The sequence below is a fragment of the Callorhinchus milii genome, unplaced genomic scaffold, assembly GCF_018977255.1.
Source record: "Callorhinchus milii isolate IMCB2004 unplaced genomic scaffold, IMCB_Cmil_1.0 Scaffold6, whole genome shotgun sequence".
In the NCBI taxonomy this organism is placed as follows: Eukaryota; Metazoa; Chordata; class Chondrichthyes; order Chimaeriformes; family Callorhinchidae; genus Callorhinchus; species Callorhinchus milii.
Window position 1 is genome coordinate 12785572 of NW_024704747.1, and position 129174 is coordinate 12914745.

Genomic DNA, 129174 nt, shown 5'->3' on the forward strand with positions numbered 1-129174 from the left:
CTGACCTTTTAACAAACATTAAGTTCAGACCAAAGTCTTTAGCCGCAACTTGATTGTGGAGTCCTGAGGCTCAGTGGTTAGAGCACGCGCCTCACAAGCGAGAAACCTGGGTTCAATTCCTGGCAGGGCAAAAGTTTGGGCAAGTTTCCTTACTCCACACGCCCTCAAGAAAAAAAAATTAATTGATCACTTCAATCCACGACTGTTTGTGGGGCACTGCTGTGCGCAATTGGCATTTCGCCCACAAATATACAGTTAATTCACTTTACAGTATATTTTGTGAAGTGCTTTGAGACGTCTGGAAGACGTGAAAAGCGCTATATCAAACGTAAAGATTATTGTATTATTGTGCAAAATTGTACGGTGTAGTGAAGAAGTTGAAGCGGGCTTCTTTTCTTGCATTTGATTGAGAGCAAAAGAACTTCACATAGATGGGCTGCCCCAGATTATAATATGTATGCTTTACCCTTGGGATACTGAATGGCGCTTTCCAGCTTTTGGAAATGGTGGATTTTATTTACTTCTGGTAAAAATGCCAGACACCCGACTGTTCAACGCTTTGGGACATCCTCCCGATGTGAAAGGCACTCTATAAATGTAATTCTGTTGTTGTTGTTGAAATACTGAAAGGCGTTTAACACTAGAGTAAAAAAAGCCATTTAATTTGTGCAAAGAATAGTGTGCACTTTGCATTGATCACAGCTCTAGGTATTCCTTTAACATTAGTTAATATTCCAGGGTTGTTTATAAAACTGCAGAAAAAATAGCATTTTTACCAGAAGTAATAAAATCCAGACTTTTTGTATGCAAAGCTGTCGGAGCACAGCAAGATCCCCCAAACAGCAATGAGGTGAATGTCCAATTAATCTGCAGGATATTGGTGAGGATATTGTGAGAAATGCCTTTCTCTTTTTGAATCTACAATGCTGAATTGAATAGCAGATGCTAGGCACTAAATACTGGGTGGTATTCATGTCTGCCATCCTAATTAGTTTCAGTCATCTATATTACAACAGATGAAATTCCTCTTTTGGGTATTGTAGTATCTTGTCCTGAAATTTTCCTTAAAAATAACTGATCCCTTTTAAATACATAAACCAGCTGGCACAGTCTGGGTATCTTCTCAATGGTAGGCCCACACTGCATTTATTAGACTGAATATTGGTGATGGGAATCCATTAAGTATTGAACTGTTATGTTCCTGTCTGCATGCAACATCCTGTGGCGAGGAGCTTGTATTCTAAAAGAATGAAATGCAAAGTAGCAATGTGTTTGAGAGGTTTTTTCTAAAATGTGTTGATTGAGTGTGGGAGCCTTGATGTGAACTCATCCTTGGGAGAATGAGCTTCACAGTTAACTGGTTTTGGTGGTTTTGGCGCCATTCATCCACAATTTTAACTGAAACTGAGTGGTGCCCAGGTGGCCTAAAGAAATGTGCAGAGTGTGCAGTCAGAAATAAAACGACAGGCTGAAAATATTCACAGCAATTAATTGAATGAAAGAATGAGTAATCTATTGATAAAACAACTTACCCACTGGGGAAAATTACTCGAGTTTCTGAGAGCCCTGATACACCCATTGCATTTTCCCGAAATGCATTTCCTTCTCCCTCCTTTGCATTGCTTTTTTCATTCTTGGATCTTTGTTAATATTTTCTCCCTATTTTTTCAACACACTGCTGAATTTTGTGCTTGCTTGTCTTGTAGTGGATTGGAGGTGTTTCTTTTGCAGTGTGCGGCTCAGTATTGCTGGTATTTTATATACACTGAACTTGATGCCTCTAAATTAAACTGGAAGAATTTATCCTGTTCCGTGCCACTTGATCAGAACAGTTTCTGTAGATTTTTATTACTTATTATGAAGAGCATCATTGTGTGTCAATACCAGTCTGTCTCAACTTCAAAGTCAACTAAAGCACTGCTCTCCTGCCTTCTCAATTTGAGATGGTCAGGTGAAAGTAAGAGCTATCTGTATTCAAGGCAGAAGGAGAAGCGAGATGGATGAAAGTATAAAGCAGTTATAGTTCTCATTCATTCAGACATTCTCATGTGTAAGAGGTCTTTAGTTATCAAATTTGGGTAAATTCAGTTTATTTTAACTCTTCAATATTTTAAAGAAAAAAGTCTTTAAAAAATACTTTGGGATGTTTTCAGAAACTTGGGATAAAGAATGTTTTGATTGTTAGGATATTTGGAAAAAAAGTTCTATCATAAATGTAATGTCTATTTTCTAAACGCTTTTCTTAAGCAGAACTTTCTGTACTAGTTCTAGAAATACCTCCTTGGCTTTCGAGAACAAGATTCCATATAATAGACTAACCTGTTTGTGAGACACTGGATCTGTTAGGCAAGTGCTGGGTTTGTCTTCGTGCCCCTGTAAAAGCTGATGCTTTAGAATCTCTTGATGGCTTGTTTTCTCCCCAGAGATCTATCTAAGCCGTCCGTCACTGATGGTGTTGAAACTGAGTGCAGGAATTGGTTCTAGAATATTCTTCACTATAGCAAAGAGTGGATATTGCTTTTGAACCCGTCCTTTCTTCCCCTTATTGACCGTACACGTCTGCAACAGGAGCTCGATCCCGTGGATGGAACAAGCTGAATTAGTAATTTAACTTTTCTTGGGCCAGATAACAGATTGCTGTATTTTTCACAGGGCCAAGGCAGGAAGCATATTATGTGCATTTTGGAACAGCAGTTTAGCTGGCTCTTTGGTGCAATAGTTGAAATTCGATTTTTAAAAAACAAATCCAGATTTATTTTAGTTGTTCCCTTAGATTACTGTGGGTGATTGTATTAGTGTGGGTGATTGTATTAGTGTGGGTGATTGTATTAGTGTGGGTGACTATTTCTGTGGGTGATTGTATTACTGTGGGTGATTGCATTAGTGTGGATGATTGTGTTAGTGTGGGTGATTGTATTACTGTGGGTGATTGTGTTACTGTGGGTGGTGATAGCGCTATATCAAATGTTAGTGTGGATGATTGTATTTGTGTAAGTGATTGAATTACCTGAAAAATTATTATTCCTGAAAAAACCTTCGCTAGATCCCTCAAACCCCAGCCGTTATTTCTAACCTGCCCTTCCTCTCAAAAGTTCTAGAATGCGTTGTTGCAAACTAACTTCACATACACCTCTCCTCCCAATCCCTCTTCGAACCCCTTCAGTCCGGTTTCTGCCCACAGTACAGATACTGCTCTTGTGAAAGTCACAAAAGAAATCCTCTCTATCTGTGACCAGGGCTTCCTCTGCCTCCTTATCCTCCTGGACCTCTCTGTCGCATTCAACACAGTCAATCATGCCATCCTCCTCCACCGCCTTTCCTCCGTCATCCACCTCAGTGGGACCGCACTCGCCTGGTTCGATTCCTACCTCACAAACCGCCAGCAATACATCTGCATAAACGGCTTCTCCTCCCACTCTCACCCGGTCACCTGTGGGGTCCCCCAGGGATCCATCTTTGGCCCCCTCCTCTTTCTGATCTACATGCTCCCTCTTGGGGATGTCATCTGGAGACATGGGATACACTTCCACATGTATGCAGATGACACCGAACTCTATTTTTCCACCTCTCTTTGCGACCCCCAGTCCCCTGATGTTCTATCTGCCTGCCTGTCAGATCTCAGGGGCTGGATGAGGCAAACTTCCTTTAGCTGAACGTTGACAAGATGGAAGCCATACTCTTCGGCTCTCGTCAACGTCTCAAATCTCACGGTCCTCACCTCCTCCACCTACCCAACTTCCCCCTAAAACTCTCCGAACCCGCATGCAACCTAGGCGTCAGGTTCGACCCCCAAATATCCTTGCTCCCCCACATCCGGTCCCTCACCAGCAATGCTTTCTTCCACCTCTGACGCATCGCCCGTCTCCGCAAATACCTCTCTCCAAATGCCACTGAAACTCTGGTCCATGCCTTTGTCACCTCTTGGCTGGACTATTCAATCACCCTCCTTGCCGGTCTCCCATCCACTACCATCCATAAAATCCAACTCATTCAGAACTCTGCTGCCCACATTCTCACCCTCTGTTCCCCGATTACCCCAGTCCTTACCAGACTGCACTGGCTCCCTATCCCAGAGAGGATCGATTTCAAGATCCTCACCCTCGTATTCAAGTCCCTCCACTCCTCTGCAGCCCCCCTACCTCTCTGACCTCCTCTCTCCTCAGCACAGTACACGTTGCCTTCGTTACTCAGGGTCTGGCCTCCTCCTTGTCCCACGAGTCCTCCGCTCCACCCTCGGTGGTCGTGCCTTCAGCCACTATGCCCTGAGGCTCTGGAACTGCCTTCCTCACTCCCTTCGTCTGGCTCCCTCCCTTCCCATTTTCAGGTCTCTGCTGAAGACCTTTCTTTTCGACTGCACCTTTGGTCACCTTCCTCCCCCTCCCCCCGGCTCGGTCCCGGGATCCGTTACTGTGAAGCACTCTGAGACGCCGCCCGGCGTGGAGGGCGCAATAAATCCAAGTTGTTGTTGTTGCTGTTATTTCTGTGGGTGATTGTATTAGTGAGTGATTGTATTAGTGTGAGTGATTGTATTAGTGTGAGTGATTGTATTAGTGAGTGATTGTATTGCTGTGGGTGATTGTATCAGTGTGGGTGATTGTATTAGTGTGAGTGATTGTATTAGTGAGTGATTGTATTAGTGTGAGTGATTGTATTAGTGAGTGATTGTATTAGTGTGAGTGGTTGTATTAGTGTGAGTGATTGTATTAGTGTGAGTGATTGTATTAGTGTGAGTGATTGTATTAGTGTGAGTGATTGTATTAGTGTGAGTGATTGTATTACTGTGAGTGATTGTATTAGTGTGGGTGATTGTATTAGTGTGGGTGATTGTATTAGTGTGGGTGATTGTATTAGTGAGTGATTGTATTAGTGTGTGATTGTATTAGTGTGGGTGATTGTATTAGTGTGGGTGATTGTATTAGTGTGGGTGATTGTATTAGTGTGGGTGATTGTATTAGTGAGTGATTGTATTAGTGTGTGATTGTATTAGTGTGGGTGATTGTATTAGTGTGGGTGATTGTATTAGTGTGAGTGATTGTATTAGTGAGTGATTGTATTAGTGTGGGTGATTGTATTAGTGTGTGATTGTATTAGTGTGTGATTGTATTACTGTGAGTGATTGTATTAGTGAGTGATTGTATTAGTGTGGGTGATTGTATTAGTGTGAGTGATTGTATTAGTGTGAGTGATTGTATTAGTGTGGGTGATTGTATTACTGTGAGTGATTGTATTAGTGTGGGTGATTGTATTAGTGTGAGTGATTGTATTAGTGAGTGATTGTATTACTGTGAGTGATTGTATTAGTGAGTGATTGTATTAGTGTGGGTGATTGTATTAGTGTGAGTGATTGTATTAGTGTGAGTGATTGTATTAGTGTGAGTGATTGTATTGCTGTGGGTGATTGTATCAGTGTGGGTGATTGTATTAGTGTGGGTGATTGTATTAGTGTGGGTGATTGTATTAGTGTGAGTGATTGTATTAGTGTGAGTGATTGTATTAGTGAGTGATTGTATTAGTGTGAGTGATTGTATTAGTGTGGGTGATTGTATTAGTGTGAGTGATTGTATTAGTGAGTGATTGTATTACTGTGAGTGATTGTATTAGTGAGTGATTGTATTAGTGTGGGTGATTGTATTAGTGTGAGTGATTGTATTAGTGTGAGTGATTGTATTAGTGTGAGTGATTGTATTTGTGTGAGTGATTGTATTACTGTGAGTGATTGTATTACTGTGATTGATTGTATTACTGTGGGTGATTGTATTAGTGTGGGTGATTGTATTAGTGTGAGTGATTGTATTACTGTGAGTGATTGTATTAGTGTGGGTGATTGTATTAGTGTGGGTGATTGTGGGTGATTGTATTTGTGTGAGTGATTGTATTAGAGTGAGTGATTGTATTAGTGTGAGTGATTGTATTAGTGTGGGTGATTGTATTTGTGTGAGTGATTGTATTACTGTGAGTGATTGTATTACTGTGAGTGATTGTATTACTGTGGGTGATTGTATTAGTGTGCGTGATTGTATTAGTGTGGGTGATTGTGGGTGATTGTATTTGTGTGAGTGATTGTATTAGAGTGAGTGATTGTATTAGTGTGAGTGATTGTATTAGTGTGAGTGATTGTATTAGTGTGAGTGATTGTATTAGTGTGGGTGATTGTATTTGTGTGAGTGATTGTATTAGTGTGAGTGATTGTATTAATGTGAGTGATTGTATTAGTGTGAGTGATTGTATTAGTGTGAGTGATTGTATTAGTGAGTGATTGTATTACTGTGAGTGATTGTATTACTGTGAGTGATTGTATTAGTGTGGGTGATTGTATTAGTGTGAGTGATTGTATTAGTGAGTGATTGTATTACTGTGAGTGATTGTATTAGTGTGGGTGATTGTATTAGTGTGAGTGATTATATTAGTGAGTGATTGTATTACTGTGAGTGATTGTATTAGTGTGGGTGATTGTATTAGTGTGAGTGATTGTATTAGTGTGAGTGATTGTATTAGTGTGAGTGATTGTATCAGTGTGGGTGATTGTATTAGTGTGAGTGATTGTATTAGTGTGAGTGATTGCATTAGTGTGAGTGATTGTATTAGTGTGGGTGATTGTATTTGTGTGAGTGATTGTATTAGTGTGAGTGATTGTATTAATGTGAGTGATTGTATTACTGTGAGTGATTGTATTAGTGTGGGTGATTGTATTAGTGTGGGTGATTGTATTAGTGTGAGTGATTGTATTAGTGAGTGATTGTATTACTGTGAGTGATTGTATTAGTGTGGGTGATTGTATTAGTGTGGGTGATTGTATTAGTGTGAGTGATTGTATTAGTGAGTGATTGTATTACTGTGAGTGATTGTATTAGTGTGGGTGATTGTATTAGTGTGGGTGATTGTATTAGTGTGGGTGATTGTATTAGTGTGGGTGATTGTATTAGTGTGAGTGATTGTATTAGTGAGTGATTGTATTAGTGTGGGTGATTGTATTAGTGTGGGTGATTGTATTAGTGTGGGTGATTGTATTAGTGTGAGTGATTGTATTAGTGAGTGATTGTATTACTGTGAGTGATTGTATTAGTGTGGGTGATTGTATTAGTGTGGGTGATTGTATTAGTGTGGGTGATTGTATTAGTGTGAGTGATTGTATTAGTGAGTGATTGTATTACTGTGAGTGATTGTATTAGTGTGGGTGATTGTATTAGTGTGGGTGATTGTATTAGTGTGAGTGATTGTAATAATGTGGATGATTGTAGATATGAGGCAGCGTTATAGCACGAGCAGAGGAGTTACCTCTTGACTCCACAATACAAATCCAACTTTTAAAAATTCCAGTATAGATGTTTGCCTATTCCAATTTACTTCAATTACAATTATGTGAATTGGTTTCTGCTTAACCAAAGCCCTGCCTCCTGTAGTTGTATGGATGGATTTGTATGCATTGTGGATATTGCTGCTTTGGTTGTGTAATGGCATGGTCTTTAAAATAAGGAAGATTTCGAAATTGGATTGTTTTAGGCCACAGGAATTCAGATTGAATCCCAGGCTAGTAGGTGGAAATTTTGGCCTCACAAAAACATTGGCTAGTATTTAGTTTTAACTCTTGTTAAAGATCCCTGAAGAAAGCACTTTGAGGCAACTGTCATCCAGTAGGAGAATGTAGATTTTCTGGATGTTGTCTGCAGTTGGATTTGGCAGTCAGGTGAATCAAGTCTGTTTCACTAAAGTAATTGGAGGATATTCAAGGGATGGATGTTAGCTATATTCCAGGAGTGAGGAATATCCAGAATTCACACACCGATAAGTTGCAGAAGAATGAAATAAACAAGCCTGATACGTAAACCTTATGAGGACTCCCATTACTTTACGCAGATGTTATTGGACTTAAGTTTGTACCATTCGCAAAGTAAGCCTGTCTGTCCAGTTTTGTAAAGTTATTAGTTCAATTTGAAAATCAAATGGTCTATATGTTATTACAGCTATCATTTATAAGAGTGATTTGATGCACTCAGGTTATGTCTGTCTGTTTGAATTTGACTGGCTTTACATTAGCATCTTCTGGTGTCAGCCTTGATGACCTGTGTTACCCTGAGACCACAGAACATTCTCATTGCTGATGCATGCAGCCAAGTTGGTAATTATTAATCAAAGTTAGCAACTTTACTGACTAGCAGAAATGTCACCTCCCGGGAATTGTAAGTGCTACTGTGGATACCATATCTATGGTAGCACCACTGTACTACCATAGATATTTTCTGTCAGAGTTGCATTTTCCCCATTGTCTACCTGGAACTGTGAGCAAATCACCAATATCTCCTATTGTCATTGGAGCTTCTTTCCACTATGCTGTGCGATAAAGCCAAGATATTTCCCACTACTGCCAAATGGCTCTCTTTAAGCTTGACTTTTTTAATGTTTTGCACAATACCAGTTCATTAAGTGATTCAAACTATTGTTGTCAATTTCACTCACATCTGAAGCAAAGTGTGTAGAATGTTGTCGTGGTTCTGGGTTAGATCAGGCATTACAAACACAACTTGTTATAGACCAAATGATCACTGATGTGTTATTTTATTTCCAACTTCCAGTTAAGACCAGAGGCAAAGAGTTGCATATTTGCAGTAATGTAGTTTTACTGATATATTTCTGCTATTGGGTCTTTTTTAAATATACATATAAGAAAGCAAACTGCTGCATTTTTACTGCTTCCCAGACTGTAGGCAATAGAGAATAGTCAAGCCACCCATTTCTGTTGGTCCAAACTCACTTTTTACAGGAGACTTATTGTTAGTATAATGGTCTGACCAATGTTAGGAGTAAATGAGATTCATTCTGCTATCCAATGAGAAGTGCAACTATACAACATTTGAACTGGAAAACTCCCTTTGTATGCATGAAATGTACATAAAACAAGCAGTTAACAAGGATTAGTGGGAGATTTTTGTGTGTTTATTGCTGTCAATTTCTCTCACATTGAAGCAAAGTGTGTAGAATGTTGTTGTAAATAAGGTTATCCCGGCATATCATCTTTTTCTGATTTCAAGGCACAATCTTGGGAAACGATGGACTGATCTCTTTGCCGCTTCAGCTCTGGCACCCACTGACACCTGACTGCATATAGATCACCTTCATTTTTACTCTCCCCTCTTGTTTATTTTATCCTACTGACAAGTGGAAAATCTGGCTCTGGGTATGTAAGCATATCCACATAAAATGTGAAGAGTTAAACCACATTTCTAACCTGACAAATGTGCTTACTGCTGTTTCTCTTCCCTCTTATCTGGCAGAGAAATTTGGATCTGATGAAAGGAGATGCTGTGAGAACACATTCAATAAGGGATGATTCTCTGGTCAAGGGTACGTTCTAAGCAGCTGAGAACATAATATTTTCTGTTGATCTGTAAATTTCCAGAAGGAAATTCTAGTATTAACATGCACTGTGAAAGGTCAGTAAATTTACTGATGCCCTCAAGTTAGCACCAAGTTCTGTAGAGGAATGTTGGTACAAGAAACCTGGACTCAGTTAACAAGTCTTCTGCTTCCACTTTGGGATTCATTCCACTAAGGTGCCAAAGCAAACTAAAACTAGCATTTAAAGCTCCAGACTGGAAATATAGATGCTAATTTTACATTAGAGAATTGCTGACTTTTAATAGAAGAAAGAGGCAATGTTTCCAGACAACCCTTCAATACAAAATACAAACATTAATCCATTCCTGGGCCAAGACTTGCATTTTTTTTTACACACTGTATGCATTTAAATTACAAAGTAAGAATTATTTCTTCATTTGTGAGTTCACAGCTACCGAGTATTCATTGTAAAACACAACTCTGCTCTCCCCTATTTACACAATAGACATGGTGTTGCCAACAGAAATAAACTATGAATTGGTACACTGTTGGCAGCTGCTGAAATGTTTCTCTCCCATTAGGGGGTCAACAGACTGGCAGATGAATGAGGACCGCTTAACCCAAAGGTGAGCGATTATTTTTGTAGTGTGACAAAATTTAAATTGCATTAAAAACACTATTGTAGTTCTGGTTAATGTTAGTGTTTTTTTCAATGGATCAAAAAAGAAACACGTTAATTTTGACGAAGGACAAATGAGCCAATCTTGATGTCATTACATTGTCCAGAACTGAACAAATCTTTTGCATTACCTAATTTGGTTAATCTCAACACCTCCTGGGCTTGGGAGGGCAAATTCTTAACTTGCTCCTCATTGACCTGCTGCTGGAAAGTGCGTGTGTGGGAATGAACTTGGCAGAAATGCTCTCTGACACTTACAGTGTAACAGTAAGGAAGGGAGCAGAAGGGCTGCGGGTGTTCCACAGATCCCATCACTCCCTTCAGAAATGGGATATTGGGAGGACACTCCTGCCCCCACAAGTTCAGTTCAATCAAAGAAACCTCCCCTTCCAGAGGATAATGCACTACATCAAAAATGAGAAAGTAACATTCTGGTGCCCATTGGTTTTGAGACAATTCATGGGTTGCTGGGCCCTGTTTCTGTGACACATTTAATAGACTGAGGTTACTGAAAATCATTTGTGTTGCTGATGGTACAATGTCTTGAAGTCTGGATATGATCTTCAAGCATCTCAAAGGACAACAAACATACTGTTGATGGGTAAGTCCTCATTGTAACTGGTCAGTTGGTGACAGAAGACACATTAACATAGCAATCTGTAACATTGTCTATGTTTGGATATTAATTAATTAAAACAAACATGAACTTTACTACTTCAGTTGCAAGTAGTATAACAGTGAAAGGCAAATATTTAAACTTGGAGATGGATCCTAGACTTCTATTTGAATACAGTAGTTGCACATTTAAAGATATACCTGTCTCTTCCCCTTCACATTTTGCTTCAACACACCCCAAATTTTTGCTTATGAAATTTATTTTTCCCCTCTCCCCAAACATTGTATATGTTAGACACACATTACTGGTGAGTGTGTAACTCTTCCCCCATACACATATGCTACAGGTGAACTTAATGCTATCTATCTATTCTGGACATCACCTCTGCTCCCTGTGCAAGTTCTATGAGTGCTGCCTGGAGAACTTAGTGTTAAATAGAGGCACTCGCTTGTAAACGATTGAGCACACAGGGAACGGACTTCATTTTCACCCTGGAATCAGCAGTCAGCACATTAAAATGCGCTGTGTAACTACTCAGGTTTTAGATTGGAACCTTACAGCCATTCCTGAAGTCAACAAGTACTGTGTGCAACATCCAGGAAAGATGGTTGCAATTTGGGAAGTCAAAGACAAGCTGGTGCCACATTCCAGAGGCACTGTTTGTAACATTTGATTGTATTTTCCTCCCCCCACCCCCCGTTTTATATTCAAAAGGCCCTTTGATTCTCATTCTTCCAGTTGATAACCTAGTGTTTTGGTAAGTATATTTCACAATTAGTGCAGTATTGATAGATGTAGTAGTGTGTAACAAGCTCATCATATAATTTATTCCCCCTCAGGCATTGAGGAGCTCTTCATCTGCTCGACCGATGGCATCTGGATTAGAGAGGGGGTCGAGATCAGCAAACAAACTGAACCAGGCAGACTTGTCCCTTGCATTGCCCTTTGTGGCTGTAGGAAAGAGCAAAGATATTATTAATAACTGTCTCAAACCCTTTGCACACAAACACTGTCCAGCAATTGCAGGCATATAAGCTGATTGAAACTCAGGCTGATTGAAAATCAGAAACTCAAGAGACTCAGACAATGCAATATTGCATTCAAATATTGGACACAATGCCATGACACTTTGCAGAGTTGTTGTGGGAATATCTTAAGTGATTTTTATCAATAAGCTCTCATTCACCATTCAGTCACACCATCCACTTTTACGAATAAACACAAAACAATGCATGGAGTGAGAGAAGAGTGCTTGCCAAACAAGCCCACACTCCTTCCACAGATTATTTACAGTGAACCAGATTAAATCTACGGTATCAACTGTGGATGAACCCACACCCGACACACCAGCCAAAGCCACAAAGACCCCTTCCCACATGCATACACTGGGGGTGCCCATCCCATAGATAACAACCAACACCTCACCTTTAACTCAAACAAAACTATTCTCCCACCCCCACCATCATTCACACTCATCCTGCAGATATATCCCTTCCTCCCACTAACGTACCACCCAGGCAGCTGATGCAACACTTCTAACACCCTCTTATGCATCAGTTATCCTGTTAATGAAAGCATCCTCTTCTTCACCCACCCCCTACCTATGAAAAGCTGGGAAGCATATGATAAAACTTGAATAACTGCCAATACAGAGAAGAAGTGTTTGGCTGAAATCCATAATACGGTGGCTGTGGAAGTGACCTTGTTCGATTCTATAAGGTCTTCAAGGTGGTTGAATGAACAGAAACAGATCCTAAGAGACTGAATTAATATCCAAAATGCATTGCCAGGAGCTCAGCGTCTTGGGACGTCCTCCCGACATGAAAGGCGCTATACAAATGTAATCTTGTGTTGTTATTATGTTATGTTTCTGATAAACATTACTTTTTCACTAAATGCTTAACACTATAGATTGATATATTTATCTTCATTCCAGTATCTCATATCTCCTACCTCTGGGTGGGATCTTTGGTAGGTTCTGGAGAGGCACCGATGGAGTTGTTGGCTCTGGTGGCAACATGGACTCTGGCTGCAGTGTGGGCGGATCAGTCCAACCTGGCAATAATATTGCATATAAAATACATCATGTTCCTCCAGAGAGACAGAGGCTTGCACCAATAACAATAATAATATTTGATACAGCCCCTTTCACATCAGGACACCTCAAAGGGACTTCACAGGATATATCTTAAAGGTAGTATTTTGTAATACTATATATTTAGTAAGCAAATATGGCAGCTGATTTGCACAAAGCAATGTCTCACAAACAAACAGCTATGAAATTACCATTTTTATTTGAGATGGATTGTTGGCCAGGAGAAACTCTTCACATTTCGAATAGTGCATAGGTTCTTTCAAGTCAGACAGACAGGACCTCGGTTTAATGTCTCATCCACAGGACATCACCTATTGACAATGCAGCACATTCCCCACACTGCATTAGAGCTTCAAGCTAAACTATGAGTTCAAAGTCCCAAAATGGGGCTTGAACTCACAACCTTCTAACTCAAAGACAAGAGTGTGCTATCAACTGAGCCAGGCTGACTCCTAAAAATTGAACATTCCATCTCTTAATGTAGACCACCGACCAGCAAGCACTTTTCCTCATCTATGCTGAACAATGAGTTCTGGACATCTTCAGCATAGCTACTCACTCAGTATCCAATTCATACCACTAAGGTTTTAAACAAGCAAATGTTTTAGGGAGTGGATGGTAGTAAGACATGGAACACTCTCAGGTCAGAGACATGGGTCTAAAAGCATCTCCAATTATGGGGTGAAAGTTTGAACATGGTAAACAAAATAAATGGGATGGATCAGTCACAAAGGACTCACTCGTGGGCACAGGGAAGGACCCAAGGAAAGGCCTAACACTTTCCAGAGGAAGAGCAGGAAATCAGCAGGGCTTGGGAACCCCATCTTTAGCACAATGTGCAATAATAATAATCCTTGCATTTGATATAGCGCTTTTCATGTCGGGAGGACGTCCCAAAGCGCTTCACAGAACACACTGTAAAGTGAATTGACTGTATATTTGTGGGCGAACGCGGCAGCCAATTGCGCACAGCAATGTCCCACAAACAGTCGTAGATTGAAAATGACCAATTTATTATTGGTTTTGGTTTTGGAGGGATTATTATTAGGTGTGTGGAGTAAGGAAACTTGCCCAAGGTTTCGCCCTGGCTGGAATTGAACTCAGGTCTCTCGCTTGCAAAGCGAGTGCTCTAACCACTGAGCTACAGGACTCCACTCCAATCAGCTGCAATGTGACATGGGAAAGCACAGTAGGGAGTAAAAAAGCTTTTAATTTATAAAACTGTTAGCAGACTAAACAGTTCTAAACTATTCACTAAAAATCTTGATTGTTACTTATGAAAGGTCTGCTGCCACAATTCTTATGCATTCAGAATCAAACTCCACTGATATACAAAAGGAGGTTTTACTGTATGAAATTATCTCACCAATGAAAGCTCCCCCTGTGTCGTGGCTGAGTTCGAAGAGCTGGGATGGCAGGAAGCCACTTGTTGGGTCAGCCTGGTTTGGTCCCACTGCTTCAGCTACAGACACCGGCTGAGGCCCTGAGCTCTCAAACACATTCTGCCACTCCCGGCTGAAATCATCCAGGCCACCTAGGTTAGGATTCAGCAGGTCATTTAAGAATGTCAGCTCACTCTTCTCCAGGTCATCACTTTGTAATGTATCGCCCAGCAAGTCCTTAGGCACTTGAAAACAGAGGAGAACAGTCATTACTGAATGCACTGGGCTTATCAGTAAAAGCAGGTGGATCAGCATCTGAAAGAGAAAGACGAGTCAGTACTTTCAGAAGAATCCTTCATGAGAATGGAAACACTAGTTGGGGAGAGCCCCTCATACAGAACACAAGAAACAGAATCAGGAAGGTTTTGATTACACCAAGAGGCAGCTAATAACAGACTGTGAAATGTTGTTATTGGGACAAAAACCAAAGGCAACTGAATTACTGTATGTCACAGCACAGAACCAGCCCATCGATGCACTGGTATTCTTCTCCACATGAGCCACCAAGTTTAATCCACTCTACTGCTTGCTCCTCTCCTTTAATATTACTATTTCGCAAGCATTTAATTAATTCCCTTTTAAAGGAATTGAAAGACTCCGCTTGAACAGTGGCAGAGGATTCCAGTCTTAACCACCCTGAGTGTGAGATTCCAGCCCAGTTCAGAAATAAAGACATTAACAGGGGGGAGAGGATAGAGTGGGTAATTTGGGAAGGCCTTTTGATAATATTGATGTCACTGTTCGGCTTTGAATGCTGATGAGTTCCTACTAAAAAGAGGGTCTTTTTGGACTGGAGCAGTTTGTTTTCGGTTAGCCGGATGTCTGACACATCCGGGAACCCATCACCAGTATTCAAACTTAAGAGTATCCATGCATAAGAGTATCCACTGAGAATTCCATGCATTCCACCAACACGTGGAAATTCCAGAGATAAATTATTGGAATGGAATGCACTCTCTCTCCATAGAGGTATGCGTCCTGCTTACCCAATTCTGGAAAGTATTAAGCGTAGGTTGGCAAGAGCCAAGGCTTGGGGACCCGAATGCGGGTTGGGGGTAATTGATGAGTCTAACCAGCTAAAACCACATAGGCGTGCCATTGATATCACTACCTGTCGGGTGAGTGGCTTAGAGTTAACAGGAGCTGAGTCGGATTATTCCCTGCCCCCAGTGACACGTGTGCCTTTCCGATTCATGCCGATGAGCCCTGGAGCACTGTGGATCTGCCTGGCTCAGGACTACTGAGAAAGCCACAGAGGGCTGGCTTGACTCTGACAGTTCTTTGCCAAACACTTCACCTTGGAGCCAGTTCAGCTCCAAGGAGACCCGCTTGAATACCCCCAAGGAGGCTGGCGCAGTGCAGGGGTCCAGGCACTGATATACAGTATTAAAATGAAGAACTGGGTATTTCAGTGTTACAGTGAAGGGCTAGTAAATAATCTAATGATCAAAATCATAATTATTTTAAAACAAAGAACTTACATGAAAGAGAAATTTTCAATACAAAAATTAACCATGCCATAGCGCATAGTTATAGTGACAAACTCTACAATATATACCCAAATCACATTGAACAGGAGGTTTTAAACCTCAGTTCACACATACTACACATGTACCTCACTAGTGCACACGTACCTCACTAGTGCTAACAGATATTGCCTGTTCTACTGCTCCATAGGTAGTATTTGCTGGGACTAACAACCACGGTCTGATATTGAACACCAATGGGCATGGGAGGAGAGATGTTTACGGACACGTGAAACAGCAAACCACAAGACTTGAAACAGGATGTGTTTATACATCCTGACATGGAATAACATGTCAAAACTTTTAAACTACTAGCAGTTGGTGCAGAAGAGCTTGGGAGCAGCTCACCAAAATAATATTACATTAATATATAATAATCCTTGCATTTGATATAGTGCCTTATCACGTATTCAAGACCTCTAAAGCGCTTCACAGAATATACTGTAAAGTGTAGTGACTGTATATTTTGTGGGCGAAACACAGCAGCCAATTACGCACAAACAGTCGTAGACTGAGTGACCAAATTTTTTTTTAAGGGTTTATTACCGCCCGGAAAAGCGATCCGCCAATCGACTATCAAACAGGTTCCGACTTACAGAGGCATGTGGAGTAAGAAAACTTGCCCAAAGTTTTGCCGTGGCTGGGAATGAAATCTACCAATGGTGGAACGGAGGGCACGAGGGACATGCAGGAGGCCAGAGTCAGTCGAGCAGAGGCAGCAGGTAATGGATTGGGGAGTAAGCAGGTTAGAGAGATAGTGAGGTGCCAGGGGGTGAAGGGATTTGAAGACGAGTGTGAGGATCTTAAGATCGAGTTGTTCGGGGTTAGGGAGCCAGTGGAGCCTGGCTAGAACTGGTGTGATGGGGGTACAGTATGGTGTGATGGGATAATGGCTGCATCAGGATCGCTGCGGGTTGAAGGTCAGAGGACGACGAGATCTGAGGAAGAGTGTTCGTGTGTGACTCGGATGGAAGCTTTTTCCAAGGGCAGAAAAAGATGGTGGAGGGCTTCAAAGAGCGGAGGGGGATACGGGAGAGGGAGATGAGGAAATGGTCTGAGATGGCCTTGTCTGTGATGGACAAATCAAAGATGTCAAGGCCGTGAGTGATAACGAGGTCGAGGGGGTGGCTACAACAACAACAAAATTAAATTTGTATAGCGCCTTTCACGTCAGGAGGACATCCCAAGGCGTTGGATAGTCAGAGTTTGGGACTTGAGCTGGGGTCAGGATGGTGGAGGGCAGGGGGGGAAGCAGGGTGATCGAAAGCACAGTCGAAGAGGAGTGTCTTGAGATGGGCTTGAAGGAGGCAAGGGAGAGGGCGAGGCGGAGAGATTGTGGGATGGAGATCCAGAGGGTGGGGGCAGAGTGGCAGAAGGCCCGCCCGCCAAAAGTTGTTTGGCTACAAAAGGCTACAGTTGTTGGTCGGGGAGTTTATATGGAGTGTGAGGTTTAGTGTGGAGAGGAGGGCAATGAAGTCAGAGGATATGGGGCAAGCAGAGTTTAGATGGAGGTTGAAATCACCTATTACATTCAATGCAGAGGGATGAGAGGAGGGAGGAGAGGTCAGGGATGAAGCAACTAGGTGGTTTGGGAGGACAATAAATAAATTTTGAAGGAGGGAGGGATGGTACACGGTTGAATGTTCAAAAGAGGGGAAGGAGCTGGAGATAACGGGGATAGAGCAAGGGAAATTTGGGAGATGAGCATCGGTTTGGGTGGGGGTTGTGGTGAAAGCTGTAGCCAGGGAGGTTGGCTCTGATCAGGGAGACCAGGTCACCGGCAGACAGTCAGGTTTCTGTGAGCCCAAGAATGTTGACATGCTCGTCCAGGATGAAATCATGGATCGTGAAGGTTGTATTGGAAGGGAGCGGACATTTTGTAGAGAAATGTGAGCTGGAGGAGGGCTTTGGAGGGAGAATAATGTGGGTTTTAGGCTCTGGGGGAGAGATGACCATGGAGGGTGGGGGGTGGGAGTTTGGAAGGGTAAGGATATAGGTGAGGGAAGGAGGAGTTTGGAGGTGGGGAGAGCAGCTGATTGGGCAGCTGCTTTGGGACAACCATCGCCGAAAGCCGATACGGGCCTGGCGTAGGATGCCCAAGCTGGAGCAGAGGGGGGCAGTGATGGAGTCCAGGAGAGAGAAGGCGGGGAAGGTGGTGGGAGAGGACTGATTGTGAGTAGAGGATTGTGGGGAGTAGAAGGGGGAGCATTTTCGGGGGAGACGGGGGGGCGGACGACAAAACACGCTTGCGGAGACTGGGAGCAAACGGTTCAGCAGAACATGATCAGCCCACAGGCATGGCGGGGCCTCGGGGAGACAGCACAGAGGGAAGAGAGGCGGGATGGCACTCATGGCTTTGTTTGGACCAAAACCAGAGAAGGATGAAGATGGTGGACGGGGTTGGAAAATGAGGAGGTCAGGGAAGAGGTGAGAAATAGAAATAAAAAAGGAATACTGAGCCTGTGGAGGGTTAAAAAACGCCGTGCGGAAGTGATGTCACGTGGTGGTTTCGGCCATTGATCCAGGTGGGAGATTTTGAAATAGTGTCTCCGCGCTTGAAACACCGACCTTCAGGCGCGCACAAGTCAGCGCTTCACCCAAGGTCTCCACTCTAACCTCGCCGCTCGCGTCAAAGTGACATGTTTCAGGTCGTGTGGGCCACTCAATCTCAGAGTAAATTCTGGGCCAAATTAAGAGTGTTCTATGCTACAAACCCCTTATTAACTGGACTGTGATTGCTCAAACTTTCACCTTATCGGTTTGGATTGAAAACAAGCCTTGGGCACAGTCCCCAGAGACCACCTGATCCTCCATTTTTAAGTTAAAGGTGCGCATACTTTACCCAAATTGTTATTTTGTATAAAGTAATCAGCTAGTAAACATCATATTATTCAGCTGGCACAAAACTGTAATTGTTGACATTTCCTCCAGAGCTTTAGATCACAGATATACTCGTCACCAACACAATTAGAGCGCATTTCTCATCAGCTTTACCCATTTCATAGAACTGTTGTGTGTCACCAACTGGTTTTAGCTCTGACAGCTGTGTGGAGTCGTGGTCCATGGGCTGGTTCATGCCATTCACTGGGGCTTCACTCCCTGTTAGTGTTGAGCACAAAGTGAGACCATGACACACAAACCTTCCAGGAATTAATGGATAGTAAATAGTGCAGGGGGAACTTAAGTTAAATTGTATTATTTTCACCCTTCCAAAGGTCTCTTGCCCTCCACACTGCACACTGAATGAGAAGGAAGGGGAGCGCTCTCATGGCTATTCGGATCACTGTCAGGCCAGTGCTGGATGTTAACACAAGGGTTTGAGAAAACCTGCCAAAAAGTAAAATAACTGTCAGACAAACAGTCATTTTTCTCTGCTGTTTGCTGAAGGAATTTGTAAGTTCGGCATTTTAGAAACAAATCAAACCTAGCAAGACGCAAAATGCCTGATCGGTTCAATGGTTATGACCCCACTCAATGAATGTAGGCAAATAAGGTTGTACACTGATCACTATTGAGAGCACTTTTCCCCTTTCAACACAAAGTTGGGAATACATTTAGGAAGACAAAACAAAATGGATGTGCCCAGCATTTGTTTCTTTCTAATGGGAGTAATCTTGCTTGACTGCACCTTTCTTCCATAGATTACTCTGAGGCCAGCACGGCACACATCTCACATTCTCTCACCTGCATTGATTCCAGGCTCCACTTGATCTTCTTCATCTAGTAGCAAGAGCCTGAAAACAGGTGAATGGGACATCATTAGATCCCCTGACGATCACATTAACAGGGTTATGTTACTGGCTTCTCTTCTGACACTTGTGACAGTGCATAAATCATAGGCAACAACATAAATTAAAGAGTTCAAATAACCGAAATTGTGATTGATGTCTAAAAGTTAAATAATAATCCTTGTATTTAATACAGCACCTTTCACAGCAGGGGGATGTCTCAAAATTCTTCACAGGATACACTATGAAGTGTAATGACTGTATTTTGTAGGGAAGCACAGAAGCCAATTTGTGTACAGCAATCTCCCACAAATAGTCATGAAATGAATGCCCAATTTTATCTGGGAGATTGCTGGCCAAATTTATTCTGTGTGTGCATACACAAACAACAATTTACCTTCATGTAGTATCGATACTCATGTAGTATCGAGAGGACATCTCAAAGTGCTTCACACAATACATGTCAATCACTAATAGCTATTCTATTCATGACCATTTTTACCAATTTCATTGATTCTTAGAAGTCATGTAGATAATGATCTAAACAAGTATTAATCTCAGTTCTTCCTACTGACAGCACTCAATGAAGACAACCGATGACTAATACCATTAGTATCTCTTGCTGCAAGGATGATGAGATCTTGTATGCCAGTTGAATGGATATTAAAGGTCCAGTGGCGTTATTGTAAAAGAGAAGGGAGTTTCTCTTTCTCAGTGTCCTGGCCAACATTCCCCCAAATAAAAATTGTCCATTCACTTCATGGCTGTTTGTGGGACACTGATGTGCTCAAATTGGCTGCTGTGTTTGCTAACAAATACACCTTACAAAGTCCCGAATTCAAAGTCCCGATGTGGGACTTCAACTACAACCTTCTGACAAAGAGGTGAGAGCGCAACCACTGTGCAAAGTTGACACCTGAGTTCCCTTTCTGTCATTACAGACCCCGTCACTCACTTGTCTATGTCGTTGCTTATGCCATCTTTCTCTTTTGTTTCTTCCTTGGTAGCTTCGTCCTCGGTCAGGTGCTTCACTTGATCCTGTAAGCTCTACACATTACAGAGACAAACAAATCATTAAATGCCAGAAGGATGTGAGCCCTGAAACCAGAGGATTACCATCTGAATCCACCAGATTAATCTCAGGTTCAACATCTCTTTGCAAAATCTGGACATAAACTGCTCTGCGATGTTACATTACTGAACACTTCAATTGATCATTCACTTATTGGAATATTTCTGAGAGAAATCAAGCAACATTTGTACACAAAAGGTCACCATTCCTTGCCCTTGAAACAAATACGACTGTTTGTGGGACATTGCTGTGCGCAATTGGCTGCCGCGTTCGCCCACAAATATACAGTCAATTCACTTTACAGTGTGTTCTGTGAAGCGCTTTGGGACGTCCTCCCGACGTGAAAAGCGCTATATCAAATGCAAGGATTATTATCAAATGCAAGGATTATTATTAAATAATAATTCTACAGAAAGTGGTTCCCCAGTCACTGAGATTTGTATGGGTGGCATTGATTGAGGCACTGACTACAGAGAACCTAATCAAGAGATCTTCAATAAAGTTCCAATTCTGATTACCTTCTAACTGTCTCTCCTTCCTCTCTTCCCCCCCAACCGCCCATAACAAAAAAAATCAGGCCTTGCAAGAAATATCCCATTTCAGAATATATCTATTTTCTCTTTGACCATATTTTTGGCCGTATTTCCCCTCCCCACCCCCTTGGCTCCCACCCCCTACCTCGGGTTCCCAGGCAGTGTCAAGCACTTTGAGACGTCCTCCTGAGGTGAAAGGTGCTGTGTAAATATATATTGTATTGTATTATTGATACTGATCCTATTTATTCTTTTACAATCAGATATTTGGCATTCAATATACTGTTACATAAAGAAAGTTAAGGGATCCAACACTACCAGACATTGAGAAATATTTACAGGTGTTGATATTTTATAATTAAGATACACTTAAACACTCTTGGCTTCTATTAAACTTTAAACACTTCAGTACACTTTTAAAGTCTTCCTGTCTGTATCATTGAGCTCGAGAATGTATCCGCAACAACGTGTGTTTTGATGAAGTCTAAAATGCAAATAATTAGCCTGTTTAAACTGCAGCTTTACATGCGCCATTGTTTTTGCTCTAACATGTCGGCATCGCATGACACTTCATCCACTCACCCTCTAGAGGCCACATTCTCTGGTGACCACACAAATTCCTCTGACCTTAATATTGTATACATATATAATATATATACTAATAAAGACGAAATGTCTGTGTGTCTGTCTGCCCAAACTGCAATAACCAATTGACTTAGAGACATGATTTATACCTCATCGAAAAGGTCTTGCATGGGAGAGTGTCATGGGCATATTTCTTTTCAGGCATCTTCTATCATGACCTAAACAAGCTCATCACACATGTATGTACTCCAACAAGGAGTCCTCCCAACCAGGAGTCCTACCACAAGAGTAACCTAGATGAGGCCCAGAGCTTATGGAATCAGTTGAGGGAAAAAGTCAATCTCCTTCAGGGGTGGAAAAAAATTGGCAGGAAATATAGTGAACATATTTGGGTAAAGGCACTTTGGAAATGTATCAATTTATCTACCAGTGTTTATACCTGGTTATTTTTGAGGAGGGGCGGAGGAAGCGTTTTCAAAAAAAGTAATAATAGTAAGACTTGCATTTGATATAGCTCCTTATCACGTTGTCTCAAATTGCTTCACAGAATATATTGTAAAGTGGATTGATTGTGTATTTTGTGGGCAAAACGTGGCAGCCAATTTTGCCCAGCAGTGTCCCACAAATAGTTGTGCTTTGAGTAATCACATTTTTTCGGTAGGGATTATTACCCCGGAAAGCAATCCACCAGTCAACTAACAACCGGGTTCCTACCTACAGCTAGGTAAACAAAGGTGTGTGGAGTAAGGAAACTTGCCTAAGGTTTCATCCTGCCCAGGAATCGAACCCAGGTCCTCTAGCTTGCGAGGTGAGCGCACTAATCACTACGCTACGGGACTCCATAGGAAAAGGATTCCATCATTTATGCAATAAAACTCACGTAAGTCTCACCTTTACAAATCGTATAATTGCCTAAATTGTACATTCACCCGAGTCCCATTCAGTTTCCTATCAAAACCATTTTCTTTGCACTAATTGTATCTTTAAATTAGCTCCATGGTGAAGGAAATTCCAATCTGTCACCATCCTGCTTGGATGATGCACCTAATGGGTCCCATCTGTGTCACTGAGCTGATAGGCAGCTTTCCCATCTTTGGATGACGATCTGGGCACTCATACTGACAAAATGTTCGGCATCATCTGCTCAGCCTCAGTCTCCTTCTATAAACATCAAAGCATAAAAGGAATGCAGCAAAGCAAAGACACCATTCAGCAAATTCTCTCACTCCGTCATCCAGGTCCTTTCCCAGTATCTGATGTAACCTCTTCTGCAAATACCTTGAACCCTCCAATCTTAGTTGAACCAGGAATTGGTCTGAATGTTTGAACAAAGTCTGTGTTTACTGCATTGGATACTGGTCTATTCCATAAGTCATACAATTTGTAACTACAAAAAACAAAGTGGTTCCATATGGTTTAATGAGCTCTTTCCAAAGTGGCATCCTTTGCTTTGGAATAAACTTCTCCACAATAAAACACACTCCATTATTCTTCATGTCTCAATATCATACATATAACATTCTAAAAGGGATTGAGAAAGTAAACCCAGAACACTTTTGGATGCACTCAGTGAGCAGGACAAGTACATAAATTTATAGATGCAAAGTGGAAATTTCAGGTCAGACGCCAGAAAATATTTCTTTACCCAGCGATAATTAATAACTAGACAGGTTACCAAGAAGGGTGGTTGAGGCCAGGACACTAGCATGAGTCTGGCCATCGAATCTGCACCGGCTCCCAGACTCTCAGTCCCCTTTCCCATGTCCCTCCACCAGCCCAAGCTTGATGGATCAAGTGGCCTGTTTCCATGATGTAACTTCCAATTCTGTGAATGGTTAAAGGTCCTCTTACCTTCAGCGTGGTGAAGTTATACGGCTGATAGCCCTTGAAACTCTCATGAATTTGGGACATTGCATTGGCCGTCTTCTCCCAGAACTGAAGAAGTGTATTCTGAAAGAGAAATGTTTACCTCAACATAGCCCATTGAGTAAAACAACAGTGAAAACTGGTGTGATGAGACTGCATGATGGCTACTAACATTGCTTCACGGAGTGTGGGGGACACACCCAATTACCGAAGTGGGACTAGCTTGGAATCCTCCAGGTCCACAGTTTGAGCAGGTTCGAGCTTGGAATCCTCCAGGTCCACAGTTTCAGTTTCAGCCAAGACTGGGGGAGACCCTGACTAGAGATGTTTCCTTCCATGCAGGGAGGGATGCAGATTGAATACAAGAGACCAAGACCTTTGAAACAGTTCTTGATGCAGTATTTAACTGTGGTTCCCTAAAATGTGGGAAGGAGTCACTATAATAAATGAGAGCAACCTTTTATTCTTTGTTAATTCTGAAACTAAGTTGTGACCTTGCACTCACTAGACTCCTCTTCTTGCAGCAAAATTGAAAATCATGAATTGTTGAGAATTGAGGTGGCGGGATTGGGCACTAATGCTCCCAGTTCAGTAACTTTCCACTCTTAGAAATGGGGAAGAGCTGAGGTGAGGCTATGCAACTCTACCACACAAAGAAGGGGAAATGATGCAGATGGAGGCACGTGGTTTCAAGTTTAATCTCAGTCAGGGCGCCACTGGCCCTGAGTGTTCCTGGGCCAGAAAGTGGAAGTAAGAGAATACACCACATCTCAAGTTATTTTACCTGGTAAGTGACAAGTGACTGGGACAGCATATTGCAGCGACTGGCTCCGAGCAAGTCCACCTTCTGACAAACGTCATTCTTCAGCTTATCAAACTGAGCCTTGGTATTCCGTACCTGCACCTGCACCTGTTATTAAACACAATACATGAACTTTTATACTTTCATTCAAGAATCAAGATTATTAGCAGAACAAGAGTCTGGCTATTTGCCAACAGAACAGTACATTGGGTCTCTTGTAATATTGCGGTGCACAGTGCTAACACTTCATAGCAAACAAGTTGGTAATAAAGTGGATATTTACAGAGAGCGCTAGGGCTACTCGTTGCCTGATCTCAAACTGGTGACAGGAGTATTGTAACTCCCCTGCTTGCTCTCGGCTCCATTTCTGCTTACTGATCTGCCTTCCTGACTTGGCTTGTGTGGACCATGGAAATCATTGCCCACAGATCCTGCTCTGGGTTCAGGCCAGATATCAGCTGTGCTGACCAGACGACTGACCCTCAGGGTTGTGTTCCAATTCCGTATTGTAATCTTAGGAACGGCCAAATATGCTTAGCCCAGTCTAGCCTACTTGAGTGATCCTTTTCTCCCGAGTGTAATTCTGCTCCTTTAGAAAGGGTTCTATGCCTCAATATCTCTATATCATTTTGGCATTTTCGAAGAAAGATATTCTTTGTCACCATTTAGAAATAGCCGATGTAAAATATCTTTTCTTATCTCTGGTTTGCACTGCCTTAAACTTTTTTTTGATTATTATATAAAATCTTTAAATAAAGTGTTTTGGTTCCAGTTATCTGTCTTATCAGAAATGGGAGAAAACATCTTCAGAAAGCAATCTAACGTTATTCCTCATTGATTCGACTTGTTCTATGTACGGATATATTATTTTGGTCAGACTGACACACGTGGAAACTCATCACCATGCTTAAGAGTTTCCAACCCAGACCAAGTTCCACATCTGCATGGAAATTTCACTTTGCGTGGAATGGAGCATGCATGGTTTCTCTGGAGGGTCGCACCCTGCTCATGCCAAATACTGGAGTTTTATAAGAGCCCTACTTGGGGACCACAGTGTGTGTTTTGGGAGTATTGCTGGGGTAAAACATTATGGCATAATACAGCAAAGTGGAATTGGTACTAGGACTGAATGTTGATGTTAGCTTAGAGCATAGCTATGCCAAAACTTCTGCAGTCAAATCATGACAGTAAGGGTTTACAATCAGCATGTGTGCTACTCTACAGACAACATCAGTTGGCCAATACAAGCCAAATATGTATTGGGCATTGATGCAGATATAACACATGTAAAATTAACCCTCCTTTCTGCTAACATAACATAAGGCAACATGGTCCGACTGGCGGCCCGCACGCCACAACTGGCCCAGCGGGCGATTTTATTCGGCCCGAAACCATTTCCAACATTTCAACTTACGTTCCCTCCCTCCCTCCCTCCCTCCCTCCCTGTGAACATCCTTCACAGAGGGGAGAAAGTGATTGAGAGGGGGAAGAGGTAGGAAGAGGTAGGAAGGGGCAAGGCCGTGGAGGGCTTTGAAGACTAGGATGAGGATTCTGAACTCTATTCTCTGAGGGATGGGAAGCCAGTGAAGCCGGTCGGTGGGAGCGATGGGGTCACAGAGCCTGGTGCAGGAGAGGACACGAGCTGCAGAGTTCTGGATGATCTGTAGCTTGTGGAGGGAAGAGCTGGGAAGGTTTACAAGCATGGAGTTGGCGTAGTTGAGCCTAGATGTGATAAACGCGTGAATGAGGGTTTCAGCGTCCTGAGGCAATGGCGGAGTCGAGCGATCTTGCGAAGGTGGCAGAAGGCAGAGCAGGTAATGGCACGGATGTAGGGGAGAAAAGACAGTTGAGGGTTAAACAAGATGCCAAGGTCTGGCTCAGAGAGGTGGAGTGTGTATTCAAGGATGGTGATGCTGCCTGAGGTGTGGAGGCGCTGACGGGAGCCAATCAGGAGAGCCTCGATCTTGTTGATGTTCAAGTGGAGAAAGTTAGCTCTCATCGAGGTCTTGATGTCTGTCTTGACAGACATTCTGTCAGGACAGCCAGCAGTGGTCTTGGAGTCGAGGGTGGAGGCAGAGAAATACGGGTGTCATCCACCTGTATGTGGAAGTTGACCCCATGTCTGCGGATGATGTCACCACAAGACGGTGAGCGGACTGGAGGAGAAGCTGTTTATAGAGACAAAGTGGAGACAGTGTGAGAGGTAGGTTATAAACTATTGTGGAGTCCTGTAGCTCAGTGGTTAGAGCACTCGCTTTGCAAGCGAGAGACCGGAGTTCAATTCCAGGCAGGGCGAAACCTTGGGCAAGTTTCCTTACTCCACACACCTAATAATAATCCCTCCAAAACCAAAAACAATAATAAATTGGTCATTTTCAATCTGCGACTGTTTGTGGGACATTGCTGTGCGCAATTGGCTGCCACGTTCGCCCACAAATATACAGTCAATTCACTTTACAGTATGTTCTGTGAAGCGCTTTGGGACGTCCTCCCGACGTGAAAAGCGCTATATCAAATGCAAGGATTATTATTATTATTATTCAAGGACAGAATCTTGAAGGTTGAGAAGAGAGGCGGTGGCGGAGGAGGACATAGTGGTCAACTGTATAAATGAAATCTTCTTGTTGTTGTATCAAAGGCAGCAGAGAGGTCAAGGAGGATGAGGAGACAGAGCCCTGGTTACAGATGGACAGCATGTCATTTGTCACTTGGACCAGCCCCATTTCTGTGCTGTTTGCAGCACAAAAACCTGTTTGGAGGGGTTTGTATAGGGAGTGGTGGGAGAGGAAGTAACAAAGCTGGGAAGCAACGACTCGGTCAAAGACCTTGGAAAGGAAAGAGGTTGGAGATGGGGTGGTAATTTGAGAGCAGGATGGTTCCAGGAAAGGTATTTTAAGGATAGGGATGATGACGGCTGTTTTTAAGGGGGTGGGAACGGTGTCAATGGACAGGGAGAGATTGACAAAGTATTTTCAATGAAAAGTAATCAAATTTGGAAGACTTTTGACATGTATCTAGACTTCCAAAAGACCTTTGATAAAAGTACCACACGAGAGACACCTTTATTAACTGTTAATGCATATTAAGGGTAACCAGCTAAGGGGACACAGAGGGTAGAAAGGAAGGAAGGAAAGAAAACCTTTCACTCAATCAACAGTACAGTCAATCCACTTTACAGCATGTTCTGTGATGTGCTTTAAAACGTCTCAAAACTTGATAAGGTGCTGTATCAAATGCAAGTATTATAATTATTACTTTTTATTGAAAATGCTTCCTCCTCAAAAATAATCAGGCCCATTATGAACACTAGCAGCTAAATTGATGCATTTCCAGTGTGTCTTTACCCTAAAAAATAATTATCATAAAGTCAATGGTAGTAAACAAAGACAGCAGCCATTTGCTCACAGCCATGCCCCCCAAACAGCCAGAGGAGAATGGTCAGTTTAACTTGGGGATTGTTGGACAGGACATAGGAAGAAACTCTCTTTTTGAATAGTGCATAGGATATTTAATGTAAAACTGGAGTTGCGGATGAGACCTTGACTTAACCTCTCATCTGAAGGATGATGCCTCCAACAATTCAGCCCACCCGAGCACTGTATTGGAACGTCAGCTTAGACTAGGAGTTCAAATTCCCAGTGTGGGGCCTGACCTTCTGACTCAGATACAACAGTACTACTAACTGAGCCAGGCCGACTACACTCTTATGGATTTGTTGACCCATACCATACGTGCACTCCCCCCACCCCCCCTCCCCAAAAGCAAAAGGTACTCCAGGGAGGGGAGGCATCTCCATACAGGTGATTAGAAGTAAAGAAGAATCATGCCCTGGGTAGTCTTGCCCCATCAGCCTCTTCGTATGTCAGCCTGGCTTTGGGGTAGCATTCTCGTCTGAGTCAGAAAGATGTGGGTTTAAGCCCCATGTCAGGACTTGGAATCGCATAGTTTAAACTGATGCTCCAATGCAGCGCTGAGGGGGGGTTGCATTGTCAGAGATGCCAGCCTTCGGATAAGATATTAAACCAAGGTCCCATCTGCCTGTTCAGGTGGGCATTAAGGATCCCGTGGCACTATTCGAAAAGTTTCTTCTGCTGTCCTGACCAATAATCAATAAAAAAAGGCTGTTTGTGGGACATTGCTGGGTGCAATTGGCTGCCGCGTTTCGCTCACAAAATACAGTCACTCCAATTCACAGTATATCCTGTGAAGCGCTTTGAGATGACTCCGTGACATAAAGTGCTATATCAAATGCAAGGAATATTATTATTCAGTCAACAACGGTGGATCCTCAGGGATTTGGTTTATATTTATACCACTGGCTTCAGATGGAGCTGGAAAATCCAGGTTGGGGCAAGTGAGTGAAAGAAGGGAGCACCACACTTTACCTTGTGCAGACTGTGTTGAGGCAATGTCTATTTCACTCCAAAAAGCTTGAGGATTCCTTGAGGATGTAGAGTTTGTAGGAAGCCTGAGGACCACTGGTTTTCACACAGGCAGATGGGACCTCAGTTTAGTATCTCATCCATTGGATGGATACATCTGCATTGGAAGTAAATCTGTACTATTAAAACATGTACTATTTTATCTAGAATACTGTTGACACTGGGAGAAACTTCTCAAAAAGCAACACAGGAACTTTTAAGATCATCTGAAGAATTTGCCAAATGATACCTCAGTTTCACGTCTCAGCTGACTGAACCCGCCATCAGCCATGTAATTGCTCCACCCAGCACTGCACTGTGAGCTCAAGGCCTGATGTGAGGCTTGAATCCACAACCTTTTGACCCAGAGGTGAGAGTCCTATCGGCTGAGCCAAGATGACATCACTGGCAATTGGATTGAGACGGCCCAAGGTAATATGGAGAAGTCAACACAGAGAGAATGCTTTTGACTGGTTACTCCAGATCAATTCAAATTTCGGAATCAGGTGAAAAGACAGCACTCTAGCTCCATTACCCCATGGCTGATGTGAACGCTGCTTAAATTAAAATGAGAAACTGCATTCTAATAATACTAACTGGAACATTAATGTACTGTAATCAGCATTGAGCTTGCCTGGAGCACAGGAGTTGTATTATATTCCAAAAAAAACTGGCAGTCTTGCACAGAGGTTCCAGAATATAAAAACAATTACTAGTTGCCAATGGCTGTCATGCTTAAATCAAGATGCTTTTATCATGTGTACTGGCTTTAGAGGAGAATCAAGATTTAGATAGAATAGCTGAATATCTTCAAAGGCTCAAATAAATTACCATTAAAATTGCCAAATAATACTTTAATAATAATAATAAAGAACCTGAGCTGCATTCAAACAAATTAAAGACTGGTCTCCTCTCAATCTGGTCACCTTAAAAACATCTGATTTTCAACTGGAGGCAATGATTGGTCTCAGAGGGGATTACACTGGAGGCTAAATTGGTTCTGGCCCTCCCAATGATAGGATGAGGAAAAAAGAGGTCAGGCTGTGGTGCGGTTCTGTCTATAGTCAAGTGAATAGCTGAGATTTGCTGCTAAGGATCACAGATAAATAATTGTCAACTGGATGAGTATCAGAGTGGGTACCAGTGCCCATGGAATCACATTCTAACAAGAGGAAGTCAAACCAATAGCAGAGGTCAGACCAGGAGGAGATAGGAGACCAGATCAAGAGCAGAGAAATCAGATCAGGGGCAGAGAGGAGGTTGGACCAGGTACAGAGAGGCGAATCCCAGTGGCGAGAAAATTAGAAGAATAACTTGCACATTACATTCTTTTTTTTTAAAAAAAAGGGCAACATACTTCCAGGCCTCGACCAATATTATTCAGATCAGTACACAAGGGGTTGCAGAGTGTGGCAGAGCTATGTTTTTCTTCCCTCTCTCCCAACAGGAAGAGCTACTTGGCGCTGCTAAGATCAGAAAGTCAGCACGTCGCAAAGGATGGATGCACTACTGCGCTGGAACTAGCAACGTTTTGTGTTTGTTTTCAAGGAGCAGCAAGTGATGCACTGGATAGATGGAGACACATTCATCCAGGACAGAACAAGTATGAAAGCAGGGCATATCCAGAGCAAGCATGGGAACAGATCCAGTCCAGAGTTTAGAAATCAGCCTACTAAAAATGAGGAACTACTTCATGAAATAAAACCCTGCCTATTAGCAAGAGACAACAACAACAAATTACACTTGTATAGCGCCCTTCAAGTGAGAAAGATGTCCCAGGCTTCCTCTTCGACCATGAAGGCATGGTTGAAGAGGAAGTTCATTAAGACGGGACTTGAAGGAGACAACAGAGGGGGTTTGAAGGAGAAAAGCAGAGGGATTGCAGGGTAGAATTCCAGAGTGTGGGGGCAGAGATACTGAATGTTCGACCTCCACCAGTGGGGCGAAAGTGCGGGGCCCCTGAAGCAGCCAGTGTCTGAAGAGCGGAGGGAGTAGATAGGCTGATATGGGGTTAGGAGGTCAAAGTGGTAGTGGGGAGCAAGATCATGGAGGACGTTGAAGGTGAGAACGAGGATTTTGTACTTGATTCTCTGAAAAATGGGGAGCAAGTGAAGCCAGGCAAGAGCGGGGGTTCGCGGAGCCTGATGCAGGAGAGGACACGAGCCCCAGAGTTTTGAATAATCTGTAGCTTATGCAGGGAAGAGCTGGGAAGTCCAGCAAGCAGGCAGTTGGTGTAGTCAAGCCAGAACGTGGTGAGAGCGTGGATCAGGGTCTCAACTGCCTGAGGTGAGAGGCAGTGGCGGAGACGGGCAATGTTGTGGAGGTGGGTAAAGGCGGAACGGGTCACAGCACAAATGTGGTGTTTGAGGTTTGAGGGTAGGGGTGATGACAGCTGTCTTTAGGGGGGATAGATATGGTGTCAGTGGACAGGGAGAGGTTAACGAGGTCTGATACTAGGGGAGCAAGGAAGTGGAGCTGGGAGGTGAGGAGAGGAATGGTGATGGGGTCAAAGGAGCAGATGGTGGGTTTCATATGGGAAATGAAGGAGGTGAGCGAAGAGGGGGAGACAGGGTCAAAAGTGTGGAGGGAGGGATGGGTGGGGTCTAGAAGGGGAGCGAGAGGTGGGGACTGGGTGGCGGTAGATGGGGTAGAGGTAGCAGAGCGGATCCCCTCGACTTTGCACTCAAGAAAATCTATCATCTCCTTGCATTGGGTGTTGGGAGGAGAGGATGGCAGAGGCATGGGAGGGTGGACGGAGGAGTTGGTTAATGGTAGAAAAGAGGAATCTGGGGTGGTCCTTAGCTTCCAAGATGATTTTGGAATAAAAAGATGACTTAGCTGAGGCGAGAGCAGATACACCACAAAACACTTTTAATCGGTATTTCATTTTAAAGTCTTTGGAATGTCCTTCCAATACCTCCATTACCTCAGGGAATGTTTATGAACCAGGAGGTTAAAATGGTATTTAGTCCCAACGGATTTTTGAGGAGTCGACTCGCCCTGTCAGTCTGATAAACCATTTGCACATTTCTGAACTCCAAGTCTTTTGCTGCTGGCTAGCCGAACCTTGCCACAATGCACATCTAAAAGCTCCTGAAGTATAACCTCATATTCACAAGCCACAACATCATTTAAACAAATAGCTGCAACAGTCAGACAGAGCATGAGCACTCCCAGCAACAACCCACACTCTGCGCTGCTGCTTTTAGGACTAAATGGCACCTTTTGAAAAAATGAAGCTGCTCCCCTGGACTTTAAAATGACCTCCCCCCCACCCCAAATATCTACATGACTCAAGCTATACGGTAACCGCACTTTGGGATGGTACCAGAGCCACAGGGACTGATCTGCAGACAGAAATACTGTGATAACTAACAGACTCTGCAGCATGGTCAAGATAAAGCCAGGAACCATTAGCATCAACTACTCCCACGCCTGTTTCCCTCTTGAATGCAGCCCGCTGATTGCTCTTCCATATTCAATGCACATGAGTGGAAATCGAGTCCTCAGAAAAGTCAGCTGGTGAGTTGAAAACTAAAACTCTCGACTTCCTGCTGATCAGATCAACCTCACTTCCTACCAATCTCAGCATGCAGAAAATAACATTGTTGGCAATCTGATGTCAATGTAATACATTTATTTAGTGCCTTTCACGACTGGAGAACATCCAAAAGACGCCTGACAGTCCTGGCTAAGCAGCCAAACTGGGGCTGGAAGCAAAGGGAGGTGGGGAGGAGAAAGAGATCAAAGTAGCCATTTTTTAGCAGATGGGATGCCAAAATGGCCGACTTCTGAACATTAAATTGCTAACATCACAAGAACTGACATCGGTGGTGATACAATGCCACTATTTACTATATGGAAGTCGGTTATTTTGTCTTCCTGCATTCGGGTTGAGTTTTTGAAATGCCGATGGAGTTGGACTTGTTTGTGAAAAGGTTTGGAATTAACACTTTGACACATTCTGCTGACCTGAAAAGCCATGTGCAAGGATTACTGTTTTCTTAGATTTCCCTGGAACAACTAGACCTGTGCACTACAGATCAGTGCATAAACCATTGTCTGCCTGGATGAGTTTATGATAAGTTTATCCTTGCATTTGATTTAATGCCTTATCACGTCGCCGAGACATCTCAAAGAACTTCGCAGAAAACATTGTAAACTGGTTTTGACTGTGTATTTTGTGAGCGAAAAGCCAGTTTGCTCACAGCAATATCCCAAACAGCGGTGAAGTGAATGACCAATTTTATTCGGAGGATTTATTGGCCAGGACATTATGAGAAACTCCCTTTTCTTTTCAAATAGTGCCATGGGATCTTTAATGTCCACCTGAATAGGCAGATCGCAGGTTAAAGTCAGGATGGCGCCTCTGACAATGCAGCACACCCCTAACACTGCATTGGAGTATCATCTTAGACTATGTGATTCCAAATCCCGATGTGTAGCTTGAACCCACAACCTTCTGCCTCTCGGTGTCCTGACCAACAATCCCTCAGATAAAATTGGTCATTCACTCCATGGTTGTTTTGTAATAATATAATAATAATCCTTGCATTTGATATAGTGCTTTTCATGTCTTCTCGACGTCTCAAAGCGCTTCACAGAATAGACTGTAAAGTGAATTGACTGTATATTTGTGAGCGAAACGCGGGAGCCAATTGCGCACAGCAGTGTCCCACAAACAGTCGTGGATTGAAAATGACCAATTTATTATTGCTTTTTTTTGTGGGACATTGCTGTGCGCAAATTGGTTGCCTTGTTCACCCACAAGGTTGCATTAGCCAGCGTTCTGTGTACTGTTCCTGAAGCAAACATGTTTCCACCGTAAGAATCAATTGATATCACTGACGTCTGATAAACAGAATGTGGTATTATACGAGTCGACACAGTCAGCATGACTAAAATTAACCTGCAGCATCAAAGCTCCTCTTCTTGTGCAGCCAGCCCATGGAGAAGGGCTCTTCAGGCTGATTTAAGCTAACAAGCAAACGGTGCGCTCAACCATGGCACGACACACTGCAGCTATTCCCTACAATGGTCTTGCTGTAGCACATGAAACTGGGGGATGTCAAGGCCTTGAGCACCAGCAGGCTGTTCAGGAAAGGAACCAGCTCGCTTTGTGCGTATGCGCATACACACACACAAAACACACACTCACATCAAAACAAATGGAATTATTCAATCAGTTCTGAAAGGCATATCTGCTCTCAAAGCCCAGCAACAATCAGCCCCCCGGCGGCCCGGTGTGTTTATCCTGTGAGCACTTGAGCCAGGAAGGTCTCAGCCCCTGTTGATCTCTGCCAATGGAAGCAGGAGAGCTGCTACAACAACAACTTGTACTTATACAGCAGCCTTTACATAGTATAGCGCCTCAAGTGTACAGTGATGGTTTGAGACACCAAGCAAGGGAGAAGTGGGTGGGGGAGATGACCATAGGCACAGGAGAGAGTGTGTGAGAAAGGGGGGGAGAGAATAGTGTGCGCGGGAGAGTGTGTGAAAGAGTGTGTGAGAGGGAGAGTGCATGAGAAAGTGTGTGAAGAGAGTGATTGAGAGAGAGAGAGAGAGAGGAGGGGGTGGGGAAAGAAAGGCATCCTGCTATTCCTGAGTTCATGTGGAGTCCTGTAGCTCAGTGGTTAGAGCACTCGCTTTGCAAGTGAGAGACCCGAGTTCAATTCCAGGCAGAGGGCGAAACCTTGGGCAAGTTTCCTTACTCCACACAGAGCCTAATAATAATCCCTCCAAAACCAAAAACAATGATAAATTGGTCATTTTCAATCTACAACTGTTTGTGGGACATTGCTGTGCGCAATTGGCTGCCGCGTTCGCCCACAAATATACAGTCAATTCACTTTACAGTGTGTTCTGTGAAGCGCTTTGGGACGTCCTCCCGACGTGAAAAGCGCTATATCAAATGCAAGGATTATTATTATTATTATTATCCATAGTTTACTGACAGGGAGTAACATATGTAGGACTAGTGAACTTTACCACTGTGGTCTACATAGTGCTCCATGTCAGCGAAAAAAGTGCTCAACTTTTTGCCTGAAATAAACCTAGAAGAGCCTGCATATTCAGACACAACAAAGCTAGGGCCATCCCAGAGAACTGATGGTTCAAGGAATCTTCAACAGGTTGCCTAATGGGTGATTGAGACCTGCCAGCAGCAGGAGCAACGCTGTGGTCTCTCTGACACGAGGATACATACACTTAAGAGTATCCAAACCAGTTCAGCTCCAAGGAGACCTTGTCTTATGAAATAAACCAACATCTGAATAACTATACTTAAAACCCCGCTCCCTCCTCGCCATCATCAGCAACTGAGCCTTCACACCGCTAACCTCTGGAACTCCCTGCCTCTGTCACACCACATTTTCCCTGACCCCAATCTTTCTTCAAATCCCACTTTAAAACCAATCCCTTCAATCACACGTATGGTCACCTTTCCCCTATGCTCGGAGTCTGATCCCACTGTGACATTTTCATGACCCTATGTGAAGTGCTAAATAAATACAAGAGGTTGTTGTTGTTGGTGAGGTGCCCTCCCACCCTCCCCCCGATCGTGTGCTAAAGATCTTCAACTTCCACATACAAATAGGAATTCCCATTACCACACAGGGTCTGCAAATGACCCTTGAAGGATCTTATACCTCAAATGAGCCCCCCCACCCCCCTCAAACTCTGCTATACACAACAGTTCAAAGTTAATTCTTTGCCTGGAGATCCCACGTAAGAGCAAGAGTAATGAGGAATCATCTCCAGCTCCTACAACAACAACAAGATTGCATTTATAGAGCGCCTTTCACGTCGGGAGGACGTCCCAAGGCGCTGGACAGTTGGGTCAGGACCCGAGCAGGGTCTGCTACTCATGTTTATGTTATTGGTACCTTGCATCCTTGTCTTCCCCCAGCACAAGTGCAATGCATTCTAGTAAATTGTCAAATCCACAATTGAAATGAACTTGTTTTTACCCGAGTCTGAAGTCCTCTTCAGATAGCAGCACGAGGATAGACCAGCCGGTAAATATTGTGTGGCGGGTGAAGTGTGTTGGTGGGATTCTCCCAGGATTGCATATGAGGCCTGAAATTGCACTCAATCTTAGTCCGTGAGACCAGTTTGCCGTAAAATTTTTCACTGTTGAAAGGTCTTAAACCCAGTCTCAGTTTGGAAGCTGGTTTATTGCAGTTCTTAAAAAAAGAAAGCAGCTTCCAAACAATCAAGAGTTTTTGATAAATCCCCAATATTAAAATTTAGGATAAAATGACCTTATTAGCCATTTTCCTGGTTGGCTAGTCTAGCTAAGACCGGGCAATTTTGGGCCTATGTGCAGTATATGCATGATCTTCGATCCAATATTAGGCACCGTGAATCCCTACCTTCCTGAATTTCTCCATCTGCTTGTATGTGTCAGGATCCAGCTCTTGAGAGACATCCTTCATCCAGAGAAGTGCCCCCCTGTACTCCGTGCGGGACTGCTCCATCCGGTTCATGGTCAGCAGAGTGTCCGAGACTGCTCGGCGGCGGAATGTTTCCACCTCCTGTTCGAGCCGGGACAGTGGGACACGCAGGGAGAGTCTGGGAAGGGCCAAGAGAGCGATACTAAGGTGTTGTTGATTGTCCCCTTTACTGCCGAACCCACTTCTAACATCAGACAAAGAGAGAGACATACACACAGAAAGAGAGAGACTAAGAGACTGAGAGAGAGAGATAGAGAGAGACTAAGAGACAAAGAGAACAACAGAGAGAATAACAGAGAAACAGAGCACCAGCGAGACACACACACATACCCAGAGTAAGTGACAAACAGATAGACATAGCCTTTAAATCCATTCTGTCTCAAATTCTAAGACCATATAAAATTGTGGATAATTCTCAAATTTAGTCCATTTTTACAAGAGCTGCAGAGTAACACATTTTCGTGATCCTGTGCGGTCTTCAACATTAAGACAAAATGGTCTCACAGGCTAGTTATTGATTTAGAGATAGTACCTTTGCTTTGCTGAGCCACACAGGGCCTTGCTGGTAACATTCATCATCTTCCCTGCTGTGGTCTTATCCTGCTCACTCTGAGATTTCAAGAACATGCCCAGCTCATTCTCCTCCAGGGACAGGGCTGTGACCGAGATATAAAAGATCAATCAACATAGGAAATCTGGTGAGATACACACTTCATCAAACCCATGTTGCAGGGAATGTGTGCGGAGTGTATGTGGTGGTGTGTTTTGTGTGCTCCCTGACTCATTTTGTCTGTAGACAGGTATTGTGTGCAGACGAGTGGAACAGGAATACTTTGTGTGCCGTGTCACATCTATCCTACACCTCAGCAGGGGAACAAAAGTGGAGGACTGACAACGCTGCTGTAAACCATGTACACTGAGACCACAGCACAATTGCAGAGTAAACGTGGAGAGCCCACCCTTTCTCTTCACTTTTGTTGTGTTCCCCCTACTCAGGGAAGCATAGACTCCATAGCAACTGGAGGTAGCCCGCAAAAGATGCTGGTAAATAGTACCACCTACAAGCTGCACCACGTGAACGACAAACTCAGCAATCAAGATTTGCTTAACATTAACTTCTTATTGACAGAGGTGCTGTCTTTCGGAAGAGACATTAAACCGAGGTCCCATCTGCCTGGGTGGGGATTGTTTAAATATTGTTTAATAAAACTTCGGGATTATTCCCAAGGCTGTTTGTGGGACACTGCTGCTCACAAAATACACAGCCAATCCACTTTTACAGTATATCCTGTGATGTGCTTTAAGACGTCTCAACAGTATGATAAGTTGCTATATCAAATGCAAGGATTATTATTATCTTTTGGACAACCAAATGGGAGTGAGCGGGGGCTCAGGTCTCACCCGCAACCCTTGCCAGACATCAATCAGATTCAGGTGGGAGAAAGAAAACATAGGATTACTGAAAAAATACACCGGCTTTACCTTGCAGTATTTCTTAAAGGGTTTCCTTCATGAGGTTTGGGGATCATTGCTGGTAATAGTTTGAGGATCTTTGCTGGAATATTTGTCATGTTTGCCTACTTAACAAGTCACTACATTCAAAAATAACTTTCTGCAAAGACATTTTAATGTGATGAAGTGCAAGTTCCTGAGCCAGACAGATCCACGTTACTCCAGGGACTATTGATAACAGGCAAGCCAGTCTAGTTGAACAAGAGGACTTGAGAGTCTAGTCACAAGGTACAGGGATGTTTTCCTGTTAACTCTGCAAGCCAAAGCCCTGAAAGGTAGGGTGGTCCTAACTGGACAAGCAGGGGAAAACTTAACAGATAATGCCCTCAATGTAAAGCTGCATGGTTTTAGCTGGCTAAACTCCAGTAGTATCAGAACACATACTCTGAGATCCCCAAGGCTTGTCTCTTGCCAACCCTCGCCTAACACTCCATGGTATTAGGTTAGCAGGATGCATTTGAGGGATTTCATTCCAGAAAATTTCTACAAAAACATGGAATTCTCAGTAGTTGGCTTGGATACACTTAAGTGTGTTTTTTTATGCACTTGACAGACACCCAGCTCCCCCCCAAAATGAGAAGGGCTATCGAATATAATAATAATAATCCTTACATTTGATATAGCGCTTTTCACGTCAGGAGGACGTCCCAAAGCGCTTCACAGAACACACTAAAGTGAATTGACTATATTTGTGGGCGAACGCGGCAGCCAATTGCGCACAGCAATGTCCCACAAACAGTCGTAGATTGAAAATGACCAATTTATTATTGTTTTTTGTTTTGGAGGGATTATTATTAGGCGTGTGGAGTAAGGAAACTTGCCCAAGGTTTCGCCCTGCCTGGAATTGAACCCAGGTCTCTCGCTTGCAAAGCGAGTGCTCTAGCCACTGAGCTACAGGACTCCACACTCCAATATGCTGTGTTATAAGAAAGCTGTTGTTTATTGGTGTGGTTGTTTATTTCTTTTGTCTGTCCCACAGAAGAGGAAACGCCAAGGTACTTACTGTACAATCGGTGCTGGTAAATCTCAATCACTTTCAGGAGCTCCATACATGATGTCTGGATTGCACGGAAAATCTGGAACAGACAAACCATATAACGGCATTGAAGTGTGTTAAAACATATTGGTTGGGCGGCCCTTTTGCTGTAGAGGATAGAGCTATAGCTTATGGGCCAGGAAGGCGCTGGTTCGAATCGTGGTCGGTGCAGTTTCATGGTCTTCGTGGCTAAATTAGCACTTGCCTTCCCAGGACTTTCCGTCCCTGGTCCCTCTTCAGCACCCTCTACTCTTAGTGCGGGTAAATGAGGAGAGGATCAGGCTTGACTGTGATGACCCCTACAATCAAGTGACCTGCCGGCACTCACTGCCGAGGCTCATACATGATCAATGGCTACTTGGGCGGGATACTGGAAGGCAAACAGTACCTGAGGAACCGCACTCCAGAAAGAGGAGATCAAACTAGGAACAGAGAGGAGATCAGATCAGGGGCATCAACAACAATAATGTAGTGAAATGCTAGTGAAAGACGACTCAATGCTTTAATAATAAAAATAATCCTTGCATTTGATATAGTGCCTTATCACGTCTTGGAGACGTCTCAAAGCGCTTCACAGAATATACTGTAAAGTGAATTGACTCATATTTTGTGGGCGAAACGCAGCAGCCAATTGCACACAGCAATGTTCCACAAGCAGCCATGGATTGAATGACCAAATTATTATTTATTTAATTAATTTTGAAGGGATTATTATCCCCGGACAAACGATCCACCAATTGTCTAACAACTGGGTTCCTATTTACTACTAGTGAACAAGAGGTGTGTGAAGTAAACCAGTCAGGAACCGAGGTGTCTTGTTCGACACTCAACTGTCTTTTCTTCCCCACATCCAAGCCATGACCCACTCTGCCTTCCCTCACCTCTGTAACATCGCCCGACTCCGCCACTACCTCACCCCTCAGGCCGCTGAAACTCTTGTTCATGCCTTCATCACATCCAGGCTCGACTATGCAAATGCCCTGCTTGTCGGCCTTCCCACCTCCTCCCTCCACAGGCTGCAGATAATCCAGAACTCTGCAGCCCGTGTCCTCTCCCGCACCAAACTCTGTGACCCCCATCTCCCCCACTCTTGCCCGACTCCATTGGCTCCTTATCCTTCAGAGGATCCAGTTCAAGATCCTGGTCCTCACCTACAAAGCCCTCCATGGCCTCGCCCCACCCTACCTCTGTAACTTCGTAAACCCCTATCAACCTGCCCGCTCCCTCCGATCAGCCGGCTCTGTCCTGCTCCACGTCCCCCGACCCACCCGCCCCACAATTGGTGGGAGAGCCTTCAGCCACTTTGCTCCCAAACTCTGGAATTCCATTCCCGTCACTCCGCCTCGACCCCTCCTTAGCCTCCTTCAAGTCCCGCCTCAAGACCCTCCTCTTCGACCATGCCATCAGCTACCACCCTTCCCCTCCCTTCTCCCCCCACTGACCCCAGCTCGGGTCTGAAATGCTTTACATTGTCCAGCGCCTTGGGACGTGAAAGGCACTATACAAATATAATCTTGTTATTGTTGTAAGGAAACTTGCCCAATGTTTTGCCCTGCCAGGGAATCGAACCCAGGTCCTCTTGCTTGAGAGACGAATGCTCTAACCACTAAGATACAGGACTTCACCTCTCTCAAATCTCTCTGTCTTGCCCCCTCTTTAGCCATCTTTAGATCACAGCTGAAAATTTTCCTCTTCGACCGTGCCTAGGGTCAGCTCCCCTGTCTCCCGGCTAAGTATCGAGCTATGGCATTGTTAAGCACTCCAAGACGCTACCCCTTGTGAAATGGGCTATACAAATGCAACTTGTTGTTATTGCACAAGCGCCCTTCAGTAAACGGTGGAGTTTCTCCCTGCACACCTCATCAGGGTTATAAATCCTGCTGTTCAAGCAACGCAACCTACTTGTACAGGCAGCCTTGAGACAAGACGTAACGTGACACTCCATGCAGGATTTGTATCTGCTGGTTACAACAACATTCAGTTCTGTGAGCTAAATAAGCTGGCTGTCACATTATATAGCTGGGGAAAGATGGGGTCGTCTCTACCCCCATCGCACACCCCACTGATCAAAGGAAACCCTGACAATCCAGTAATGAAATGACAACACTCCCTGCCCCTGTCTGCCTGGAGGTCAGAGAAAATGCCCAGGCAGGAGTGAAACGTACAAACCATTGCTTACACAAGCATTCACACCCGCACAGAGTAGTGTTGGAGGTGGGAAATGGAGGAAAGACCATTGCATTGTCAATGGTACTGTCCTTTGGAGGAGATGCTAAACTGAAGTTCAACTACCTGTTCAGGTGGGTGTTAAAGAATCCACAACACAGTTAAAAATGAGAAGGATGTTTCCTCTGGTGTCCAGCAATCCTCCAGATAAATTAGCCATTCACTCCCTTTCTGCTATTCGTGGGACGCTGAAGTCTACAAATTGGCTGCTGAGTTTGCCAACAAATACACAGTCACTGCACTGAGCAGTAATTATTGTGAGGTGCTTTGAGTAGTTTAGCGATGTGGTACTAGGCTCTGTATCAAAAGCAAGAATTTTGATGACAGTAAATCCTGATACTTCTGGTATCCAAAGGGAAAGGGGCTCAGTGATGAGTTATCAGGAATAGCGAGTTAGCCCTATGTATAAATACTTAAATAAACACAACCACGATTTTGACAGCTTGATGACTTAAGTGTTAGTGACAACTTAAGCGAGGGTCCAGTTATCAGGAGTTTACTGTATATTATTTGGCTCCAGCGAGGTGGTTTCAGGCACCAGAAGCCTCAGGCTGATTAAGAACTGGTTCTGTTGCCACTGGTTTTCAGGTTGTCCCATGCCGGTTAAAAACAGCAGAAGGCCACCTGTGCTTTGCAGCGTGGCGAATTATAATCCCAAACCGGTTACATCGGGATGTCAGGGCAGTGCTGTAGCCAGTGGCACGCAAGTTTCTTTCACTCTCCCCAAGCCATTTATGCTTAAACTGGGCTGTCTGCCAAGAGCAATGACACACACACACACCCTACAGTGCGTTTGTGCACCATGCAAACACAGCCTGTTGCCAGGCCTCAGCTGTGAGGTAGAATTGAGAGGTCAGGCACCAGATAAATGGCCTGCAAGGTTTAAAGGAGAATGATGCAGTACGTGAAGAAGTGAACGTGTGACGGTGCTGCTCTATCAATTACACGTACAATGAAATGGAATTTTTTTAGAAGGACTGAATGGTCGGTCTTGTTGAAAGCTGAAAAGACTGATGTGTAACTAACGAACACTTCAGTCCCAGTTAAAAGGACCTTTTACTGGAGTTGGTCCTAAATGGTTCTAATGTCATTGAGTATGCACAATGGAGATTCAAGCTCAGTTGTGATTGCTCTCTCTTTCTCCCCTGCTCCAGCCCCCGACTGCACCTCCCTAAATTGAATAGGATACCAACACCCATTGACTAGGCTCATTTGCGTGAGGTAAAGGAGGGCAGCTGGCAAGTGTGGTACTGCCTCCCCCACACCAAGTGATAGGACCTTCATTTCGTCCACAAAAATACAGTCACACCACTTTACTGTATATCTTTGAGACATCTCGACGAAGTGATAAGGCGCTGTATCAAATGCAAGTATTATTCAGGATAGAAACGGACAAAGGGACTCAGAAAATAACAATACTTAAAGACACATTTCCAGTTTGCTTTTTGTTTTGTTAAGCAAAGAAATGCTTCAGGATGTGTGTTTTCTTCCCCCTGGGTAGTCTGCTAATATGATGGAAAATTATTCCACTCCACGGCACCAGTATACATTTCTCTTGATCTGCCAAAAATCCAACCCCAAAATTAAAATAAGTATAGGACAACCTTGTGGTCTTGGACAAATATCAAAGAGTCCCACATTAAGATGGAGCATGAAAGAATGACCTGACAACTTTCAGGTCATCAGGTCGCTGCTGCCTACTTCCTGTGTGATGTCATCAGGGCATCCTGTGCAACATGCTCCATAAGTCAGATTTTTTTGCTCTGGAAGTTAGCCTTTTTTTTTTATAGCTCGAGCCGGCCAGTTCGTGACGGAAAGGACCTGCGCACCCGGTAACGGCGGCTCAACAGGGCACCCCCATTGAAAGCAAACTTGCACTTCAGGGAGGGGCTTAATAACTGAGATGCTCTGTTGTACTTTTTTGGGGCATGATTAGTTTTGCCATCCGTAGGCATAGTGAGCAGGTGTCCGCCCTATCTGCATATAGAAGTTTACTGAGTTTTTATTTTTCTGTAAATCCCTCAACAACAATGTGGATTTCAAGAGATTGAAACCAAATCAATTTGATTTCAGCACCAAAATGCTGCTGCTATCCTTGTCTTATTCTGCAAAACTAAGCCCAGGCTTAGACTGCAAAGCAGTTCTGTCTTAAAGGGTAACATCCCGCAGAAATGTGGAAAATCTTTCAACTCAGCCATAATTTGGAAGCCAGTTTTCTGCAGATCTTAAAAAGAAATGGCTTCTGAATTGAGGCTGAATTGTACAATTTCTATGATTCTGGATGACTTTTAAAAATTTAAGACAGGCAACCAGTGCTTGTGAAACAACACCCCAGCAAGAGGAGAGCAGAGCAAGCGCAGAGAGGCATATGTCAGTGGGAAGAAAATTAGAAAATAATAGGGTGCAATAAATTTATATTTTAAAAAAAAGACAAATTAGTCTGATGAGCCAAGACAAAGTGAATCCTGGGCCTAGGATCTCTAACCGCCCGGTGTATAGACACAGGGGACAGAGGGAGCTACCCAACAGGTTTACCTCCAGTTTTGCGTCCAGATCTGCATCTGATGCCACAACGTGCTCATCTTCTTTCTTGCCTGTTGCTTTGATGAGGACCTGCTTCGTCTTCCAGTACTTCTTTTGCATCTGGCTCACCACCGACTTGTCCTCACTGAGAACGTGACGATTAAACATCTCACTAGAAACAACAAATGACAGGGGCTAATAGCTAAGGCTTCGAACAGTCCTCTTGAACAGTAGTTCTGATACTGTATGAATTCAGGCTTTAGGGTGGGAGCCTGTTCTGCAGATTCTCTCCCCAAACTAACCCAAATAACAGAGCGGGGGAGTTGGACCACAGGAAATCTTTGGGATAAGGTGTGACAAGGGCACAAAGCCCTTTGAAAGTTTCCAAAAGTGGGCAGAGGACTGCAGTCACCCAAACCAGGTGCAAAATACCTTGCAACAAGCCAAAGATTGTCCTGCGTAAACTATTCCACTCCACATGGGTGCAGTTCATCAGGGTGTTGACATGATGTAGCACAAAGCAGTGCGATGATTACTTCATGCCGCATGCAACTGAGTTTCCAATCTCAAATGAGGAGGACGCCAGTTGAGGCCCATTTCTCCAGGTGGTTTGCTTACATTTTTCAATATCCTCTATATATTAGGCCGTGATGAGATATCATTAAGAAAACTCACCTCTGATGGCTGTCCATTGCAAAGTATTTCTGTTGCAAACCTAGAAAAAAAACAAGAGAATCATGCGAAGAGATTAATTTTGCCCCTTATAGGAATCAAATACAGATCATTTATTTCAACTCCTTTATCTCAGCACTCAACACCTCCCTAGACAGAAAACAGACAAAGCCAGAATAGAGTGGAAAGACAGTAGTTTGTCAGCCTGACTCAGGTGGTAATGCTCTCACCTATGAGTTAGCTGGTTGTGGGTTCAAGCCTCACATGAGGGACTTCAGTTATGAGGAGAGGCTAGAGAAGCTAGGATTATTCTCCTTGGAGCAGCAAAGGTTAAGAGGAGACCTTAACAGAAGTTTTCAAAATTATGAGGGGATTTGATAGGGTGAACAAGGAGAAACAATTTCCACTGGTGGGTGGGTCAGTAACCCAAGGGCACCGATTTAAAATAGTTGTTTAAAGAAACAGAGGAGATGAGGAGACATTTTTTCATACAGCGAGTTGTTCGGATCTGGAATGCATTGCCTAAAAGGGTCGTGGAAGCTGATTCCATACGAACTTTTAGGAGAGTAGATAATTATTTGGGGAGGACAAATTTGCAGCCGGAGAAGGACTAATTTGGACATCTCTTTCAAAGAGCCGGAACGGACACGATGGGCCAAAAGGGCTCTATGATTCTATGATCAGGGACTTTAAGAGTTCACAGTTCAGGCTATTCTAGTGATGTGTTGGGAGGGTGCTGCATTGTCAGAGATGCCGTGCTTCAGATGAGACATTAAACTGTGGTCCTGTTTGCCTGTTCAAGTGGATGTTTAAGAACAACCTGGCCTATTTGAAAAGAAAAGGGAGTTTCTTCTATTGTATTGGCCAACTATCCCCCAAGATAAAATTGTCCATTTCTGAATGTTTGTGATATACTGCTGTGTACAAACGAGTTGCCGTGCTCATCTAAAAAGGCAGTACATTTAATAATAATTCTTGCATTTGATACAGCGCCTTATCACGTCTTTGAGACATTTCAAAGCGCTTCACAGAATAGATATTGTAAGTGGATTGGCTATGTATTTTGTGGTCAAACCACAGCAGCCAACTGCGCACACCAGTGTCCCACAAAGTCGTGGATTGAGTGACCCCCAAATTTTTTTTTGAGGGATTATTACCTGTGGAAAGTGATCCGCCAATCGACTAACAACCAGGTTCCGACTTAGTGCTGGGTAAACAGAGGTGTGTGGAATAAGGAAACGTGCCTAAGGCTTCACTGCACCCGGGATTTGAAACTGGATCCTCTCGCTTGCGAGGCAAGCGTGTTAAACACTAGGCTACGAGACTCCATCATAATTACTATAAAGCATTTTGAGACTTTTTTGATATTGTAGACATATATCAAATGCAAGGATTATTATTAATATTATGGATCATTGGGTAATACATCACCCAGTGAGATACTGAGCGATAAAGATCACACACCCTCTTCCTTAAGTTGTGCTGAGTTACCATATTGGAAAAGTAGTAGGGAGCTAGCTTCAGCTACCCTAGGTTAGCCCACTATCCTTTGTGTTTATTGCTGGAACACGTACAAGGGCAGACATAGGAGGAAAAGAATAACAATAATAATTCTTGCATTATTATTAGAGTGGAGATGAGGAAAACATTTTTTACCCAGAGAATTGCTAGAGTCTGGAATGCACTGCCTGAAAGGGTGGTGGAAGCAGATTCAATAATACTTTTAAAAGGGAATTAGATAGGTATTTAAAAAGGAAACATATGCAAGGCTATGGGGTAACAGCAGGGGAGTGGGACTAGTAGTAGCTCTTTCAAAGAGCTGGCACAGACGATGGGCCGAATGACCTCCTTCGGTGCTGTAAAATTCTATGATTCTTTGATTAGATAGAAGGCCTTTCCCATCAAGAGGACATTCGTAAAGTGTTTCACAACATTCACTGCAAGGTGTAGTGACTATGAATTTTGTAGCTGAACGTGGCAGCCAATTTGCACACAGGAAAGTCACAATTTAAGAAACTCAAGTGGTTGGTGCCAGCAGTCACATACTTTGCGTCTGTTTGTTTTTAAATCTTCGAAGAGCAGTGATCACAATCACTTTGATTTCCTGAGACAACCAAGCCTGAGTACAGAGTTTTACATTTGGGGTTAGCACCATTTTAGGCAAATTATTTTTAAAAAAAGTTTTTTCTCAGGATCTGGGTGATGCTGGCAGGGCCAGTATTTACTGCCAAACAATATAAAATGGAATTGCCAGCAGAACAGGAACCCACTAAGCCCAGTCAGCCGAGATAAGAGCAAATTGCTCTTTGTGAGTAAGAAATATCAGATCATAAGAAACTGTGGATCCAACATAAATCTGTGAAAGCAAGAATCAAAACCCTGGGAGGAATTACTGGTCCCAGAAATTATTTCACTTTCCAAGCATACTTCCTGAATTCAATAGCACAGGATGTTTATCAACCAAATTTCCTCCTGGGATACTTGACGAGGCTTCCTTGGCACACAAACCTGTACTAAGACACGGTAAAAGATTGAGTTAAATACTTGAGGAACTGTCCCCCCATCCAAGAGGCTTGTACTCTTTATTCTGTCAATAATGCTCCAACTCTTCTTCAGAATAATACTGAGGAATCAATTGTTGTCACTAGAGTTTTGTAATCTTCAAGATTGAGGTTGATAGATTTCTAAAGGATAGAAGGATTAAGGGATATGGGGATATGGCGGGTAAATAATAATAATAATCCTTGCATTTAATATAGCGCTTTTCACGTCAGGAGGACGTCCCAAAGTGCTTCACAGAACACACTGTAAAGTGAATTGACTGTATATTTGTGGGCGAACGCGGCAGCCAATTGCGCACAGCAGTGTCCCACAAACAGTCGTAGATTGAAAATGACCAATTTATTATTGTTTTTGGTTTTGGAGGGATTATTATTAGGCTCTGTGTGGAGTAAGAAAACATGCCCAAGGTTTCGCACTGCCTGGAATTGAAGCCAGGTGTCTCGCTTGCAAGGCAAGTGCTCTAACCACTGAGCTACAGGACCCCATGGTATCATCCAATTCAGCGATTTTAGAATAACAATCCTTGCGTTTGGTATAACGCCTTTCATGTCAGGAGGAGCACTTCGCAGGATTTTAAAGTGAAGTCTATTGACCATGTGTTTGCAGGTGAACAGAGCATCGGGAGAGAGAAAACTCCCTTGTCTTTTCAAATAGCATCGCAGGGCTCTTTAACGTCCTCCTGAACAGGCAGACAAGGCTGAGGTTTAACACCTCATCCAAAGGTCAACATTTCTGTCAATGCAGCAATCCTCCAGCACTGCGCTGGAGCATCAACCTTAGACTTTGGGATTCTAAGTCCCGATGTGGGGCAATGTGGCCACATTAGATGGGCTCATGTGCCCAAATTGCCTTTTTTTTCTTGTAATAATAATAATAATCCTTGCATTTGATATAGTGCTTTTCACGTCGGGAGGACGTCCCAAAGCGCTTCACAGAACACACTGTAAAGTGAATTGACTGTATATTTTTTGTGGGCGAACGCGGCAGCCAATTGCGCACAGCAATGTCCCACAAACAGTCGTAGAATTGAAAATGACCAATTTATTATTGTTTTTTGTTTTGGAGGGATTATTATTAGGCGTGTGGAGTAAGGAAACTTGCCCAAGGTTTCGCCTGGAATTGAACTCAGGTCTCTCACTTCACGCTCTAACCACTGAGCTACAGGACTCCACGTACTACTATCATTGTACTATCATTTGGCACTGTCCCCATTCCCCTAAAAACAGCTATAATCACCCCATCCTGAAAAAACCTTCCCTGGATCCATCCCTGCTTTCTAACTATCTTCAATCCCCCTTTTCTTTCCAAGGTCCTTGAAAGAGGCATTGCTTCCCAGCTTTGCTCCTTCTTCTCCTACCACTCCCTTCACAAGCCTCTCCAATCGGGGTTCCGTGTAGCTCACAGCATGGAAACTGCTGTTGTCAAAGTCACAAATGCCACCCTGTCCATCTGTGACCAGGGCTCCCTCTGCCTCTTCATCCTCCTCGACCTCTCTGCTGTCTTAGATAACCGTGGACCACTTCCATCCTCCTCTACTGAAACCTTGGGCAAGTTTCCTTACTCCACACGCCTAATAATAATCCCTCCAAAAACAATAATAAATTGGTCATTTTCAATCTACGACTGTTTGTGGGACATTGCTGTGCGCAATTGGCTGCCGCGTTCGCCCACAAATATACAGTCAATTCACTTTACAGTGTGTGTTCTGTGAAGCACTTTGGGACGTCCTCCTGACGTGAAAAGCGCTATATCAAATGCAAGGATTATTATTACTGCCTCTCCTCTCACCTCAAACTTGAAGGTTCTGTTTTGAATGGTTCAAGTCTTATCTCTCACAACGTCTCTAATTTGTCTCCCACAACAGTTTCTTCCAGCCCCCGCACAGTCTAGTGTAGTGTCCCTCAGGGCTTCGTCTTTGGTCCCCTTCTCTTCATCCTCTACATGCTCCCTCTTGGTGACATCATCTGCAGACATGGGGTCAACTTCCACATGTACACAGATGACACCCAACTCCATCTCTCTGCCTCCAACCTCGATTCCGGAACAACTGACGTTCTGATAGACTGATAACATCAAGTTCTGGATGAGAGCCAACTTTCTACAGCTGAACGTCAGCAAGACCGAGGCACTCCTGATTGGCTCGTGCCAGCGCCTCCACACCTCAGGCACTGGCAGCATCAGCCTCCACACTCCACCTCACCAAGCCTGTCTGGAACCTGGTCATCTTGTTCAATCCTCAACTGTCCTTTCTCCCCCATATAATAGTATTATTATTATGATATATCCATGTCATGACCCGCCCTGCCTTCCCCCACCTCTGCAACATTACCCGACTCCGCCACTGCCTCACCCCCCCACAGGCCGCCAAAACCCTTATACACGCATCCATCACCTGAAGGCTTGACAATGGAAACTCCCTCAGTGTCGGTCTCCCCAACTCATCCCTCCACAAGCTGCAGATCATCCAGAACTTTGCAGCTCGTGTTGTCTCCTGCACCAGGCTCTGTGACCCCATCACCCCCACCCTGGCCAGCTCCACTGGCTCCCCATCTCTCAGAGGATAGAATTCAAAAACCTCATCCTCACTTTCAAGGCCTTCCACAGCCTTGCCCTCTCCTACATCTCTGACCTGCTCACCCCCTATCAACCTTTCCACTCCCTCCGCTCAGCAGGCTCTGGCCTGCTCCGTGTCTCCCGCCTGACTCACCCTTCCATCGGCGGCCGGTCTTTCAGCCTCTCTGCCCCCACTCTTTGGAACTCCATCCTGCAGTCCCTTTGCCTTGCTCCCTCTCTCGCCTCCTTCGAGGCATGACTCAAGACCTTTTTGACTGTGCTTTCTGCCGCCCTCCTACCTCTCTGCCCTCCCTCATCCCTACCCTGGCCCCGACGTTCGGGTCCTGATCACTGATTGTCCAGTGCCTTGGGATGTTCTCCTGACGTGAAAGGCGCTTTACAAATGTAATTTTGTTGTTGTTGTTGTACTACTCATGAAAAAAACGGTGCCTAATTTTTTTTTAAATTTAAACCTGCAGAACACTTTTTTGTGTTTCCTTTGAAGACCTTTTCTTACAGTTTCAAAAAGCTACACCACCTAAATTGGCCACTGCTTCTACCGATATAGGAGGCAGCCACACATATTGGATTATTTATATTGGACTATAACTGACGAAGGGTCGTGGACCGAAAACGTTGACTCACTTTCCTTTCTCTATAGATGCTGCCGGACCTGACCTGACCTGCTGAGTCTTCCCAGCAATTCCTGCTTTCGTTTCACTTTACAGTAATGTTCTGTGAAGCGCTATCGGACATCTTGAAGTTGTGATAAGACACTATATCTAATGCAGAATCATTAATATTATTGTGATAGTATTTGGTGGGATTTGGGCTACAAACGCATTTTAATTTAATAATAATAATAATCCTTGCATTTGATATAGTGCTTTTCACGTCGGGAGGACGTCCCAAAGCGCTTCACAGAATATACTGTAAAGTGAATTGACTGTATATTTGTGGGCGAAATGCGGCAGCCAATTGCGCACAGCAATGTCCCACAAACAGTCGTGGATTGAAAATGACCAATTTAATTATTGTTTTTGGTTTTGGAGGCATTATTATTAGGCTCTGTGTGGAGTAAGGAAACTTGCCCAAGGTTTCGCCCTCTGCCTGGAATTGAACTCAGGTCTCTCACTTGCAAAGCGAGTGCTCTAACCACTGAGCTACAGGACTCCACTATTTCTGGCAAACCGCCCTACAGCCCCCACTGGGCTATTGGGCTATTTTGGGCTACAAACAGATGCTAATTCCTGGGAACCTCCTGGCCGTTGGGTTTGGATCCCCCCGGACCCCGCCCCCCCCGCTCCCCCCCCGGGCCCCCCGCCCCCCTCGCTCCCCCCCCCCCCCCCCCCCCCCCGCTCCCCCGGGCCCCCCTCGCTCCCCCGCTCCCCGGCCCCCGCCCCTTGACCCCTCGCTCCCCCGGGCCCCCCGCTCCCCCGCCCCCCCCGGGCTCCTCCTGGCGCCTCCTCCCCCTCACGCGGAGCCGCTTTTGTTTTTTTATCGTTCTCCGGCCCTGGACCCTGGACCCAGGCCTCGGCGTTCTCCGGTTATTCACCTGTTCCCAGGGATACCGGGCGCCGCGCCGCGCCCCCCCCGGCAGCCGCTCCGCTCCGCTCTCCTCTCCTCGCGGCGGCTTCTTCGGGCCGGCGGTTGGGACGTGCAGCCGCTCACCGCGCGGCTGATGTCTCACAGCGGCGGAAGCCGTCCCTCGGACTCGCACTTTTACCTGGAAATCCGCTTCTTCCACAACGACCAGGATACCGCCACCGCCGTCCTCCCGCCACAGGGGGCGCTGATTACCAATCCTCCCGCCACAGGGGGCGCTGATTACCAATCCTCCCGCCACAGGGGGCGCTGTCGCCCCAGAACATTTTGGTCAACCATGTGGCTTACACGTGGCGATACCCTTTAAGAGTTCCATGTAACCCACACACACACACACACACATCTCCAGGTACTGGAACGCGCCCCCTGCTCGCCTCATTCTGGAGAGTATTAGATGTAGGCTGTTGAGAGCCAAGGCTTGGGGACCCCAGAGGGGTAATGGGGTAATTGCTGTAGTATTTTTATATACAGGGACTGCGAAGCAGGAACTACATAAAAGCTATGTTCTATTCTTCCCATCGCTCCGGGTAGAGCCACACATTGGAGATGATTATAATGGTCCTTCCTGTTCCACGTTATTCTATGTGATAAGACAAATCTGCTACAGTCCATTGCCTCTATCCAGATGGATCCGGGGGTTCAGGCAACAGATGGATATAATGATGGATTGTGGAGTCCTGTAGCTCAGTGGTTAGAGCACTCGCTTTGCAAGCGAGAGACCTGAGTTCAATTCCAGGCAGAGGGCGAAACCTTGGGCAAGTTTCCTTACTCCACATACCTAATAATAATCCCTCCAAAACCAAAAACAATAATAAATTGGTCATTTTCAATCTACGACTGTTTGTGGGACATTGCTGTGCGCAATTGGCTGCCGCGTTCGCCCACAAATATACAGTCAATTCACTTTACAGTGTGTTCTGTGAAGCGCTTTGGGACGTCCTCCTGACGTGAAAAGAGCTATATCAAATGCAAGGATTATTTATTATTATTATGGATATAATGGAACCGCTGTTCAGAGCAGCCAGATAAACCACAGGATATTTCAAGGATTCTTGCTCATTTTCTTCACTCTTAAATCGGTTAATATCATCTAGTTTTGACTAGATGATAACTAGCTCAGATCTTCACCCAATGCACAGTTCAAATTTGTGCTGGGACTGGTACAAATCCCAGTAGGTTTGGCTCTTTAGGGACATTGGTCATGTTTGTTTGAACAAATTGTCTGTGACAGAAACTAAAAGAACATGGAAAACAAGCAATTTTATCAAATAAGACAAGTGCTACCTTCCCTCCTAATCAATGCCAAAAGAATGTGAGCTTCAGTGAAAGTGTTGGGGCCAAAGCGGTCATGCAGTGTGGAAGTTATGTAGTTCTTTTGGAGCTGTGTGTTGACCACAATTTTCCAACTGTTGTTCCTGAACAATAAAGGCCAATGCTGGAGAACACTGTGTGGGATCTTAAAGGACTCTCCCAAACAGCCTCCCCTTAATTTAATAGGGAAGACTGGCCAATCACTGCACTTTGTACAGCAACACTGTCAATAAATTAACAACTTGCATTTATATAGTGCCCATCACGCTGGGTAGCATTCTGGAGCACTTCACAGTAGTGTAGTCTGACAATGAGTCAGGGGGAGAGGCAGGTGACTGTAAGTACGATTGAAAAGGACGGTCTTTAGGTGGAATAATTAAGGTGGGGAGGGTGGGGCAAGGCGGAAGGATTGAGGAAGAAAGTTCCAGTTTTGGGGCGTAGTGGCTGAAGGCATGGCCACCAATGGTGGAATGGAGGGCACGATATCAACCATCACCAATGAGTCTGAGGTCAAGCTGGATTGCCAAAGCCCCAGTGCTAGTTAACAGTGCGCACTAGTTTTCACATTCTTTAGAATATTTGCCCCAGTTTTACTATTCTAAATTGGCTCAACCTTTTTCACTTTTCTTCTGAATTTTTTGCACAATGAATCTTTATGGGAGTTATCTAACCATTACCTCACTTAGTGTGCCCAATCAGGACCAGCTCAAATAGTAAGCAGAGTACCAGCTAACACAATAGAAACAGCCTCAGTCATCATTTACAGGACAAGAGGTAGAGAGAACACTTTGAGCTGTCATACCTCGAACATGATTAAACCAGAAGCCACTTTGTGCTTGTTTATCAAAATCAAACCAAGATTGGGTCACCCATCAAGCCCAAGGCGATGGCCTTTACCATCAGTGAGACAGATGACCCAGAAGAATCAAATAAAGACTAAGGATTTCAAAAGCCGAGGTACATTACTTGGAGATTAGATCCTTGAGACGTCCTCCCGACATGAAAGGCGCTGTATAAATGGAATCTTGTTGTTGTTATTGTTGTTGAGACAGTGTCACACATGGACTATAGATGACAGCAAATGTGGGTGGCAGCAAGGAGTAAAATCAACGGTTTAGAAATCCATTGGTTCACCTAGATTGGTCAACACTTCCATTTTCTTATTTAAAAAACATTAAAAAAATTACACCACATATCTGTGCCAATTTAAAGTGTTAATTAATATTAGATTGTAAACACGGAAACATTTTAGAACCCTCTGGTTTGCATTCAACAGCTTTGCCTCAGTTTTACAAGGTTCAGGCTCTCTTTCAGTCAGGTGAAGCTTTTTGAGAAGTTCTCCCGCCATGAAACGCACTATATAAATGTCAATTGTTGTTGCTATGACCTCTGTTGTTTTATAGAGGACATCTTACCCCTAAACCTTCCGCTGGAGTACATGTAGTGATCCCAGTACCTCTATTTGGGAAGATACTTTTTTGTCTCAGTACTAATCACACACGAAAAAACAAAACACTTGAATGTCTGTAGACAGAATAAGAGCTGGAGTCAGAACAGTCATCGAGGGCAAATGGATTCTATTTGTGAGGTGGTTTAGAAAAGAATGGAAGGCAAGAATGTCCAATCAAATGTTTTGTTGCACCCGATGGTGTGTTGAGAAAAGAGGCTTCTATCCCCATCAATCAGGCTCCTTCCCCAGAGCTGGGAGTCAAGTACTTGAATGAGAATAGTTTGTTGTCGGCTCCACCACTTAGCAGCAACTGAAAGAAATGAGAAAAATAAATTATACTTTTGTGGTTTCTTCACTCATCCCAACAAGTTTAATCTGCAAGTTACCTACCATCTCCTTGTGGCACTTGTTCACCCATCCCAATCTGAGAACACAGCTGGAGTCTAAGCTTTTCCCACCACTGATCTTAAACCAGCTCCGAGGTTTACCCAACCTCAAATCGCCACTTTCTTATTCTCAGATTTACAGAGACTGTACAGCACAGAAACAGGCCACTCAGCTCAAACAGTCCGTGACGGTGTTTGTACTCCACAGGAGTATCCACCCATTCCTTTCCCCCTTCCATATCCTTCTGCCTTTTGTGTACATCTGATTTCTGCTTAAATTAATCTATACTCTGGATTCAACCACCACTTCAGACAGCGAGTTCCACATTCTCACAACACTGCTTGCTGTTCCTCTTAAATTCTCTTTTAGATCCTATGTTATACTTGTGTCTCCTGGTTACAGACTCCCGAACCAGTGGTAACAGACAATTTATGTTTAACTTTATCAAACTCTTTTATAATTTTAAACACTTCTATTAGTTCTCCATTAAACGTCTCTTTTCAAGCAAAAAACGTCCTGCCCTTTCCATTCTATCCCAATAGCAATAACCTGCCAGTCCTAGTATTATCCTCGTAAACCTACACTGTACTTTTTCTATTACTGCTATATCCTTTTTGTAGTACTGTGATCAGAATTGGACACAGGACTGCAAATGTGGTCTAAACAAGGTTATATACAAATATTATTCAAAAAGATTAGACATTTCTTTATTGACTATCCCGAACTTCTCATGAAAATGATGTATAATATTTGTACATTACTCATCGAGGCCTATAAGCACTAAAGAAATTTCAACTCTGGTATCAGCATTAATCACTCCTAAGTAAGGTGTTGCACAAAACAGATCCAGACAAAAGCTCTCTCGGTCTTGCCTCAGACCAGAACTTAACCAGAACTTCTGAAAAACGTCTCCCATTGCAGAAGGGTGCTTTCCATTACTGATAAGTATACATTTGGTCAAAGTGTACCCATTCCTACTGTGGACTGGTGCCCAAAGGAAATGGGTTGAGACTGCTTCAATGTAGCTGTCTTACTGCTTGCAGAGAGGAAACTTTTTTTCCCATCAGTTTGGTCACTTACCCCTGTCTCTGTCCAGTCTACACAGAGTACTCTGTCTTCGTGTGCATTCACGTCAAATAGAGGAGCCTTGCAACTAAAATGCAAGAAAAAAAGGCCATCAAAATCGACTTACATAAATAATTAGCATTTACACAGCGGCCTTCACACAGAATAATGTCTTGGTGTGCTTTATAATGACTGGCTCGAACATGAAGGAAGAAGGGGGTAGATGGCCATAAGCACAGTCGAAGAGGTAGGTTTTTAGTTGGAATTTAAAGGCAAATGGAGAGGTAGAGGGAGTTCCAGAAGGGCATATAGCATACATCTTCCTCTATACTAATAAAGATAAAATGTCTGTGTGTCTGTCTGTCAAGAACGCAATAACCGATTGATGTAGAGACATAATTTATACCTCAACGGAAAGGTCTTGCATTATGGAGTGTCATGGGCATATTTTTTTCGGGGATTTCCTATCGTGACCTAAACAAGCTCATCACATATGATGTGATGAGAAAAGGCCGGTTAAATGAAACTGGCTGCAAGTGTAGCTGCAACGGGTACAGTTGCAGCTACGCTTAATGCTATGCTATGTAACAAGTATTTGTGTCCAGAGTCAATCTCTGAATTAAGGTTATTTCACATGTGAAACCCGAAGTAAAAATCACACAGCAAACATTGGAATGTGCCCCTTGTAGAGATCAATAATCAGATTTAATGAATCAGAGGAAGGCTATTAAGAAGTACAGGTTTAGAGTTGGGAATTGGTCCCCACTCCTTACTCCCTCGTATGCCCTTCTCCCTCATATGGAATTGTATTCCAGCCTGAATGGGCATAAATAGGATTTATTCCAAAGTTTGGCTACGGGTGGAAATATTAGAGAGGCTACAAATAGGTCAGTTTTGTAAAATTTCCCATTATTTTACAAACTTAAAAAGTTTCCTGTCACTATTGAGCTGTGAATTCCATTTGTAGCCATAAGACTTTGAGTAAGGAAGTTAGTTACAAAATGTCCCTCTCCAATTACCTTCTTGTGTCCCAGAGCTTCACCAGTTTGTCAAAAGAACCTGAAATCAACTGATGCTCGTGGGTGGGTGACCATTTGACTGCCGTCACCCATCCATTGTGTGAAGTCATAGTGAGTAGTACTAGGGATCCATCTGAAGGAGGAAAAAAGAGAATGGAATAACGTCAGCCCTTTAGCCTTTAGTTTCACAAGTAATAAATACTTTATATGTTCAAGATAATGCAAAAAAGCAGTTAGGAGTCTGCTACCAGAGTGCCAAAGATCAGAGGTCAGAGACAACAACAACAAATTACACTTGTATAGCGCCCTTCATGCCGGAAAGATGTCCCAGGGCTCTGGACAATCAGGGGTTTTGGACCTGAGCTGGGATTTGGGGTCAGGAGGGGTAGAGGACAGGGGGGGTGGCTGAAGGCACAATCGAAGAGGAAGGTCTTTAGACGGGACCTGAAGGAGACAAGAGAGGGGGTGAGGTGGAGGGATTGCGTAATAGAGTTTCAGCGTGTGGGGGCAGAGATGCCGAATGCCCGACCACCAATGGTGGGGCGGTAAGTGCGGGGGACCTGGAGCAGGTGTCTGCCGAGCCGAGGGAGCGGACAGGCTGACATGGGGTTAAGAGGGCTTTGAAGGTGAGAACGAGGGTTTTGAACTCGATTCTCTGAGGGATGAATGAGAGACCACGCCTCTCACATTTTGAGAGGGTAACAACACATAAGAGTCCTCTTAAGAGCAAACTGTTTATCGGTCATCTTGTGGCAGGAGCGATAAAGAGGGAAGAGGTCACCTGGGCCTATTCTAGCAATCAACCAAATGTGACTATGCCCAATCGTAACTGGGAACATTGGCACTTAGAAAAGTGCCCTTTTATAAAATGTACTTTTAAGATCAGAGTTTGGACATGTAGAACTGAGATACCTAGGAACAGGCCATTCACCCCCTCAAACTTGTTCCGCCATTCTATTAGATCATAGCTGATCTGTACCTGAACTCCAGCTCCCTGCGTTGGTACCAGGATTTATGGGGTTGTTACAGGGTTTGGTTACATATAGTGGAAGCTGGAGGTGATTACAGAAATAGCACCTTGCAGGAGGCACTGCACAAACTTTTACATTTACCTTTTGAGCGCGGATCCCACAGTCGAATGTGTCTGTCTGTGCTGCCTGAGACCAGCCTTTTGCACAATGGGGAGTAAGCAAGGCAATCGAACACCTTATTTCCAGTCTGTAGAGGAGAAAGTACAGAATTTAAGAAAAATAAACCAGTGAACTCTTATTTCAGAAAGCACAAGTTGACAAAGACAATGCCCAATTTTGAAGGTCTTTTTTGGTTATGTGGGTGCAGAAACACATGCAGATACTCATCATATTGCTTAAGAATCTCCAAACTGAGGAGGAAAGTATGCACAACCCAAGTATGCACAGTGGGTTGCGTAATTCGGGAGGGTTTCAGAGCAGGTTGGCAAGAGCGAAGGCTTGGGAAACCCAGTGTGCAATGATTGGGGTACTGCTTTCCTGTGGGAAACCGTGCTTATTTTGGTTACTTTCAGATATGCCAAGGCATCAGAACCATAGGGCCCAGATTTAGGGTTGTAAAAGCAATTTCAGGACAGACACCAGATAGTACTTTTTTTACACAGAGGGTAATTAACAACTGGAATGCACTTACCAGGAAGGTTAAGGCCAGGAAGCTGGAGATGTAAGAAACAGTTTAGTGTTGTGATGGGAGGAGGGTAAGTTGAGTATTCTGGAAGAATGAGATCAAATGAGCCGAATGGCTACCTTCACCCAAATCTCTTGTGGCACCGCAGAAATTGACAGGATGAGTCCTTAAGGCCACACACAGATTGAACGGCTGCACATTTCTGCACGGAATTCTCAATATGAAAAGACCAGTTGCTTTTATGTGAATGAATGGGGTGGGGGAAGCGAATTAAGGAGAAAACCTGTCACTCAATTGAAGCCATTGAGTAAAAGGCATTGACTCACCAGTGTGGATTTATGGACCCCTGTCTCAGCATCCCAGATCCGTATTGTGTGATCCCACGAGGCACTGCAGACCTCATCAGTATCAGACCACAAGACAGAAGAAACAGCCTCACTGTGGCCTGACATTGTCATTTTAGGAGTCTGGAAAAAGGTACATCTAGGTTAAGCTAGTGAGAGAGGTCATCTAGTCAGCTAACAAGATACATACTGACCCAGCTGCTCCCTTGGCTCAGTGGGCACTGGCCTGCTTCATGTCCCTGCCATACCCACCTCACAATTAATGATCAGGCTTTCAGCTATCTGCCCACACTCCCTGAAACTCCATTCAGTCCATCTGACTTGCTCCCTCCCTCACTTCATTCAGGTCCAACTTAGGACCGCCCTTTCGGTCATCTCTCCCCTCTCCAGCCTTTTGGCTTCCACCCCAGCTTGGATGCCAAGCCAGAACTACTAAGGCCTTGATGTCCTCCCAACATGAAAGGCCCTATATAAATGTAAATTTGTAATGTATAACAAAAAATTGTATGGAAGATTTGCATTTTTACATCAAGTATTGACTTACTCTTGTTAAGCCTGGTTGGTCAATCTTCTGTTTTTTCCTCGGTCTGCACTCGGTTTCCTCTATCATTTCTTCCTCTTCACTAGGAACTAGGAGCAGATTTTGAAGAGAATTCAGGCAAATGACAAAGCAAAGGAGGCACAGCAGCGCAATGTGCAACTTCCTAACTGTAAGTCGTGTCACTGTGAAGTAAAGTGCGTTAGTGTGGCTCAGTTGGGTCTTGGAACTCATACAACCTAAGCTGACACTCCAATACAGAAATCCCCTTCTCTCTTCGATTAGAGCCATGGGATCTTTAAAGTCCACTTGAACAGGTGCAGCATTGTTGGAGGTGCCAACTTTCAGATGAGATGTAAAGCAAGATTCAGTCTGCCTGTTCAGGTCGACTTTAAAGATCCCTGGCCCTATCGAAAAGAGAAAGGAGTTTCACTCGGTGTCCTGGCCAACGATTCCCCAAATAAAATGTTTTCATTCATTTTGTGGCTGTGTATGGGACATTGCTGTGGGTAAATCAGCTGCCTCGTTCACCCCAAAACACAAACGTCACTTCATTTTACAGTATATCCTGATGTGAAAGGCGCTGTACCAAATGTAAGGATTATTATTTACAGGATTATTGTAAGTACAGAGTGTAAGAGAGGGAATAATAGTCAACACAGGTTGCATGAGCCCAGCACTGATGTCGAGGCAGACAACAGTTTACCCAGTTGCCTTTTCAGCCAGTACAGGGTTCCTGAGACACAAGTGGAAACAGTAGGTCTACACAGCAGTCTGCCCTGAGATCCTATAACCCTCTTTTCACATTCCGCATAACATGTAACATATTTTAAGATGACTAGTGCTTGATTATTATCTTGGTTGCAGTAGAGCCTTGATCTAAGACATTCATTGGGATCTAGAAAATTTTAACCCAATCTTAAAAGATCTCACAGAAAACCGGCTACAAAATTAATACTTTTTTGAAAATTTTGACAAATTCTGGATGCTTTGGTAAGGAAATAAGAGGTAGAATTTCATCCCGCCAGTAACTGAGGCCATTCCTTTAATTTCTAAGCATTTCTGTGCAAGTTTGGCTATAATAACCCCTTTTAATTATATAAGGCCTTATCACCCCTGCTCAGGTCTACTTTAAAGATCCCATGCACTAATCAAAGAGAGAACGGGATTTCTGCTGGCCAAGAATCCAGATAAAATGGATCATTGTGGGACGTTACTGTGAGCAAATTGGCTGCTGCAGGTCCTGATCCGACTGTTCAGCGCTTTGGGACATCCTCCCAACGTGAAAAGCGCTTTACAAATGTAATTTTGTTGTTGTTGTTGTTGCCGGATTCGACTGCACTTTACAGTAAAACCCGGTGAAGAGCTTTGAGATGTTTCAACAACATAATAAGGCATTATGTCAGAGCAAGTGCAATTACTATTATTGTAACATAATAGAATATCAGCTTTGGTTTAGGGTCTGGGGGAAGTCAAGATAGCTTTGGACACATACAGTGAAAAAGCAGCAAAATAGCAAACCAAACTTCTGCATTACCTGCTGACCAAATCTTTATCATCTTGTCCCAGGAGCCACTGCAAAACTAAGCAGAAGGTTTAACAATATAAATCCATGGAAACATAGACTATCTTCTATAACCACAATCAATAACAAAACCACCAAGCTATATACCAAGACTGAGGGCTTTGGGTGACCACAAATTATAACATAACAAAACTTGCATTTGATGTAACGCCTTATCATGTTGTTGAGACATCTCAAAGAGCTAAACTGTAAAGTGAATTGACTGGGGAGGAATTATAATAATAATCCTTGCCTTTGATATCGTAACTTATATCGAAACTTCTCAAAGCGCTTAACAGGATTTTACTGTGAAGTGTCGTGATTGTATACTGGTATATAAACGGGCTAACAAATTTGGGCACGTTATGGTTCCACAAACTTCCATAAGGTGAACGACCAATTTTATTTCAGAGGGTTGTTGGCCAGGACACTGGGAGAGATTCCCTTCTCTTTTCAGTGCCATGGGAACTTTAACGGTCCCTAAACATCATGAGTTCAAGTCTCAACCGACGGATGGAAGGAAATTGATTTATTTAATAATTCTCCACAGCACTGAATGGAGCAGTCACATCTATCCAATTTCCCACACATCTGTGACAGCCGATAGGTAGAGAAAAGCCTCCTCAAAGACACCATTACTTTATTTTAAGAACTTGGGGCTGGAGTTGCAGAACATAACAAGCTAAGAACATAAACCTCTATAGCATAATGGTCTATGGGGGCTCAGCAACCTCTCCTACACTGCACTGCCATTTCCCAATCTGCCTTGTCCTAAAACACCTTAGGAATACCAACCCGGAGAAACAAGCTAGTCTGCACACCTAGACTGAGGCAGTCCCAAACTGGACAGTTAATAATCACAACTGCGTAACTCACTTTGGTCCTCGTACCATCCACAGAGATTGAATCAACGCTCCCAGCATGTCCGCGACAGGAATGCAAGGCTTTTAGTTTATTCTTTTCACAATTCCATTCCCACATAATAATGGTCTGGTCCTGGGAGGCACTGAGTAGCAAATTGGAGGTTCCATCTAACAGAAAGAAGAAATGCAAAAACCTTAGAAACTGAATCACCCTAGGGAGCATCACTTTCTTTACACCATTTTGCTTTAAAATGTACAATTAAATGGTCAATGCAATAAGCAATCTGATCAGCTTTTTTCCTTTTATAATAATAATAATCCTAACGTTTAATATGGTGGCATATTGCGCGGTCGAGATGTCTCAAACACCTTTACAGGTCTTTATCGTGAAATGTAGCGACTGAGTATTTGTAGGTGAAGGCAGCAGCCAATTTGCACACAGCAATGCCCACAAATACCCATAAAGTGAATGACCAATTTTATCTGTGGGATTGTTGGCCAGGACACCAGGATAATCTCCCTTCAATTCTCAAATAGTGCCTTGGGATCTTTAGCAACATGCCTTCCTAAATAACCGCAGTCCTGTCTGCCTGTGCAGGTGGACATTAAAGATCCTATGGCAATAGGAGTCCTGTAGCTCAGTGGTTAGAGCACTCGCCTTGCAAGTGAGACACCTGGGTTCAATTCCAGGCAGGGCGAAACCTTGGGCAAGTTTCCTTACTCCACGCGCCTAATAATAATCCCTCCAAAACAAAACAATAATTAAATTGGTCATTTTCAATCAATGACTGTTTGTGGGACACTGCTGTGTGCAATTGGCTGCCGCATTTCCCCCACAAATATAGTCAATTCACTTTACAGCATATTCTGTGAAGCACTTTGAGACGTCTAGAATATGTGAAAAGCACTATATCAAATGCAATGCAAGGATCATTATTATTATTACTCAAAAAGACAAGAGTGTTTATCCCGGTGTTCTGGTCAGCAAGTCCCATGATAAAATTGGTAATTTACCTTATGGCTCTTTGTGCGGCAGTGTTGCGCACAGACTGGCAGATGTGTTTGCCAACAAATACCCAGTCACTACACTTCACAGTAAAATCCTGTGAAGGGCTTTGAGACGGCTCAATGACATGATAAGATGCTACACCAAATACAAAGAATATTATTATAATGTTCACCCATGGCGTAATATGGGTTTCTACCACAAGAGACCGTCAGTGAGTTACATTGAGCAGCAGAACCTCGAGCTCTGGTCTGCTATGGGAGCCCCTTTATAATGGGTTGTAATTCAGTGCGGCTGTCTGTCAGCACTGCTAGGGTTGTCAAGCTACTGCCACGCTGTGTGCATAATGCTATATGGCTAATGGTGACTGCTCTGCAAACATTTCCAATGGTTGTTGGGGACCCCCCTGGCTCCGGGAAGTTCTCTGCACTCTGGGAAGCCAGTCAGTCAGCACCAGAGGTGTGTTGTATACTGTATACTGTGGGTCCATGGTGTGCTAAATATGTTAAATGCCAAACCTGAAGCACTGTATAGAGGGGCCGCAACGTAACAGAAAAATGCTTTGTTCAGTAATAATGTAATTTGCTCAACATTTCTGCCAAATACATTATGGATGACTAGTGCTGCGGCATTTTAAATAATAAAATAACACTGCATTTAATGACATTGAAACATTTTAAAGCACTTCCTTTGAAATGCGGTGAACATTGTTATATAGGCAAAATACAGCTTTTTATAACTCTTTGAGATCGAGTAATGGGGGAATAATGTCGAAATGAATGCGTGAGAGAAGGGAACAGAGGGATATGGAAGAGGGGATAGGGAGGGGTGGAGGCTCACGTGGAATAAAAACACTGGCAAGGGATTAGTTTGACCAAACAATAATAATTATAATAATCCTTATCAGGTCATTGAGACATCTCAATGCACTTCACAGAATATATATTGTAAAGTACATTGACTGTATATTTTGTGGGCAAAATCCAGCAGCCAATTGCCCACAGCAGTGTTCCACGTGAATTGAGTACCCAATTTTTTTTGAGGAGATATTAACTCTGAAAAGCGTTCCACCAATCGACAAACAACCGGGTTCCTACATGCTGCTAGGTAAACAGAGGCGTGTGGAGTAAGGAAACTTATATATTCTAGTAAGGAATATGCCTAAGGGTTCACCCTGCCCTGGAATTGAACCCAGGTCCTCTTGTTTGTGAGACAAGAACACTAACCACTATGTTACGGGACTCTACAAATGGTCTGCTTCCATGGTATACTGTCGGTATATCTGATAGATCACTCACCTTTCTTGATCCAAGCTACGTCTTTTACTACTTCATTGTGCCCAGCAACAGCCATGAGTGGCCGGCCATCCACAGACCAAATCCGGGCCGTTTTATCGTATGAACCCGTGAGAATCCTGAGAGGCCGGAAATTAAAATGTTTAAATTGTTGAACAGTAGGGAAGTATAAAAAATTCTAAATAGATAGGCAGATTGACAATCGATTCCAATAACGTCTGCCGCTGGAAGTGACAACAATTGGTCCCATTATAGTATACTTCAGGTCAGTATAAAACGCAAAAGGTATACAAAATGTTTATAACAAATGAACCCAAAAGGCTGTGGATGCTGGATCCATTCAAATTTTCAAGACAGAGGTGGATAGATATTTGTGAGGTAAGGGTATCAAGAGATATGGGGAAAGGGCAGGTAATTGGGAGTTGACATACAACAACAACAAGATTTCATTTATAGAATGCCTTTCACGTCGGGAGGACGTCCCAAGGCGCTGGACAGTTGGGTCGGGACCCGAGCAGGGGGGAAATGGTGAGGGGAGGGAAGGGAGGGAGCGAGGAGGGGGTAGAGAGTTGAGAGGGGAGCTGAAGGCACAGTCGAAGAGAAAGGTCTTGAGACCGGCCTTGAAGGAGGAAAGGGAAGAAGCAAGGCGAAGGCACTGGGGGATGGAGTTCCAGATCAGCCATGATCTTATAGAATGGCGAAACAGGCTCGAGGGGCTGAATGACCTACTCCTGTTCCTACACATGTATATATATATATATAAAAATATATATGCAGATTGTGCAGTACATTCTGACGCTAACTGGGTGGCTCCTGTGCACAATAGGCTTTGCTGAGTCCCAGTTTGTGAGAGCTACTGTTCTATATCACAAATTGCTTGTATATATCCCGCTCCTGTCACTGCAGGAGGACTCCTAAGACGCCCGAGTCCTTGCTTTTAACACAACATCTGCTTTTAAGAGGCCAAACAACTGCATTATATCAGGATCCGACTGTGCTATTTGAGAACAGTCCACCATCTTATTTAATCGGGTAAGAATAAGACAAACACAAAAGCCTAAGGTCTGTTATTATTCACAGGGCAAAGTTTAACTAGGATCCAGAAACATTTAACTTGAGGGTTGGAGGGGGAAGAAGCAAGGAGCCCCACCGCTTGACACCAATTACCCAAAAGAATTCAGCAGTTCTTCAGGTCTCACCATTCTCCTTCCGCCTCCACAGCACTGACCCAGTCATCATGGAATATGCACTCTTCTGGTTGAGGAGCAGCATACCTCTCCACGTACTCTATCTCAACTACCTCTTCCTATCAAAGTGCAGAAGAAAGAAATAATCAAAGCGAGGCCAAATTTTTTTGCTTTTCGATTCAGGCTCCAACCAGCTCAACTCTGGGAAACAAAATCTTTCTGAATATTAATTTTAATTTCTGAATATCAAAATAATTATCAACACAGGATGGCTCATTCATCTTTGAAGTGCAGTAACTAAAGGAGATCACCACCGCCCAATATTTACTCTCTATAATTCCTTCCCCAGCATTGTGCTATAATTACTGTTACTCTAGTGTTAACACATTATCATTCTGATAATAATCATTCTTACATTTGATATAGCGCCTTATCACGTCATTGAGATGTCTCAAAGCGCTTCACAGAATATACTGTAAAACGTAGTGACCATATGTTTGTGGGCAAAACGCGGCAGCCAATTGCGCACAGTAGTGTCCCACTGACAGTCGTGGATTGAGTGATCAAATTATTATTTCTATTAATTATTATAATATTTCTAAACCTCTGGAACTCCCTGCCTCATTCCTTCCACCTCACCCACCCCACCGAATTTGCCCCTCTTCAAATTGCACCTGAAGACCTTCCGCATCGACCGTGCCTATGTTCACCTCCCCCCCACACACTCCCTCTCCCTCCCCAGCTCAGCGGCAAGCTCTGCTGCTGTCCGGTGCTTCAAGACGCTACACTGTGTGAGTTGTTGTTGGTTTTACGGATCAGAGCAAGGAAGGTGTGACTTATAGAATGTGATGAAAACAATGTACGGCTCTTTCTTCCCTTCTGAAACCTCCCCCTTAACATAAATGTAAAACAGGGAGTTTCCTCGCACAGAGTCTCACGAAGCTAAGCTTATGGACAGGTATGTGGTTCTCCTCACAGGTTCTGAACTTTGTGGGCTCCAGCCCCACATCGACATCACAGTCTAGGCTGACTCTCTAGTGCATTAAAGGAAGTACCGTCCTTCGTTAAACCAAAGTCCCATCTGCCCTTCAAGTGAACATTCAAAGATCCTGTGGTACTAATAATAATAATTTTTGCATTTGATAGAGGGCTTTTCACGTCTTCTAGACGTCTCAAAGCACTTCACAGAATAGAGTGTAAAGTGAATTGACTGTATATTTGTGGGCAAAGGCTGTGCTGTTTGAGAAGAGAGTTTCGCCAGGTTTTCTAACCTTTAATTTTTGGATAAAATTGGACATTCACTTCATGGCTGTCTGTGGGGCATTGCTGTTCACAAATTGGCTACTATGTTTGCCTACAAATAAGTCAGGAGGACTTCTCAAAGCACATCACAGGATAGACTATAAAATGACTATTTTGTAGCTGAAAGTGGCAAACAATTTGTGCACAGCAATGTCCCCACAAACAAAGATGAATTGAATAAACAAATTTATCTGAGAGACTGTTGGCCAGAACCTGGGATAAACTTCTTGCTCTTTTCAAAGATTACCACTGGATGTTGAACATACAACCAAGTACTCAAAGACTAACGCGCTAACAACTGAGCCAGGCTGACACACTAACAACTGAGCCCATCTCCTTCTAGCTGCAGTATACAAAGTCTAATGTTAACCTGCTTCACAATCACAGATGATTTACCGTTGAGATGCTTTCCAGTTCCATGTGCTTTCCCAGTGGTAACCGCAGGAATTGGCCCTTGACGAGAAAGTCAAACTCCACATGTTTATGATTGTCTGTAAAAGGTACAAAAGAAAATAGTTATGCCTGTAAACACTCCATCCCGTGTGCACAAATTCTCCCCACCCCACAAACTGGGATTTATACAATCTAAGATGACAGTCCAATGCCATACTGGGAATTTGCTGCATTGTTGGAGGCGACGTCTTTCGAACGAGGCATTAAACTGAATTAAAAGTCTGCTTGTGTAGGTCTACGTTAAAAATCCCATGGCTCTATCCAGAAAGAAAAGTGAGTTTCTCCTGGTGTTCTTGCCAACAACCCACCAATAATATTGGTCATTGACTTCATGGCTGTTTGTGAAACATTACTGTGTGCAACTGGCTGCCTTGTTGACCTACAATAAAGCAGCCAGTTGCACACAGTAATGTCTCACAATGTTTAGCTGCTTAAACTCCACTCTCTGGAAGTCCCCCAAACTTTGGCTCTTGTTAACCTGTGGCTAATCTGAGATTAGGTGCGCAGGATGCATCCCTCTGGGAAAAGAGTACTGATTTTATTCCAAACAAAGGGAAATTCACGTGCATATATAGAAATCGCAGGGGAGTTGGTTCAGACTCTTAAGCAAGCTGATGGATTTCCAGGTGTGTCGAACACCTGTCTGATCAAAGGAAAACTCATTTAAAGTGGGACATTTAAATGGCTTTGGACCCAGGTTACTTGGGTGAAGAGGTGGATTTTAAAGCTCACTATAAGATTAGGTCCTAAGGATTCATTTAATATAAAGGACACAATCAATGAACACCAGCTAGTTCACTTCAACTGGTAAATAACCAGCTAGCCGCTATGTTGAAGCATATAGACTCACCATTTTTTGCCTCCAGTAGCTTGTTAATAACATTGCTGAGTTCAACTATTTCAGAATCGGCTGGCACAGAGAACGGTATGTCATCGATTTCATATCTGTATGTAGAAACACAATGTTTATTATTAGAACAAGAACAACTTCCTTTTTATTGCCTCTCTCTTCCCACCTCATTACTCTTTCCCCATCTACTGGAGCTGGAGAGGCTGCTCTGGAAGGATCTCCAGGAAGGTCTGTGCTGATCAAGAATATCACTGATTGACTGCTTGATTGATGACAATAGCAATTTTACATTAACACAGAAGGACCATCAGAAGGACATCTGAACATTCTTCACAGAGTCAATTAGAAGTCCACGCTGGGGGAGGAAAGGTGACCAAAAAGGTGACTTCGGGTTGGACTTCCAGAGATTGGAGCAGATGGCTGAAATCTTGCCCAATGATGGTGGTGTGGGTTGGACAAAGAGACATGAAGCAGGCAGGTCTTAGGTGAGCAGAGGGTAAGCGACTAGGATGGCAGGATAGCAGGTCACAGTGAAGCTGTGAACACCTTGATCCCCCCCACCCGTTCAGCATCCAGCCCTGTTCCTTTTGAAGTCCTCTGAGACGTTCCCCTACCTGAGGGCCATTATACAAATGCAAGTTGCTGTTACAGTTAAATGGAGCTATTCAGATAGAATTAACACTTTGAAGAACTTAAGAGCTTCCTCCCCACATCTCACATCAAAACTCAGTGGTGGGTGGGAAGAACACATATACCCAGCCCTGAAGCAAATATCTTTACAAGGCAACAACAACAAAATTATATTTGTATAGAGCCTTTCAGGTCGGGAGGACCAACACTGAGTTAGGGTCGGGATCGGGGAGGGTGAAGGGCAGGAGGACGATCGAAGGCACGATCGAAGAGGAGGGTCTTGAGATGGGTTTTGAAGGAGGCAAGGGAGGGGCCTAGGCGGAGGAACTCCTGGATGGAGTTCCAGAGGGTGGGGGTGGAGTGGCTGAAGGCCCGCCCGCCAATGGTGGGATGGATGAGGCGGGGGATGTGAAGCAGGCTGAAGCCCGCTGAGCGGGGGGAGAGGGCAGGTTGATAGGGGATTCAGAGGTAAGGGAGAGCAATAATAATAATCCTTGCATTTGATATAGCGCTTTTCACGTCGGGAGGACGTCCCAAAGTGCTTCACAGAACACACTGTAAAGTGAATTGACTGTATATTTGTGAGGCAATGAAGGGCTTTCAAAGTGAGGACCAAGACCTTGAATTGTATTCTGTGTGATGGGAAGCCAGTCGAGTCAAGCGAGGATGGGGCCACTGAGCCTGGTACAGGAGAGGACACGGGCCTCAGAGTTCTGGATGATCTGCAGCCTACGGAGGAAGGAGTTGAGGAGGCCGACAAGCAGGGAGTTGGCATAGTCAAGCATGGTTATAATGAAGGCATGTATGAGAGTTTCGCAGCCTGAGGGCTGAGGCAGTGGTTGAGTCGGACAATGTTATGTAGGTAGGGAAAGGCAGGGATGTGGGGGAGAAAGGACAGTTGAGGGTCGAACAAGCCGTCTAGGTTCCTGACTAGTTTGGTGATATGGAGTGTGCATCCATGGATGCTGATGCTGAGGTGCGGAGGCGCTGGCGAGAGCCAATCAGGAGAACATTGGTCTTGCTGACGTTCAACTGTAGAAAGTTGGCTCTCATTCAGGATTTGATGTCTGATAGGCAGACTGATCAGGGTGGTTTTGGCTGCTGAGGTCCAGATACCCTATTTGAGAAAGGTCTGCGTGTCGCATAAGCAACATTTTTGTGATTCCCTTCCAGAAACATATCAACATTTACCCGGCACCTTTTCACGTTGGCAGGACGATTCAAAGCATTCAACACTGCCGGCTGAGCACCTGAGCTGGGGGTGGGAGGAATGTGGAATGAGGAGGGGAAAAGATGACTGAAAGCTTGATCAGTTAGGTCTTGATGCGCCCTGAAAGAGGGGAGGGAGGGAGCAAGTCAGAGGGACTGGGGGCAAAATGCCAATGGTGGGGCATATGGGGTGCAAGCCGATGTTCACTCGGTAAAGGGAACAGCTGTGTCGGGAGATTGTACAGGTAGGATGTAGTAGTGAAAAGTAAACCTGCGGAACAGCCTCTCCCGGGAGACGGTTGAAGCAGGAAATGTTGATTTGTTTAAACATAGATTAGATAGTTTTCTTTTAGGAAATGAATATAGTACATCGGTAGTTTGGGACATATGTGCATGTGACTGCCAGGAAGGTGGCACTCAAAGGGTGTAGAAATCTGGAATTCTCTTCCCAAAAAGGCTGTGAATGCAGGATCCATTCACATCTTTAAGAGTGAGGTTGATAGATTTTTGGTAAGTCAGGGTAATAAGGGATATGGTGAGAAAGCGGGAAATTGGAACCGAAAGGATTAGTTGAGGTACAGATCAGCCATGATCTAATTAAATGGCGGAACAGGCTTGAAGGGCCGAATGGCCTACTCCAGTTTCTATGAAGGTGGAAGGCGAACTCGATGGATCTTGGTCTTTTTTTCATCTAACATTTCTTATGTTCTTATGTTAGGGTGGGGAGTGCGGTCCCCACCGCGGCAGCCAAGGGAGGCTCTGATCATCTGTCCTGGCAGTGAATCACAAAATGCCGTCCTCACTTCTCTCTCTCTCTTCGTTTCTCTCCCTCTCAGTCACTCTCTTCCTCAGCACCACACACCCACTCTCTCTCCCTCAATCACTCTTTGCTTTACTTCCGTTTCTTTCTCTCCAAATGCTCTCTCACCCTCTCTGTCAATCACTATCACTCTCTTTCCCCACACCTCTCTGGCAGCAGAAACGGTCGCTCTCCCGGTCTTGGGACACATTGAGGCAACTACCGGAATTATATCCACTCGTCATGCTGCGCCTCCCAACTGCTAGTGCCTTCCGCTGCCATGACAGGAAGTTTGCCTGGGATGGATAGGTTGGAAATGGTCTTAGGCCAGATTAAATCATCCACCAGACTGGAGGCAGCCCCCTAATGGACCACGCTGCATTAGATCAAGACTTGCTAGTCTGGGATACACATTGGATCATAGTTTGGTAGAGGCATGTAGATTGTGTCTCTTAAAAAAATGCAAAATACTGCAGATGCTGGACATCTGAAACAAAAACAGAAGCTGCTGAGCACACTCAGCAGGTCAGGTTAGGTCAGCATCGAAAGGAAAGTGAGTCAACGTTTTGGGTCCACGACCCTTCTGATGAAAGGGTCGCGGACATGAAACGTTGACTCAATTTCCTTTCTCCATAGATGCTGCCTGACATGCTGAATGTTTGTTCCCAGTGACTTCTGATTGTATCTCTAGTCTGGTATAAACATGTAGACCATGTGTTGCTAGTTTCAGCCACTACGTCCCAAGTCTATGGAACTCACTGCCTCAATCTCTTCGTCTTCCAATTTTCTGATCACACGCGAAGCAGACTTTCCTCTTCAATCATCACCTCAACTCTCTCCCCAGCTCAGCAGCAAGCTACACCACTGTTAAGCACTCCAAGAAGCTAACGCATGTGAAGGGCACTGTTTAAATGCAAGTTGTTTTTGTTGGTATAAACATGCAGATGGCGTCTCTCGTCTGGTGTAAACAGAGACATGACCTATATGTTTACATGGGTCTCTAGTCTGATATAAGAATGTAGATGATGCCCGTCTAGTCTGGGATAAGAGTGTGGATCATGTCTCTCTGCTCTAGTAAACACAGATGTGATCTGCAGCTTCCATGCGCCTCCAGCATGTTTCCATCCTAAACGGTGTTGGGTGCTGAGTGTGGCTGAGGTCGGTGGTGGGCGATGGTAGTGAGGCTGAGGGTTTGTGGAGGGGGTGAGGGGGAGGCCCTCGCTGTGGAGGGGGTGAGGGGAGGCCCTCGCTGTGGAGGGGGTGAGGGGAGGCCCTCGCTGTGGAGGGGGTGAGGGGGAGGCCCTCGCTGTGGAGGGGGTGAGGCCCTCGCTGTGGAGGGGGTGAGGGGAGGCCCTCGCTGTGGAGGGGGTGAGGAGGAGGCCCTCGCTGTGGAGGGGGTGAGGAGGAGGCCCTCGCTGTGGAGGGGGTGAGGGGAGGCCCTCGCTGTGGAGGGGGTGAGGGGAGGCCCTCGCTGTGGAGGGGGTGAGGGGAGGCCCTCGCTGTGGAGGGGGTGAGGCCCTCGCTGTGGAGGGGGTGAGGGGAGGCCCTCGCTGTGGAGGGGGTGAGGAGGAGGCCCTCGCTGTGGAGGGGGTGAGGAGGAGGCCCTCGCTGTGGAGGGGGTGAGGGGAGGCCCTCGCTGTGGAGGGGGTGAGGGGAGGCCCTCGCTGTGGAGGGGGTGAGGAGGAGGCCCTCGCTGTGGAGGGGGTGAGGGGAGGCCCTCGCTGTGGAGGGGGTGAGGAGGAGGCCCTCGCTGTGGAGGGGGTGAGGGGAGGCCCTCGCTGTGGAGGGGGTGAGGGGAGGCCCTCGCTGTGGAGGGGGTGAGGGGGAGGCGGTGATGGGCCGAGTCCGGCGCTCTCCTTTTCCCCCTGACGCCGCTGCATGGCGGAGAGGAGGGTCGGCGGCAGCGGGTGTCCGGCGCGGAGCCACTCACCTGTTGCTGTGGGTGTGGAAGCGAGCCTGCACCTGGGACATGGCGGCCGGCGGGTGGGGGGAAGGGCAGTGAGCGGCGCCGCCACCGCGCATGCGTCTCAGGCAACCGCAGCCGCGTGTCACAGAGGCGAGCACACCACGTGGCCGCCAGGCGCAACCAGCCGCACGCCGACCCGACCCGACCCTCCCCTCCCGCCCACATCACTTTTTCTGCTATCCACTCAGTGGCGTTTGATGCCGCGGTGCCGCCATGATGGGCCCTGTGGCCCAGTAACCCGCACATTCACTGACACCGAACTCACCGCAACTCCCGCTGCTCTGGCGGTTACCGGAGAAGGCTGCAGATTAATGGCTGTATTTCTCTGATGACTTTATAATGTTGTTCTCGCTTACAGTTTGTTGCTGAGCTCAGGACAGAGCAAAACTGAAGTTGTTTTGACGATGAGAATGGCTTTCACGGTTTGGAAGTTCGTCAGTAAAGCAACAGCTCCGCTTTTTTTATACCGAATGTTGTAGTGGATCAATAATAATAATAATAATAATCCTTGCATTTGATATAGCGCTTTTCACGTCGGATGACGTCCCAAAGCGCTTCACAGAATATACTGTGAAGTGAATTGACTGTATATTTGTGGGCGAACGCGGCAGCCAATTGCACACAGCAATGTCCCACAAACAGTCGTAGATTGAAAATGACCAATTTATTATTGTTTTTGGTTTTGGAGGGATTATTATTAGGCTCTGTGTGGAGTAAGGAAACTTGCCCAAGGTTTCACCCTCTGCCAGGAATTGAACTCAGGTCTCTCACTTGCAAAGCGAGTGCTCTAACCACTGAGCTACAGGACTCCACGGTCAGACATTAAACACGAGAAATCAAATGGAAGGGTATTTCGGGGATGATTTTTTCTAACCAGGGATTCTTTCAGAGACTTTTTTAGCCCCGGACACAATACCTCATCCAGGACTGTCCCCGGAAATCAGGGACGTATAGTCAGTCACTTTATCTTTGTTGCGATGCACATGACCAACGGCACTTATTGCTTGTGCACTTAGTTTCAGCAGATATAAGCGTTTGGGAGGATGTTTGAGGGAGGGTGAGAGGGGAAGGGAGGTTACAAATGAACTGGGAGGCATAAATCATACAATGATTAACATTTATATTGCACTTTGTCCAGGACGTCCCAAAGCGCCCAAGCCCTGGCTCCGTACCCAAGCTGGGGAATGGAAGCCAAGGAGGAATGTGGGAGGGGAAAGATGGCTCGAAGAATGAGCGAAGAAGTCTTGAGATAGACCTTGAATGAGGTGAGGGAGACTGCAAATTGGAGGGAATCTGGATTTAAGTTCCAAGAGAATGAGGGCAGCCGGGCTGGAACCCTGCCTGCAGATAATAATACTTTCATTTGATATAGCATTGTTGAGACATCTCAAAGCGCTTCCCAAGATATAAGTGCATTGACAGTGTATTCTGTGGGTGAAACACGAGAGCCAATTGCATACATGCGGCCAGGTTGGTAATAATTTGAAGTTACAATAAATAATCCATGCATTTGACATAGCGCCTTATCACATCTTCAATACGCTTCACAGAATATATATGACTATATTTTGTGGGTGAAACGCGGCAGCCAATTGCACACAGCAGTGTCCCACAAATAGTTGTGGATTGAGTGATCACTTTTTTTGAAAGGGATTATTACCCCTGCAAAAACGAGCCACCAATTGACTAACAACCGGGTTCCTACCTACTGGTAGGTAAACGGGCGTGTGGAGTAAGGAAACATGCCCAATGTTTCGCCCTGCTGAACCCAGGTCCTCTTGCTTGTGAGGCAAGTGTTCCAATCATTAAATTACAGGATTGCAGTAATGGCTGTGGTATTACGTCCCCATTGAAACATGCTCATTCCAAGAGCACTGACTGAGAGTCAGAATTGAAAACAAGATGATAAAAAAATGACAAACTACAATTGAATACAATTAAAAGTGGGTTTTATTTGAATTATTTTTGTTCCTTTGTGAATTGCTTTGAATGAAATGCAGCAATCCTTTGCCAACACTATCTTACTGCGCAGCAGCATAATTTATGGCCACATGTCACCGAGTTCCATGTACCTCTCTGGACAATGCCTGGTGGGCGGATAAGTAGAATTAATAGTCCCCATTGGTTGTTTACAATTGTATGAATTATTCTGATGATAGCCTGCTAAAAAGGGCAGGGAGGAGGGGGAAATTACAGTTGCTCCATTTCTCTTCCCCCCCACCCCCCCCCATTGTAACCAGGAATATTAATCCCAAAAGATTCAGATGGTTCAACCACTTGGCATTTCCTCACAGAGGTATGTTTCCCCGATTTAAGTTTTTAAACAAAAAAAATGTTTGACCTTTGATCTTTTGAAGACCACCCTAAAAAAGGGGAGTGGGGAGATGATAGTCTTAAGATACTAAAGCAGTCATATTTACAAGATAAATACAGCGAAGTACAATTACATTCAGCAATCTGCCATTATAACCAGGTAAAAGGGGAAATGCCTTCAAGGTAGCAGGCAAGAGTCCTACTGGAAGAAATGGTAGATCTGTGTCCCCTCAATCAGTCTCTCTAACCCCCCCCAGCCCATGTACCAGCACTGAGATACACAGAGTATGAGAGAAGACCCATCTCTCTCACCCAAAAATAGGGAACAAGTTGCAGTGGAGACTACATCTTACCCAGATTGCTCCTCACCCTCCTTCAAAGAGAGATGAATAAATATTGTGGCTATAGGCTCTATGTATTCCTATATCCAATGAATCAAAGCAGTTAAAACAATGTGTTTCTTCAGTTCAATCCCAGAACCTGTCTCTTCATTTCTGGGATTCCTACCACTGTATTCTACGGGCAAACTTTCCAAAGTTCCAGTGGCAGGAGTCAAGCACAGCAGCAAAAAAAAATTAGCTACACATTGTCAGAATTTAGAGACAATGCATGCTGCCAGTCCACTCCCAAACATTGTACGTCCCAGAGCTCAAACACACCACTCAGCTCTATTTGCAGAGAATCCAAAGAGACCTTTCTGTAGAGATTAAAAACTGCAACGAGATATCTCAGGCTCCCCTTCTTATTTCAACTCCAAACAAAACAATGGCTATTGCAAACCAGCTCCATGTTGCATTTTTTTTCCAATGTTTTTGCAGGAATTTCAGAATAGACGTATTTGGCCTGATCAGATCCAGCATGCTCTTTATTCATGTACTCTCACCAGCACAGAGATCCAGTACCAGCACCACAAATAATCACAAGTTGACTGTGAAACACTGTGAGCAACAACAGCCTCAAACCGAGGGCTGCAGTAGACCTGTGGAGACATGTCCTTAAGATAATCTTGATACATTCCAGTACAAGATCTATTCCCAGCTGGTGAATATAGACCTGCATGCAATGCTTGCCTTGTATTAGTTTTCAACAATGTTTAAGAGTATACCTTAGGTAAATCAATAGTGTACTTGGGTACTCTCCTTTTCAGCAGCTTCTATGTTTTGTCAGTCAATCCCAATAAAGTTCATTTTTATGAAGCAGCAAAAATTCCATGCAAATATCCTGCCTTGTAAATCAGGCAAATAATGTTACTGTTACAGGAGAAGAAGGGAACCTTTAACAAGGCCCTGATCTGTCCCCGACAACTCCCATGTATTCCGTGCGATTCTGTACTGCTCCAAGCACCAGGGTGCTGTTCAGCACCAGTCACTGGGAACCACCTTTGTTTCTTTAGAGCCCGCAGACTGGAAGCAGCGGGTCAGTCTCCTGGTGCTGCTATCTCTGATGTGCAGGAACCAATTCCAGATAAACGCCCATCTTCCAGCTCTTCTTTCATGTAGCTTACAGAACTGTCCCGGGCTAAGATCACATTTAAAAATGTTTCTTTAAATAAAATGCAACTCTAGAGCAACCAAGTAGTTGAATGAATGCAAGAAAGCAATTGCATTTCCCTTTTAATGTTTCCCTTAGAGCAGTGGTGGCCAACCTTTATGGTCGGCCTGTAAAATAATTTTTGATTTAATATTGCTTGACCCATGCCATAAATCAAGAAATATTCAATCGAGAAAAACTGAAAACATAACGGATTGAACACAGACTTACTGGTCTTGTGCGAATGTTCAGGGGGCTACTTCTCGACGACCTAGCGGACCACTTTCAACAACAACAAGATTACATTTGTATAGCAGCCTATGGGTCACAGGTTGGCCGCCACTGCCTTAGAGTAAACCCCGAGTGGTAACTGTACAACAAATAGACAGCATAACTAGTGCTTGCAGTTGCAATTGAATATGTTTTGAATCACTTATAACCGTTTGAACAAGTTAACTTGTGACTATCGTCTGGGGTGGGGGGGGGGAGGGAAGAGAGGTAAGCGAGGTCTCTGAAGTTGAGTTGGCTCTAAGGTGACATGCCTGGCAATAGAAAGTCGGAAACAAAATGCAAAATACTGTAGATGCTGGAAATCTGAAAACAAAAACAGAAGTTGCTGGGAACACTCAGCAGGTCAGGCAGCATCTATAGAGAAAGGAAAGTGAGTCAACGTTTCGGGTCCATGACCTTTCATCAGAACCCAATAGAAAGTTGGAATTGAGCCAGCCCTCTGTGGTGTCTCAGTGGTCCAGTTCCTGAGCCAGGCGAGTCCGCAGTATTCCAGGGCACTCCTGATGACAGCAGGTGTGGTTTTCGAGAGCAGTTCATTAAGGAATTCAGTCAGGAGAAATTAAGGTGCATTACCTTCTCATTGGGAGTCGCTGAGGATTGTTTGTGGTCTGAGCTCAGCAGACAATGTGAAAAGTCATACAGCAAAGTGGTAGTGTGAGTAAAACACTTTGATCTCTGGGGCTTGGGTTTCTACATGGCAGATGGAATGAAGGAATGCACCCTGATGGAGCATTCGGACATCGCAATGCTTTACAGCTCTGTCCTTTTACTCCTGGCACTTTCGTTTGTTTTCACATCAGACAGAAGGGTTTAGACCTCCTCTATAATACAACAATTTGTATTGATATAGTGGCCTTCATGCCATCAAAAATCAAACTAACTTCCCCTGATATGGGTAAAGGCACTGCCTTTGCAGCACTAGTTCATAATAGGTCCCAATCCTGGTCTATAATAATAATCCTTGCATTTGGTATAACGCCTTATCACGTCGGAAGGACGTCTCAAAGAGCTTCACAGGAATTACTCTGAATTGAAGTGACTGGATTTGTAGACAAATATGGCAGCACAATTGCACACAGCAATGTCCCACAAAGAGTGACCAATTTTATTTGGAGGATTGTTGACCAGGACACTGGGAGAAACTCGCTTCTCTTTTTGAATAGTGGCATGGGATCTTCAGTGTCCATCTGAACAGGCAGATGGGACCTATGCTGAGTTAGCTGCTCTTAGGTGAGGGAGGAGTCATATGCTGTAACTGAGACTAGTGTTTCTGGGTTAGTGAAAGGAAAATCAAAGTTTCTGCTCCAGATGGCTAGCCAATGGATGCCACAAAGACAGGATTGAACTTGGTGCTGATTTCCTCCACAGATCAGGTACTCACTCCTGTGAAGAATGGCCAATGGGTAGGATACCAGAAAGTATCCAGCACTCATGAAACCAAACTCCATTAAGTCAGTGGCTTCAGGAGAGGAAAGGGACTTGAAAACAAACAAAAAAAGTAATTATAGAACTTACTGACTGTGGAGGGTGAAGTGGCATCCATGATTTGTACAGGGATGGTCTGTCCTGGCCCAAGCAGAATCTGGTGGACTCCTCCATCAAGGCCAGTATCTCTCACTGTTACCAGCTGCCTCACGTTCTGCTCAGATACTGAGACGTTGACAATGGCTGAAGCTGCAGAGTCGCAGTCTGACAGTGAGCTGCTGAGCTGCAGGAAATGATCTTGGCTGAATACCTGCTGGTGCTCCTCTTCCTGCTGCTCGAGGCCGCTTGAGTCGAGCACTGCCAAAGTGTTGGTGATGCTCGATTGATGGGCACTCAATGTAACAACTGCTGTACTTGTGTCGGGGGAACTGAAGGCTGGTTGAAGCTGTAATCCCTTGATAGAGACACACAAAGAGAATTTGGTATCACTGTAGGCAGAATTTTTCCTCACTGTTGGGAGTAAATGTTGCATTTATATAGTGCCCTCCATGTAAACGAACAAACTACAGTGGAGCCCCATTGTAAGGTGGTAGTTGGGTCCATAAAATCTCAACCAACTTTATAATGGGGCTGCAATAGCTGGTTGGAACTTCTGCATGTGTCATTATGATTGCTCACAGCTAGCCGGCTCCCACCTTTTAAAAGGCTGACTTTCTGGGTCATCAGGTCGCTGCCAACGTCACTTCCTGCATGCAGAAGCAAACCGTCTGGCTGCATTCGCAGTGAATGGGGTTCATGCTCGCTTCGCACTATAAGCAAAAAACATGATGCAGATTCTACTGTATCTGGTATTACCGTACGCAGAATCTCCCCCAAAGTTGGAAAAAAATTCAATGCATTTACAAAGCGGCCTCCAAATACAGAGGGGACAGACTCTGTTCCATCAAAACAACCTGGGGCTAAGTTCCATTAAAACCACAGCGTCTCTGATGAAATTGGGCTGTAATCCAAGCTAACATCAAGCGGATGGCATATAAACTTGCGTCTAGGTTCCTCAAATGGCTCTGTGAGTTATTTCCACCAGTAGCTGAGCCACATAAATCAGGAACATTTTTGGTTAGATTTCTGCTGTGTGCTGAGTCAAGCTGATGTCAGCCAAGATTACATTGCATAAATAAGAGTAAAACTAGACCAAGGTAGAATTTCTTCCAAAGCTCTTCAAAGTTACAGAATCCCATATCTTATGGGTACCTTAGCAGCACTGAATGTTTCCCTGATAGACACAGTAACTGTTTTATTGTTGATCAATGGTACTGAACTACCAATAAGGTATGCAGGGGTACTTCCCATGGTATCAAGCTGCAGTATATGGACAGACAATATGTACAATCTACACACAAATTCTCAATACACACTGCAACAATTGCTCTTTCACATAATCACTTACACAGGGCCAATTTAATAATGAGCTTGGAAGAAAACAGAAAAGCTGAAATAATTTTTTTGAGGGGAAGAAAGACGTGGTTAGGAGAATATAAATCAACACATTCAAGAAAGGCTGAGATCTTGGTTCCCTTCAGTGGACCTGCACGTTCAACTGACCTGTAACTGTGCAAACAGCTTTGGTTGCAGAGAGGACAACGAAGACGGAAGCTGAGCTGCCTCTGGAGAAATTGCATTTCCCACCTGGGCCAGCTCCCCCTTAGTCATGATCGAATTGGATGTAACATTCTCTGTGGAACAATACTCAGGTGTGAAACAGGGCAACAATTTACCGTTAAAAGTTTCCTCCATTATAAAGCTCAGCACTTTGAAGCCAAGATGGTAGCACTAAGCAGCCAAATCTACAGACCCCTGCTCCCTCCCCTCGTGCCATGGTTAACAGCAAACAGGTAAAATGCTGAGAACAGTGGAACAAAATATCTGAGCTTGTAAAACGAGCTTGTCAGGTTCAAAAGTCTTTCTCTTTTCCTCAGTGTTCTTAAACAAAGGATGGGCAATTGGCAGTGTAGTGCAGTCTTTAAGTTTTAGTTTTGCAGAGATGATTGCCTTTTTCAAACAGGGTAGGGTAAGTATAGTGTATATTTTACTATCCTTCTGCTACCTTGTACTCCCTTCCCTCCCGGTCTCTGACACCTAAGCCATGACCGCCATCCCCCATCTCCCCCCCCGCACCGCGCTGTTTGTCCCAGAGCAGCCATCCTAAGTGTCCCATCGCTCACTCTCTCCGCAGCAACTGCCTCCGAAAGGCAAACACCCCTTCCCCCTCCTTCATCCATATCCTCTCTTACTCTCCCTGCTCCTCAAACTCCATGGCCACTTCTTCCCCACAACAAATCCTCTCTATACCACTCTCCCCATCACCGCCCCCCACCAGCTAAACTATCCATATTTCCCTCCAAAATGTTTGCTCCCTCTTCAACAAGGCCCATACTATCCATGACCTCATCCTGGATGAGCACATTGATATTCTTAGGCTTACAGAAACCTGGCTCTCCCCCAGTGATCCTGTCCCCCTTGTCGAAGCCTCCCCTCCAGATTACACTTTTCACCATATGCCCCACCCCAACCAACGTGGCAGCAGGGTGGCCCTCATCTCCCAAGCTTCCCTTGGTCTATCCTCCTATTCCTTGGGCTGTTTCTCCTCCTATGAGCACCTCACCCTCTACCATCCCTCCTCTCTCTCCCTTAAAAACCCGCCAAACCTCCTGGCTTGTTCCTCACTGATATCTCCTCTCATCCCTGTCCCTCTGCAATGAACACCTGGTCATAATGGGTGATTTCAACCTCCACCTAAACTTCCCTTGCACCACCTCCTCGGATTTCACTGCCCTCCTCACATCGACTCGTCGTGACCAGTTGTCATTGTCATCATATTGTCATCATCCTCGACCTCGTCATCACACACTCGTCATGATATTTCCGACTTGTCTATCATGGACAAGGTCATCTCGGACCACTTCCTCATCTTCCTCTCCTCCCACATCCCCCTCCCCTCTTTCAAGCCCTCCACCAATTTTTCCGCCCCTGGAAAAAGCTTCCCCCTGAGTCCCTCACAAATGTCCTCTCTTCCTCGGACCTCCTCTCCCTCTGGTCCTCCATCTGCAGCAATCCTGATTTAGCCGTCAAGCTGCTGAATCTCCAAAACCTTCAATTCCGACTCCCCTGAAATCCAGGGTTGTTTCCAAACCGACCAGCTCCCCCTGGTACAACAGTCATCTCCACTCACTCAAAACACAAACCCGGATGCTTGAGTGCAGATGCAGAAATCTGGCCTCACGCTTCATCACCAGCTGTGGCTTGAACACCTCCACACATACCACCTCTCCTTTTCATGGGCCAAAACTGACCTTTACTACAAAGTGATCCTGGAGGCAAACAATAATCCAAAGACGCTGTTTTCCACAGTCCATCACCTCCTCCGTGCACCCCCTCAAGCCCCCTCTATCCTTATGTCAAACGCCAAGTGCAAAGAAATCCTAGACTTCTTTGCATCAAAAATGAAACATCCGCTTTGCTGCATCGTCCTCCCCAGCATGTCCCCGTCCACCCCACCCAGACCATCCACACCACCTTCTCCCTCCGCCACAGCCCCTCCCACTCCCCCATCCTTACACTCTTTTGCCCCCATTTCTCCCTCCTCCCTCTCAACCACAATCACCCGGATGAAGTTCACCACCTGCTGCCTTGACTCCCAATCCACCCAACTGCTTGTCACTCAACTTTCCCTTCTCTCCCCTTTGCTGGCCGACATGGTCAACCAGTCTCTCTCTTCAGGCTGTGTTCCACTCCCCCTGAATACCATTGTCATCACACCCCTCCTCAAAAAATCCACCCTCGATCCCACTAATCTCTTAAACTGCCATCCCATCTCCAACCTACCCTTCCTTGCCAAAGTCCTGGAATGCATGGTTGCAGGTCAACTTCGGTCACCCTTTCCCTCCACTTCCTCCTCGAGCCCCTGCAGTCTGGATTTTGCCCAGAGACAGCACTTGTCAAAGTCACAAATGACATTCTCTCTATTTGTGACCAGGGCTCCCTCTGCCTCCTCATCCTCCTGCCGCATTCAATAGTTGACCACGCCATCCTCCTCCACCGGCTCTCCTCCTTCACCTACCTTAGTGGGACCACATTCGCATGGTTCGAGTCCTACTTAACCAACCGTCTCCATTTAATCTCAACAAATGGTTTCTCCTTCCGCCCCTGCCCGGTCACCTTCGGGGTACCCCAGGGCTCCATCATTGGCACTCTTCTTTTCCTTATCTAGATGCTCCCTCTGTGCGATGTCATCCGCAGACACGGGGTAAACTTCCACATGTATGTGGATGACACACAAATCTACTTTTCCTCCTCCAATACCAACTCCAGGTCCGCCAATGTTCTATCAGCTTGTCTGGCAGACATCAAGGCCTGGATGAGTGTAAACTTCCTCCAGCTGAATACGAACACGACGGAAGCCATACTCCTTGGCTCCCGTCAAAAGTCTTCACTCCTGCAGATCTAAATTCCTCAACCTCCCTAGACTCTCCCTCAGACTCACCGAACCAGTGCGCAACCTACGCGTCTGGTTCAACCCCCAGCTGTCCTTCCTCTCCCACATCCGGTCCCTGACCAGGACTCCTTTCTTCTAACTCCGCCACATTGCCCGCCTCCGACTGTACCTTACCCCAAATGCAGCCGAAAGCTGCATACTGACCCACATCAAACTCTGTACCCACATCTTACCAGTTCTGGCCAGGCTTCACTGGCTCCCCATCACTGAACGGATCAACTTCAAGATCCTCACACGTGTTCAAATCCATTCACTCCTGGCACCTCCCTAACTCTCCAACCTCCTCACTCCCCAATCCACCAGCTGGCACTTCCGCTCGACTGGCACCGGCCTCTTGCTTGTCCCTGGCACCCTCCGCCCTACCTTCGGAACACTCTCTCTCAATCCCTCCACCTTTCCCCCTCAAGTCCCGCCTGAAAGCTTTCCTCTTTGACCGTACTTACGGCCACTTCCCCCCTCCACTTGGCTCAGAGTCAGGGTCCATCACTGTTAAGCGCTCTGAGAAACTGCCCTGCATGGAGGGCGCGATATAAATGTAAGTTGTTGTTATTGTTGATATGTATGTATGGTTTTGAGAGCAGAATGCTGTCTAAGGTTTGCACTAACATGCTCTGTACGCACCATCATCATGTGCAGCGGCAAGTGTGACCGTGACTGTCTCAGTATGTAAACTTCCATTGGAGGCTGTCCACTGCAACTGGGAGGACAGAATCACACTGATCAGTACTGCAAAAAACAATGCAAGACAGCAATAAATCACATCAACTAATAATTCTCACCTGAAGCAGTTTCATACTCATCTTATTTTAACGAGTCTCAACCCGTGTGTAGTTTGTAAATCGTCTCTACTCAGAAGGTTGTGGCTTTGAATCCCAAGTTGGGATTTCAACTCACATAACCTAAGATGACTCTCCAATGCAGTGCTGGGTGTGCGTTGCATTGTCGGAGATGCAGCCCTTCAGATAAGGTGTTAAACCGAGGTGCTGTCTGCCTGTTCGGGTGCATGTTAAAAATCTCATGGCACTATTCAAAAAGAGATGGGAATTTCTCCCTGTATCCTGATCAACAATCCCACAAATACAATTGGTCATTTGTTTTGCAGCTGTTTGTGGGACATTGTTGTTTACAATTGTGCTGTTGCATTTGCCTACACTCCATTTCACAGTAAATCCTGAGAAGCGGTTTGAGACGTCTTTCGACGTGACAAGTCGCTACACCAAATGCAAGGATTATTACTCAGAGGTTAAGTGCATAGAATCTTGGAAAATGACGAGAATTCCAATCCCTCATCTGATATTACTTGTACACCAGATCTTACCGCTGCAGTCATGGATCCAGGCATGTATTCCAGCTTGTCTCTCTGCAAGGCTCGCTGTGCCTCGTGGATGTGGTTCTTGATGTCATTGACCGTTGGGAAGTAGGAGAGATTGTGTCGCTCAGGAACATCGTCGGGTTTAAATAGTTCCCGTTCCACAAATTTTCTAAACAAAAAACGACAAACAAGCATATCCATTGCAGGTAAGAACTGTTAAATTTTTAAGCAATTTTCACCGATAAATACCCATTTTTTTTGGTGAAAGGCAATTGGGAAAAAAATATTTTTACCTGAATTTAATGAGGGGAAAAGGTTGGTGAAAGTAATTGGAAAAATAAAATATTCACAGCAGTATTAATAGTTAGCTTTAACCTTTAACATTGTGCCAATAATAATTGCAGTACTGTCGGTTGCAAGGTTTAACAACTCATCATTTAGCTCAAGGTCCCTTCACTAAAAGATTATTATCAACAGGATTCTTTTCACACAGATCACCTTAGATCACTACATTGACCTAAACACATTTATTACAGGCATCCAAACCAACAATACAAACAACAAATTACATTTTTATAGCGCCTTTCACGTCAGGTAGACAACCCAAAGCGCTGGACAATCAAGGATGTGCAGCTGAGCTGAGGGATGGGATCAGGAGGGATGGAGGGCAGGGAGGGTGGAGGTAGGAGGTGACTGAATGCGCAGGCGAAGATGGGAATCTTGATACAGGCCTTGAAGGAGGCAGCGGAGGGAGCGAGGCGAAGGTACTGTGGGATGGAGTTCCAAAGGGTGGGCCAGAGAGGCTGAAGGCCTGACTGCCGATGGTGGGGTGGTCAGGGGACGTGAAGCAGACCAGAGTCCGCTGAGAAGAGGTAGCGCACAGGCTGGTAAGGCTTGTCTCAGAATTAGGGAGGAGCAAGGCTATGGAGGGCTTTGAATGCAAGAATGAGGATTTTGAACTCAATCCTCTGGGGGATGGGGAGTCAGTGGAGCTGGAAGTGATGGGCTCACAGAGCTTGGCGTGGGAGAGGACACGAGCTGCAGAGTTTTGAATACTCTGCAGCTTGTGGAGGGAAGAGTTGGGAAGACCAACAAGCAGAAAGTTAGCATAGTCAAGCCTAGATTGATGGATGAGGGTCTCGGCAGCCTTAGGGGAAAGGCAATGGCAGAGCTGGGCAATGTTGTGGAGGTGGGGAAAGGCAGAATGGGTCATGGCACAGATGTGGTGTAGAAAGCACAGTTGAGGGTCTAACAAGTCAGAGGTTCAGTACTGATTCAAAGAGGTGTAGAGTGCATCCATGAATGGTGAAGCTGTCTGCGCCTGAAGTGTGGAGGCACTGACGGGAGACAAGCAGGAGGGCCTCGGACTTGTTGATGTTCAGTTGGAGAAACTTAGCTCTCATCCAGGACTTTCAAACCAAAAAGGAATGTCACATTATTTCTACGATGGCCTTGCAATTGACTTGATCTACCTGGTTTGCAATTTATTTATGAGCTGCGGAGAATATACCTTAGCTGTTTCCGGACTGTGTAAACCTGGTCCAGCCCCTGAGCGACCAGTTCACGAATCTTCTCAGACACCCGTGGGTGCAGGCGAGAGGACAAGGTGTCATTTTCATCCACAGCCCCAATGTCTTCTTCTTCCACTGCAACAAATGGTGGCGGGGATGGTGGAGGTGGCGGTTGTAGGTAGACGCCCTCCTGATCATGGTATTGGTGTGCCTGCGGCGTGGGTAACTGCACGTACCATCTGTAGCAACAGGGACAAAGTCAACAATAGCGATCAGGGAAAATTCCCAATACCAGGAGCTCTGCACCAGCTCGCCTGAAGACTGAAAGAGATACAGAATTTGAAATGGAGAATTTGTGTCTTCTCAAACTGCAACAATTAGTGTTGTACTGCAGCTGAATGCATGGGGTTGAGTAGTGCTTAAAGCTCATACCATGGGTGGTGGGGCAGTAGGTTAGTGGTTGGCCGTTCCTGTCATAAGGAGTGTGATATTGGATCCCAAGTCCATGTGGTGGTATGCAAGGTTGGTGGTGAAATGCCACTTGCTGCCAAGCTCAGAGCTTCCAGCTGAAACCTTCGAATAGTGGAGCAAGGCTCCAGCACCCTCAAGTAGCGTGGATAAACTCTCACCCACAATAGGAACATCCAGGCGCCTGACAAAAGGCAAGATGATGGGACAGTCCTAGAGAGGATTCCAGATAAATATAATTGGGAAAGCTAAGTGTGGAAAGGAATGGGTGAAGCTGATGTCCCTGACAGTAGGTTGCCTCTACAGGTGGTTAGGTTTGTTTAATACATTTTTCTTCAATAAAGTTGACTGTTTGTTCTCTAATGATAGCTGGCATTGACTGCTTCTTCCCAGACATCCCTGTGCCTGCTACAATATACTCAAAAACACATTGAGGACTAAAATCACAGTAATTTCCATCTTTAGGTGTGATGCATGGAACTCTCAATTTGGTTTGGATACAGTTGAGCATGGTGATGGGTCATGTGTCCGGCTGACTAGACGGCTTCCTACGCTAAATCAGAAGCTACTGACATCACCTTGGGAAGGAAGTGACATCAGTGGCTCTTTTTACACAGTACGCAGGAAGTGATGTCAGCACCAACATTAGGACCCAGAAACCGTCCATTTTATTAGTGCTCCACCTTTGAGCTGTTGGACTCAGAAGACCATATAATGAGGTTCTTCTCTAGTATGTTAGCAGTGCGTCTTGTCAAATTTGTATTATTCCTGAGGGGTAGGTGTTAACTTTCTGCATTGCTATGTCAGATTAAGGACAGTTGGCTGCAACATCAGTATTGAGCATATGTTGATTCATTAATAAGGTTAGCAGGAGCACATCTTGCATGTCGGGATTCGCTCTGAAAACACATCACGGAGTCACATGATGGACACCGGAAGGGGAAAACAGGAATCCCACACAAAGGAATTTTCCGCTAAGAATTTAACAAAAAGGAAATCATTCAGTTGCATGGGAACCAACCCATCACTCCCAATGACCTCACTAATCCTATAGTGAACCGTACCCAAGTTTATCTTCTGTATGTGTAAAGCCCCTTACCTGACAACTCCACCTGCATCAAATCCGTTCTTTTTTAGCATATTGAAGGCCTTCTCCTGCTCTTGTCGTATTACTTTCTTATCAATCTTGGGGTCTGTGGGAACCCTGTATTCTGGGAATTTCCGCACTTTTTTAATGTAGATTCTGTAGATGAATAAACACATAGATGGTTTCCAAACACTCATGTCACAGGACCTTGGCTACACTCTACTTTAACAGGCAACATAACAATAACAGTTATTAACTTGACTCAGTTGGTAGCATGCTCGACTTGGACAGAAAGGGTTCAGTTAGATTATCCAGTGTGGATTCAACTCATCAGATTACAGATCCTTGCATGTGACCTAGCGCCTTATCATGTTATTGAGACAATGCAAAACGCTTCACAGAATATAATCTAAAGTGAATGGAATATGTATTTTGTGGGGAAAATAGGGTAGTAAATTGCATACAGCAGTGTCCCACAAACAGTTGTGGATTGAGTGACCACATTTTTTTGGAAGGATTATTACCGTCGGAAAATGATCCGCCAAATGACTAACAGGTTTCTACTTACTGCTAGGTAAACAGAGGCATGTGGAATGAGAAAACTTGCCTTACATTTCGCCCTGTCTGGGTATTCAAACCCAGTTCCCCTCGCTTGCGAGATGAGTGCGCTAACCACTATGCTACAGGACTCCATGAATGGTTTACAAGCCACATATATCAAAATCCTCCCAACTAGCCCTTCAGTCTGTGTGCTAATACTGAAATTCTTGGCACGAGCCCACAGCAGATTCAGTTATAAAATTGGTGCAAATTTGCAAGCTTCTCACCGTGCAGCACATGTAGCTTTGTAATTGTGATTAGAGTTGCTTTCCTGTTCCACAGTTTTCTTACTCTGGACACCTTTACGCCTTGGTCCAAATTGGCATTCCATCACTATCGCTCTACTTCCTGGAATAAAATGCAGAACCACACAAAGATCAAGGCCATAGATCATACAATCACACCAGTTGAAACCTGCAGCACAGTTGCAAAGACTGGTTCCAATGCCAGCAGTGGAACTCCTTGTGGACGAGAATGGAACTGCAAGGATTCCCTCTCCTGTATCCAAATAGCATAAGATGGCTGCCTGGCTCAGTTGGTAGCACTCTCGTTTTCGAGTCAGAAGTTTGAGGGTTCAAATGACACTATAATACAGTGCTGGGGATTCGCAGCATTGTTGGAGATGCTGTCCGTCAGATGAGATGTTAAACTGAGGCCTTGACTGTGCCTGTTCAGGTGGACACTAAAGATCCCATGGCACTATTCAAAAGAGATGGAGTTTCTGGCCACAGATCTCTCTGAGTAAATTGGTTATTTACTTCAGGGGTGTTTGTGGGACAGTACTGTGCACAAATTGAATTCTGCATTCAGTTACACAGTCACATTCAGTTACACAATCACTACACTTCACAGTAAAATCCAAATGCCGCTATGTAAAGATTTACAAAGATTTATCAAATGCAAGTATTATTATTCTTATAATTCTAAGTTCTTAACTCACAAAAAGTTTATTCTTGCCTACATTTTTCTCACCTGCATTGACAAATGGAATGCCGTCATATGGAACGTACTGGGACTTCCACATCAGCCTGGTGGCAGGTTTGGCAGGGCTCGGAGACTGGCGCGTCCCCCACACACTTTGGGTCTCCTGCTTGTGCCAGGTCAGTACGCTTTCCAGTTCCGCTTCACTCTCGCAGAATCCACGGTAAGAGTCTCCAATTTTCTGGAACAATGAACATGGAACACTACTTGATGAACCAGGAAAGGAGGAAATATCACGTATAATTAATAATCGTTTCTTTCTTGATGATTCTTACTCCTATTGCTTCTGAGTCAGAAGGGAGTGGGTTCAAGCCACATGCTGGGCACTTTTGACTTCACAGTCTAGGCTGTCACTCCAATGCAATGCTGGGGCAAACCCAGCAATGTACAACAACCAACCAGTAATTGAATGGCTAATTTAATTTGGAGGAAATGTTGGCCAACCCACCGGGAGAAACTCCCTTCTTGTTTTGAATAGTGCCATGGGATCCACTTGAGGAGGCAGACATTGCTTTGACTTCCATACTCCTCCTCCGCTTTCAAAACTCTTCAAAAAGCCTACATCTATCACTGCCTTTGGTTATCTCTCTCTTACCTTTCCACCTCCCATCCTGCTCAGGCTCTTACTCTATCTCTTTGAGACCTGAAAGGACTTACATAAGCAGAAGTTGCTATTTTCCCAACCAAATGTATTTATTAATATTAACTAACGTTAATAATCCTTGCATTTGATATAGCACCCCATCATGACATTGAAAGGTCTCAATGTGTTTCACAGAATATATTGCAAACTGCACTTTGTGGGAGAAATGCAGTAGCAAATTGCGCACAGCAGTGTCCCAAATAGTTGTGGATTAAGTGACCAAAATTTTGGGAGGGAGGGATTATGATTCCTGGAAAGTGATCCACCAATCGACACTAAGGGTTCCTACTTACTGCTCAGTAAACAGAGGCATGTGGAATAAGGAAAATTGCCTAAGGTTTGACCGACCCCGCCCAGGAATCAAACCCAGGTCCTCCCGCTAGCAAGGCGAGTGCACTGTAACCACTATGCTACGGACTCCACAGGAAAGGGATTCCATCATTTATACAGTAGAACTCACGCAAGTCTTATCTTTACAAATTGTATATCGCTAAGTTGTACATTCACCTGAGTCCCATTCAGTTTCCTATCAAAACCACTTTCTTTGCACTAATCGTATTAATCACTTCCTAACTTGTAACACTGCTCCCGACCCTCTATTACTCCCACAATTATCAACTGCCTTGAATTGGAGGAAATTACTTCCTAACCTGTAGATGCATGCGCACTTACCGACTGCATTGAATCCCAGGAAAACATGATCCGTCAACGCATATGCTGAAAAACTTAATTTCCCCAAATTCAAAGCAATTCCAATGCTTGCTGGTAAGTGTGCAAGCAGCGACGGATCAAGATGTAATTGAATTGCGGGAAATATAGTCTTGACCTGTTACCGCATGGGAAATTACCGGCTGCGCTAAATTACGCATGCACAGTGTAATTTGTTGATTAAATCGGATTTTCCATAACTTATACAGTTTGCATGCAACTTGGACTTTGCGTAAGTCATATTAATGTTATGATCCTGAATAATACGACCTATGTGAGTTTTACTGTACATACTTTATGCATACCTATGCTTATACCTGTACTCTACTTTCCCTTTTGTTCAAAACTGTAAAACTATTGATTAAGAAAATCAATGTTTCTCTGACATAATAATAATCCTTGCATTTGATATAGCGCTTTTCACGTCGGGAGGACGTCCCAAAGCGCTTCACAGAACATACTGCAAAGTGAATTGACTGTATATTTGTGGGCGAACGCGGCAGCCAATTGCGCACAGCAATGTCCCACAAACAGTCGTAGATTGAAAATGACCAATTAATTATTGTTTTTGGTTTTTGAAGGGATTATTATTAGGCGTGTGGAGTAAGGAAACTTGCCCAAGGTTTCGCCCTGCCTGGAATTGAACTCAGGTCTCTCACTTGCAAAGCGAGTGCTCTAACCACTGAGCTACAGGACTCCACATAAAACTAAGATGAGTTTTAGAAACAGACTCATTGATGTAGTGAAGCAAGCTTGGGTTCCCAGGAGTAGAAATCCCAGATAAGATTCACCGCAAATTCAATTGAATGAAATGAGACTCAACATGTGCAAAAGCCAGAAATTAAGGCAAGTAGTTCATGAACCTCGCAGCTCCGGATTCGCCGAGCCCAAACAGGGGTGTTCTGTGGCAAAGACTGTAATGGGACCGGAAAATTATCTTCAACCATTCTGAAACAAACAAGAGTAAAGTGTGTGAAAATGTTAAGAACCACTCTCTACGTGCTTGCTGTGAATAGCAAAGTAACCACAGAAAACAGTGTAAGTAAAGCAACAAACTGAATTAAGTAACCTCTTTAAGTCTCTGAGTTTTTTTTTAAAAGGAGCATTGACAGCTATCAGATTAATAAGTCTACAATTCCTGGGGTCATGTCTCACTCTGGTTCAGAGAATGAGGATATGTTCAGGTACAGGACCTGCAAACGCTGAAGTAGTGAAGCGGCATGTACATCTACAAAAATTCTCAAGTCTACACCAGCTGTCATGCAGGCAATTAATTGATTGTATCTCCATACCCAATGCCTTACACATTTGATTCTTCAGCAAACATCAACTGGAATTTATCCGAAATCTTCCTTTGTGAACACTGTGAATAATTAATTCATCAGAACATTTCTTGATCTCTGTAGTATTCTAAGAACTCTGATCTTTCCTAGCAATATTATTGTAAGATGCTCTAGCAAGAATATTTTTAAACTGCTCATAATACATACATATATCTCTCATAAGACACTAAGCATCAGGTTTGGGATGATCCAGGTAAACAATTTAGAATTCTATGCAACATACTCTGTGCATACTAGATGTGCTCTGTGCTGAATAGTGTCATGCTAATAATAATAATCCTTGCATTTGGTACAGCACCTTTCATGTCAGGAGTATATCTCAATGCACTTCACAGGATTTAGTGTAACATGCAGTGACTGTGTATTTGAACACAGCAGCCCAATTGCACAAAGCAATGTCCCCCGTGACAATTATTATTATTTATTTGGGGGATTGTTAGCCAAGACCCTAGGCAAAACTCGCTTCTCTTTCGAATAGTGCCAAGGGATTTTTAACGTGGACTGTGGATTTTGTGGGCGAAGCACGGCAGCCAGTTTATCTACAGTAATGTCCCCAAAACAGCTATGCAGTGAGTGACCAATTTTATTTGGAGGATTATTGGCCAGGACACAGGGACACACTCTTTTTGAATAATGCTATGGGATCTTTAACGTCCACCTGAACAGGCAGTTGGGACCTCCATTTAATGTCTCATCCAACACACCCGCAGAACTGCATTGGACCATGAATTCAAGCCCCTATGTGAGACTTGAACCCATAACGTACTGGCTCAGAGGCGAGTGTGCTACCAACGGAGCCAGGCTGACAAACTAACAGGGTTTAAGGGAGGAATTACTGAAATGCTTCAGCAACAGGATCTCATTTTACAGCAGCATTGTAAATCACAAGGCTGGGACGTAACAGTACAGATTGCTGCACGGCCACCCCATCTGTTTGCTGGAGTCACCTAGTTATTTGTACTCCACATTCTTAAACTATGCCTTTTGGAATGGATGATGAAATACAATGTGCATAGTTAAGCAAGAATTTCTCTTGGTGATATCTGCAATATGCTTTTCTGTTGCTCTCTTTCCTCTTCTAATACTAGTTATCCTCAAGTGACTTCAATACAATTCCCAATAGTCTTGGTCTCCTTTCTTCTGAAATATCTAAGCTTGATTTTAGCCGTTTTCAACCTTATGTTCAGTCATAATCATTTTGGTCCACTTACATTCCTTCTCGAAGAGCTACACTTTATATCCACATTCCTTAATAATAAAACACTCAATGTATGCTTTTGCATATGCAAGTGGTATATAACCTGTTTCAAATCAGGACCAAAAAATGTATGGAAGCCTTCATGTACTCAAACTCCAAAAATATCCTTCATTGAACACAAGCATGTATCTTTACATACCTGAGTGAGGTCTTCCTGTACAGCAGTAATGAAGACTGAGGATGTAAAACATAGCCGGCGTTCTCTGCAATGGCACCAACAGTTACTGTCTGAAGCTCATCGCTGATCTGTTTGTCTTCAGCATCATCTGAGAACCAATGCAACTCTTCTTGTAATATGTTAAAGTTATAGAGATGCCTTCAAAATTTCAGAGCCTGGTCAGAAAGTCTTAGTGAGCAATCCAAATACTGCCTTAACAACCTCTGATCTTAAAGCAAATTAAGAATATAAGAATTTGCTAGGCAAAAGACCAAGGTCCATCTAATTCACCTTCCACCATCCTGGCAGTCGCTTGACATGTCATGTCCCAAACTATATATTGTATCCCAAGATATTATTTTCTAAAAGAAATCTACCTAATTTCTGAAACCTTAGGCAAGTCTCCTTACTCCAAATGCCTGTTTACCTAGCAGTAAGTAAGATCCCATTTGTTAGTCGATTGGCGGATCGCTATAAGGAAAGCAATCAAGTGGGAAAATTCACATTGTGTATTTCTCGGCTGGTCTTGGTACCTATAGTGTCAGTATCCCTCCTCTCCCCCTAAAAAATTGGTCATTCAATCCACGACTGTTTGTGGGACATTGCTGGCTTCCATATTTCACTAACAAAATACAGTCAATCCACTTTACAATATATTCTGTGAAGTGCTTTGAGATGTCAAAATGACGTGATAAGGCACTATATCAAATGCAACAATTATTATTATACTTGGTGGACTGTTGGCCAGAAACGCCCTGGTCTTTTTGAATAGTGTTGTGAGATCTTAATGTTCACCTGGACAGGCAGACTGGACCTTGATTTAACATCTCATCCAAAGGACGGCACAAGACAGGACAAATAACTAGATTACTCCAGCTTGCAGATGGGATAGCCCTCAGCAATCTGTAGTGTTACATCCAAGCCTTATGATTTACAAGACCCCAGTTTTATTCATCTACAAATGTTGAACCACAATTATACTCCATGGTCTGGTTTGGAATCATCACACTGAGGAATTTTCAACTGCGAGTGTATACTCATGGATATGTAGGAATAGATAAGCAGAAAGTAGAGCAATGAGGTTTAACATAAGAACATAAGAAATGCTAAACGAAAAAAGACCAAGGTCCATCTTCCTGGCACACGCATGCACATATTACCCAAACTACCTATGTATTATATATCCCATAAAAAAGGTTTCAGCTCTCTTCTCAACATAAGATTGTTATCTGTGGAAAACACGGGCCTCAAGAGGTTTAATTTAAGAAGCTGCCACAAGAATACAAATTATACACAGGAATTTCATACTTTCTACATTGCTTTTCGGCTTTAACCAGCTTCTAACGTATTGTAAGTTAATCCTGATTACTTTATCCATTGTCACAATTCATTCAACCATCCATAAGATGCATCAGTTAACACAAGAGCTATCCACAATAACTGTCCTTACCCTGTGAGCCTGCGACATCAAGAAGCTGCCCTTGTGGAATCAGCACCTGAGCCACCCCTGGTTGGTTGGAAGGAATCACATGAAGCAGCTGGCCGCTGTCCGACTGGCTGGTTACAATCATCTAGAAATAACCATCAACACTGTTTGGCATTGCTTTCAACTTCCAAAGAACAAAGTGCACTAGCCCACTGAGCCATTGCAAAGCAGGGACATTCCATCACCCAGAAAGAGAGAGGAAAAGAGAAATAATCCAGAGTGAGCTGCGCAAATCTGCTCTCAGGCATCTCCAAATGGCCAGATTAAGAGACGAACTGCCAGAGATATTAGAGCAGGTCATATATTCTCTTGGGTCAGGGAATGGAACAAGTCTTTAAAAGTGCGAAGCAATCAAATTTAATAATGCTTGCATTTGATATAGCGCTTAAGTCACATCACGGCAGTCTCAAAGCACTTTGAGATTACACTGTAAAGTGGTGTTACCATGTATATTTTTTGTGGGGGAACTACTTTGCTTTAAAGTAGTGATCTGATTTTTACCGGTAGATTTCTTTCTGGAAATGGAGACATTTGAAGGAAATCCAAACAGGATTTGCTTTCACCCACTGAAGAGGATTGAAAGGGGTGAGCCTAAGAGACTGTGGGATTGAGTTCCTAAAGGTGGCGGCAGAAAGGTTGAAGGCCCGACCGCTGATGGTGGGGCGGACAGGGGACATGGAGCAGGCTGGAGCCCACTGAGCGGAAGGCAGCAATGAAACCCAACGAAGAAGAAACAGCCTGAAAGATTTGAGTGAACGACACTAGTAATACATGTGTATTTTGAGGTGAAAGGACCTCAAAGCCCCTCCATGTGAGTCAGATAATGGTAAGAATGTAATGGGTAAAGGTAATGGGAGGGAAGAAATTGGCCTCTTTCAACAAAAAATGCTATTTCGCTGAGGTGTTTCTGTTGGGCCCCCAACACAGCTTACATATGGTAATGCTAAAGCTTTCTGGTGCCCAGAGCTACATGCATCACAAAACTGAGTTTGACTGAGGCAGATTATAATAATAATAAACAAAACAGAAATTGTTGGGAACACTCAGCAGGTCAGGCAGCATCTATGGAGAAAGAAAAGTGAGTCAAGTTTCAACTCTTCATCAGAACTGGGGCATGTTGGGAGGGAAAGGCTTTTAGGGACGAACAGAGAGGGGGGAGGCAGGGAAAGGATGACAAAGGCGAAAATGGGGTTGAGGACAGGGGATAATGGGTTAAAGAGGTGTTAATGATGCAAAACAGGGGGGAGGGAAATTGCAACAAAATTTTCTCTGGTCTGCCTATTTTGTTGCAATTTCCCCTCCCCTTTGACAATTAACTGACAACCAGGTTCCAACTTTCTGCTCGGTAAACAGAGGGGTATGGAGTGGAGTAATGAAACGTGCCTAACATTTCGCCCTGCCTGGGAGTCGATCCCAGGTCCTCTTGCTTGCGAGGCGAGTGCTCTAATCAATACATTACAGAACTCCATCAGACTCTACTTTAAGAATGGATAGAAAATCTTAAAATTGAGTATTGGTTTGTCATATGAATTTGGAAAACCTAAAGTCCAGCTCCAAACAGCGAAGTGTTTCCAATTCCAATTTGCACTTTTTTTTCTCATATACCTTGATGCTATAAACTCTACACATTCCTAACTGAAGGACGATATTATGCCACTAGAATACGTACAATATAGTCTTGTCAAGTTTTTGTAATGTTCCTTGGATCCCTGCACAGTGCATCAGGCTTTTAAGTACATTTTAAAGGAGTTTTCATATAGAGTTAGTTGTATGTTACCAACCATCCGTGCACTTGGTTCCCCCAAAGACTGAAGTTCATATTGGAGAGGCTGCCCATTCTGATCCATCAGCTGAAATTGTTCATTTGGTAGAGTTGGTGTTTGTTGGGACAGCTGCACAGTAGCATTCTGGGAAGCAGGAGGGTCATCTGTAATGTGCACTGTGATAGGAATGACAGTGATAGGATCGTTCCTTCCGAACGCTGTATCCCCATCATCAATCCAGGTTAATTGCTTTGAAGTAAAAGAAAACATGAAAAACGGGTTCATTAATCTTTTTGAGTTCAGGTGGCAGCAGAAACAGATCGTTCAGCCATACTCAGCGCTGACCTGTGGACAATTTTCAACAAAGTAGTCTTTTCGCCATTACTGCAGATACAAAAATTACAAAATTACATTTGCATAGTTCCTTTCACGTTGGGAGGACGTCCCAAGGCGCGGGACAGTCAGGGATTTGGACCCGAGCGGGGGGAGGGGAGTTTGAGATGAGGGAAGGTGGAGGCCAAGGAGGAGAGGAGGGTGGCCGAAGGCGTGGTTGAAAAGGAGAGTCTTGAGATGTGCCTTGAAGGAGGTAAGTGAGGGAGTGAGGCGAAGGGAATGTGGATTGGAGTTCCAAAGGGTGGGAGCAGAGGCTGAAGGCCCGACTGCCGATCGTGGGGCGGGATGGACACGGGACATGGAGTAGGTTGGAGCCTGCTGAGTGGAGGGAACAGACAGGTTGATAAAGGGTTAGCAGGTCACTGAGGTAGGAAGGAGCAAGGCAGTGGAGGGCCTTGAAGGCGAGGAGTAGGATTTTGAACTCTATCCTCTGAGGGATGGGGAGCCAGTGGAGCTGGGCGGGGGTGAGGCTGATGGGATCACGAAGCCTGGTGCGGAGAGGACACGAGCTGCAGAGTTCTGTAGTTTGTGAAGGGAAGAATTGGGGAGGCCAACAATCAGAGAGTTAGTGTAGTCGAGCCCAGATATGAATGAGGGTTTTGCTGGCCCAAGGGTTGAGACAGTGGTGGAGCCGGGCGATGTTGTGGAGGTGGGGAAAGGCAGAGCTGGTCATGGCACGGATATGGGGAAGAAAGGACAGTTGAGGGTCAAACAACACGTCAACGTTCCGGACTGGCTCAGGGAGGTGGAGTGTGCATCCATGGATGGTGATGCTGCTGGTGCCTGAGGTGTGGAGGCTCTGACTGGAGCCAATCAGGAGAGCCTCGGTCTTGTTGACGGTTAACTGTAGAAAGTTATCTCTCATCTAGGACTTGATGTTCGACAGACATTTTGTCAGGACAACAGTGGTGCTGGAGTCGAGGGTGGAGGCAGAGAGATAAGAGTTGGGTGTCATCCGCACGCATGTGGAATTTGACTCCATGTCTGCGGATGATGTCACCAAGAGGTAGCATGTACAAGTTGAAGAGAGAGGACGAAGGATAGCCCTGAGGAACGCCGCATGAGACTATGCAGGGACTGGAGGAGGGCCATTTGTGGAGACAAAGTGGAGATGGTGTGAGAGATATGATCTGTACCACTGAAGGACAGAACCATGAAGGTTGAGGTGAGAGGAGAGGCGGTAGAGGAGGATAGAATGGTTAAAGGCCTCTTAGGTCGAGGACGAGGAGACAGAGGCAGCCCTGGTCACAAATGAACAGAATGTTATTTGTCACTTTGACCAGAGCTGTTTCTGTGCTGTGGGCAACATGGAAACCTGATTGGAGGGGTTTGTATAGGGAGTGGCAGGAGAGAATGCTGGGAAGCAACGACTCATTCAAGGAACCTGGAAGGAAAGGAAAGTTGGAGATGGGGCAGTAATTTGAGAACAGGGATGGATCCAGGGAAAGTTCTTTGAGGATAGGGGTGATGACTGTTTTTAAGGGGGTAGGAATGGTGCCAGTGGACAGGAAGAGGTTAATGAGATCTTTGAGCAGAGGGGCAAAGGTGGGGGGAGAATGGGAGGTAAGGAGAGGGGTGGGGATGGGGTCCTGGCAGCTGGTGTTGAGTTTCATGTGGGTTATAATGGTGCTGAGAGAGGAGGGGGAGGCAGGTTCGAAGGTGTGGAGGGAGGGGTAGGTAGGGGCCGGAGTGTGAGGGGGAGATGGGAGGTGGCAGCAGTTGGAAGGGTAGAGGCGGCTGAGTGGATACCCTCGACTTTGGAAATCGAGCATTTCCTCACAGCTGGAGTTGAAGGAGAGGCTAAGGGAGTGGGAAGTGGAATCGGTTAGAGGTGGAGAAAAGGAGCCTGGGGTTGTCCTTGTCTCCAAGATCATCTTGGAGTAGAAGGATGATTATCAGAGGTGAAGGCGGAGCGGTAAGTTTTGATGTGGTCCAGCCAAATCAGCCGATGGATCGTTAAATTAGATTTGGGACTGGTGCATTCAGCGGCACACCTGTGCCTTGAGGGAGTGGAGGTAGCTGGTGTACCAGTGTGACTTGCGTGAGTAGGAGGTGGTTCAGGAAGTGAGCGGGACAAAGGCATCGAGAGTGGTGGAGAAGGGGTTGTGGAGGAAAGTGACGGAGGAGGATAAGTCTGTGCAGGAGGAAGTCCAGAGGGGAAGCAGTTCAGATCACTCCAAGGCAGTGGAGAGGGAGTGGGGGAAGANTTTTTTCCAGGGGCAGTAGATGGAGGTAGTTTGGCTGGGGGACCCCAGAGTGTACGTTCGGGTACTGCTGGATTCTAACCAGCTAAAAACACATAGCTTGCCGTTGATATCGCACCATACCAGTTAGCTTGGGGGGGTTAATAGGAACTGAGTGGGATGACCCCCTGCCCCCAGGTCCTGTCAATGAATCAGGCTGACTGTGCTGTCATCAGCAGTGTCCTGGAATACTGCTGACCCACCTGGCTCAGGAACCAGACTATTGAGACCGCCACGGAGGGGTGGTTCGATTCTGACATTCCATTGTCAGGCATGTCACCTTAGAATCAGATCAGCTCCAAGGAAACCCCGCTTACCTCCCCCACCCCACCCCCAAGGAGGATAGTCACTAGTTGGTCGTTCAACATTCGACAAGTGTGGGTTTGAGCCCTCAGGATCTTAGAATATCCACCTGAAAGGCAGATGGAACCTTAGCTTAATGTCCCATCTGAACATGGCACCTCTGACAATGCAGCGTTCCCCTAGAACTATATCGGAATATCAGCCTATCCTGGACCATATGAGTTCAAAGTTCCGACCCAACCTTCTGACTCAGGTGAGAGTCTGACAGACTGAGCCATTTAAGGTTCAACGTTTATGAATCTTCTTGGAATTTCACCTGGAAGACCTGTTGTTCTGCTTCGGAGTCTTCGGTTATGTCAGCATCTGGTCCAAGAAGTGCAGTGCTTCTCTCCATATTGATCTCATCCTGACTGACATCCTCTGCCATTTCAGACCTTACCCTGTAAAATAAATGGAAATGATCTTCTGGACTGACACCAATATAAAGTTAAAAAATTCACACTTACACTTTGCTGTGACGTTGATGGTATCCAGAAAACTCTCACACTGCAGGCAGCCGAGACCCTCACACATGCATTCATAACATCCAGGCTTGACTGCACAAACTCCCTGCTTGTTGGCCTCCCCAACTCCTCTGCGACCTCCTAACCCTCTACCAATCTGCCCACTTCCTCTGTTCAGCGGGCTTCGGCCTGCTTCATGTCTCCCGTCTCGCCCGCCCCATCATTGGTGGGCGGGCCTTCAGCCACTCTGCTCCCACCCTCTGGAACCCAAACTCGCAGTCCCTCCATCTCACTCCCTCCCTTGCCTCCTTCAAGACCCTCCTTCCCCGCTATCCTCCACCCTCCCGATCCTGACGCCCAGCTCAGGTAAGAAACATTGATTGTTCAGCTCCATGGGACGTCCTCTCAATGTGAAAGGCGTTATACAAGTGTAATTTTGTTGTTGTTGCTGTCTGAGCCCCTTCAGTGCTGCTCACAGCACCAAGACCACCCTTGTCAAAGTCACAAATTGTGTGCTATCACTCTGTGATCAGGGCTTCATGTTCTTTTTCATCTTCGCTGCTGCTTTTGACACAGTCAACCACTCCGCTTCTCTTTCCTTCCCAGCTCATCCAAACCTCTGACATCTGTATCCTTACCCACATTAAAAATTGTATGCTCATTACCATTGTCCTTTTAAGGCTATATTGTTTCCCCGTCTCCCAGGGGATCAGCTTCAATATTGCTTCCCTCACCTACAAATCCTTCATTACACTTCCATACCTCTGTAATCTTCTACAGTCTCCGCTTGGCAAGTTCGGGCCTGCTACGCATTCCCATTCTGCAACACCATTGGTTCTTGATTAAACGGTTCTCGATTTTTCACCCCTAAATGTTTCATTTCCATCTTCCATTCACAGGCATCTCCACAAGCTAAGAGGGTCCTCGTGTAACCTGTCCCTGCAGTTCCATCAACAAACTTTAACACCCAGCATAGCCAGCCAAAACTATTTGGTAACTCATCACCTGGACCAATAGAAAAGTGAGGCTGCAATTTTTCTACAGAATCCGCTATAAACAGAATATTCGCTATAAACCTGCTAAAAGAAAGTTTCTGGATCTGCCGATTGTTTACCCGACATCACTGTGGGCATAGCAGCTCCGGACACTCATGCGCAGTGCAGCGCAACTGCTCCACTCGGAGGCCCCACTGTTGAAATTGTCTGAGAGTCACTCTCTCTCTCTGTGATGGTGTGTGTCTCTCCTCTGTCCGTGTCTATTTGTAAGTGTCTTTGTGTGGATGCATCTGTGTCTCTCTCCTCTGTATTTTTGTGTTTATGAATGTTTCTGTGTGAATGTTTTTTGGCGGATCTCCAGGCCCTTCGGTCCTACATTGGTGGCTTCCCCCCATCCCACCCCCAATGGGCCACCCATTTTTATTGAAGAAGAAAATCTTTGTGTGTCTCTCTCTCTGAGAATGTGTTTCTCTCTGTGTCTGTGAGAATGGGTGTATCCCTGTGTCTCTGAATGTTTGTGTCTCTCTTTGTGTCTCTATGTCTGTGTGCAGGGCCGGACTGAGAAGCAGGAGATGGTGAGCTCCTGAAGACTCGGAGTCAGGACACTGGTCTTGAGAGTCTGTTTTTTTGGAGGATCTCCAGGCCCTTCGGTCCTACGCTGGCGTCTTCTCCTCCCCCACCCCCAATGGGCTACCCATTATTTATTGAAGAAGAAAATCTTTTTTTTTGCATTAATGTAATATGTGTTATTTCGTCATGCTTAGTTTTTATCAATAAAGTAAAAAAAAGGTTGGCAGTAAAATGTACCTCAATAGCACCAATCAACCCCTCACAATTTTCCACAAAGCCTAAGCAAATTTCCCCGCATTTTTGAGCAAATATTCCAGACTTTTCTATTGGCCCAGCTCATCACAAAACAAGCACTGAATATTATGGTTTAAAAGGCTTGGATGTGCTAAAGAGGGGTTCAGAAAAGAATAACATGGGTGAATTTCACAACAATCTCAAACGATTGGCGGATCGCTTTTCTGGGGATAATAAACCCTCAAAAAATAATAATAATTTGGTCACTCAAAGCACAACTGTTTGTAGGACACTGCTGTGCACAATTGGCTGCTGTGATTCACCCACAATTATACAGTAAATTCATTTTACTGTATATTCTGTGAAGTGCTTTGAGACATCTAGAAGACGTGAAAAGCGCTATATCAAATGCAAGATTCTTATTATTTATATAGCGACCTTTAAGTAGGGGACGTCTCGCAGCGCTAGAATCTAGGACTAAGAGCTCCAAGTTACGAGGAGACTCACAGGACTGAATCATTTTCTACTGATAGCAAGGAAGCAAGATCAAGAAGTCCTGAGAGGAATACACAATGCTAATGCAAGCATGTTATTTACCGTGAACTGAGGAGTAAACAGTGAGAAGAATAGCAGCAAACTGCAGGACGACATAGACAAGCTGGTGAAATGGGCAGACACATGGCAGATGGAATTTAATGCAGAGAAATGTGAATATATCTTTGAACGTGGCAGGACAAGTTGGCCAAGCTGTTAATATTTGCATTTGATATAGCGCCTTATCACGTCTGCGAGACGTCTCAAAGCAATTCACAGAATATATTGAATTGACTATATATTTTTTGTGGGTGAAACGCGGCAGCCAATTGCACACAGCAGTATCCCACAAACAGTCGTAGATTGAGTGACCAATTTATTAATTTTTGTAAGGAATTATTACCCCCAGAAAACCAATCCACCAATCAATCAGGTTCCAACTTACTGCTAGGTAAACAGAGTCGTGTGGAATAAGGATACTTGCCCAACGTTTCACCTTGCCAGGAATCAAACCCAGATCTCTCACTTGCGAGGCGATTGTTCTAACCACTGAGCTACAGGACTCCATATTACACAAAATGTTCACATAAGATCGTCTATGAAAAGCCAGTACTTAAAGCACTTGAGGCACCCCTCAAGTGCCTGTGTTAGAATTAAGAAGGAACATTCAAAGCACATCAGCATGACAATGAAGAGCGATAAAGGCTCAATGTAGCCTTCCCATACGCGCACACACAGACCCCGATAGAAACTCACGTGGGTCTCAGGAAGAAAAAGGAGAAACTTTTGTTTAAAAACGAAGTAAAAAAGCATATGGGATCCTTGGCTTTATAAATGGAGGCATAGAGTATAAAAGCAAGAAAGTTATGTTGAACAAATCGCTGGTTAGGCATCAGCTGAATATTGTGTCCAATTTTGGGCGCCACACTTTAGAAAGGATGTCAGGGTCTTGGAGAGGGTGCAGAGATTTAGAAGAATGATACCAGGGGTAAGGGACTACAATTATGTGGAGAGATTATAGAGGCTGGGATTATTCTCCTTAGAACAGAGAAGTTTGAGGGGAGATTTAATAGAGGTGGTCGAAATTATGAGGGGATAGATAAGGAGAAACTGTTTCCTCTGGCGTGTGGGCTGGTAACCAGAGGAAAAATTTGCAGAGCTATGGGGTAAGAGTGGGGAAGTTGGACTAGTTGGTAGCTCTTTCAAATGGCCTCCTTTTGTGCTGTAAGATCTTATGATTCTATTGAAGAACTTGATAGGATGAATAAGCAACTGCAATTCCACAGGGATAGATTTCATATCCCTTAATGTAAACTTGAGTATTTGTATATTGCCAATGGGACAGTACTTTATATAATATGATTATACTGGCTTCCCATCCCCAGAGGATCGAATTCAAGATCCTCATCCTCACCTACAAGGCCATTCACGGCCTCGCTCCCTCCTACCTCTCCGACCTACTATCCCCCTACCTACCTGCCCGTATCCTCCGTTCCTCTGGCTCCGGTCTGCTCCACAACCCCCACCCCAACTGCCCTACCATCGGTGGCCGGGCCTTCAGCCTCTCAGCCCCTAGGCTCTGGAACTGCACCCCCCAGTGCCTTCGCCGCCTCCTCCCTTTCCTCCTTCAAGGCTGGTCTCAAGACCTTTCTCTTTGACCGTGCCTTCAGCTCCCCTCTCAACTCTCTACCCCCTCCTCTCTGACCCAACTGTCCAGCACCTTGGGACGTCCTCCCGACGTGAAAGGCGCTCTATAAGTGGAATCTTGTTGTTGTTGTTGATTGCTTACAATGCTTTGCTCTGTGGCAAGGTGATGAGCAAAGTTGACAGCATTCAAAGGGATCCTGTTATTTTCTAAGGAGTTTCAAATAGATTTGAATACAGACAAATTAAGGTATATAAAGTTTGAGAACAGGAGCCAATTTGGTCCATTGAGCCTATACTGTGAAAACTCCCCTAATGGAATTAGATCAGGAATCCACAATGAAGGATATCTATTCACAATAGTGCAGAAATATTACTGAGCATTCGCTGAATACTTCAAACTTGACTGTTGCATGCTATAGATGTGAGAATCACTAATGTTATAGAGCAGTACAACTACTCTCTACCTTTATTGGTCAGATTGTTTTTCTCAGTGGGAGAGACACCAATAAGAGAAATAATGCTAGAAAAAGAGATAAAGCTGGGGAAAAAACATAAAAGGAAAATAAAGCAACTGCAGTAGCTCCTAACCTAAGCGTTGAACTCTGCTGAAATGAAAGGAATTGCTCAGGACACTTATGGTTCTTCCCATGTTACTAGGAAAGCAGATCCAACACTATAGATCTCCTTCAGATACCAAAATCTACTGCTTTTCTATACATGATATATATATAATATATATATACATATATATGCAGGGCAGTATTTTGAAGAAAAAAGCACTCCCTGTAACTTCCACAGTGCAAAAAGATGGTGCACATACAAGTTCTGAAAATTAGAATACAGTAAACCTCACAAAAGTCGTATTGGTTGGGACCATACTTTTAATATGACTTACGCAAAGAATGAGTTATGTCAAACTTGCATGAAATATAAGCTCGTGAATGGGACTTGGGCAGATGTACATACAACTTAGGCGATTATACGATTATATCGGACTTATGTGAATTTTACTGTACTGGAAATAAAGTTGCTGAGCACCAGATTTCATGAGCTCCTGAAGGAGACCTGCACAATTCAGTCATGATTTGCAGCCACTTTCACAAACTGAATAAATATGTTCATCAACAATATGCAGCATTCATTACTGTTTAATAAAGTATGAAATTCAATGGATTTATATATTTGCTTTGTCATTATGTCAGTTTGATTTTATTAGATTTGGAGCATCACATCAATGTGCTGCATTTAAGTTTGCCATACAGTAATGTTGATAGGTGGAGTGGGTAAGGCCTACATTGTTTAAATTAGAGGAAATAAGGGTGAATTTAAATATGTTGACCAGAAAGTTATATTTTAAGAGGATTTTGAAGGGAGAAAGAGTGCACGACATTGGGATTTGGGAAAAAAATTCCCCAAAAAAACAATTGTCCCTAAAAGCATTATTCCATTAATTTTTAATCCTGAAAGCAAGTGTTTTCTTGATGTACTGATCTTCAGCCAGGTGACGGCAATGTTACAGTATGAATAATTACAAGAGGAAGGTAAATTACAGTACAGTAAATATGGTTTGGCATAGTTTCACTGGGAATGAAACCGCCCAGTTTCACTGATAATGAAAAAGAAAGTGAGGACCAAGCAATAGACCAGAGTTGAGGCTCGGAGATTGTGAGCAGAATACAGCTGAATATCTTTGTAGTGTATCGAGAACACTTTTTGCGCTGTATTGAGAACACTGCATCAAAACCTCATGGCCGGGTTTCACCTGTCTATCCCTTCTCCATCTCAATTAGAGTCCTGTAGCGTAATGGTTAAAGCACTCGCCTCGCAAGGAAGAGGACCTGGATTTGATTCCCAGTCAGGCAAAACATTAGTTAAGTTTCCTTACTCTGCACACCTCACATCAAGTGGAAATCCAGTTGTTAGTCAATGGCGGATCGCTTTACTGGGGTAATAATCACTTCTAAAAAAAAGTTTAAATAATAATTTGGTCACTCAACCCACAACAAAGTAACAAATGATGTCCTCTCTCTCTGTGACCAAGGTTCCCTCTCCCTCCTCGTTCTCCTGGACCTCTCCGCCGCGTTTGACACATTTGATCATTGCCACTTCTACTCCCTCATCCACCTTAGTGGGATCACACTCGCATGGTTTGAGTCCTACTTAACTAATTGTCAACAATACATCTCGGCAAATGGTTTCTCCTCCGGCCCCACCCGGTCACCTGTGGAGTACCCCAAGGCTCCATCCTTGGCCCCCTTCTTTTATCTACACACTCTCCATGTCATCCATAGACATGCAGTCAACTTGCAAATGTGTGCGAATGACACCCAAATCTACTTCTCCTCCTCCAGCTGCCACTTCCAATTCCCTGATGTCGTATCAGCTTGTTTGATGGACATCAAGGCCTAGATGAGTGCTAATTTCCTGCAGCTGAATGTCGGCAAGACGGAAGCCCTATTCATTGGCTCCCGTCAATGTCCTCTCCCCTGCAGGTCTGAACTCCTCAATATCCCCGGACTCTCCCTCAGACTCTCTGAACTTGTGTACAACTTCGGCATCAGGTTCGATCCCCAGCTTTCCTTTCTACCCCACATCCATTCCCTGACCAGGATCGCTTTTTTCTATCTCCATCACATTGCCCACCTCTGTCCATACCTCACAACAAAAGCAGCCGAAAGCCTCAGCCACGCCTTCATCACTTCCTGGCTGGACTATTCCAATGCCCTCCTCTCTGGTCTCCCCAGATCCACAATACACAAAATACAATTAATTCAGAACTCCGCCACCTGGATTCTCACCCGCACAAAACACTGTACCTCCATCTCACCAGTCTTTGCCAGGCTCCACTGGCTCCCAATTACTGAATGGATCGATTTCAAGATCCTCTCACTCTTTAATCAAATCGCTTCATGTCTTCGTACCTCCCGATCTATCCATTCGATTTGCTTACCACCCACTTCCCCACCCGGTGCCTCTGCTCGGTTGACTCTGGCCTCCTGATCGTCCCGCGTCCCCTCCACTCCACAGTTGGTGGCTGTGCCTTCAGCCACTATGCCCGAAACTCTGAAAACTCCCTGAATTCCTGTCTTGCCCCCTCCCTCCCCACTTTCAAATCCTGCCTAAAGTCCTTCCTTTTTGATTGTACTCCCGCCCCCCCACTCCCCTCCCTGGCTTGAGGTCAGACTCCGCCACTGTGAAACGCTCTGGGATGCTACTCTGCGTGAAGAGCGCTATACAATTGCAAGTTGTTGTTGACTGTTTGTGGGACACTGCTGTGTGCATTTGCTGCTGTGTTTCACCCACAAAACATACAGTCAGTCTTTTTTCTAAAAAAAAGAGCAAGTAATATACCTTGTAATTTCCTACATTAGATATATGGGCAGCTTGTTATTGACAATAACATCCAATACAAAACGGAATGGGTACTTTTCAAAGAAAATTAACAAATGGAAACCTCTCTACCTGAGATGAGTTCTTTGAATTGTAATGAGAACACATTTGGTACCAAAACCAAGCAGCATCTTAATTGAAAAGGGTGATGTCTATACAAACACAGCATATTAATTATATCAAAATATGCATACAATACCTCATGGCAACAATAATATCTATACCTTCATCTTTGCAGTGAAGAGGTTTCCCAAACACCGTCTTGTGGCAATAATAATCCTTATATTTGGTATAACACCTTTCACATTGGGAGGACAACCCAAAGCACTTCACAGGATATACTGTGTTTATGGGTGAACTCACATAACAATGTCCCACAACAGCCATGAAGTGCAGGACCAATTTTATCTGATGGATTGTGTCCAAGACACCGGGAGGAACTCCCTTCTCTTCTCAAATAGGCGATGCGATTTAAAGAGAAGGGAGTTTCTCCTGGCGCCCCAGTCTCCTGCAGTGAAATTTTTCATTCACTTCATAACTGCTCACGGGACAATTCTGTGTGCAAATTGGCTGCCGTATTAGCCTACAAATAGAATAGTCACAACACCTTTGTTGTGACTTTGCGTAGCGCTCAGACATTCTGCACATTATAATGAGATTTACAGAAACTACAGGTTGAACGACATGCAGAGCAGTTGTCTGCTGGTGTGGGAGGGGGTTGTTATGGAAGGTGCAATACTGTGTCTATTGTTCCTCATGAAAAATAAAATGATAACTATTTGTTGACACGTGTATTTCCTGGTGTGTGTGTGTGGGGGGGGGGGGGGGCAGTACATGCCCACCTCTCTGGCGACAGGACCCCACATGGCCTCAGTTTTTGTATAAATATATAAATATATATATAAAGAAAAGCCTGGAATAGATTCTCGCCATTTTGTCGCCCCCGAGAGAGAAAAAACACGAGCGTTTGTGAGCGGGTCAGGGAGCGCGGCGCGGGCCTTGGACACGGCCTCCTCCCTCCCTCCCTCCCTGTCGTCTCCCGGGGGCGAGGGCTGAGAGGCCGGAGCGAGCGAGCGAGCGCGGGACAGACAGACAGACAGACAGACAGCGACCAAAACACCGGAACGAGTCTACTCAACCTCGTCTTCACTCCAACACATCAGCCATGGAGCAGCCGGGGCCGCAGTGCGCATGCGCCACCCTCATGATGCCCAGAAATTCAAATGCATTTGTAGCCCAAAAGTAGCCCTGTAGATATGGGCAGGAACGCAAGTAGCCCAAAGTCCATAGAATACCAGCCCCCAAAGTAGCCCAATCCTATGCGTCGCCTCCAATATGAGACCACAAATTACAATGTATTCGCAGCCCAAAAGTAGCCCAATTTCATGCGTCACCTCCAATGTGTGCAGCACAGCAACTCAGATTTAGTGATTTTTCAAACAGTACAAGAAAACTTCTTCACAAGGACATGTATAGATACAAAAAGTTTTACAGGTTTAGATTTTGTAAAACATTTTAAAAATAGGCACGTGCCCAAAGCCGTTCTTTAACCACGCACGGAGCAAGAAAACCTCGCGCAACTTTGGGCGTGAACCCGCCTAATTTGGCGACATCGCACACGTACAAAGCTGCTTCCCACCACACATACGTCACTCGCCACCGCGCGGCACAAGCCGGCGTCAACTATCGCCCGCCGTTGAGCTCGTGATAGCTTTAATTATTATTGGGAGATTAGAATAAGTTTTATTTTAACATTCAATTGTTTGATTTGCAACTGATCATAAGGGGCCGGCCGCGGGTTGTTCATGCTGTTGTTTGTTGGTAGGGCAGGGAAGAAAGAGTTGGGAGAAGCGAGGGAAAAGAACCGGAAAGGAAGATGGCGCGGGTTACAACAACAATAACAAATTACATTTGTCTAGCGCCTTTCATCTCGGGAGGAGTTTCCGAGGCGCTGTTATGCCATGTGCTGACTGTGCAGCACAGAGTTAGTGCAACAGATGTTCTTTGAAGTGTACTCTGCTTATAGTCTTAAGCCAGTCAGGAACCTAGGTGTCTTGTTCGACCCTCAACTGTCTTTTCACTCAAGACATGACCCGCTCTGCCTTCCGTCACCTCTGTAACATCGCCCGACTCCGCCACTACCTCACCCCTCAGGCCGCTGAAAATCTTGTTCATGCCTTCATCACCTCCAGGCTCGACTATGCAAACTCCCTGCTTGTCGGCCTTCCCAACTCCTCCCTCCACAGGCTGCAGATAACCTCGAACTCTGCAGCCCGTGTCCTCTCCCGCACCAAACTCCATGACCCCATCTCCCCCACTCTCGCCCGACTCCATTGGCTTCCTATCCCTCAGAGACCCAGTTCAAGATCCTGGTCCTCACATACAAAGCCCTCCATGGCCTCACCCCACCCTACCTCTGCGACCTCCTAACCCCCTACCAACTGCCCGTTCCCTCCGCTCAGCCGGCTCTGGCCTGCTCCACGTCCCCCGACCCACCCGCCCCACCATTGGCAGGAGAGCCTTCAGCCACTCTGCCCCCAACCTCTGGAATCCCATCCCCCAGTCACTCCGCCTCTCCCCCTCCTTAGCCTTCCTTCAAGTCCCGCCTCAAGACCCTCCTCTTCGACCATGCCATCGCTCCCCTCCCTTCCCCTCCCAACCCCAGCTCGGGTCTGAAATGCTATACTCTGTCCAGTGTCTTGGGACGTCCTCCCGATGTGAAAGGTGCTATACAAATGTAATCTTGTTGTTGTTGTTGTACACAGGATGCATTCTCTCCCGCACAAGGTGGGCACAATTTCCTTGCTTGTCTCCACTGGCTCCCAATTCTCCATCAGCTTTAAGATCCTCCTCACCTTCAAATGACTCCATGACTTTGGCACATCTCTTATCTCTCTGAACTCCTGTGGCCCTACTCTACTCACTCCCTCCGCTCCATCATCAACTCCAGGCTAGCTTTATATTCCCGGCCACACCATCAATAGGTGAGTGAGCTTTCTTCCACTTTTGCCCTCATTTCCTAGAATCTCTCTGATTCACACTCTTTCCACTTTCAGAACCAATCTAAAAAATATCTCTTTGACTGTGCTTTGCTGTGAGCATCTCCTACCTATCCCACCCTGATAGGGTTCCCACTCCATCTCTGTAAAGTGCTTTGAGACTGATTCTATGATTCGCATACTTGAATGGCACTCTATAAGTGCAAGTATCAGCCTGGCCCAGTGGTAGCATTAGAAGATTGAGCCCCACGTTGAGACTTGGAATCACATAGTCTAAGTTGACACTCCAATTTAGTGCTGGGGATGTGTTGCATTGTAGGAATTGAGTCCTTCAGATGAAACATTGAACGGAGGTTCCTTCTACCTGTTCAGGCAGATGTTAAAGATCCTATGGCATTATTCTCCCGGTGTCCTGGCCAACAATTCCCTGAATAAAATTGGTCACTCCATCCATGGCTGTTTGTAGGACCCTGCTGTGCGCAACTGGCTGCCATATTTCACCCACAAAATATCCAGTCATTCCATTTTACAATACAGTGGAAGCTGGGCATTTTGTCCAATTTAAGCGGTGTCTGAGGTTAACCGAAATACCATTCATGCCCAGCAGAGGAGCTGTGGCACCGTATAATAATATGTAATTATGTTGTTTCAGTTGAAGCAATGCTAACTAACCAGTTAAAGTGAAAATACTCACACAGAATTCTGTACAATATATTTACCTTTGTTTGGCTGCAAAATACAGCCCAGTACTTTCCCGCTGAGCAGAGGAACAGCAGCGCTTCCTCCCTCCCATTGCCGTTCCCATTGGACGGGAAGGGGACTAATTAGTGGCGGCGCTGAGGTGATTGAAAGACTCAGCCGCTTGTGAATGTTTGGGATCCAACAATCCACAAGAGGCTCCAGCAATTAATCGATCTCAGGTTGACTCCTCCTATTCCCTTCCTTGTTCTTTCTCATACCTCCGCCCCCTCACTGATTGACAGCCCAACTCCAGCTGCTTGTGAATGGCTGGAGTCCGCTATCAATCGCAATTAGACTCCTTCTAACTCCATTCTGGAGCCACTTGTGGCTGATGGTTTGACACACAGAAGGCCTGAGTGAGTACATTCAGCGGCGATCAGTGCGGCATTTTGTCCAGATTAACCGGATTTCCAACCAAATTAACAGGCATATTTAAAACAAATGAATCGGGGCTGGGCATTTTATTTGATTTACCCGACATCTGGGGTTACCCTGCATCCAGTAAAAGCAGATTGCACTGTATATCCTGTGAAGCACTTTGAGGCATCTCAACAGCGTGGTAATGCGAGGATTATAAGTGGTTCTAGTCATAGTTTTCTCCATTTGTATGTTTCATTTTGTGGCACTATTTATTTACAGTATTTGAATATATAATTTGTGAGGTTCTCAAGATTGGGTCTCTGATTTGTTTGGTTTCTCCAAACGCATTCTCAGTTACTCTCATTAAAACAAAGTAAGAATGCAAAGGTTTATTATGATTTGTTATGCTGCCCCTGCTGCACTTAACCAGTACAGGAGCACAAAAATAATAATAATTCTTGCATTTGATTAAACGCCTTATCACGTTGTCGAGACATCTCAAAGTACTTCACAGGATATCCTGTAAAGTGCAATGACTGTTATTTTGTGGGCAAAGCGCAGCAGCCAGTTTATCCACAGTGGCATCCCACAAACAACCGTGGAGTGAGCGACCAATTTTATTTGGGGATTATTGGCCACGACACTGGAAGAGAGTAATTCCCTTCTCTTTTTGAATAGCGCTGCAGGAGATCTTTAATGTCCACCTGAACAGGGAGACAGGACCTTGGTTAAATGTTTCATCGCAGGGATGAATAAATAGTTATTTATACAACACAAAATATATGATGTTTTCAATGTACGGAATAAAATAAGAAAATTAAGTTTCTAATACTATATGGAATATAAGTTTTAAAACGTTGAGCGTTACCATCAGGTCATTAGCCTGGTGTTCCAACAGCATTTATCAGCGTAGGATATGATGACAGAATTTGAAGCATCTTCATGGCTCTTGTATATGGCTCTGGTGTAATAAAAATAATAAAACTCTTTTCCTAAAATGGTGATATATTTACCTGCTTCTGAAAAAGACTCATGGTTTTTGCTCCTTAAAAAAATGAAATGGTTGCTTCTGGGTGAATGATAAAAATCGGTGATATGAACAACTTCAAACACATATATTAAACATTACAAAATTGCACTGAATAGAGCTCATAAAGACATGTACAAAGCACTCAACAGAAGAATACAGACTGCACTCCGTCTTGATCTTGTGCTTCATTCATAAATGCAATGCTACCATCACAAATATGCAATGTACACACAAACTATACAGTACATTTAAAACTAGCAGTTTCTGACACACATGATAGAAATACTAATGCAATGTCCAATATTCAAACTAATCATTTTAATCCACAAGCACTTTGAAGCATACTTTTTTTAAATTCTCATTATATTAACATCATAATTATGTCATCAGCACTTCAAGTTCATGTAAATGAGATTGATCCAAATTGGAAATCAAGCTTAATAGTAATTCTTCGTAAGTTTGATTTTTAAGAGACACCAATGGTCATGACTGCTTGAAATAAAGCTTTACATCAACACTCAAATAAAAGCCATGCCAAATTTTCTCCATTGTGTGTGTGCTCTAAATGATATTAAATCCTCAATCACATGGGGTTCAAATTTATACAAATAATTAGTATACAGTGGACAAGAACTGTTATCAGAGATGGGAAGAGAAGTACTTCTTGACTATGTTGTTTTGTGTTCACAAAGTTGATACATAATTGTACGCTTTCCTAGTTTTAAATCCAGTGTCAGCGTTAGTCACTCACTTCAGCTATAGCAGAGTTAATCCCTCCCTATTGTCCAACAGGCATTCTTGGATCAAGTTAATGATCCAAGAATAAACTTGTTCTGCCCGAACAATATGCCATAACCCAAGGCATAGAAGAGAATCTCCTGTGCACTAGTGTGATGTTGCTATCTCCCACACATAGATTCGGGATTCATCGACAAGAGATGTAATGAATGGGAGTACCTAGTGACAAATGGAAAAAGCCAAAAAGAAGGGATGTTGCTTCAATTGGTATAAATATATGGGGAAAATCCCTGCCTTTATGGGTACAAATAGATGGGGGAAAATAATTTCCAAAGGAGTAATCTGACTAATGAAGAGGAGTGGTGGTGGGGGGATCTAAATCAAAATAAGGAGGGGGGGAGGGGGATATAGGAGAAAAGGCCAGAGAATGGGACTAAACAGATAGCTCCTCCAAAGAGACACAATGGGCTGAATGGTCTCTTCTGCTGTAAAACTATATGATTCTATGGGTTCTTAAGACAGACAATTATAATTAGATTTTATGTTTCATATTTCTAAATTTGGATCAACTTGCATCATGCCAAAATCTTCACTTTAGTCCCTGCTCCTCGCCTCCTTGCTGAGGTGACTGGATTGGTCCATTTTCATGTGGTTTGGGACAGCAGGGCAATCTAGATTAAAATTGGAAGCCAGTTACCCATGTGGGGTTCTTTATCCGAACCTCTCAGAATGGAAATCTTTTCAAAATATTTATTACTTGCAGTGATGGGATTTGCATTTAATTTTATACATAATTGAATCAAATGATATTAAAAATGAGTAAAAGTTAAACATTCTGTGTCTTACTAACAGAGTCTTTAGCTTGTGGTTTGTTTTTGTTACACAATTACAGAAGAGAATGTTGAGAGTTTAAAATGTTGGTTTTGCAAGTGAACAGAGTTATACACAGGATGGAGCTTCATTCATCCTGACTGGAGTCTTCCCGTTCTTGGATTGGAATGCAAATACGGCGAGTACCAAAGTCATATTTCCGAGAGTTTTCTAAGGTTAGACCTCTTCTTCCAAAACGGCCCACGGGCCTTATCCCCCGACCAGTGTACCATGAAGAATCAATGTCAGTATCTGCAAAACAGAGTGCTGGCATTTATAATACCTGCTTATTATTAGCTACTGTAATCACCAAAAAGGGCTTAAGTGTTAAAATCTGATCTTATGCCTGGCCCTAACCTGAGGAATGGGAAAATGAAATAATCCTCATCAGAACTAAATGATCCTTCCTGGAAATTATACATGTTGTGATGCTAGAGGTGGACAAGATTGTGCTAGGCTGACAAATCTCCACTTGGGCAAGTTATGGCAGCTGCTATTGCCTGTGGAACTGTGCCCCAGAGTCAGAGATGTCAGGAGAGCAAGTGAAATACATAGTGGATTGGTCGTTCTGGTCAGATTTCCAGATGGAAATAGCAGCTCCTCAGTGTACATTTGTTGTCTATTTAATGAGAAAGGTTTTCTTTGTTTGCCACTGCTGCTCTCTATATCAGTCCTGTAGCTTAGTGGTTAGAGCAGGACATGGCTTTGATTCCCGGGCAAGGCAAAGTGTTGGGTAAGTTCCCTAGTCCACATGCTTCCACACGGAACCCGGTTGTTAGTTGATTGCTGGATCACTTTTCCGGGGGTAATAATCCGTTCAAAAAATATACATAATTAAAAAAAAAGATAATTTGGTCACTTGATCCATGACTATTTGTGGGACACTGTTCTGTGCAAGTGGCTGCCGCGTTTCACCCACAAAATGTGCAGTCAATTCACTTTACAGTATATTCTGTGAAGTGTTTTGAGACATCTCAACGTGAAAAGGCGCTGTATAATACTAATAATAATCCTTGCATTTGATATAGCGCTTTTCACGTCTTCGAGACGTCTCAAAGCGCTTCACAAAATATAATGTAAAATGAACTGACTGTATATTTTTATGGGCAAAACATGTATATCAAATGCAAGGTTTATTATTATATCAGTATCGAATAAAGAATAAAGTATGGTTTGCCTTTCTGCCGCACAAAGTATACGTTCACTATTCTGGCACACATTAAAGCTAGAGCAAAGACAACCTACGGAAAGGAAGGCAAGGCAAGCAGCTCACTTGCATCAAAGCAGCTCTGAGTGCTTCTTCTCCTAAAAAAATTACATAGTATGTGGAAAAAATGAGTAACATCACTTTAAAGGACATGAACAAATGACGTTTTTCAGTGATATTCCAGCTCTCCACAGCACCAAGCTGAATAACTCCTCCCAGCCTGCAGCTTACGTACTGGATCTCTACCACTGCTAATCCAGGTCCCTCACGCTGCCAGGCTCATTAGTACCATACAGCCTTCGTCTTGTGTTACTGACTGTTTCCTAACTGAGGTTATATCCAGCTCCCTGGCGCCATCATTAATTTCTTCCAGCCAATGTTGGGAGTCACCTGTGTTAAATTTCTATCGATATTTATCCATCAAACAAAACATTATTAGGCTCAAAATCACCTTCAAACTTGCATCCAATCATTTATTTCAGAAACCCCAGTAAAAAGCTAAGGCTTTGGACATGGAGGACACTATCTTTAATTTATTTGTCTGAAAATACTATCCGTACACTGAGTAAACATTAATACAGCAGAAAGTTCACAGTATGATTTAACACTGATATAGCGTCTCACTTTGAGAGAAAATACCGAAGCACTTAACAGTACTGGTTTGGACACTTGAGCAGGGGATGGGAGGAGGAAAGATGACTGAAAGAAGAGGTAGGTCTTGAGATGGATCTTAAACAACGCAAGGGAGTGAGCATGTCAGAGGGACTCCAGGATGCAGTTCCAGGGAGTAGAAGCAGAAAGGCCTAAGGCCTGTCCACTGATGGTAGGAATCATGAAGCAGGTTAGAAGGAGCTGAGTGAAGTGAGCAGCAGGGTTGGTGGGGTTTGAGAAGATCACGGGTAGGGTGGGATTTACAGATGAAAATGAAGATCTTGAACTCGAACCACTGGGTGCTAGGAGCCAATGGAGTAGAATGAGAATGGGGTTGATAAGCTCGCAAGGAGCTTGGTGAGAGAAACAACTCAGGCTGCAAAGTTCTGGATTGTCTGCAGCTTGTGTAGGGAAGGGCTATGGAGTCTGGAGTGCAGAGCGTTGGCGTAGTTAAGTCTAGACATGATAAATGCATGGAAAGACAGTCTTGACAGACCATAGGGAAAGATAGTTGGGAGGCTGGCAATGTTTTGGAGGTGGGAGAAAGCTGAGAAGGTCAGAGCATGGATATGGGTATCAAAGGGCAGTTGGGAATCAAAAAAGATACTAGCTCCGCAAGGTGAAATTGACTACTCACTTCACTGTGGTTTAGGAGACATTGCTGTGCTCAAATTGGCTGCTGCATTCACTTACAAAGTACTTTACACTTTGCAGTATATTCTATGAAGGACTTTGAGACATCCTCCTGACATGAAAGATGCAATATCAAATGCAAGGATTATATCCTACAGCCAGTTTGTACACAGCAATATCCCACAAACACCAATGAAGTGAATGACCAACTTTAAGGAATTGTTGGGCCGGACACCAGCTGAAACTTGCTTCTCTCTTTGAGCAAGAGACTCATACCCTCCCTGCCCTCTACCACCTCCAATTCCAACCCCTTGCTCGGGTCCAAATCGCTGACTATCCAGCACCTTGGGAGATCCTCCCGACGTGGAAAGTGCTATATAAATATAATTTGTTTTTGCTGTTGAATAGTTCCATGGGAACTTTAAAGTCCACCTAAACATGCAAATGGGACCTTATTTAACATTTGTTCCAAAGGATCACAACTCCAAGAATGCAACGGCAACAACTTGCATTGATAGAGCTCCCCTCATGCAGGGTAGCATCTCAGAGCGTGGGGGAGCACAACAATGAGCTGGGCAGAAGGGGAGGTGACGATAGGCATGGTTGAAGAGGAAGACCTTCAGGCCCGACCTGAATATGGGGAAGGAAGGGACAAGGTGGAGGGATAGAGGAAGAGTGTTCCAGAGTTTTGTGGTGTAGTGGGTGAAGGTGCGGCTGTCAAAGGTGAAACAAAGGGCACAAGGGACATGCAGGAGGCCGGACTCAGTCGAACAGGGGAGGTAGATTGTAGGTTGGGTGGTAAGCAGGTCAGAGAGACAGGGAGGTGGCAGGGCGGTGGTGTTGCCCTTATCTCAAGGACACCACTTGCCTTATCCCCTTACTCCACTGGCTCTTTCCCCTCCTTTGAGCACCTCACCCTCTCCCACCCCTCATTCCTCTCCCTTAAAATCCTCCTCCTCTACCGGCCCCCTAAAACCTCTCCCACCTTCATCTCTGACATTTCAACACTCCTCACATCTCTTTGCCTCTGTTCTGATCGCCTCATCATCCTGGGTGACTTTAACCTACACTTCACCCCCTCCTGCTCCATCTCCACAGACTTCTCTTCCCTGCTCTCCTCACTCAACCTCTCCTTACACATAAACTCCCCCACTCACAGTCACGGCCACCCACTCGATTTGGTGATCACCCGGGGCCTCAGTGTCTCGGATGTCACTATTACCGACAAGGCCATCTCTGACCACTACTTCATCTCCTTCACCACCTCCACCCCCCTCCCCACCTCCACCAGACCCACCACCATCTTCTACCGCCCTTGGAAGAAGTTACCCCCACAATCCCTAACCGATGCCTTGGAGTCCTCTGAACTCCTCTCCCTCTGGCCTTCAACCCTCACCGACCCCTCTTCTCCTCTCTCCCTCCTCCACAATACCCTCTCCTCCACACTCGATACTCTTGCCCCCATCACTTCCCGCACTGTCTCCTACTCCCGCTCCTCCCCCTGGTACACCACCCACCTCCGCTCACTGAAAAGCCAGGTGCGGGCTGCTGAACGCACCTGTGTCAAATCTGGCCTAACGGTCCACCGACAAATCTGGCTGGACCTCCTCAAAATTTACCGCTCCACTCTAGCCTCGGCCAAGTCGTCCTTCTACTCCAGGATAATCCTGGAGGCGAAGAACAACCCCAGGCTACTGTTTTCCACCACAACCCGACTCCTCCGTCCCCCCCGCCACCCCGCACAGGTCATCTCCTCCAACCTTCACTGCGAGGAGATGCTGGATTTCCTTGAATCCAAGATGTCCTGCCTGTCCGACATCGAGTCCTGGACGAGAGACAACTTTCTTCAGCTCAACGTGCGAAAAACCGAGGCCCTCCTGATTGGCTCACGTCAGCGCCTCCGCACCTCAGGCGCTGACACCATCAGCATCCAAGGCTGCACTCTCCACCTCTCAAAGCCAGTCAGGAACCTCGGCGTTTTGTTCGACCCTGAGCTGTCCTTTCTCCCTCACATCCGCACCACAACTGGCACTGCCTTCCATCACCTCCGGAACATCGCCAGACTACGGCATTACCTCACCCCTCACGCTGCTGAAACCCTGGTCCACGCCTTTGTCACCTCAAGGCTGGACTATGGGAACTCTCTCCTCGCCGGCCTTCCCGCCACCTCCCTCCACAAGCTGCAGGTCATTCAGAACTCTGCAGCTCATGTACTGTCCCGCACCAGACACCGCGACCACATCACTCCCACCCTCGCTCGCCTCCACTGGCTCCCCATCCCCCAGAGGATTGATTTCAAGATCCTCATCCTCACCAACAAGGCCATTCATGGCCTTGCTCCCTCCTACCTCTCCAACCTACTATCCCCCTACCTACCTGCCCGTACCCTCCGTTCCTCCGGCTCCGGTCTGCTCCACGTCCCCCGCCCCAATCGCCCTACCATCGGTGGTCGGGCCTTCAGCCTCTCAGCCCCCAGGCTCTGGAACTCTATCCCCCAGTGCCTTCGCCTTGCTTCCTCCCTCTCCTCCTTCAAGGCCGGTCTCAAAACCTTTCTCTTTGACCGTGCCTTCAGCTCCCCTCTCGACTCTCTTCCCCCTCCTCGCTCCCTCCGTTTCCTCCCCTCACCCTGACCATTTCCCCCCTGCTCGGGTCATGACCCAACTGTGCAGCGCCTTGGGACGTCCTCCTGACGTGAAAGGCGCTTTATAAATGGAATCTTGTTGTTGTTGTTGTTGTTGTTGCCTTCCACCCTCCCCAATCCCGACCCCCAGCTTGGGTCCAAAACACTGATTTTCCAGCACCTTGGGACATCTCCCGACGTGAAAGGAGCTGTACAAATTTTGTTGTTTTTGTTGTTATCGTCTGTGATGGACAGATCAGAGATATCAAGGTCAAGGGGATGGCCACGGATGGGTCGGGAAGTTTATGTGGAGGGTGAAGTTTAGTGTGGAGAGGAGGGCATTGAAAGTCATAGGAGATGGGGCAAGGAGAGTTTAGGTGACAGTTGAAATCACAGATTATGATTAGGTGTTCAGTGCAGAAGCATATCCAGGGCTGATTGAGCACTCATTCCTTCAAAATCCTCCTCAGGATGATAAATGAGGAGGATTTTGAAGGAATGCAGTGCTCAATCATCCCTGGATATTAGAAAGTCAATCCAGACTGAGTTAAACGTCCTGATGTGGGGCTGAAACCTCAAAACCGTCTCAGAAGGGAGAGAGCCACCAACTCTTCACACCTTCAAGACTGAAGTGGATAGACATTTGTTAGGTTTGGGTATTCAGGGCTATGGGCGGGTATTTGGAGTGAGGTACAGGTCAGCCATGACCTTAGGGAATAGCGGAACAGTCTGAGGAGCTGAGTGTCCTACTCCTGTTCTGATGTAACTCCTCCAGGCTGACACCTTAAACCTAAACAGCCCCTTATATCTTTCCAAAATAAAGAGACAAATTACTTTTAGATTCCCGTTATTGCACTGCACAACGTACCCATTTGTGTCCTGTCGCACCCATTTTTGTGGGAAGTTACATGAAAATGACAATCGCTCAGTTTGTTACGGACACACAGCTATATAATACCTCACATCAAGCGAGAGACCTGAGTTCAATTCCAGGCAGAGGGCGAAACCTTGGGCAAGTTTCCTTACTCCACACAGAGCCTAATAATAATGCCTCCAAAACCAAAAACAATGATAAATTGGTCATTTTCAATCTACGACTGTTTGTGGGACATTGCTGTGCGCAATTGGCTGCCGCGTTCGCCCACAAATATACAGTCAATTCACTTTACAGTGTGTTCTGTGAAGCGCTTCGGGACGTCCTCCCGACGTGAAAAGCGCTCTATCAAATGCAAGGATTATTATTATTATTATTATTATTATTATTATTATTATTATTATTATTATTATTATTATCAGCTTTTTTAACGGTCATCGGAGCAGGAAACTTACTCCGGATCTCCACGGACGATCCTTGGAGCCGAGAGTGTGCAGTGGGGACGGCGCTGCACAGCAGGAGGAGCAGGAGGGGGCAGCCAGGGAGCAGCTTCATCCCGGGGGGGGGGGGGGGGCAGCTCAGGGGACTCTCCCTCAACAGGTCCGGAGGAGCAGAACTGTGGGGCAGAAGCAAACACCGCACCATCAGCACCACAGCCATCTACTGCAAAACAAAACGGCAACTCTCGCCAATGCAGTCCCGGCTCCTGGGCTGAGAGTTGGTTTGAACACACGACGAGTGCATTAGTTTGAAAAGCGTCTTCACGTCGCGCACCGCGAGCAAAACTGCAATCGTTTTAAAGTCGTTTCGGGTTTTTTTTAAAAAAATGAAAGCGCTCCGACAGAAGTCTTCCTCCCGACCCCGGTCCTCACTGAGGTACTCACCTGCTGCTGGTGTGCTGGGCTGGGCTGCTGGTGTGCTGCTGGTGTGCTGGGCTAGGCTGTGCTGCTGATGTGCTGTGCTGCTGGTGTGCTGGGCTGCTGGTGTGCTGTGCTGCTGGTGTGCTGGGATGCTGATGTGCTGTGCTGCTGCTGTGCTGGGCTGTGCTGTGTTGTGCTGGGCTGTGCTGCTGGTGTGTTGTGCTGTGCTGCTGGTGTGCTGGGCTGCTGTGCTGCTGATGTGCTGTGCTGGGCTGCTGTGCTGTGCTGCTGATGTGCTGTGCTGGGCTGCTGTGCTGTGCTGCTGATGTGCTGTGCTGGGCTGCTGTGCTGTGCTGCTGGTGTGCTGTGCTGGGCTGCTGTACTGTGCTGCTGGTGTGCTGTGCTGGGCTGCTGTGCTGTGCTGCTGGTGTGCTGTGCTGGGCTGCTGTACTGTGCTGCTGGTGTGCTGTGCTGGGCTGTACTATGCTGTGCTGTGCTGCTGGTGTGCTGTGCTGGGCTGTGCTGTGCTGGGCTGTACTATGCTGGGCTGTGCTGTTGGTGTGCTGTGCTGTGCTGGGCTGTACTATGCTGTGCTGGGCTGTGTTGTGCTGGGCTGTACTATGCTGGGCTGTGCTGCTGGTGTGCTGTGCTGTACTATGCTGGGCTGTGCTGCTGGTGTGCTGTGCTGTGGCAGTGCCTGAGTCCGGCTGCTCGCGGTTGGCTTTTATACTGTCATTTCACGGTTACGTCAGTGAGTGACTGGATCCTCAGGTCACTTTCTCAGCGCCACTCCTCGGTGAGCGATCCCATCGTTTCCGAAGCCGGATAAACAACTTAACTTACAAACAACAGAGTTCTTACAGGTTCCATTCACTCATCTAATGTACACTGCCCCCTCCTTCACCAGGTTTCTCTGAGTCTCTGCATTTCTCTGCCTCTTCCAGTATTTATTTGTTGCGATCTTTGGGATCTCTCTCTGTGCCTCTGATCGAATATCTCTCCCAGTGTGGTTCTCCTCTGCTTTTCCATGTCCCTCTTCTTGACTCTCTTTCTCTTAGCTTTTCTCATTCGTTTCTATTTCCAACCTCCTCTGCTTTGAGTTTATTTGCTTTTCTTTCTCCCTCTCTTTGCTTCAGTCTGTTTCCTTCTTCTCTAAAGTGTGATTGCTAAATGAAAATAAGTTTTTAAGTTGTCAAAATATTCAGTGACTGAACTACCTTTTTGACCAATTTAGTTGAACACAGTGTATATCCATTGAGATGATCAAGAAACATCTCCAAGACTTCTGTGGCTGCCTTATAGCAACTTGTACATTACAACAAAATGTTTAAACTGTTAGATTCACAACCTTTAATCTGTGATGCACAAAAATTAAATTAAGGCAGACCAGTCACCGGGTGGGGGGAGAACACTTCATAGAATTATACAGCACAGAAGGAGGCCATTCGGCCCATTGTGTCTGTGCCGGCTCTTTGAAAATAACTATTCCAATCAATCCCACTTCCCACTCTCCCCCCATAGCCCTGCATGCTAGTCCTCCCCAAATGATTATCTACTTCTTTTTTAAAAGTTGTATTCAAATCAGCTTCCCTTTCAGGCAATGCATTCCAGAACCGAAAAACTCGCTGTGTGATCCTCACCTCCTCTTTGTTTCTTTCAACATTCTAATTCTATGCCCCTATTTATAAAGCCTCGTATCCCGTATGCTTTTTTAACAGCTTTATCTACCTTTCCTGCCAACTTCAAAGATTTACTTATATGAATCTCCAGGGCTCTCTGTTCTTTCACCCACTTTAAGATTCTATCATCAGCTTATATTGCCTCTCCTCATTCCTCCTCCCAAAATACATCACTTCACATTTCTCCACATCAAACTTCATCTGCTCATTTTACCAGTCTGTCCATGTCCTCTTGCAGTCTGCTACTATCCTCCTCACCATTTACTACTTTTCCTTAGTATTATCTGCAAACTTAGAAATTGTACTCCTTAACCCCGAGCCCAGGTTATTTATTGAGATCAAAATGAGCAGTGGTCCCAATACTGACCCTGGGGGACACCACTGCACACTTTCCTCCAGTCAGAAAAACAACCATTCACCACCAACCTCACTTTCTGTCTCACAACCAGTTCTGTATCCATGCTGCCACTGTCCCTTTAATACCGTGGGCTTCTACTTTGTTTCCAAGTCTCTTATGTGGCACTTTATCAAACGCTTTTTGAAAATAATAATAATAATAATCCTTGCATTTGATATAGCGCTTTTCACGTCGGGAGGACGTACCAAAGCGCTTCACAGAACACACTGTAAAGTGAATTGATTGTATATTTGTGGGCGAACGCGGCAGCCAATTGCGCACAGCAATGTCCCACAAACAGTCGTAGATTGAAAATGACCAATTTATTATTGTTTTTAGTTTTGCAGGGATTATTATTAGGCGTGTGGAGAAAGGAAACTTGCCAAGGTTTCGCCCTGCCTGGAATTGAACTCAGGTCTCTCGCTGTATAAACTACATCAACTGCACTACCTTCATCCACTCTCTCCATTACTTCATCAAAAAACTCTATCAGGTTTGTTAGACATGATTTCTCTTTAACAAATATATGCTAGCTGTCCTTTATTAATCCATATTTTTCTAAGTAAAAATTTATTTTGTCCCGAATTATAGTCTCTAGAAGTTTCCTCATTACTGACATTAGGCTGACTGGCCTGTAGTTCTCGGATTTATCCTTCTGTCCCTTTTTGTATAGGGGAGTAACATTTGCAACCCTTCAGTCCTCTGTGGTGCTTTCCACCCCCACCACCCCCGCCCCACGCAGCACCTCTCTTAAAATATGATGTTGAAATCTGCTTCTGTATCATAGGTGACAACCTCGCACACCATCCAAACATCAGTTTCTAGACTGAAACTGAAGAGGAGAGCTTTTAGTCTTGAATTTGCCTTACCCAATAGTCTAGTTTGTCAGTTATGTTGGACATTATGACCCACCATCAAATGTTGAACCCATAACCTTTTGAATCAGAGGTGAGAATGCTATCAACTAAACTAGGCTGACATAAGAGATTGAGGCATAAAATTTATTCTAAACAATATAAGAAAGCATGTAATGAGAAAAAGCTCACCAAAAATCCACTCCTTCCACAGTCCAGGCACAAATATTTTAAAAGAACACAAGTCTCAAAATGTATACGAGTACAAAATGTTTGCTGCAGTGCATTCCTCTAATGTAAAAAGATGTTACTATTCGTACTGCTGTTGTGTTGATTTTCTCCCATTCATAAAGATGGATGACTAAGTCACTCGTGATTCATGTCATTTCCTTGCTAGAATAAACAATTACACATACATACATTTTATTCCCTTCTGCAGTCTTTTAAAGGCTAACCCATATTAGGGTAACTTTTATCATCTACCAACAGCCCTCTCTATCTCACCCAAATGGCCATTCTTCATTTATGATTCTTGACAGCAAAGCAGTCTGTGTGACCTTGTGGGCATCACAGGTGAGCTTCATCCCTACTTTCATTCAATATCCACACAGCCACCTTCTTGCAAGGGATCACTATTGATCAGGAGTGGGAACCCTGACTGATGTTTTCCTCCTCCCTATTTCAGGGACACAGAGGTAAATTTTTGAGCTAGTACACACTGGGAATGATCTTCCTGATCTGTATGGCTGTTTTCACACAGAGTGGTGTTTAAGCACTAAGCCACCAGAAACATATATAAACATAAAATTGAACAAATTTTCTGTGTACGCTCTAGTTAATAATAATTATAATAACCCTTGCATTTGATATAGTGCCTTATCACATCTTCGAGATGTCTTAAAGCGCTTCATAGAATATAATGTAAAGTTTATTGACTGTATATTTTGTTGGAAAAATGCGGGGGCCAACTGCGCACAGCATTGTACCACAAACAGTCGTGGATTGAGTGACAAAATTATTATTATTATTATTATTTTTTGGATGCTGTTATTACACCCAGAAAAGCAATCTATCAATCGACTAACAACCGAGTTCCCTCTTTCTGCTAAGTAAACAGAGGCGTGTGGTGTAAGGAAACTTGCCCAACGTTTCGCCCTGCACAGGAATCAAACCCAGGTCCTCTTGCAAGCGAGATGAGTGCTCTAACTACTAAGCTGCAGGATTCCACAATGTTGTTTTCCTGGATTCAATGTATGATGAAGTTACACTGAAAGGTACTGGATAGCCTGTATTTCTCCAGCAATCATCTACTATTCACTGGCTCATTTCAGGAGCATGTATAATAGAATAAACCTGTCTGTCAAATTCCTACATCTATTCATTCATTGTTTTTGTAAATTACAAAGTTTGTCACTCTCTGTTGCCCATCTGTGCAGGTTGCGACTTACAATAACCTTTTCATCTATCATGTTTTCAATAAAAGTCATCGAATGCCTCAATGTCAGGTTGTTAGTTACACAATAAGAGATGGAGGGAAGCGATTAATAATGTATTCATTGGCTCATTCAATGGGCTTGGGCTTTTGTTGTGCACCAGGTATGTAGCCAAGGAATACACAGTATTTGTCACTCATGGAATCATTCATCAAAGATTTGGTTGATGTAAGAGGAAGGTAATTGTGTGTGACCTTTTCACTAAATAAAGGTGAACCTATTGCATGCGGTGGGTAGGTGTGGGAGGTGGGTAGAGAAATCACCCTCTTTTTCCGGTGTAGCGAAATCTGTGAATACATCAGTAAGGCTCAAAAGGAGTTTTTTCAGAATGGTGATAATTTGTTTTGGCTTCAGGTCAAAGTAGAAGAGAAGAGAGCGACCTCTGAACCAACAAGAACATCTGTTTCTTTCCAATTCTTATACACAATAAAAATCATTATTATTCACCAATAACAAAACAAGTAACCCAGTTAGATCGGGCCATTATAGCTTCTGGCCATGGAAAAATGCTAAAGACATTTAGTGTCAGTTACTGCCCATCAACATCCACCTTATTGAATCCTGTACTCTCATCCCTGGTAACATCATTCTAAATTATGTGTACTCTCTCCAGTGCTACAATATCCTTCCTGTAATATGTCAACCAGAACTGTACACATTACTCCAAATGCAGTCTACCCTAAGACTTATATAAATTGAACATTACTTCCCTACTTTTATACTCTTCTCTGGATGTAAAGCCAAGGACGGACTCTAGCCTTGTCCACTGGTGCTGCTACTTTTACAGTCCTATGAATCTGCATGCCAAGATCCAATTGTTCCTTCACCCATCTTAGGTTTCTACCATCAAGGATATACTAATTGGCTTCTTTATTCTTCCTACCAAAGTGAATTCCTTCATATTTTCCTGATAAAATTTAATCTTCCACCTATTCATCCATTCTGCAAGTCTATTTATGTCTTCTTGCAGCTTTCTGAAATCCTCTTCATTATAACAGCAACAAAATTACATTTATAGAGTGCCTTTCACGTCGGGAGGACATCCCAAAGCACTGAACAGTCAGGTGTCGTGGCCCGAGCATGGGGGAGGGGGGGTGGTATAGGGGTGAGGGAAGGCAGAGAAGTGGGAGGGAGAACAGAGGCACGGTTGAAGAGAAGGGTCTTGAGACTAGCCTTGAAGGAAGCAAGGGAGGAAGTGAGGTGAAGGGACCATGGGATGGAGTTCCAGAGTATGGGGGCAGACAGGCTGAAAGCCCGGCCACCGATGGTAGGGCGGGTCGGGCGGGAGACATGGAGCAGGCCGGAGCCCGATGAATGGGAGGAGCGGGCAGGTTGGTAGAGAGTCAGTAGGTCAGAGAGGTAGGAGGGGGCAAGCCATTGATGGTCTTAAAGGTGAGGATGAGGATCTTGAACTCGATCCTCTGGGGGATGGGGAGGCAGAGGGAGCCCTGGTCACACATGGTCAGGATGTTGTTTGCATCATTATTTGCCACTCCTCCAGTTTGGTGCCATCTGTAAAATTTTACACCAATTCTCTTATATCTAAGTCCAAAACATTTATGTATATTCTTGGAATTCATATTCCTCTAGGCTTACACTCCAGTGTATTGCTGGGGTTGTGCTGAATTGTCCGAGGTGCCATCGTTCAGATGAGATATTAAACCAAGGCCCTGTCTGCCCGTTCGGGTGGACTTTAAAGATCCCAATTTGAAAAGATAGGGAGTTTCTTCCAGTGCCCCAAATAAAATTGGTCACTTCATGGCTGTTTGTGAAATGTAGCTGTGTGCAAATTGGACGCCACATTCGTCCACAAAATACACAATCAGCATACTTTACAGTGAATCCTGTTAAGTGCTTCTGGCATTTTGCCAACCTCCACCTAAATTCTCCAGGATTATGTAAGCATACCTTTACAAAGAGAATGTGAACTTCATTACCAAATAAATGGTAATCATGTCTATGTGGAACTCTCATTAATGTAACAGAAGTTTTCAAAATTCTGAGGGTATTCAACAAGGAGAAACTATTTGTACTGGCCGGTGGGTCGGTAACCCGACGGCACCGATTTTAAAAATAGTTGTTAAAAGAAACAGAGGGGCAGTGAGGCGAAATATTTTCACACAGCGAGTTGTTTGCATCTGGAATGCATTGCCTGAGAGTGTGTGGAAGCGATTCGATAACAATATTTAAGAGAGAAGTAGATAATTATTTGGGGAGGACAAGTTTGCAGGGCCATGGAGAGAGAGTGGGGAAGTGTGATTGATTGGAATAGCTCTTTTCAAAGAGTCGGCAAAGACACGATGGGCCGAATGGTCTCCTTCTGTGCTGTATGATCTTTTTGGTCAGTCAGGTGTCTGACATATGCCAAATATATGACTTAAAGAGTCTACAAAAGCAAATTAATGAGACTTATCTACCTTGAGCACTGTAAACCTGTTTAGTACCTCCTCTCTGTTTATTCTTACCCTATCCAATTTCTCTATCCTCTCCTCCAATACTGTGACATTGGCTGCATCCTCTTCTTTTGTGAATACAGATGCAAAGTACTCATTCAGTACGCCAGCCATGCCCTCTGTCTCCACAAGAAGATTTCCTCTTTGGTCCCTTTATGGCCCCACCCTACCTTTGACTAACCTTTTATTCCTCATTGGCCTTCCCAACTCTTCCCTTCGTAAGCTGCAGATCATCCAAAACTTTGCAGCTCCTTAATTCTAACAAAGTAGATTCTGTTTTTGGACACTCGAGCACATTGTCCCTTTCCAGGGCCGTAACTGTGTCTTTAGTCAATATAACCCTAACCCCCTCCTTTTTTTTTTTACCTTCCCTAGCCTTCCTGAATACATCTTAGCCAGGAATATTCAGCTCCCATTCCTGCCTGGATCTACGAAGAGAAGCTGAATATCTTGCTGTATGAGACGCAGGACCCGACGACGCTCTCCTGGAGGCCACCTGTGGGGGGCGGGAGCAGCTGGGTGATCCCACCACCTGGAAGAGGATGAGGAGCGGATAGAGAATGTCCGGAGGATTCACATCAAAAGACTGGACGACAGGTCCCACCTGCACCAGTGAATAAGCGAGTGAGCGAGAGCTTAGCTCCCGTCACACTCAGACCCTCCACTGCTCTCAATCTTAACTCTTTACTCTTACCCCGGCCCCTCCCTCCTCTCTGACCTCCATTCCTATCAGATGAGACTCAAAGAAGAGTGTTAAAAAAACACCTTTCCTCTCAGGGTTACGGAAAGCTCGGTGAGGGAATCGGAAATTGAAATTTTAATGCTGTGTGATACATGCAAAGGTATGAACAAAACCCTTGGACAACAAGCAGTCTTCAACATACGGCATTCCCTTCTAAGTCGTCTTAAATCACAACCTCCTCTCTGAAGGGGCAGTTAAATCTCGCCTAGTTTGCACATAACCTGTTCCTACAGAATAATATGTATTTTTTTCCCCCCCAAGACCAAAGGGTGCGTTTAAGTGTTTGCAGCATTTAATGTTGTTGCCTTCTGTGTGAAATTGACGGATATTGATCCATTAATTTCTGTATAATTCCCTCCCCCACATCCGACACACACCTATACCCGGACCATAGGTTCATTCCTGTTCAATGCAGGCTTTATTTCACCCCCACCCCATTCCTTGTAAACAACATTTACTGTATTTACACATATTTATTTAGTACAGATTATGTTTCAGTGTTTGCATATTTCCATATTCAACATACAGTTTAGTCTTTCTTATCACTCACAAGTGAATCACTTCAAAAGATGCTGTGTGATGCTTTTAACCCTTCAAAAAAAGCAGTTCTTTTCTTTAATGTGTTCCCTGCATTTTCTCCTGTGAAATGTTTTTTTTACAGCTTCTTCTGCCTCGTCTAGATTTTGTTGATCTCTGGCAAAGTTTCCATAGTGCGTGTTTTTGTTGGCTTCTGTTGTGGATTTGAATCTGAGTTGAAGCGGTTGTCAGCAGGTGAAACGGGAAGGAGTTTAAAGACTTGACATCAAGATATTTCTGTTCATTCTAGCTTCTATGTGAGTGAGATACACAGGCAATTGGGGGAGCCAAAGAGAAGGCTGGGGAGGTATTGGAATCTAACAGTAAAGCTATAAAACCCACAGAGATTGTGTCTCTGTATTCTCCATGTGCGCTGTGCACTTATTCTGCCTCCATGTTGCTGTCTCTTCCGAGAATCGGCCTGTCAGACGTTAAGTCCTGTCAATCACTAAGTGCTGTTGGTCCCATCCCAGTTCAAGTATAATCCTTCCACCTTGTACAGATCCCACCTGCCCCAAACTGGTACCAATATTCCAGGAACCTGAAGTCCTTGTTTCTGCACTATTTCTCCAGCCATGCATTCATGTGTTTGATCCTGCTGTTTTGATTCTACTTGCACGAGACATTGGGAGTAATCCAGAGATAACCATCTTTGAGGTCCTACTCTTTAGCTTTTTCCATAGCTTCTGATATTCTCCCTGTAGGATCTCAACCCCTTTTTCCCTATGTCATGGATCCCAACATGGACCACAACTTCTGGATGTTCCTCTTCCCCCTGTAGAATGTTTTGCACCCGTTCTATGATTTGTTCAACCCTGGCACCAGGGAGGCAACATACCATGTGAGAGGTCAAGTCTTTGGTTGCAGAAACGCCTGTTCTACTCCTTTCCAATGATAATTCCATTGATACCCTTCCCTGTCTCCTCCTGTGCATCCATTTGCTTTTGATTCCCCTCCCTAGAGGTGTTATCACTCTCACCAGTATTCAGTACAGAGAACCGGTTTGTGAGTGCCACACTCTCAGGGGATTTCTGCTCTACCTGTCCCCTCTTCCTACCATGCCGGGTGGTCACCCACTCGCTCTCCTTCTGAAGCCTTTGTGGCTGTGGGGTAACTACCTCCTGAAATGTTTGATCCATGAATTCTTCAGCCTCCTGTATACTATGTAGTGACTCCAGCCTCTCCTTGAGCTCAGAACCTAAAGCACGAGCAGCTGGAGGCACTTCCTACACGTTTGTCCAAGGCACACAAAGCAACTGGAGTTCCCACGTGGCACACATTGTGCATGCAATGGGTCCCAACTGCCCTGCTATATTCCCAGACATGTTTTATTTTATTTTAATATAAATATTATATATTTTATATTGATGCACCACTTTCCCCCTCTGCACCAAATTCCCACTCATCAAATTCCTGCACAGA

At 44.6% G+C, this 129174-nt stretch overlaps 3 protein-coding genes across 6 annotated transcripts; all 3 read right to left on the minus strand.

The window, feature by feature from the left end:
• Positions 1-9606: 9606 nt before the first annotated feature.
• Positions 9607-51016, minus strand: ical1 (islet cell autoantigen 1-like). 2 transcript variants are annotated; one of them, XM_042336194.1, is made up of 13 exons: positions 50963-51016; positions 44125-44164; positions 43462-43621; positions 38668-38740; positions 36685-36808; positions 36072-36270; positions 24260-24385; positions 23461-23559; positions 20375-20466; positions 19376-19425; positions 14090-14350; positions 12582-12683; positions 9607-11579 (listed from the first exon to the last, which is right to left on the minus strand). In XM_042336194.1, the coding sequence occupies exons 2-13, from the start codon at positions 44139-44141 to the stop codon at positions 11464-11466; spliced, it is 1419 nt and encodes a 472-aa protein (XP_042192128.1). In that variant the 5' UTR covers positions 44142-44164; positions 50963-51016; the 3' UTR covers positions 9607-11463. The 2 variants fall into 2 exon arrangements, with proteins under 2 accessions (XP_042192128.1, XP_007904083.1); XM_007905892.2 differs by having other exon boundaries at positions 50792-51014.
• A 2331-nt stretch (positions 51017-53347) lies between these two features.
• On the minus strand, positions 53348-71792 carry wdr12 (WD repeat domain 12). Its single transcript, XM_007905888.2, has 13 exons — positions 71700-71792; positions 67132-67226; positions 66225-66319; positions 64539-64645; positions 63343-63458; positions 61052-61206; positions 60149-60194; positions 58618-58703; positions 58056-58196; positions 57186-57291; positions 56074-56206; positions 55070-55142; positions 53348-53912 (listed from the first exon to the last, which is right to left on the minus strand). The coding sequence occupies exons 1-13, from the start codon at positions 71789-71791 to the stop codon at positions 53835-53837; spliced, it is 1323 nt and encodes a 440-aa protein (XP_007904079.1). The 5' UTR covers position 71792; the 3' UTR covers positions 53348-53834.
• Positions 71793-74885: 3093 nt separating this feature from the next.
• LOC103186700 (calcium-responsive transcription factor) lies at positions 74886-107182 on the minus strand. 3 transcript variants are annotated; one of them, XM_007905886.2, is made up of 15 exons: positions 107115-107182; positions 98419-98542; positions 95182-95412; positions 93365-93485; positions 91897-92023; positions 90020-90104; positions 87797-87986; positions 87052-87172; positions 86237-86380; positions 84669-84908; positions 83165-83327; positions 82468-82537; positions 78897-79027; positions 77385-77748; positions 74886-75566 (listed from the first exon to the last, which is right to left on the minus strand). In XM_007905886.2, exons 2-15 carry the CDS (start codon positions 98527-98529, stop codon positions 75466-75468), a joined length of 2199 nt encoding a protein of 732 aa, XP_007904077.1. In that variant the 5' UTR covers positions 98530-98542; positions 107115-107182; the 3' UTR covers positions 74886-75465. The 3 variants fall into 3 exon arrangements, with proteins under 3 accessions (XP_007904077.1, XP_007904076.1, XP_007904078.1); XM_007905885.2 differs by having other exon boundaries at positions 82468-82543; XM_007905887.1 differs by lacking the exon at positions 74886-75566 and adding an exon at positions 77990-78103 and having other exon boundaries at positions 77682-77748; positions 82468-82543.
• Between the last annotated feature and the right edge of the window lie 21992 nt (positions 107183-129174).

Bases quoted from the DNA above. Each gene is read 5' to 3' on its own strand.
- LOC103186700 (XM_007905885.2), bottom strand. From the start codon at position 98,529: ATGGCAGAGGATGTCAGTCAGGATGAGATCAATATGGAGAGAAGCACT. The intron at 90,105-91,896 runs GTATGTAAAGAT...TGTTTGTTTCAG, and splicing joins TACAGGAAGACCTCACTCAG to AATGGTTGAAGATAATTTTC. The intron at 84,909-86,236 runs GTAAGGGGCTTT...CTGTTGCTACAG, and splicing joins GATGCAGGTGGAGTTGTCAG to ATGGTACGTGCAGTTACCCA.
- ical1 (XM_042336194.1), bottom strand. The intron at 19,426-20,374 runs GTGAGTGACGGG...ACCTGTTTTCAG, and splicing joins ATAAGCAACGACATAGACAA to GCTCTTGCTACTAGATGAAG. The intron at 14,351-19,375 runs GTGAGAGAATGT...TCTGTTTTCAAG, and splicing joins GGAGCCTGGAATCAATGCAG to TGCCTAAGGACTTGCTGGGC.
- wdr12 (XM_007905888.2), bottom strand. From the start codon at position 71,791: ATGCGCGGTGGCGGCGCCGCTCACTGCCCTTCCCCCCACCCGCCGGCC. The intron at 67,227-71,699 runs GTGAGTGGCTCC...TTCTACATACAG, and splicing joins TTCCACACCCACAGCAACAG to ATATGAAATCGATGACATAC. The intron at 53,913-55,069 runs GTAAGTGACCAA...CATTTCTTTCAG, and splicing joins TAGACTGGACAGAGACAGGG to TTGCTGCTAAGTGGTGGAGC.